This window comes from Emydura macquarii, unplaced genomic scaffold (genome assembly GCF_026122565.2).
Source record: "Emydura macquarii macquarii isolate MOO-44397 ecotype Brisbane River unplaced genomic scaffold, CSIRO-AGI_Emac_v2 contig_1477, whole genome shotgun sequence".
Taxonomy (NCBI): Eukaryota; Metazoa; Chordata; order Testudines; family Chelidae; genus Emydura; species Emydura macquarii.
In genome coordinates this window covers 3,946,286-4,090,464 of record NW_027131614.1, presented here as the reverse complement: position 1 = coordinate 4,090,464, position 144,179 = coordinate 3,946,286, and the positions used below count along the sequence as shown (strand labels likewise).

Here is a 144,179-nt window from a genome sequence, read left to right as displayed (position 1 = left end):
GCATTCTATCTGAGAGCATTATAGTATTTGCAGAAGCACTACTATTCTAATACTACTTGCCTGGCTATTTCTAATCAAATGTATGCAAGAAACTCAAGATCTATAATATATTTATTGCATCTCAATTGCAAACACATTAAACACAGTTACTTGAATGGTTGCAGAGAAACAACAACAAAAAATTCTAGTTTGTTGCCCAATTTAAGTAGTAATTATGGACAAAATAAACAGCTGTACCTGTGTACAAAGTTAGTAGTTCCATCAATAGGGTCAATAATCCATGTGGGATTATCTGTCAAGGTACTGCCTTCTCCAGCCGCAACAGATTCTTCTCCAATGAAACTAGAGTAGCCAAAATATATTTAAAACACAAATAGGTTTAAAGGTTAGTACAGTAATTTTGCAATGGGTGATATTTATCATTTAAAAAAAAACTAGATGTAACCTGAAAATTAAGCAGCAGCAATTATCAATATGAAATGTAGCTGAAAAAAGCTGAATTACAACTGGCATCTCAGTAAGTTATTAATGGTGGACCACCTATTGAGAAATGACATATGTGGTACTAGAGATAATGAGACACAATGGTAGGGATTGTAAAAATGTCTAACCTTTAAAATTAGTTTACAAAATTTAGCATTATTTGGACATACCACTGAAGTTTGTCTTCTTATTAAACTATTAAAGCAGTTTGGTTTACCATTTTTCCATATATTCAGTCTCATACTACCATATGAGGATATAAGAAACTAGGGGACAACAGGGAATTTTGGCAAAATTGTTTTATGCAAACTGTACTAAACATAAGCAATAAATCAACTGGGAGGGCTGCCTTGGGGAGGTACATCAATTAAGCAAAATATATGAAATTCCCATTCAATGTCTTTCTGAAGAATTGGGAAGGTTCAGAGAGATAATGAAAAACTCTGAAGAGAGTATGTGCAACTCTCGGTCATGTAGGACCAGAAGGCCTTTTCCTGTGCCCAAAGTGTACTATGACCACATACTGTAAGTGAATTGCAAGTAACAAATTAGAAGTACTTTGACAGAACTTGTAGTGAGTATCACTTAAATATTTAACTTCTGAAGTTATGGAGTTCTTCCTGAACTTCCTGGCAGTCTCATCATATGTCCTTGAGAAAAAACAGAGACTCCATACTTCATCCCTTTAGCCACCATTTCCTCTTCTCCCATCAGTAGCAATTAAAATATCAATAGAAGTTGTACCTGTGAGAAGGATATTTTTCTTTTAGAGACGAAATAATCATATTTTCTACTTTTTGATCAGTGACAGTCACTAGATCAGCCGGGGAACTTTTAATCATAATGGATATTTCCTCTTTCAGTGCTTCCAGGACTACCTGCAAGGAACATTATTTTGTTTATAAGAAACTTCAGCCAAAATACTAGTTATTCTAACTTCAAGAAAAGTCCAATTCATGGTTGTTCTTTTCTAACTGCAATAATCTGATCCTACAAAGTTTACATGTGCTTAACTTTATGTAGTGCAAGTAATTTCATTTAAGGATGGGACGCTGCTCAGCACCATTTTGTTAGGAGCGATTTTAAAATTTCTTACAGTAAAATAAAGTATGTTAGCATTAACAATGCTACAAAACTGAAACGAAACATTAAAGCCTGCATCTAGATAAGGTGCATCTAGGTAAGCTATTTCCAGACCAGGCCATATACATGTAACAATCTCTGCCTCCCAGCCAAAACAAATCCTACTGAGGACTTCTAATGAAATGAGATAAATCTTTGTTTGAGGGAAGGTTTATTGAGGCAGTTGAAGGTACTTCAATATTTACTGTGATTCTGAAAACTGTGGCTAGTATATGCCCTCATCTTATCTGCGTGCACAGTAAGAGGCCACTGTATAGAAGCAGAGGCAGGAAGTGGAGACCTAGACATCCATCCTATCCCTAGGCTCCTCAGAGATCTGCCAGTTCTTTTTCTTGCTCTCCTGCCATGCTAGACCACAGCCTGGGAGACAAACCATCTATAGTGAGGGAGCAGGAGCTGTTGCCTGGAAAGGGAGAAAGTCTCAACGAAGGGAGAAGGAGGAGCAAATTGTCTGCAAGAGAGGTACCATAGTGGTAGCAAGCTCTCCGTGAGAAGAGTGATACAGGATTGTAGAAAAAACACACAGAGAAAAAGCTGCCAGTAGCCATGCACACTGAAGTATAAAACTGTTCAGACAGAAAGGCAGTGCTATGAGGGACAAATGAGATGCTGCCTGCTACAGCAGCAAGGGCACTTAAAGGGAACCACTTTTAACCAAATTTAAGGTACCAAATGTGTATGCAACAAAGAGAGGGGACAAACCACAAATCATTGCTAAGTAGCAGCCTGAGGAGTTGCAAAGATGTTTTCCTAAATTAGCCCAGTTCAGGAACAGGATACACTCCTATTTTGAACTCAATGCCATTTTGCTTTAGACCAGTGTTTCTCACCACAGGAACCCTCAACGTTCCGCGAGCAGCTGTTCTCCTTGCCGCCGATCAGCTGTTCCACACGCCGCTGTTCTCCACGCCGCCGAAAAAGGGAAGATGTCCCGGATTTTTCAGCAGAGGGTATGGAGTGTAAGTGTAATTTAACTGAGAAACGACCTACTTGTTTGTGTTAAGAGTTTGGGGGGTTCCACAATTATTCATAGAGTTCAAATGGGTTCCGTGGCCAAATTTAATTGAGAAACACTGCTTTAGACGATTATGCTAATTTATGTTTGTTTTGACAAAATAAGGTGGAATTATCTGGCCAAACCTAAAATTCCCCAAAAAAGCATATGAGTTTCTCTAGAAATACACAGTAATTTATAAATAAGTTTACATACCTCTCCAGCCTTTCTTGCTAAAGTAACTGCATAATCCATGCATTGTTGCCAAGGATCAGCCATTTTATCCTAGGTACAGTACCTATTGTGTAGATATGTTAACAAACACTTAATATATAGAAAGCCCTCAGATTGTTGACCAACAGCCCACTACTTTCCCTGTTCCTGACTTCAATGTCTCCTTTTTACTGGAATTTATGCTCATACAAATATGCTAGAAAATGAAAGCTTGCCCTGTTGTCCACAGTAGAGGAATTAATTCATGAAAACACTAAAGCTTTGTCTTGTTCATGCCACTGTTTGGCAATTTAGTTTAGAGCATTACTCTTCATTTTCTATACTTATAAAAACAAGCAGGCCATATTAACTCTAAGACACTATTAAGCATAGGTCCTGAAACTGGAAAGACATTGTGTGCTTAATTTTATATACAGTTGGCAGTCAGTGACTTTGATGGAAGTACTCACCAGGTGTAAATTTAAGCATGCACATAGATTTTAGCAGGATCATGGTCATAGAGGAGTTATGTAAACCATGTTTTCAGACAAAGTCTAATGCTCAGTTAAAGTTTTAGAATGTTCACTGTAATTTGCTTTGGATGGAAAATTGGCATAGTTCAGTCTATTTTTAAACCAAGTTTGGGTTAAATTGTTTCAGACATTTTAAAACTAGAGTGCAAAATCAGTATATATCTGATTTTGGAAATATATTCCTCATTCAGACCTCTCAAAAATGGGTTAATTCCACATAGAAATATTTACAGAATATTGCTATTACTTTAGAACACAGTTGCCTTTACACTCTCAAGATACTATGAAGCAGTATGAAAACACATTACCAATATTATAATTTAGATAAATTTGCACAAGCAGGGTAATATAAGATGTACTACACAATATTTTGAAGATAAAACATGACATAAAATTCATGTATGACCCATTAAATTATATGAACAGTAGGTATGCAGGAACTTCCTGCATTTGCAAGATTTATTTATTTATTTATTTAAAGAAGGAAGTAGGGTCCTGATACTCTAACCTAATCTGAAAAACTTGTTTTCTTTAACCTGATGGATCCAGCACTGGACTCCATCAATACTGCTCCTGAAATAGGCAAAGGGATTGCTAAAAAGTAACGCAATAAAAGTATTCTCCCCTGGAAGAAGGGTGTGTTGAATTAAGAGCATTATATGCTGCCAATATAGTTAAATACCACAGCATTTACAGTAACGATTGTTGTAGAAACGTCTTGCAATCAAGTTAGGCTACTGGATTTAGAGGTACAGTAGAAAAAAGTTACATAGCCAGTAAAGATCTGATGATGATGATAATAATAATGGACCCTTATAAAAATCAGTATATAATGCACCAGGCCAACTTCATGCCTGGCCAGGTCTACAAATGGAAACTGACCAAACCCGCCCTGCCCTGGAACAATGACTCCTGCATGAACCCCTGCGTGGACTCTCTCGTTTTGGAATAAGAGCCCGGGGGCCGCCTTCTGATTGAAATGTCATGCACTTCCGCTCCACCACGGGTCAGCGTGCCCCGCGGGCCTGATGTCAACAGTCACAGCGAAGGGGCCACCCGACAAGGGTTTAAAACCTCCAGGGAACGGCCGGGGCTGGCCCCGCAGCCTCCCGCCAGAGCCAGGCCCCGCCCGAGCGAATCCCCGCACAACGATGCGCCGGGCCCATCACACTCCGTTAGCAGCAGCAGCAACAGCCGCCGCTCGCCCCAGGGAGCCACGTGACCGCCCCAACCGCTAGTTTACCCCCAACGCGGGGGGCCGAGCCAGGTCGGGCTGCGCCGGCACCCGCGGCCCAAGCACCCCCCAGCGCAACCGCCAAAGGCAGCCTCCGGCAGAGGGGCGCGGCTACGGGAACCCGCCGACCGGGCGCGGCCTGGACAGCCGCTGCCCAGCCGACTCCTCCGCCTGCTGACACGGTTTCGGGGGGAGGAAAGTCACCCACCTCCCTTAGCTCAGCCCGTGCCGCGTCCGCAGTGCCGCTAACCAGAGAAGATTGAACCTTCCCAGCCAGGGCGCATGCGCGACTGGACGACGCACACTCACCGGCAGGCACCTGCGGAGAGACGTTAACCCTTCCCTCCCTCAGGTCAGTGTGAACCAGCCCCACGGCGTCTGATTGGTTGTCCCTCTGCGCCTGCGCGAGCCCATGGCGCTGTGAAGTCGGGCTGGCTGCGCGCGCCGGAGGAGATCGCTGTCCCCTCCCGCTCTAGGCGCTATTCCCCCATTCACGTGCTTTGCAAGTGCCGCGCCGTGTCCGCTGCATTCTCCCTCGGTGCCTGCAAGCGGGGACGGGGGAGAATGAACTAAGTTGTAGGGTCGGGTGACCAGGTCGCAGTCGGGACACAAGGGGCGGGCGGCGGGAGGGCCTGGAGCTCCCTGCTAGGCGCTAGGGGAACCAAGAGTTCAATCTGGACGGAGCTCACTGCTGCTACGGGGAGCATAAGAAGTTCTGGTTTGCCTTGTGCTCAGAGATAATAATGTAATTGCCTATAGTTAAAGTGTCACACAGTTCTTTTTATGCAAACATTTATTATTAAGCTAAAAGCATTACAAAAGAAACACATTACAAAGAATAAAAGAACCTACATGCATGCTAATAAGCTTATCGGAGATTACTCCCAATTCAGTCAGGGCTCTAGCAGTTGAACAGTCCTTCAAACCCCACCCAGGTGGTTTAGTGTAATCATAGATTCATAATAGCTCTTTCCTCAGACCAAGCATGCCAATGAATCTGAGAGTCCCTTCCTTATACCATTTGGGTCTTTGATCTGGCATCATGTAACAGGTGATCAGAAGACAAAAGGTGCCCTCCTCAAGAGGCAGCATCAAAAGGTTGGGTTCAGAGATGGGAAATTTGCATTTCCTCCCTCCAGATATTTCCTAAATTCACATAGTTTTAAACAGTCTTTTGAAGCTCACAACACTTCCCAGGGTTTACATTAGTCAGGTCTCCTCCCCAGATAGTTACATTAAAAAGGCAACTGTGAATTGTGGGATTGTAATACAATGAACTTCTAAGATACTTAAATTCAATAAGGTTTGCCTAGGATATTACAGAAAATTGCCAAATCTGTCACATCACCTCTTGCCCTGGGAGGTCCAGTTTGTCTTTTGTTATTTGGGTCTTTCCTCCATGTTCTACCCTCTCCATTTTCAATCTGTAAGTTCTTGTCCTATCGGTTTCTGTTTCATCCTCCTCCAGAGTTCATTTGTGATTTTTTTCTGGCCATCTGATACTGAGGCAGCTGTTTATGAAAACCTGGAGTTTAGATGAGAAGGTCTTACAAAGTCTCCAAGTTTCAGTACCGTATAGTAATACTTACAATCGTATTAAATATTCAAAGTTTACTTTGGAGGGCAAGATTTCTGTTTCTTCAGATTAGCTTTAGCACTACAAAGAGACATCTGTTTTTTGCTATTCTGACTTTAATGTTTTTCTCTGTTCCACCTGTTATATTTACAATGCCATCAAGGTATTTATTCAGTTCAGTATAGCACAAAACACATCTGGGTTACTGGGTCACCCACTTAATAGTCACTTTTTACCCTAAAACAGGGCCCCCAAAGATCACTGTAGTTCCTGTCCCCAACATGCCCCTACACTCGGATGGTAGGAGATGATATACAACTGGCTAGGCCATCTGAGGATTCTCTATGTAATGGGAAACCCCAGTTGCTCTGTTAATGCAACCTTCTAAATCTCTGCACCACAGTGAAATTGACCTGCAGTGTTAAGGCCCTGCAGCAATTTTTTCTCTGAGACTGCTGGGCTCTGATTGGCTGCTTCTGTGAAGCCCACCTTTGCTGCTCCTTTCCTGTCGCTTTGCTGCTTCCTGAGGTGGGATGTAGAAGGATGGTGGGGTCTCCTTGAGGGAGCTGTAAAGGCCAGGTACACCACATCATACAGTGCATATAATTATATAATTAAATGGCAAAACCCTCTGTTAACACAGTTAAGGTTATTCAGTGGTATGTTGTCCCCTGGCAAAATATTGAATTTAGCAAAACAAATGTCTGAAAACCAGGAAATGCACAGTTAAGTTTGCCCATGCAACCTTAACTCTGCCCTCTTAAAGACATGGCCCAATATGCCTTGTTAGCACATACCTTTGCTCTGCCAACTCCACAGCTTCTGAAATGTACAAGCTTTTCACCTGCTTTTACAACCCATTCACTATCACCCATAGAATTCCATCTAACACTATTAAAGAAAAACAAAAATAAAAGGTTGCTCACATCACCTTCGTAAGGCACACCACATTTCAAAGGAATCCAGCTAAGCTTGTTGATTTTTGAGGACTTAGAAAAGTTGTCCTTTTAGTCATGATGCAACCTTAACGATAATGGTACTGTCACACCACTATAACAACAGAGACTGTCCCCGCCTCAAAGAATTCAGTCCACTGGTATTTGTATGCAGGGTTGGGGTGAACTGGCAGAGCTGTGGGATGCAGGGCAGTTGGGGTCATTAGCAGAGCTGGATGGGTGCAGGGGGTGGGTGTAGGGGTGGGGTGCACTGGCAGAGCTGTGGGTGCAGGAAGGTTGGGTTGCATCTGCAGAATTGTGGGGTGCAGGGAGTTAGGGTGCACCGGCTGAGATGGGGGGGGCAAAGGGTTAGGGTACATTGGCAGTGCTGTGGGTCCATGGGGACTGGGGTGCAGGAATAGAGCTAGGGTGTGCCATGTCTCCCTCACCTGAGCCCCCAACCTCTCATCCCCATTTCTCTCTCTGGAAGCAGTCCTCTTGGTAAAACCTGTACATTCTAGATCTCATAACTTCATATTGCCTGCTTCTCTGACCTACGACTTCTTCATCCACAGTGAGATTTACTAAATTTAACTATTTCAACTTCAGTGATCCACATTATAAGGCCCAAATTGTGAGCAAGAAGCTTCTTCTCCTTGTATGGCTGTGCAGGGGCAACTCACAACAACCGCTTCTGTGCTCTCCAGACTGTTCGTTGCATAGACCCCTATTCAGGCCAGTAGCTGAAAAACCCCAATCTAATTGTATGGATCTGATCCAGTTCCCTCTGAGGTCAGAGGCAAAACTTGCACCAGCTTCAGAGAATATAGGATTGGGCCTCAAATTCCCCATACAATGAACTATACTTATTAGTTCCTTACATATTTTCCTCCTTTAGAGAACAGAAGCACATTCCCTCGCCTGCTATCCCTGCAGGGCATCTGGTAAATTAATTTAACAATCTGAAAGGCATAATACAACTACAGGAAATGGTCAAAGGGAAGCAAATTTTCATGCATGTTATACAATAGCAAAACAGGAATGAGTACTAATGAGCTGAATATCAATATCTTTTGTCCCTTTCACCAAAGTCCAATCAGTACAAGACCATATCACAGAAATCACGGGGTTGTCAAATGATCCATCCATACCCTGTCACACCCTGTATGGAAATAGAGGCTACGCTGAGGTTTAGAGCAACTGGAGGATGGAGACTGCAATGCCTTATAGACACCTGAGCAAGACCTGGTTGCTGTTTAACTAGTGGCAAGGGCCACATTTTGAGAAAAAACAGGCAGAATTATGCACCCACATTTGCATATGCCATTTCTGAAATTGTGCACACAAATGGGTATTTAGATGCATGGCTGTCCATTTGTTTGCACAGTTGCCCAAGTAAACAAGGGTCTGGCAGGGTAGTCAGTGGGGGAAAATGGTCCCCTTTGGAGAAGGAGGTGCTGGAGAAGAAACTGGACTGGGAACCTCTAACCATTGTGACTTGTAGGAATGGACCAAACCCAAATTGGGGGGGGGAAGGGGGAAAGGAAGAGGTTTCAGGTTTGGTTTTGGAGACTTAGATACAGTCTGGCCTGTCTGGTTGTGTTATTGGTGTGGTATCTACTTCCACTTCCAGGTTTGGGCATGACACCACTTATTCATGTGGTATTTCCTCCTTGCTCATGGCCCCAACTCTGCCTTTGATCCACCTGCTATTTCTCACAACCTCAGCAACAGTCCTTGATTCCTCCCAAGCCCTGCCCTCACTAGACTCTCCCTCACCTATACAGGTCTCCCTCTCCCAGAGGTTTGGCATGACTGCAGACCTTCTTACTCAGGTGCATAGTTCTCAGGGCCTATTAGGAAGCATAGAATAAGGAATGAGGTTGACACTTCAGCCCTCAGCCATGTGGTGGTAACTCTGAAATACTTTAATAGCACCTCATCACAAAGAGCCTTAACGAGGGACCCAGAGTTCAAAGGTAAAACAGCAGCAACCTTTGGGCAGAAAGAGGGCAAGTAGAGATGCTGCCAGCACACATGCTCATATTTAAAGACCTATAAACCTAGAGGAAAAGCCCAGTAAAGATGGAAAATGAGGAGATTTTTCATTGAGATTGGCACTTACTGCCCTTAGTGCCTTTGAAAATTTCCTTTCATGACCTGCTGCCTACCTATCAAAAGACAGTTCCTATGGGAGGAAATGGGGGAGGGGAAGTGTGAACAGAACCTATGTTCATTTGGAGATTTACCAGCCCACAGGGAAAAAGCACAACAGTCAGAGAGGTCCCCAATCTTCCCAACTCTGGATTTCCTGACTTCTCACTCCCCTAGTGTAAGTCTGCCACTCTCACAGGATAAGTGCTTGTTCCGTTATACTCCTGAAGATCTGAATAGGCAAACCCCTACACTTAGATGGCCTTCTGCTCGCATGTGTCAGGTCATAACTCCCCTTTGCTTTACACATGTAAGACAACCTGGACTTTCTGCTGCATAAACCTGCAGTGCCTGCCTGTAACATTATTGTGTTGAACGTGCAGCATGGGACATAGGTGTGGTGTGTGAGGGAGAAGACACCTGTTTAAACTAAAATATCTGTGATCATTAGCTAAATAGTATTTTACATATTATGAAAACTTACCTGTCTTTGGTACTTATATGGCTCCGATTTCTCTAGTAACCAAGTGCCTCAGAATATTTAATACATTTATTCTTACGACACCCCAGGGAGGTACGGAAATGCTATTATCTCCATTTTACAGATAGAAAACTGAAGAACAGAGAGACTAAGTCCAATGTCTCACAGGAAATCTGTGACAGTGCAGAGACTTGAATTCTGGTCTCTCAAGTCATAGGCTAGCTCTCTAACCACTAGACAATAATTTCCTCACTTGTGAGCCTGCAAAACATGATATTTTTCAAACTCAGTCCTGTACACTCAGAAAAGCAAGAAAACAGAATTAATAAAATACATTAACGTAGTGCTTTTGAAAGGTACTGGACTGACAGCCCTACTGAACAGAACATGCTGTTTAGCCACAAAACAGGAAGATGTAGGCTGAAGAAAGTCTAGGTGGTTAGGTCAAACCAGGTCAGTTTAGGACTGGACTGGGGATCCTAAGCAAACACTGGGTTTTTGTTAAGGGGTAAATGCTGGTACTAATACTTCTATATAATGACACATCCTACTCTTTATCATTTTAAATAAAAATAATTACTTTTTGATGCAAAAATAATTGTATTCTATCCTTCCTTGCTACAGTTACTAAGTGTGAATTTACAGTCCATGGTTCCCATACCGCAGCCATACAGTGGCATGCATCAGGTCTGAAATCCAAGTGACAGAGCTCCAAAACCTGGAAATCATTAAGTATGCCCAGTACTCACCTCCTCAGTGACCTTCCCCAGAAAGAAGAGTTAAAAAAGACGGTAGCAACTGAAAAGGTCATTCAGACTGATGGATCACTTAAAACCAATCTATTTATGGACCTAGAAACTTGACTCCCCTGAAGGGGGCATTCACTATTCCTGTCAATAATCCCTTCAACATCCATAAAGACTATTTAACAGGTTGTTGACTTATTATTGTGTTAACAGATGGAGAAACTGAGGCAGAAGGATTACGTGGTTTACTCAAGATTAGTAAATATCTGAGCCAGAGTGAGAACTTAGAAGTCCCCAGTTGCTTCTCCTCTGGTCAAACCATGCCCCTCTCAGTTATACAGTCAGAAAGGTGGGTAGATTTAAAATGTCTTATCTTCCTTTCTCCTCTGTTTCATCTCAGAGACTTTTCAGATTTCAAAATGGAATTGAGATATCTGTGGGAATTTACTTGGGCATCAGAGTGTGGTCTTTGTTTCTAAATAATCATACATTGAGAAATACTTCTAATGGGGATTGGGAGCGGGATTGGGCCCAGTATGCGGACATGGGAAAAGTGGTGGATTCCAGATTTAATGACATCTCCTGCTGGTCGAAAGAGTGTAATAAGCCCTCCAATAATATATGAAGCTTCTTATCCCTTTAGTTAATGGTTCACTCTGCTGTTTTACATTTTGCTAGTTTATTGTTTTCATCAATATTTTGTAATGTATACAAATATTTTAAAATACAAAACCTAAAATAAAACTTCATTTGGTTGCATAATGGCAATGGAATAAAATAAGCAGAAAGATTCATATCACAGAGGTGATGCCCATTTACCAATTCCTTCTCCTTTTAGCAGTACCAACTGCTCCAAATTCTGGCAGGTGGTGGATTAGTTAGTTTACTTGACATATACATTCTGTGCCAGCTGTGCCTGGAACACACACTGTTTTATATATATTGAAAATTGACCAACATCAAATATTTATTAAATGGGTTAAACTACAGTTTCAAGTAGTGATTACAACTGTTCTGTATTAAAAATATATACATTTATTTTTAGAGATAGGGCTCAATTCTACTCACAATTATGCAAATGCAACTCCCACTGAAGTTAGTGGGAATTGTGTCTGTGTGACTGACAGCAGAATCCGGCTTGAACCCATTCTAAATGCAAGTTGTGCTTGGATTCAGCTCAGTGTTTTTTCTGGTGATCTTTGTTTCCATCCAGTTCACCACCCAGCTACTCTAAATATGAATTTGTATCTTCTACAAACTGATCTTCATTATCAAGGTATTCCAGAATAATGTTTCCACCGTTATACAATGGACACTCTTGACTGGATAGACAAGTAGCCAACGTGTGGTCCAGTGGCAAAGCTTCTCCAGATACCGTATGACACAGCCTTAATTTCTGCAAGAAATGCCCCCACACCAAAAATCTTGCTGTTAATTCATATTTATGAATTAGGGAGAAAGAAAAATGGTAACATTAAATGAAAATTGCTACCACTGATTTACCTTGGCTGTTGATTTGTTGTTGTCATTTTTAAGGTCTGCTAAGCAAGCTGCAAAATCTACTACTTTGCCAATACTCCACTTACGACAAAAGAACATGGGTTTGCTCTTCTCTTTGCTTCCCTTAGGTAAGAACACTTGAAAGTAAATTCTTTCTGTCTACAAGAAAAACAAACAAACATACAGTGTCATGAGAAACAGACAATCACAAATACATGTCTATTAATTTTGCTGGTCTAAAGGGAATTAAGATGACACATACGTTATTAATTATTATCATTAATCACTTGATACTGCATCAGTGCCCAAAGCCCCAGTCAGGCTTAGGGGCCCCACTGTGCTGGATGCTGTTACAAATACCTATGAAGAGAGAGTCCGTGCTCTGGCTATTAGACAATAGCCATCACTTTGAAGAGAAAGAGGGTAGCTTAAATGCTGGGTTGGGCTCCAATGCTTGGCAGGAGTACAATCTGGCACAATACTGTGGAAGACCCAGGTTGGAAAGCAAACAAAAGGCTGCTGGTAGTCATGTACACTGTGGAGCTGGTGTGCTTAAGCTCTGATGGTAAAGAGCAATCAGTGATATTAGCAATGCCTGCCAGTTGATTCACAAAGCCAGCACTTTTGTCTAGGTCAACTTCTCAACCTTCATCCCATCCTTCCTCCCTGTAAGTACCAAAAGCTTTGTGGCCTTCCCCAGGACTGAAGCATTAATAAGAGAGGGTACTAGTACAATCTTTATTGCCTAAAAGATGCACATTTTAAAAATGAGGTGAGGACAACCTGTTTTTTTCTGGTTTGTTTCCACTTCATACTTGATTAAACCAGAAAACAACTTTTATTTTATATTCTATAAACACAGTAGGTAGGGCTGCCTTTGCCAGGTGCCAACTGAAAGCAAGTAAGCAAGATAAAAAAATATTCCTTCTTTTCACTGGATTTACTTCGGCCTCCGCTAGAAAGAGATCATATCCGCCCCCTCCCGTCCAAGCCTGTGAGCTTGTCTTCACTGCAGTTAACTCGATTAATAACTTGAGTGCCGACCCAAACCTGAATTCCATCCACACAAAACCCTTAACTCATATATGGTGGTGCTTTTAACTCAAGTTAGCTGGCCCAAGAGGGAAAGTAGGCTAAAACTCAAGTGAGCACAACTCATAAGCTACTAACATGATCACTCTGTAGTGTGGATGCAGGCTAGTGCAATGTCTTCCTACAATCCCTAATGTGTGTCCAGAAAGGACAGGCAAATTCTCCAACAATTCACTGGGACAGAATTCATACAGTGGCTCAACTTACTGCACCGCTAACTATGCGATATGTCTCCAGAAGTCTTACTGCAACACCTGAGTGAATACAGTGCCAGGGTGTACATAGCAACTTGACTGTTATTTCACAATCTGGCTATTCTCACTCAAGCCTTCCAAATTCAAGAGGAGTAACTTGAGTTTATTCTGAAGTCAAGACATACCCTGAGAAACAATCTAGAAAAAGCCCCATCCCAGTTTAAAGAAAGGGCCAGAATGAACGTGGGAGAGAAACCTGAGGGCTTAACTAGACCAACTTTCCAGCTGTGAGAAGTGATGCGGCAGAGAGGGATCCAAGGGATATCTGTTACTGAGCTGAAGGGAGAGGGAGGTAGCAGAGAATGATGGCTGGAAAGAGAGATTGAGAAGGGAACTGAAAAGAGAGGAGAATTTGGGGTTGGACTTTAATTGCATCTGTGATAAATTATCACTATTCTATTAAACAATTAAACTCCAATTAAGCAAATGAATAATGAAAGGAATTAGCACAGAGCCATTTGTGCTGTGGGTTACAATCTTTAGAGTTAGGGTGCAGCAACTGAATATCCTTATAACAAAAAAACCCAAACTCATGATGTTACCTTCTGCATCTCACAACATTAATCACGGTCTCCACAGAGCAACACTCATTCGTCTATTAAAGTGACATAATCTAAGGATTGTGCTGCGAGCAGGACTTCACACTAAGATTGTACCTAAACAGGAATGTCTAATTTGTACTCCAAGCATGTGGTGATTTGTAGTAGAGTAAAAGTCATAATAGGATTCTTAGAGGGAAGGGCTACGTTTGTATGACAATCATTAAATATAAAACAAGATAAGACCAAATAATAAAAATAATGATGAAATGTATTGTATATGATGTGGCCAATATATAAAATCACAAATTTCACAGATGACACCTAATTTCCATCTGCTCCAGAAAGAATTTAAAATAATTATGTGGGGGAAAACTATTTAAAAACAGTTCTTTTCAGATGAAGTTTAAGCATTGGTCTAGAATGAAATCCTGCAAGAGGGAAATAGAAACAAAACTAAAAATCACCCTGGCTTGAAAAAATTGGAGCTGTTGTTTTGAATGATCATTATAGTAAGAAACAATGAAAAATCTGTAAAATAATGGATGCTGCTGAACTTGGCTATAGTGAGATATGTATTTCTGCTAAACTGTAGCAGAAATGTGAACAAATCTTGGTATCACTCAAAGCTCAGGGCAAGATTTCCTTTGGCTGGCACCAAGATGTGCAAACTACACCCTTCATGCACCAGCAAGGGTCACTGCATCCACACAGGAGGGCAAGCAGTGCTTCAATTGTGAACCTCTATCAGGGGTTACCGTATTTCCCCATGTATAAGATGCTCCCATGTATAAGACGCACCTTACTTTTGGGACCCGAAATTTGAAAATAAATGTATTACGGTACATCACCGGTAAGTACCACTGTATAAGACGCACCCAGTTTTTAGACCCCAAATTTTTCGAAAAAAGGTGCATCTTATACATGGGGAAATACGGTATATTGTGGGGGGACAACTTTAAGACCTCGGCCAAGTCTATGCTACAGCAGCACAACTATAACGCTGTTTAAATAGCAGAATGCATGTCTGTTTTCTCTCTCATTTACAATGTAAGAGGATTTGCTTTTAAACAGGATATTCAGGCTCTGATCCTGCATATGCTGAATTTTACACAAGAGTACTTCACTGAATTCAAAGGGACTACTCTTATGTGTGAAATTAAGCATGAGTGTAAATGATTATGTTTTCAGGGGCTAATTCAGAAACAAAAATAAGTAAACAGAATACTTATTTTTGTAAATACTTTTTTTTTTTTTTTTTTTTTAACTCTAAAAAGAGTAAAATTAACAACAAAAGTCTAGAAATCTGTTTATATCCTTAAATAAACAGAGTAAATCAGAAACACGGATGTGGTTTGAAGGCAACTGAATACGACTGACCTGTGGCAAGGACTTATCCCCACACGCATGCATTTTCAGTTTCATTAGTGCCACCTTTGCCGCTGTTTCACTGGTTTTTGCTCCTTTCCGTCTTTTGCTTCTTACTGCCTCCTCCTTTTTAGACTCTGAGCAAAACATCATTTCTGAATGTTACTGTAAGTCACGTGTTCTCTTATTCTATTACAAAGACAATTATTATTGTGTCTATTGTCACAAAGTGTTTAGAGTTCAATGCAGTGGAATAACTTATATCTGCCTCTATGGGTGTATCTACACTGCAGCTGGGGTGAGCCTCTCAACCTGTGTAGACAGACTCATGATAGCAGGGCTCAAACTAGCTCGCTAAAATTGCAGTATGAATGTGGCAACTTTGGCTGTAGCTCGGACTCTCAAGCCCACCCATTCCTCTAAGTTTGAGGCATAGCATTTGTGAGTGAATCCTCTGCTCTTCCACGCACCCATGCAATCATCAGACAGTTGCTGGTACTCTGAGTACTAGGGAGTCTGGCCAGTTCTAGTGGAATTAGTAACTGGGCCAGAGGAGAGTGCTGGGATGGAGCAGAAAGAGACCATATCCTCTGCACAGGTCTGTGGCTGCAGAACAGCATGTGGGGAACACAAGCTACATGAGCTGAACAGCTGTAGAAAGTGATGCTTCTAAATGTGCTCCACCACAGCATCCCTGAGACAACTGTTCCTGCCCCTCCGCCACACAGACATAACGTGCCCAAGGGACCCATGTCAGGCAATGCTCCTTCTCCTTCTCAGTGTAGGTCTAGCCCACAGGGCCATAAGAGTGCCCACTCTGGGTCCAAACTTTGCTACTTTGATGGCTGCATGGGCAACGTCACCCAGTTTGTATATATTTTTACCTACTATTTCTACTAACCCACACAATCACAATACTTACTTTCATCATAACAGAAATTGCTATTTAAATTTGATTAGCAATACAATCCAGAGTGGATCAGCTTTGTCCTCATTCTGTATTTGTAGGGAAAAAGGCAGCCCTGGACCACATCTGGTTTTCAAGGCACCCTATAGCAACATCTGTCAGTGTATCATGTCTCCAAATACAAGAACAGGGCTATATGTAGGCACTCAAAGGCAGAGGTTATCCATTTGAGGAACCTTCATTCTTTTAACAAGCTTGGGCCTCTAATACGCAAGCTCATATAGCCTACTGAAGAAAATAATACAATAAATATCCTATGGTACTTGCCTATAATATCTTTAACTAGCTGCTGGGTAGCAGCCATGCGAGTTTTAGGGGTATCCAGTTTCTCACACTCATGGTCTGACTGATGACGGTGTCTATAAACAACAGAACAGCAGACTCTCATTAGACATTCCATATGTTAACAATAGAGCACAGGTGTTTCAACACTTTGCTCTGCTCACCTTAAACAAAACTGTTTCTTGCAGTAGGGGCATAAAACAGGTAAAAGCTCTTTTCCATTGCAGCCCTTATATGTGCATGGGTAAGATCTGTGTTGATCTGACTTCATGCTCTCACTTCTTACATTCACCTAAACATTATTAAGAAACATCTGGTGTAAATATACATATCTAATGAAAAATAACTTGAATCCTTATCCAACTTGCTTCACTGTTTTCATTCTGACATTACAGGAAAACAGTAGATTAGCTTAGAGTGCTTTAAGGGAGACCTGCAAGCTTTAAACAAATAAACACAAAAGTTCTCCATTTGCAGCTATGTGAACTGAACGTCTCTAATAGCTAGGTTTTGTGGGGTTCTGAGGTCTTGCAAAGAAATCACAAATTATCAACTTACCTCAGAACAGCCATGGGAATCCCGGCTTCTATGCTGAAGGCTTAGGGTGAAAAGGAAAAACAAATCCCCATCACTATCAAAATTTTCAAAAAAACAAAGAAAACATGAGCGTGTATAAGTGTTCGATGAGCTGTAATGTAGCATGGCTTTCATCATGATCAAATTTCAACTAAATAACAACCATTCTCTTCCAAAACTTGTACTAGCCTATAGATTTTTTATCATCATCAAGAGGACTGGGTTTAAAACTAAAAGTGTCATATTGCTCCTGAGAGTGTATGAAGGTTTAGTTCTCAACAATTAGGCTCCAATTCAGCAAAGTGCTTTCAGTGAAAGGAGCTACTCACATGCTTAAAATTAAGGCCCAGATCCACAAAGGAACTTAGCTGGCTAAACCCCAGATCTAGGTACCAAAGTCCCAGTTTTAAGCACCTCAGTGATCCACAAAAAGCCCGCTCAGCTACCACCTAACCCTAAACAAACTCAGCCCTACATTTTTGTTGTAAAAGTTCCCTGACCACCAAAGTTTCTACCTGTAGGTATGTACACTGCTGCCTCACTCTAGGTGTCCAGACGCGCACCTCATGCCCAAGTCCCAGTGCAATCCACAAACTGATGGGAAAAAAGGGGAAGGAGCGCCTATCTTGCCTGCATGGCCCAATCCGGTAAGCATGCTCTGAGTGTGCCTACTAGGCTGAGCCACAGTCAAAATCCAGGAATGTGGTTTGTGCCTCCCTTATAACTTTTAGCCTAGTAGCTCACTACAGCACTCTCCCAGGATGTGGCAGACCCAGGCAATGGAGCAGTAGGACTGGACTCTATGTCTCTGACCTCCCAGATGGGTGCTCTAATTTCCAGGCTATAGAGACATTCTCACTCCTCCTCTCTCACTCAATGATTATTTAATTGTTTCTCCAAAGTAGAACAGCTTCAACGGGACAGACTGAGGGAGACTCACAACATAATCTAATCCGAGTGTCACCTCAAAATATAGAGAATGTTTATTTATCAAGATTCTCAGAACTGGAAGCAGGAAATTAAAGAAGTTATTTTGATCATAGTATTACCATCAAGCAATAAGAAGTGAAAGAAACCTGTGAGCAGTGTGCTGGAGTATCTGGCAGCTTAACTGGGAAAGAAAAGAGCTACATTTATAGTATGCATTCCAAGAAATTAAAATCCAACCATAGGAAGCTCTAAGTGAGACAGCTCTGTTTTGATCTGGCTGGGTACAAAACTCTCCTTCCTGTTGACTTAAGACAGGGATACCCAAAGCACAAACTGAGGACCAAATATGCCCTATGGAGTATGGCCAACTTCTTCATCTAACTGCAAGATGAGGATGAAGCTGCTCAAATACAGATTTGTATTTTTATTTACTTACTGCAGGTGAACTCAAAAGAGAGGGAATTTCCATCTGATTATCAAGAAAAATAAAATCAGTAAATATTCTGGTTGTGTGTATTGATTTATTTTAAAATTTTAAATGTATGTGCAAATTAAGAGCAGTCCTTGAGCCACTGCGGCCATCAGTAACAAGAAGTTTGGGCATTACTGATTTAAGATCTTATGCAGTAAATAGTGTTCAAAGTTTGGAACAGTACAATATTCTATCCGGGTGACATATTTTTACAAAACTTAAAAACAGTGATTAAACACCATTCCTATTACATTAAAAATAAATGATACCCTCAAACCATTAAGAAAAATCATCAGGGAAGCTGAAGTGACGTAGCGCTCATGTGAGGACCCAAGATACTAACAAATACTGAAAGCTACACAGAGTATCAGAAAGAAATGGTTAATCACCTGAAGAAAAACAGTCAGAGTTATGCTGTGACAGACTGTAACATCCCACCCTGCTCTCATTCACAAAAGACACAGAGTAATAAAATAGAACATTAATAAGAATTCCTGATATTTGCTCCTTAATTTATGCACCAAATAACTTTTTATCTCCTCTCTTATTAAATCAAAAGTGAAACCCTCCTTGATTTTTCTATTCAGCTTAAAATACTGTAACATTTCCTCTTTGATAGTTGGATTCAAGTTTAAGTATGTCTATGATTTTATATTATATGATGTTATACCAAAAAACTCCTGAACAGCCATCACACACAAAGGGGAGAAAATCTGAAAACAAAAAGAGAGGTTTTTTAGTTAGATAAGGTAATTATTTAGCTTAGCTAACAGTTTTTCCGCTTAGATATTTATACAGTTAACGACCACTGCCAACAAGAAAGAAATACAAAAGTCTTCCCTACCAAAGCATTCAAACCAATTTACATTCAACCCTTCATACAGTGACTGCATTAATATTTAAGAATTTGGATCAAGTCTTATTTGCTAATTCTACAGATTCAAAAAGACTAAAAAGTGTTTAATCTATTTAACACTGTTTTTTAATAGCTCATCTTAAAATGTGCATAGTATACTCTAATTTGTTATTGCTACTAAAAAAATAAGAGGTAAAATGAAGTATGTTTATGTATATTCCCGGAGTAGGAATTTGAAGTGCACTTCTGTAAACGGTGCTAACAGGATTTTTTTTATATAAAACCTATTTAAAAAAAACATTAAGAAAAGCAAACTGTATTTTATCAGTGGCAGCCAATGTATTATTTATGGCAACATCACTCTGCTCATTACCCCAGTTACAATTTGATGGAGTACAAAGCAAATTTTTTGCTTTTGCACAACTGTTTAGTTATAAGGTGAGGCACAAAACAATCTCATCTTTTGATATATATTTATCCCTTAATTCTGTGGCAAATCTAGATATTGAAACTATTATGTAGAATGATTGGTGTAATCAAACAGTCATATTTGAATGCTTTATTTTTATAGAGGGGTGAAACTGTCTCTAGTAGTTAGACCATGATACTGGGAGTCACTCTGGATTACTGGGCTCTGGTTCTACTAACTTCCTGTATAAATTTAGGCAAGTCATTTAGCCCAAGTGTGTGACCTTCATTCATGATGATAAGCACTTACTCCTGAAAGTACTCTGGCTTCAACAAGACTACTCAGATTAGTAAATGATTACCAACATGAGTAAGGGTTGCCCAACTGCACCTCACATCTTTCTAATAATTAGTTTCCTCACCTGCAAATGGGACTTAATAATACAGAGGTGTGACGTTTCCATCATTAATGTTTGTAAAGAGTTATGAGAACTTTTGATGACAGGTGATATATGAACACAGTCTTATTCTATATATTACCCATCAAATCTGACACTTGCAAATTGACCCTTTGCCCACTGTTCACAAGACTGTACCCCCCGCTCTTCACAGCTTCTGCTGGCTTTTGGCTGTTCCTGCACTAGCATTTTTACAGAAAATCTTCCGGCTTTGCACTACCACCGCACCACATCAGCACCCAGGGTGGCAGCAGTGGGGCAGACAGGGCATGTACGTTTTTACGAATGTGTGACCTAGCACGGCTCAGACCAAAGCTGGACAATGAGGCAGGAAAACACTTGAGCCCCATCTACACTAATGAGGAAAAAAAAAAATCCTGGTGTAGACAAAACATACGTGAGTCCCGCCGCTCCAATAGACACCGCAGGCAGCCTGGCTGCACAGCGAAACCGGAAAAACTGCTCTGGCTCTCTGACTGGAGCCGCTTCTCACCAGCCCCGCCCCTCCCGCGCGCGGGCCCGGCCCCCTGAACTCAGCCGCAATCGGCTCGCGCGGCACGGCCCCGGCGGACCAGGCTCCCCACGAGAGATGCCGCGGGGACCTCGAGCGTCGCCTCACGTACCCAGCTGGCCGCAGTGCTCCACCCCGCAATGCTGCCCGATCGCCAGCTCCGCCATTATCGCAGCCCACTGCGCCTGCGCCACACGGAATGGGGGGGGGGCTTGCGCGGGGATTGCTGGGATACTAGAGGACTGCTCTCCGGGGTGGTCAGAGGGGCGCGGAGTTACTGGCCCCGCCCCAGCCCGTCCCTGGATTTGGGGCGATGCCTTGTGAGTGGGCGGGGCCTGTGTGTATGGAGACGACGGGAGGGGGGGGACTGGCGGACTACCTGTCTACACAGTGTCTAGTCGGTGTCTGGTCTAGTAACGTGTGGGGGAGGGGGTTCAGCAGGTGGGGTGTGGGGGGAATGGGGCTAAGGAAGGGGGTTCAGGCTGTGGGGTAGGGTGTGTGGGAGGCATGGGTCTGGGGATATGGGCTGTGGGGCGGGGTATGTGCAAGACTGGGGTGTGGAGATCACCTGGGGGGTGGGAAGGAGATCACCTCCTGGAGGGTCAGGATAGCCCTGTGGGTTGGATGTCTTGTGGAAGAGTGTTCAGTGCTGGGGGATTGTGGTGGGGAGGAGCTGGGAGTGTGTGGAGACTGTATGTGGGATAGTCTCTGGGGAGGAGACAATTTCTGGGCTAGTCTAAGGCTATGTACACATTACTGCTTACGTTAATTTAAATCATGTTGCTCAGGGATGTGAATGAGCCACCCCCTGAATAACGTAAGTTACATTGACATAAGCACTGAGGGTGATCAGATGTCCTATTTTTATAGGGACAGTCCTGATATTCAGGGCTTTTAAATAGGCGCCTTCTACCTCACACCTCTGTCCTGATTTTTCTCACTTGCTATCTGGTCACCCTAGGACAGCCCTATGTCAGCCAGATATCTGATGAGGTACAACAAGGAGAAATGCGGAGTCTTGCTCTTAGGATGGAAGAATCCCGTGCATCGCTACAGACTGGGGACTAACTGGCTTGGCAGCGGTTCTGCAGAAAAGAACCTGGGGGTGACAGTGGACAAGAAGCTGGATATGAGTCAAAAGTGTGCCCTTATTGCCAAGAAGGCTAATGGCATATTGGGCTACATTAGTAGCATTGCCAGCAGATTGAGGGAAGTGATTATTTCCTTCTGTTTTTCACTGATGAGGCCACATGGAGTATTGTGTCCAGTTTTGCTCTCTCTCCAGTCCCCCTCTACCCCCCAACAAAAGGATGTAGACAAATTGGAGAATCAGTGGAGGCAACAAAAATGATTAGGGGGCTGGGGCACATGACTTGTGAGGCTGAGGGAACTAGGCTTGTTTAGTCTGCAGAAGAGAAGAATGAGGGGAAATTTGATAGCAATTTGGACTGTAAGATAAAGGGAGAAGTACAGAAAACTCTCTCATTTAAAAATATGTATGAAGACAAAATCTCAATTTTGTAATCCTCTGTGAGCCACACTTGATCTTCAGGAGACCCAAATCTTCAAAGAGCATGAAAATTCCATGGAAAGTGAGGATTTCCCTTAGGACTATAGATATCACTGCACCAAATATTTATTAAGTACAACACTGACTTGCCCAAGGTCACTCTGCAGGTTGGTATTCAGTGACCATGGTGTTCAGTATAGCAACAATGCTGAAGTTCTGGTACCCAAGAACATATTAAGAGTATATGTGTTACCTAAGTGGGGTGAAACGGCAGCTGTTGAAATGCTAAAATTGGCTTAAAAGGAATAAACCTTACTTCACAATTAATCTAGTGCCCAATATCTAATATTCATTGCCACCAATGGTCAGCGAGATATGTGACTCAGAAGCTGCCTTTTATCTGGTGAATATCACTGCAGAGAAGCTAAATGAATTCTTTGCATTGGCATTCTTTTTAGGTGACAAATCTGAGGAACTGTCCCAGATTGAAGTGTCAATAAAAGGGTTTTGGAAAAAACTGATACATTAAACAATAATATTAGTGCATCTCTCATCAGAAATTGTTAGTGCTCCTTGTACTGGACAGGTGGTAAAAAATTTGGGAAGTTTAGATCTGGATCCAAACTTAATGATTTGGGCTTAATCTCTAGAGATGGATCCAAATCAGAACTCTGACTCTGAACTCCCTCTCCATCTCTGTTCCTCCACCTCAGACTTTGGGGAGGTTCAGGATCAGATCCAGATCCCAACTTTATGATTTGAGTCCCTCTCTCCTCCTTAGTGGGGGTAATTTTGACCAGAGGCACTCCTCTTCCTCCACAAACTGCTTCTGTTGCATACAACCAGCCCAGGACGTGAGAGGCTGAAGAACCAGGAATCAATTCTGGGTCTGCTGTATGACACTGAAGGAAACATTATCATTCCTGAAAAACAAAATAAACTTCACTGTAAAAGGACCCACTCACTAAACTCTAAGGAGACATGATGCTAAACAAAAACAATTCGGGGAGGGACTGGATTTTCTGTATAAAGAATTGAGAAGCTGCATCTCTGTTTTCTTCTTCCAGCACTAAATTATCCATAAACATCTAGAAGAATGGCCTCTCTAGGGGTCTCCCATATTGTAGGATACTTCGGACCAGGAGAAACTCCATTGAATTAAACAAGCACTTGCTTCTTCCAGGTCTGAATGTGGCTCCAGGTCTGCATGGAATGGAGGTCAGATTGAATAGGAAATCAGTGATGTGCCTTGCAGTAACAAAGGTCTAGGCTCTGCAAGTTGCACAGAGCCCCTGAAAGTCCATGGTGTGCAGAGACAGTGTGGATACTAATGCACTCCTTCATGGGATGCCACATAACTTCCTCCCCATGAAGCCAATAACCACAATTCCTTGCTCTGTGGGAGTAGAGATGGTTCAGGACCTGTGCAGACTGGAATTCTGCCTAGCCCTTAAGTGGGCTGCACAATCTGTACACGGGGGAGGCTCTTTACAGCCACCTTTTCCATTACACTCCTGCATAATAAACACAACTATGACATAGATGGCATCACTGAGACTTGGTGGGATAATACACATGACTGGAATATTGGTATGGAAGGGTATGGCATGCTCAGGAAGGACAGGCGGGGTGGGAAAAGGAGGAAGTGTTGCCTTGCACATTAAAAATGTATACATTTGGATGAGGTTGAGATGGAAATTGGAGATAGACTTGTTGAAAGTCTCTGGTAAGGATAAAAGGAGTAAAAAACAAGGGTGATCTCATGGTAGGGGTCTACTACAGATCATCTAACCAGGAAGAAGAGGTGGATGAGGCTTTTTTAAAAAAAACTAACAAAAACAATCCAAAGTACAGGGTTTGGTGGTGATGGGGGACTTCAGCTACCCAAACATCTGTTTAGAAAATAACATGGCAGGGCACAGATTATCCAACAAGTTCCTGGAATGTATTGGAGACCATTTTTTATTTCAGAAGGTGGAGAGAGCTACAAGGGGAGAGGCTATTCTAGATTTGATTTTGACAAATAGGTAGGGACTGGGTGAGAATTTGAAAGTGGAAGGCAGTTTGGGTGAAGATGATCATGAAATGGTAGAGTTCATGATTCTAAGGAATGGTAGGAGAGAAAAGAGCACAATAAAGGTAATGGATTTCAAGAAGACAAACTTTAGCAAACTCAGGGAGTTGGTAGAAAGATCCCATGGGAAGCAAGTCTAAGGTGAAAAACAGTTCAAGAGAGTTGGCAGTTTTTCAAAGAGACATTATTAAAGGCACAAGAGCAAACTATTCCATTGTGTAGGAAAAATGAGCATGGCAAGAGACTATGCACACTTATATCACAGCAGGTCCTACGGTGGATTTACCGACTCTGAATTGATTCCCAACTGACTGGTAGCAATCTGGGGTTGCTAGCTTCCACAGAGCAATGGCCACTCACTTCTCCACTGTCAGAGCTGGTCTAAAGCAAGTATTCATGTGCTTCAGGAATGGAGACAACTCTGCGCAAATGTCAGGGAAAGTTGCCTTTCGCATACAAAAGTTCTGCATCCCACACCTTCATAACGATGCAATTCCACCAGTCTGTGCTTGTTTCCCGGGACCAGAACTGGCACTCCACCGACTGAAGATGATTCATGACAGCCTGCAGCAAATGGGAATTGTTTCGCTCTATGGTTTGTAGCAGAGCAGCCTCAGTAATATTGCAATTTTCCATGCTGCAGCTCCTGTCTCACCCTTGAAAATACTGCAGGATAAGTCATGAGGTATTTGTGATTTGCTCAGAACAATAGTGCAGAGCTGAGTGGGCTCCATGCCTCTCTGGCAATGGCATGCTCATGGCAGAGAAAAATGGCGCGGAAAAGCGTTTCTTTGGTTGGGACAAGAAGGGGGGGAGCATGTTGCATCATGGGAGGACAACAACCTTTCTCAAAAGCCTCTGCGTCTAGCTGCACTGTGAGATAGCTACCCACGGTGCACTGCTTTGATTGTCAAACTAAGTGCGGCTCGGGGGACGCAAGACCCCAATGCAATGAGCGTGGTGTGATCACGCTCCTGCGACTTCTAAATTTGGCGGGTGAAATGACTATTTAAAATAAATCGACTTAACTCCGCAGTGTAGACATACCCCATGAAGCAGCAGTCTAGTGGTGAAAGATGTCACATAGACCATACCTAAACCCTTGAGTCATCCAGTTTCCTAAAGCCCTCTTTTTCAAAAGTATGACAAGATGTTTTGTGATTATTCTCCACAAGAAAGATGATGCGTATATTAAATTATAGGCCAAATCTGCAAGGCATTCATTAATTCTCAAGAAATGCCTTGAACAAACCAACAGATGCTGTATTGCTCATTTAAAAAATATATATATATACTGTTGGATTTTTTTCATTTTGAATTTGTAATAGCAATAATGACCTCAGTGAAAGGGTATTCCTGAGGTTTATTAATCATCTTACTTAATGCTTCTCAATTGCATCTCATGCCATCACTGCTTCTTTGTCAATCATTAAGCCCCAGAAAATGCTGTGGGCCTCAGTCCTTATGGCTTAATTGTAAATTAAATTTGTTGTCTGTTTGTTGTGTTATCACCTTAATAAATAAAAGGAAAAATAATGTAACTGGAGATTTTGTATGAGGTATGAGGTCAAAATGCCTCCTGTGTGTGATATCTTTATGTTTCGGGTAGATGTAACTATTACACTTTTTTGCTGAGTATGCAGGCATGTATGAAGTGGAGGTGCAAAGAACCAATTAGATTCTTAAAATGTTGGAAGTTTTTTTAGGTTTAAATGTTCTTCTTTCAAAATCAGTGTCCAAAGTGCTTTTGTATCAGTTGTTTCTTACGCAGTGACAAATTATATTTTTTATTCTAACTTGAATTATTTACTAAAATACCACACCTGCTTTAAATAAATAGTCATTTGTATTACAGTAATGTCTAAAATCCATGGACACAGTCATATTGTGCTAGCTGCTGTATATACACATAGTTAGGAACTATCCTCACACCAAAGTCTTGCATATAAAAGCATTTTTATATTGATTCTTGAAAACACATGGCCAAAGATGGAGATGAGGCAGAAAAATTGAAACCATTTTAAAATATCTTGTGCAGTTTATAAAAACTCCATATTTTTTCTTAATATAAGGAAACTTATTCAGTTTCTGCGTCTACATTTTCATTTCAGTTTAGAATCCAGACCAGGGTCTAATTTCAGAAGTATATAAGAACAAAGGGGAAGAATGAGGGTAACTCCCTTTTTTGTATATTGTTTGCATTTCTAGCCCATTCTTTTCATTTTTAAGTTAGGATATTATTAATTACTTATAGAGCACCTTAGATGTGCATGGTGCTTTGAATACTGATAATAAGTCCCTGTCCCAATGTATTTACAACCGATTTGCCCAATCCTATTCTATTCTGCTCAAGTTCTTATACCAGCCTCATCACCACAGTCTCTGAGCATCTGCCAGTAGTGCATTAAGCAACATGATTAACATCTGGCACGTCTTCCTGGGAACACTCACTGCCAGATGCAGTATTTACTGGTATTAGTAGCCCCACTGAAGTCAAAAGGCAGACACACATTAATCTTTCACCGGTTGTGTCTCTCATTGGATCCACGAATCAACAATACATTCTTGGCAATTTAGGTATGTAAAACCAAAATAAGATTGGTCATCTTTCTCAAGAAGTTCTCTTTGTGCCTGGTTTGCCCTTTGAGGTGAATGATGGTCTAGTGGTTGGAGCATAGCCTAAGCCATGGGAGACCTGTGTTAGCTCTACCATGAACTTCCAATGTTCCTTAGGCCAGTCACTTAGCCTCTCTGTGCTTCCGTTTCCCCGGCTGTAAAATGGGAATAATAATGCTTTCCTAATTCACATAGGTGTGTTGAGGCTAAATACATTAAAAGATTAAGTGCTTTGAGATCTACTGATCTCTATAAGAAATAGGTATTATTATTAAAAACACTCATTATAGCATAATGCTCGAAAATGAAAAATTGCACAAGCTGTTGAGAAACTTTTTAGAAAGCTTTATTTAGTTAGATTCTTAATGGCTTGGGGTGGGGGCTGTGTACTTGTGTGTGGGTGTGGACAATGCCTAGCACATTACAGAAGTTATTGGAATATGAATAGTAAAGATGAATTGGATACTTACAGCTTTAGGAATAAGGTTATTAAATTCCTTTCAAGTAATGCTATAGAAAATGTAAACATTAATCCAGAGCCAGACCTAGACCAAATGGTACCCCAGGCAAGGAGTGACTTTAACACCCCCTTCCTCCATTTGTTAAACTTTTGAATACTTTATTATTATTGCATTTGTAGCCCATTTCATTATTTTGATGCACGATTTGCATGTATGATTTATCCCTGTATTTGCAAGACAATAAATATGCATGCTAGGATCTGCAAATCTGTATTTAATCATGCCATATATAAGCAAATAAAAAAAATCCATTCCCTCTAAGCTTACAGAAACTTTTTAATTTTAAGAATAATTGAAATGTACTAGCATCAAGAAATTGAACTGTGCACCAATATTGGGTGGACCAATATTAAATAGTGTTATTAGTCATTAAATATGTCCTTTATTAGTTGCTATTTACACTCTTCAAGTCTTAAAACACAAGTACACTTTCACAATTACACAATAAAACAAGGTTCACAATATTGCAGGGGTGCTCTCACTTCGCTTCAGTTTGTTCTTCTATCTCACTGACTGACTGGCGATGCCCTGCTCCTTATATACCTGAGAGGGCATGGCTGATAGCATTCTAGGAGGTTTGAGGAAAATGTAGTTCTCAAAAAGTCTGGAAGATTCTACAAAGGTCCCAAACATTCTAAGGGGTTAGTGAAAAATGAATCCACATATGGAATTCCTGGAACATTTTACTTCAAACATTCTATTTTCCCTTTTGTTGCTAACAATAAAAACAGCAGCCCAAGCCCAGCACACCCCAAACCCAACAGGCCAGGCACTCGCCTGGGTTGCCTGCCCCTAAATCTGGCCCAACATTTATCTATGTTGAACTTATTTATTTTCTGGTTTTTTTGTTTTATCCTTTTGGTCTGAAATTGTGAAAATGGAAGTTTTTGTTCAGTATAAATTAAACTACTACTCTGTCTGCAGAGAAGAGCATGTGAAGAATATTGTAAATAGTAATAAATACCTGTACTGCATAATATTTTAATTCTGCAATGTTATTAAATGTTGTGTGACTTGTCAGTAAAGGCATGTTTCAAATCTGCAAGGATCTGTGCATAGCTCATGAGAAAGGAATAGATAAGAGCACAACTGGGGCTGCTGTCCGGGATTCGGGATGACTGGAGCCACCTGGCATTGGGACTGTCCAGCCAGGACTCAGGTGGCTGGGGCCACGTGCAGCTGGGGGTGCCAGGGCTGCCTTGTCAGGACTCAGGGTGGCCCGGTTCTGGAGTGGGACTCCTCCAGCTGCACTAGGGGGGCATGTGTGACCACAGGGAATGCCCATGTATGGGTCAGTGGAAATGCATGGTAATGGAGTAATGTGATGCAACAGCAGGACTACTAATTCAGCGGCACTGAATTAGGAGCGTTGTACCATCTGTACTCTAAAATATGAAAACTACCCAGGTGTCAGCAATGGGTGCAGCTGAACAGTTGCTGAACATGATTTAACTGCAAGCATAACCAGGGGCAAAGCATGTTCAACACCATTTTAGAACCCATCAGTAAAATCCATTGATCTGTGTCAGCCCCCATCATGTGCAGAGGCATCCACACATGGGTGCCAGGTGTTATAGGTGGGGGAAGACTTAGCCTTCTCAAACAGCCAGGGGTGGCTCCACCCATGTTCCATCCTGAGGCTTCGCCCCCTCCTGCTGCATTGCTGAGAGCTGAAGCAGCTTCCTGCCCTTGCTCAGTCTTCCCTGAATGAGGTGTGGCTGGAGGGGGGCGAGCCAGGCATTGGTCCAGGCAACTTGGCACTTAGACTGCCCAGCTGATGCTTTGGGGCGGCTCAGGCTGCCCAGCACTGGGGCCTCCAGATGGGACTTGAGGCCACTGGGGTCACCTGGCATGGATTCAAGGCGGCTGGAGCTGCCAGGTCCAGAGGCCACCCGATGGGGACTCCGCCCAGTGCCAAGGCTGCCCGGAGGGTGCTCCGGGGCGGCCGGGGCCATGTGCGACTCAGGACACCCGGCTGGTGCTGGGGCTGCTGTCCGGGATTTAGGATGACTGGAGCCACCTGGCACTGGGGCTGTCTGGCCAGGACTCAGGTGGCTGGGGCCACGCACAGCTGGGGGTGCTGGAGCCACCCTGTTGCGACTCCGGGTGGCCTGGCTCTGGAGTGGGGCTCTTCCACCTGCAGTAGGGGGGCAGCTCTGGATGGCAGCGCGGAAGGGGGCATGAGGGGTATGGCCTGAGGTCGGAAGGACGGGGCCATGGGCTAGCCTCCCCTAATGGTCAGTTCACCCACCGCCCATGCACCCAGGGCTCAGCTGCTCTTCTCTATTCACTCCATCTTCCTCGTCTGCCTTGTCAAGGCCGCTAGGGATGTGCATACAGCCCCTCCCCGTCCCAGTGTGCTCCTCCAGCCCCATATGCATGTACACAGTGGCCTGGAGTCTCCAGGAATGAAAGATGAATGTTTAATGAACGATTAGGTCATGTGATGAAACCTCCAGGAATAGATCCGGCCAACACTGGCATTGGGCAGCCCGGCCTGCCCTCTCCCTGCTCATCCGCCCCCACACCCGCTATTCCTCCTCAGCTCTTAGCCCCCCCAGCTCCTCTTATGCTCAGCTCTCACCCCCCTTTGCCCCACAGAATCCTCCTCTCCCATCTTGCATCAGAATCAGGACCAGACCTGCCGGGCAGGGCGAGCCCCGCACGGAGCAGCTCAGGGTGGGGGAGGCGGGCCCCTGGCCGGGGGCAGAGCTAGCCCCTGCCAGCCCCGACCGCTCGGGGACGCGGGACCAGGGAACAAAGTTCCGTGGACGGAGCAGGCCGGACGTCACCCTGTGGTAGCGGGCTCGCCCGCGGCGCATGCGCAGAGAGACTCCCCCAGCTGGGTCCAGACTCCAAAGGGCTCGGGAGGGGCCAGGGGGCGGAGCCTGCTGTGACACCTGGCCCAGGTGTGGGGTGCGTCATGTGCCCCCACCGCCTCCCTGCCCAATGCCCAGCAGCTTCCTTCCGCCTCCTCCCAGCCAGTCCCCTCCCTGCCCAGGCTGCGCGTCGGCGGCCGGGCCCGGGAGTGAGAGTCGGGAAATGCCCTGGCCCCTGGCGGCTCGCTGACCCCGCGCAGCGCCGAGCCCGCACCCGCACCCGGCGAACTCCCCGCGCCGCCATGAGTAAGCTCGGCAAGCTGTTCAAGGGCGGCCCCGGGCACGCCAAGGGGCGCGGGGGCCCCACGCCCCAGGAGGCCTTAGCCCGGCTGCGGGAGACCGAGGAGATGCTCACCAAGAAGCAGGAGTATCTGGAGACCAGGATCCAGAGGGAGCTGGCCGCGGCCAAGCAGCACGGCACCAGGAACAAACGAGGTGAGCCCAGCCCTCCCCCGCCCCCATACAGCCACCCCCCCGGGCCCTGCTCCTCTTGCCAGCCACCCCCCGCGGGCACTGCCCAGCACCCGACCCGAGGAAAGCCCGCCCCTAGCGGCGGGCCGTGCAGAAGCTGCCGCTGGGCACCTGCTGGGAACTGCACGGGGCGGCGGCTGGGAAGTTTGCAGCGCGGGGAAACGTAGCCAGCTCCTCTTCTCCGGGCTACTTCGAGGCATTGGGGGCGATGCAGAGAGATTCCTGGCTTCCAATGTAAACGCCCCCTAGGCATGCTGTCTTTTTTGACTGGAGAGCTCTGTCTGTATTGTGCGTTATAACACCACCAGCAGATGAATTTGGGTGCAGGTCTCGCTTTCGGAGAGTGTGTATATAGGGCAGCGCAGGGATGGGATCACTGTAGTTTGTCCATCAACACTGTGTGTGATCATTAATAAGTTTAATGTCCTGCATGGGTTTAAATACTTGCCTCCAAGTAGAGACCAACTATGGATGGATTTTTAGTACATTCCTTTTTATATGCCATATTTTGGTACAGAGAAAAATAGACAAGTCAGAAGATCTTGTAGGGGAGTATTGGCTCATGCTAGAGTCTAATTTGTATTTAAACCTGCAGGTATCTGGTGTTTGGTTTCTTTTATGATTTCCTAGAGCCACTCCAGATAAACAGTAAAAGTGTGTGTGTGTGTGTGTGTGTGTGTGTGTGTGTGTGTGTGAAAGAGAGAGAGAGAAAGTCAGAGGTGTGTTTTCATGTTTGTACGCTTGTACTGTATAACAAAAGCTTTGTGTATTCAATGCTTTTCAGCTTAACCTGTTCCATGTTCAGAACTACTAAATTATCTTGCCCTTACATAACTTATTAACTATGGGCCAGATTGTGATGCCCTTATGCATATTGAATAGTACTTTGCACCCTAAATTCTGTTGACATCAGTGGAACTTACTTGTCGTGCAAAGGATTGTTCAACATAAATAAGAGCAGCTCAGTCTAGCGTTCTAGAGGTAAAACAAAGCACCAACTGTGCAATAGAGAAATAGTAGCCTCCATTGCTGAAGTACCTGAGCATCTCTCAGGTATTTATAGATTTATTTTTACAACACTATGGTGAGGTTGGAAAACATTTACAGATGCGTGTAAAGGGATTAAATGATAGGAAGTCTATGGTATAACTGGGAAATGACCCCATATTTCCATACACGGGGCCTTAATCACTAAAACCATCTTATTCATTTAGCTGTGGGAAAAAATAAGCATTGTTAGAGCAGGATAGTATGGGCTTGATCCTGCTCCCACTGAAGCCAGTGGGAAAAATCCCATTAATTTCTGTGGGTGCAGGAGCAGACCTTATGTTACCTTGATAAAGTAATTTAATTTCAAAATCAGGGAAACCCGAGCATCTTTAGGAATAAGTTGACTAGAGTTGCAACAAGCTGTTTTTTCAGATATTTAAGTCCCTTTAAACTCTGGCACATTAGCTCAGAAGTCCATTGTTAACAGTTCAATAGCGGGGGTTTTAACTGTTAGTGCCAACCATGGTGCTGAAACCATAAAGTAATCTTCAGTACAGGACCACTGCCTTCAAACATGTTCCACCTTCTCCAAATACCATGAGAGACTATGTTGTATGCAGTGTTGTTGTTATAGCTATGTTGGTCCCAGGATAGGGGAGAGACCTGGTGGGTCAGGTAGTATCTTTTATTGGACCAACTTCTGTTGGTGAAAGAGACAAGCTTTCAGATTTGACAGGATCTTTTTAGGTCTGAAATGTATGCCACTAAATTTGTGCATGGTAGTAGTCAATCTGGTCCTTATTTCAGTGGTGGTTTTTCCCCTTCAGTTGATCTTTCTACTGATTAATAATTTAAAAGACTAATGGCATGTAATTTAAATATATAGGAGGATACTTTGGAAAAGTCTCACAGGAAACTGCTTATTAAGGGTAACCTCTTTTCTGTACTTTAGGTTTACTGTTCTTTAACTCCTGATAATCTTTAGAGAAAATAATTCGATTAAAAAGGATTCCTAGGTAGATTTACTGTATTGGAACAATAGGAAAGTGAGTAAAATCAACGCAATAGACAAATGACTGAGACATACTGTAAATGACTGAATTTTGCAAATTAGCTAGTGAACAAATAATAATAAGCAAGTAGTCTATCTCCCAAAATATATCCCTTTCATTTGTCATGACAGTTGTGTTTTATTTATCAGTGATAATATTTAATAACATACTAGTCAATATACTATGTATATTTTGCAAAATATTTAGTTGAAAGGCAAATGGATAACTAACTAATCTTGCTACATGAACTGGAACTATAAGAAACTGAGTGAGTATAAGTTTGATTTTCCTTTGCTTGACTACGGTTAATACTTCAGTGGGGAGTGAGCATTGGGGACAATTTTATTTGTAATTGCATGATCTAAAAGGCCTTATGTACCCAAAATAGGAGTGTATGAGACAAAAGCAGGATGGAAATTTGCACATCGCATTTTTGCACATCGCATACAGAATACGCATACTCATAGACTCTAACGTCAGAAGGGACCAATATGATCATCTATCTGACCTCCTGCACAACACAGGCCTCAGAACCTCACCCCATCCACTCCTGTAATAGACCCCTAGCCTATGACTGAAGTAATAAAGTCCGCAAATCATGGTTTAAAGACTTCAAGGTACAGAGAATCCACCAGCAAGTGAGCCACGCCCCATGCTACAGAGGAAGGTGAAAAACCTCAAGAGGCTTTGCCAATCTGCTCTGGAGGGAAAATTCGTTCCCGAACCCAAATATGGCAATCACTTAAACCCTAAGCATGTGGGCAAGACTCACCAGCCAGACACCCAAGAAAGAATTCTCTGTAATAACTCAGAACCCACCCCATCTATCATCCCTTCATAGGCCATTGACATATCTACCACCAGTAGTCAAAGATCAGTCAATTGCCAAACTAGGCTGTCCCATCATACCATCCCCTCCATAAATTTATTAAGCTCAGTTTTGAAGCCAGCTGGGTTTGACTTTATTAGATTCCAGGTGCATGAATCAGGGCTCAGCTACACTAACATAAGTGAAGTCATATTCAGGCCCCAGTTCTTCATGAGATCATAGGATTCCTGAAAAGACTGCATAATATCAGCCAGCTCAAGAAATGTGACTTAACTATGATAAATTAGCTATGCAGATAGAAAGATATCATTAGAATCTGTCTTCTTCCTCACTGATAACTGTTGAGAACATAACTGTCTAGTTCCTGCATCTTAGTCTGAAATTAACTACACATGTTGTCATAAACATCTTCCACCTTTGCACGTTATTATCTCATTGCAGCTACACTAACTGTAGGAGTTTTCTCTCTGGCCATGATACAAGTGCAACTTATTAGAATTCTTTCTGTATTGGTGCTTTCATCACAAGCTTTTTGTTTCCTTCCGCAACAGCTTTGCAATCTCTCTGTGCACCATATGCAATCACCTGTTTGTATTGAATTTCTTTGCAGACACATTTGGCACTAGCTGAGGATGTGACACATTAACTCAAGTCAATGGAACTACACCTATTGACTGCTGTGGGCCTGGCCCTTTTTTTTTTTTTTTCCAGCACTCTGAGAGAAAACTGAAAAGATAAAAAGTGATGTAAAATATAATTTTCAAAATGGAATAGGTTTGAGATGAGAAGGAAGGTGTCGTTACTAGGAAGATGCAAGCTCTCTATATGCTACCATTGTACTTCTAGATCAGCAGTTCAAACCTAGCCCAAGGTCCGCAGTGGCCAGAAGTGGTTATTACTTGATGTTGGGGCACTAGCTCACATGGAACATATTGGTGTTCTCTGTACAGTGTTTTGTGGAGTGGTGTCCACATCACAAAACCCACCATTTCTGCAGAGGTGCCAAGGGCCAAATTAGCATAGAGAATGAAACAACCTTCTCCTGGCTAGAAATGATAGCTCCAGTTTAGAGCTGAGATCCATTGGTGAGTCAGGTTGGGGAAATCTGCAATGCTGCAGCCTGGGTTGGATTGATTTAATTAGGTTGTGGTCTCAATCTGGCACCTGCCATGAACACTGAGAAGTGATTGAATGAAAAGATATGGAACAAGTACTTAGGGGATATATCTTCTTTCGTGAGCTGGAACAAAGCTTAATTGGGGAGCCAAAAATCATGCAGCAGATTAGTGATGATAAACCCTAGATAGCGGCATGGGATAATAATAAGTTTAGGATATTATGAATAGACTCTGCCACAAATGTACTGTTGATGCATTTGGGCATGCCTCTTGGTTCTAGCATTCCTTGTAAATGACTGTTGTCATGAGGTTACTGAAGTTGGGCAATGATGCAACAGTGTCATGTTACCACAAAACAAGTCCATCATTCCAATAGCAGGAAGTGCCTCAGATGAGAATTGAGGTAGATTGACAGAGTTGTGTGGGGAAACTTATTGTATATGTCTTATATCCAGCGTTCCTACTTCTTCATTTCCTTATTTTTTAAATTGTGTGAGTATTTTGCCATGAACTGTAAGAAAATATGAAGAATTAGGCCCAGAATTATTATTATGCTATTCATAACAAATATACACAATCATCTCCCACAAGGCTTTTAAAAATTATGGGCCTGATCCTGGTGTCACAAGGCTCTCGTTGCACTGACTTCTTGAGTTACTCCTGATTCGTACCAATGTGAGATTAAAATCTGACCCACTGGGTAGAAGATAGCTATAATCCATCAGTACTCTAACAGAACAGTGTCAGCCACGTGGGAGGCACACATTGTTCACCTCCTAACATACCTCTTAATTTGAGAGCCCTAAGGATAGACAGATTTTCTGTGTGTACCTCAGTTTTTCCCATTTGTTGCATTGCTACTCACTAGAGGCAAAAGGTTTAACGCTGCTCCTGGAACAGCACAGGAGACAGGTGCTTGTGTGTCTCATCTCCCTGTCTGGGTAGAATAAATAAGAGTCCTTAAGGAACTGGGTGCAAATGACCCAGATCAACAAGGGGTCCAAGAGAGACTGTGGAAACTTCTGCCTGTGGGGATTGGGAACTCAGCATGGACCTGCCTGGAGAACAACCTGCCTGAGCTGTAACCAGGAGACAATAAAGAGCTTTTGGAAGAAGCTTTATGGGTCTGACTAAGGAAGTCAGAGAGGGAGAGAACCTGAAAATGGAGTTCACTACAGTTTGGCTGGTGAATTGCTCTGAGTCGACCAGAATGGATTATTTTTTAATTGTTGTTTCTCTGTCCTTACCTAAGGACTTCCAGTGCTGTGTTCCTAATGACTAATAAATTCTACTCTTTTGAAAATGTTGTCTGGGGTGTCACTGCAAATACTGGCTGGGATGCATGAGTCCCTGAAGAGAGTATAAGTTTCTACCAGAAGTTTGTCTCAGTTGGACTTGCTGAGCAGAGCTCACTATGTGAAGCAGGGATGCTGGATTCCAGTAGCCCTGTCTAGAAGGCAGAGAGGCTGTGTGGCCTACTGTTAAGGAAGAGTGAGGCCTCTTGGAGGTCTGGCACACTGAAGGAGTCAGAGAGACTGTTTAAAAGCTGGGGGGTAGCATAGATCCGATGGCTCTGTGAGGACACCTAGTACAGTGGAACCTCAGTTATCTCAACTCCAATTAACTAAAACTCTGATCTCCAAAAGTTGGAAAAGTCCCTTGAGGTTTGGCTTCAGTCCTTAAAGCTTAAGGGACTGATACTTATCAGTAAATTATATCCATTGAGGCCCCTTTACATTGCCAGATTTCTACTGAAAACAATGGAAGTTAAGAGCCTAAATACCTTTTAGGATCTGAGCCTCAGTAAAAGCCATTACACCATTAAACCTGCAAAGTTTATAAGCATCACAGGGGAGAGGCTTTTTACTGCATAAACTGCAAGATCCTAGACCAATAACACATTTTATCCTTGAACCCTGTTACATTCAAATGTTCAACATATTGTAAATGAAGTGATTCATAGCAAAGAAATTATGCTTTAGGCATATCAACCTATCAGTTCTTCAGAATACTGTAAAGAAATGCCTGTGGTAGCCGCCACATTCTCCTAATGAGGAGTTACCAATCTGCATTTCTGTGCATCTTATGGGACATACACCAGCCAGTGACTCTAACCAAAGGTGGTACATAAATAGTAATAGGTCCTTCTGGCAGATGGGTGCCATGAACTAAAATCTATTATTTTAAGAGCTGTAAAACTTGCACAGACTTTGTATTATGAGGTGGCTTTCTTTGTATTAAATTGCTTTGGACAAAGATTAATACATTAAATATACAGTCTGGACCAAATTCTTAGAAGATGTAAATGGGCATAACTATTGAAGTCAGTAGAGCTATGGTGATTTACACCAGCTGAGCATGTATAGCCTTAAGTAGTGTTTCACTTAATGTGAAATGGAAATTGGACTTCGTTCATTTAAAAATATTTTGATAAATGAATTGCGGAGTTGTGTAGTTTGACATACTGCTCCTAGCAACTCTGTATCCTCTTAGGAATTCCTATGTTACTTTCTACATGATTTTTCTCTGTGAATAGTGTCATTTCCGACACTATGCTCTTGTCTATACTTTGGAAGATCAGATCTATAATTCTCTACTGTTGGTAGCAATGGTGGAAGCCATAGTGTAGAAAAAGCACATGCATTTTTACCACAGTACTTCATCTTGCCTTGATTTAGTTTTCATGATATGGCACTGAAAATGCCTGTCTAACCTACTGTTTATATCATTGTCACCCCCAGTGGAGCTGCACTGTTGGAGAATTGGAGATCCAAATTTTCCTAGTGTAGACGTGATGGTTACTTTGCCCACCTTTCCTCTCCATGTATGTACATGTAAGCCTAACAATTTAGCAAACCATTTCACACTAGTCACCTGTATAAAACCCATCAAAATAAAAGGTGTGGAACTGTAGGACACTGTTGAAGCAAGGATGGTCCAGTGGTTATGAAACTAGCCTAGGACGTGGGGATCCAGGTTCCATTCTCTGTTCTGCCACAGACTTTCTGTATGACCCTGGGCAAGTTGCTTAGACTCCGTGTCTCAGCTTTCTATCTATAAAATGGGGATAATAGTAGAGTTGGGTAAAATTTTTCACCCAAAACTTTTTTTGGAGAAAAATGCAGATTCAGTGACACTGAAAATTTTTGGGAATTCATGTCAATTTCATCAAAATGTTTCAGTTGGGGGAAAAAAGTCAGTTTTTTCTTTTGACATTTTCACAATGAAGGGTTTTAATTTTTTTTTTTTCTTTTTTTGTTCAAAACAACTTTGTTTCAAACTTTCTTTAAATTTTCTTTAAAATATTTTAAAATGATTGAAATCAAAGCAGGGTTTTGATCTTTAAAACAAAACATTTCATTTGACAGTAAACATTATTTATATATATAATATTTTTTTTCCAGTTTGCTGGAAATGTTGAAAAATTTCATTGTTGGTTTGATCAAAAATCCCCCTTCCCCCCCTAGAATTGCCAGTGAATTGAAAAATCCATTCTTCACACAGCTCTAGATAACAGCACTTCCTATCTCACAAAGCTACTGTGAGCATAAATACAATCAAGACTGCAAGATGCTCTGATATTAAGGTAATGGGGACCCTATAAGTACTGTAGCTAGACAGGTCAAGTGATTCCTGACATCTCAAGGAATACTCTGCTGGCCAGACTCAAGCTGAAGCATGGTGCACCTGATTTTGAGAGCTTCTGAGTCCTGGCAAATGTTTCATTGGGAGCTGCAGATGCTCAGAACTTCTCAGGAGCAGACTATTGTTGATATAAGAGCTTGCTGTTTCCTGGAGAAAACATAATTTTGTTCATAGTTAAATTGGTGTTACCTTTATTTCCTCAGATTATACTCTGACTCTTCCTGCCTGGCTGCTTCTTATTACATGATCACATAACACTAGGCAACGTGACAACTACCAAATGTGGCATTCAATTCATAAATATATGTTAATCAAGTGGAGGCATGGGAACGTTGTATATCCTGGGTGATGCGGAAGAGATGAATAAATTGATTTGGTACAAAGTGATGCATTCCCTAAATGCCTACTGGGAAAAGCTAAATTAAATGAGTTAATGAAGATGGCAGGTTTCATTTATAAAGGCAGACAGCTAAGTATGTGAAAAAATCAAATGAAGAATTCTCTCTTACACTTTCTTAACTTGGAAGGGGTCCATTTTCAACTTCAACCCAGAACCTTCTGGATTTCAAAAATAACCGCTCTGCAAAGAGAGCTAATCCATAATCTGTAGGAACAATCACTACTACTAGCACCATTTTTAAGTTCCACAGCTCAAAAATGCCTTCCCTTGTCTGATTAACTTAACAGTCCCTCACAATAGACATTTTCCAAAATTCATATATTTCTGCCACATGGCACCATTTATACAGCGAAAAATCTTTTACAAAGAGCAGTTGAAAGCTGTCTGACTGTTACAGACTCTGTTATGCAGGAGATTAGAATACCCTTCTGGCCTTAAATCAGTGAATCCATGATTAAGTAGCCCCTAAAAATGGTTGACTGACTGATTTGAAGCTGGAGAGGGAAAGTGCTTCACACTTTGAGAGAGGAGGGCAGTTACAGGATGAAAAATAGGTGCAAATGCATGTATGAGGGAGGGAGATTGACAATGGGAACAAGAATTTCCCCAAGGGTTTTTGCACACTGTCAGCTGAGACATGTGATTCCAATTCAGCACATCTGTAGTCACTGGACCAGCTCAGCAAGACTGGGTGGATCCTGAATTTGAACATTCCAGTGTTGGGTACAGTTGATTGGCAGGATGTTATAACTACAATTTCCTCCTCCCAAAATGCTTTGTTATAGGCACTGCAGGATGCTCTGTATTTCAGAATCTACCCAAACGCTTGTCCTTGTACAACTGATAAGGCACAGTGCCAAGCATTCATCAGTAAAGCACAGTACAATTCAGTGCACTGTCACACATGGTGACTCTCTTCTGCACCTGTGTAAGCATTTGTCTCAGACAAGCAGTCTGAATGAGGCACAATAGATAACCTTCTCAGTCAGGCAGTTGGTGGCTGGTTATAGCTCCAGTGACATGCAGTGCTACAGTCAGCTACTGCTTCTGTACCCGCTTCAAAAATGAGAGGGGAGAGAGAAGGAAGAAAAGAGTGTGACGGGGTGCATGAGTACCACTTGGCCCATAATACGCAAGGGGTTAACTCCATCCCTTTCCTGGCACAAGTGTGTATAGGAAAGGGCTGTGTAGGGATGCTGGCTGTTTCTCCAACCCAGGGAGGACTAACACTATACCAAAGGCCCTTTCAGGCTAGTTCAAGGCATTGTGCATGAATACAAACAAAATCTTCCAAGTAACACAAGACCAAGTTATTCCTTGACTAGCACAGGCTGCAGGGGCCTCTCACTTTGCACTTTCTGTGTTCCAGGGCCAGTCTCAGGAGCCAACCTCTCTCCAGCAGCTCTCCCTTCCACTGAGAGCCCTATAAAGGGCAGAGAGCAAACTTGACCCCTTCCCAGCTAGGTCTCATAAATCCCCCAATACCTGTTCTTAAAGGGGCCCTGCCTCTGAACAGGGCTGGCTGCCCTCCCCCCAGACCAGGCTGCTGGAGGGACAAGTGAGAGAATGCCTGTGGGAAGATATCTGTCTACACCTGGGGCCTGAGTGAAACCTTCCTCAACCCCAGCATGGGCCATCTTCTCTTGTGTGTGTTTTTACTTATGGTATCTTTATGCTCGTTTTGCTCCCACTAAAAAATCCTGTTGGTTGCTGTATTATTTCTGCTAAGTCAGAGAGATAGTAGGGAGTGGCTGAACCTTGCTGGTGGTTTTGTTGTAAGGGGTTTAGGAACTGGGCCTTACAACAGTTTTCACAAATAGATACATCTAACTTATGATGATTCCCAAAGAAATCTGACTCCTCCCTCCCAGCTAACTGAGCTGTTTGGCTAGGTGATTCCGGATTCCCTGCCACCATGGCCACACATAATAAGCAGAATTGGGCTTGTTTTTTCCAAAAAGTCGCTTTAATCTTTTGAGAGCCGAGGGTTGTGGGTTTAGGAGCTTGTTTTATTTCTTTGGGCTTTTCTTTGGGCTTTTTTAATAATAGGTGAGGGAGGGTCCCTTACTTCTGCGCTGCTGCTGGCGGCAGTGCTGCCTTCAGAGCTGGGCGCCCAGCCAGCAGCCACCACTCTCCGGCCACCCAGCCAGTGCTTAATTTGTGCTGGGGCTTACCGGGGCTGAACCCCAGCACCGCTTTCATTACAAATTAAGCACTGTCCTGACTCTCCTCTCTCTGAAATGGATTGGGGTTATTTTGAAAGACAGTGCTGCTATTTTTTTTTTTTTTTTTTTTCCCTCTTGTGAGACTTGGCAAAAACCTCATGCCACTTCCCAATTCTGGAATGTGACTTTCAGGGAACAGTGCTGACTAAGACACTATCACTGACGTGGTAGAGTTTCTCTCTCCATCCTTTTTGTTTCCCTAGTTTTTTTTTCTTCTTGTTTTCCATCCACCTTTTTCTTTCTTCTCCTGTTTTCTCCTTTCCCTGTTGTTTTCCAGCCCCCTTTGACACTCCTCCAGTTCCTCTCCTGTCTTGTCCTGCCTTGTGCTTTGATATGGTGAAACTCAGTGCCTCCTGCAATGAAGGAGGAAGCTGCTTCTGAACTCCAGGCAATGCAGCTTCTCTCTGATGCACAAGAAGTACTCGGCTATTTTAACAGAGCATGTTCATGCAACAGCAGAACAGGCAGGCAGTCCACTGAGCACTACATTTTGTGGGGTGGGTCAAATTTTCCCTTCATTTATGTGCCAGTGCTTATGGGTAACAACTTAAAATAAGGCGAGAGAATGTGAATTTTTAACTCCACATCTCCTAAATTATACCTTGTTTCATTTACATTATTAGTTGTTACTGAATCTGATGTATGCATTTCACTCTGAAAAGAGAGTTAACTGTGTCTCTTCTGATTACACAATAGCTGCATTACAGGCCCTCAAGAGAAAAAAGAGGTATGAGAAACAGTTGAGCCAAATTGATGGGACGCTCTCCACCATTGAGTTCCAGCGGGAAGCATTGGAAAATTCCCACACCAACACAGAAGTGTTCAAGAACATGGGCTATGCTGCACAAGCAATGAAAAAGGTGCATGACAATATGTAAGTGCATTCTGTTCACTTGCACAGTAAGGGCTTCAGTGCTGTAAAGCTCACCTTCTGACTGTATGGATTAAATGTTTTAATTTCACTGTGACACTTGGTTCTGATTTTGTTTTTGTCCCATCCATTTTAATGTTGGGGAGCACTCCCAATAGTGTAATGTTTATTTGGAAGAAAAAAAGCTCCTTTCAGCAGCAAATCTGAAAGGTTGCCCTACTGTCCTGTGAGGTGCACAGGGATGTTGTTGTTGTTAGGCCTGAACTGCATTTGGGGATTCAGAGAGTAACAGAAGAATAGCACTTAGAGGATAAATGTGGACTTGTCTCTCTAAATGGCTGTGTAATTCAGATTTTTAAAGGTGTCCTAATTTGACCCCAATTCAATAAGCTTTAAGCACATGAGTAGTTCTGCTAAAGTAAAGTCAGTTCTATTCAATATGGGTTCTTATACTTCCATTCACCCCCCATCACAGTAGTGCATTAAGGGATGGGACTAACACCTGCCATGTCTGAGTTGTCAGCTTCTCACATACTTAAAGATACAGATGTGCTTAAATACCCTGCTGAATTGGCACCTTAATTTGGAGACTTTCTGTATTCAGAGCTTTTATTAATAAAGGGCCAAAACCTTTTCCAAGTCCTAAGGCAGACGTGGTCTAAGAATGTGTATTTTAAAGACAGTTTAAATACTATTTCTCTAGGGACCTTGACAAAATTGATTCTTTGATGGACGATATCACTGAACAGCAAGCGGTTGCCCAGGAGATCTCAGAAGCTATTTCAAGCCGAGCTGGGTTTGGTGATGAGTTTGATGAGGTTAGTATTGCAATAAAGTCAAGGGTAAAAGATGTACCTGCCTCACTGTGGTTATTGTATTGTACAATGACTTGTTTTAAGCCTTTTTACCGTGCAAGTTGTGACTGTAAAATAGCTTGGATACATTTAATCATATTTGTAAAATGTATTTAGATCTTTTTAAAAGAAGTTTTGATCCCACAAACTCGCTCTGCATATTCTTACCCTGTACATATGGACATAATTGAAATGTGTGATTTGCAGTGCTCCAAATAGACACACACTTGACTAGGTGTATATCTGGAGCGCTGCATGTCAGCATTTGTAGGGAACATTGCACTGTTTGTTTGCAACTGTAAACGCTCAAGGCCAGACTTTTAAAGATAGTTAGGTGCCTAAGATGCAGATGCACACCTAGTAGGATTTTCAAAAGCACCGAAGCAGGTTATGCACCTAACTTTCTAATTGACTCCAATGGGAGTTAGGCACATAACCTGCACAGATGCTTTTGAAAATCCCAATAGGCACCTATCTACATCTTTAGGCACCTAAATACCTTTTGAAAATCTAGCCCTTAGGGCTTTATCCAATGCCTGTTGAAGTCAATGGGAAGCCTCCTGTTCACTTTGGATGCTTAGCCAGGCTCTTAATTATTGAAAATTTGGTTTAGAAAATGTGAAAAATGCTAATCCCCAAGGACCCAAGGGTCTGATTCTGCAACGTGATAAGCATCAACTCCCATTGAAATCAGTGGAAGGCAGCAACTGGTTCTTGAAAGCACTCAGCACCTCTTGGAAGTGGGCTCAAAGTCCATGCAAGTTTGAAGATTTTTACATATTGATTTTTAAATAAGATTTTTGAAATGATGAGTGCTAAGAATTGTTTAAACAGTGTCCAAAGTGGTTAAAATAATCATCTTTTCCACTCCAACTGACTGTGTTCCAGTCCTACACATGGATATTTTTCAAACATTTTAATGTCGGGGAAAAATACTCTTCCTTTGTGTTTGACATTTTCCCAGTTCCTCAATATTTAACCTTTTGGTGACTTGTTAAAGAACAATAGATTTTTTTTTATTTTGTTTTGTTTGTTTTTCCCATTGACTTCTAAGTGAAGAGACAGAAAATGTAAACTGCCTTCTTTAGAAGCCTTTAAACCAACACTTGACGTCTTTCTAAAAGATCTGCTGTAGCTCAAACAGACATTATGGTCTTGATGCAGAAATTACCAGGAGAGATTCTGTGGCCTGCACTATGCAGGAGGTCAGATTAGATGATGATCATCCTCCTTTCTGGCCTTCATTCAAGCCAGTTGGGAATTTTTTGGACAAAACATGCATCTGTCAAAACATCCATTTGCCAAAACTTTTCACAGAAGAAGGATCAGTTTCAACAAATTTCCTGTTTCTAAAAAAATGTTTAGAAAAAAGTTTCCAAATTGTCAATACATCCTGTTTGGACATTTTTTAAATGAAAAGTCCCCCCGCCCCTTTTTGTTTCTTGTTTCAAATGACTTTTCATTTGTAAATTTAAGCTAATTTGTATTAAAATATATATATAAAATTTAATATATATATATTTTAAAAGAAGTTGAAATTTGAAATGAAACTTTTCAGTGGCCCCAACCTGATTGGGAGCAGAGCGGGGAGGTTCAGTTCATGAAAATTTTTGAGATTTTGAGTTTCTTTCCCAATTTAGGATTGGAAAATTTTTAGAAATCTCAAAAAAGTTGTCTCAGGAAGGGAAAACCACTTCTCACCCAGCTCTACTCTCTGAACCCGTGGAAGGTCTTTCTGGGCAAGAGCTATTATTTCTAGCTTCCACTTTGGTGATGAGCATGCCATAAGCACCTAGAAAGAACTATTAGAACTATTCAAAGCCTATTTTAAAACACTTTTTAAAATTATGATGAATGCATTATATCCAGCTGCCTTTCTCTGAGATGCTCCTTCTGAGGAGTGTGTCTTTGGCTGCTTAAAAGTAAAGATTTTAAGGCTTTTTTATTTTTAGTATTCCAAAAGCAGATTTGAACACCAGTCCAGATCAGCTTCTGTATTTAAAAAACCAAACCTGGTGCATGTTTTAAGAGTGGCTAACAGAAGTTAGGAGGACAACCAGGATTTTAATATTGCCTTGGGACACTGGAAAATCATGCAGTTGGTCTGGCAGCACATTTCACTTGACAGAAATAAGCATTGCAGAAGGAACATCTCAAAGATAGGCAGCTGGATATAATGTATTCGTCTTTAAAATGGGAGGTGAGGAATCACTTGTCAAAATGGAAATCCACTTAAGTATAGGCTCCAGATTTGGAACAAATCTCTTGAAGGGTAAGTTTTTTGGACTTTGGCAAAACACAACTAGTAGCAACCTAGCACCTATCTTCTTAATTTTCCTTCTGATATTCTTGCCTTGCTGTTAACTTTCCTTGCCCTTCTTCTAATTTTCAAACAAGACTCGTTGCATAGCACAGATTTCCATTTAGTTAGAATCACATTTTGTTTTTTGAGGGAAGATATAACTTAATACATGGAATAAAAGTTTTAAATAAGAGATTTTGTGGAATCCAAAACTTAAAGTGGCAGTTTTGCAAAACCCAAAACAACAATGGGCTTTCCTATCCTCTGTTAAATTAAAACTGTTAGTTCGGTGGCATCAGGTGAGGTATTTCTAGTAGAGAGAGGTAAGTATTAATGCTGTTATACAAGGCACTAGTAAGACCTCACTGGAATACTGTGTAGAGTTCTGGTCACCCATGTATAAGAAAGATGAATTCAAACTATGTAACATGTGTAGAGAAGAACTACTAGGATGATCAGGGGAATGGAGAACCTATTTTAGGAGAGGAGACTCTGGGTATGTCTACACTGCAAAAAAAAAAAAAAAAAAAAAAAAAAATCCCAACCAACCCTGCGGCAGAGAGTCTCAGAACCCGGATTACCTGACTTGGGTTTGTGCTGTGGGGCTAAAAACAGAAGCATAGACATCTCTGCTCAGATTCAAAACCTGGGCTGCAGCCCGAGTGGGAGCATCTACACTGCTATTTTTAGGCACTGCAAGCCTTAGCCAGTTGACCCAGACTCTGAGACTCGTTGTATTTTGTGTTTGTTTTTTTCAGTATAGACATACCCTAGAAAAGCATATCTTCTTTAGCCTAGCAAAACAACGGCTGAGATTGTTCTCTGTAAATACATCAGGGGATAAACTCCAGGAGGGCGAAGAGCTGCGTAAGCTAAAGGACAGTGTTGGCACAAGAATCAATGGATATAAACTGGCCATGAATAAACTTGAATAAGTTTATGAATAAACTTGGAAATTAGATGGTTTCTACCCATCAGAGGAGTGAGGTTCTGGAATAGCTGTCCAATAGGAGTAGTGGGAGCCAACAGCCTATCTGGTTTTAAGACAGCACTTGATATGTTTATGAATTGGATTATACGACAGAGCTACCTGATATAGCCAGGGACTAGACATGATGACCCAAGGGGTTCCTTCCTGTCTTGTGTTCCTAATGGTACTTTGATTAGTGAGTGTGGTTTGGGATGCCCTTGATCTTAACTGAACCCATTGCTTGAAACATAAACATGATGTCTTGCTTGCATTCAGGATGAGTTGATGGCAGAATTGGAGGAATTGGAGCAAGAAGAACTGAATAAGAAAATGACAGATGTCAGATTGCCAAGTGTCCCATCCACATCGCTGCCTTCCCGCCCTGGTAAGTTACCTATGATTAAGCCACATCCTGAGTGAGAAGGGGGAGAGAGTGAAAGCTCAAATGAAGCATTTAACTTAGCTTTAACTTTTAATGTAGACATTTTTCCCATTTGTTGTGCTTGCTCACGTAAAGTAATGGAGGGGTTTAGTATGGTTTGGTTCATATAGGACCAAACTCTCTGCAGGTGTAAATAGGTGCATGTCCATTGGCATTTATTTGGCTTTCAGCATATGTGGTTGTATTTTTCCAATGAATCCTATAGGTAGGTGACCCAGAAACACAAAGTAATTTTTTCCCCCATTTTGGCAATACAGCCATTTGTTTCTTTGGAAATAGGAGGCTGACCTGGATTCAGAACGTTTCAGTAACACAGCTCCTTCTCCTTAGCCTGACAATGGATTGAAAATTGCCACTGGTGTTGCATTTACCAGTGAAGGAGATGAAAGCTAATATAAATTTAGAGAAGTATTTTCAGTTCCTTTCCTTGTGGGCTATGCTCACTCACTGAACAATCTCATTTTGAAATTAAGCAGTTGCTAATAACTAGGCACACAGCCCTTCTTTTTCTATAGTCCTAAACCATTCATTCGGAGTTAACTTTTATCCCCTGAGTTTTCACTTTGTTCATATTCTCCAGCTGAGAACTACCTTGCACTGAACTAGAACCAGAGTATACAAATCTAGTCCAAAGGAGTTACAGTGACGCACAGCCTGCTGTTGGCTTATTGTTCTGGTAAAAGGCAGGTATAGCATGACTGCCTGATTTGCCTCAATCTTAGCCCTGGTGTCCTATTCAGTATGTTTCAGCTGGCAACATTAAGACTCACGGGAAGAAAGCAAGAAGTTCACACCGTGGCAAAGGTCTCGTCTGCCTACATAAATTGCACTAGCTTAACTACTATCTGTTTAAAAATCAGTGTAGTAAATCCAGTGCAACTCTCCTATGGGGACACTTATTTCAGTTCAAAATCGACTTATATGAGTTTAGCTTATGTCAGTCAAACCAAGCTAACCTGATAAATCATGTTTAAATCAAATGTTGCGCATCCATACAGGAGTTAACACCAGTTTAGCTAAATTAGGCTATTAATAATAATAATAGTAACCCCTAATTGTTATGTAGTACTTTTCTTCAGCGTATCTCAGAAGGAGAGACAAAGGAGGAAGGATCATTAATCCCATTTTACAGATGGGGAAACTGAGGTACAGAGGTGACATGATATATCCAAGGTCACCCAGCTGATCGGTGGCAGTTAGGAATAGATTCTTGGGTCTTCTAAGTCCCAATATAGTGCTCTAGCCACATCATCCCTTTAGCTAATTTGGTGCAACTCTGTGGGTTGACCCGGCTAAGAGTTGCATGCAGCACTGACATAGCAATGCAGCGCAGCAGAGGAGCACTGTTTGATTATGTTCTCCATCAGAGGGGAGATCTGTCATGACTGTCCCAGTGAGGTTTACAGAACACATCACTTTTCAAAGTGGGCTGTCCAAGTTCCCCTGCAGTAACAGTGTTTAGGACTCAATATACGTCCAGCTGAAGTCAGGGAGCTGAATCAGACGCTTGATTTCCAGGGCTGTATGTGAGCTACTGGTGAGAATATAATGGCTGGGCATTTTAGTCTGCTTAGTCACTGCATTACCATATTTAGCTCACTGTTTGGTAAATTGCTGAGAGACACATCTAGGCTGACTAGTATTACACAAATCCTGCTGCCAGTGAATAAAATGGCTCTGTTACCTTAGTGACTGATTATTGTTAATCTCTCACTATAGCATCCTCCAGGAAGAAAGTGGAAGATGATGACGATATGAAGCAGCTGGCGGCTTGGGCTTCATAACATCAGACTGCAGCGTTTTAGAAGAACGGGTTTCTTGAAATATAGATTTAAAGAGTTGCAATAATATTTTATATACTTAACAAGTCAGACCCCATTTGTTTTTACTTTTTTAGGGCCAAATTACCTTTTAAAAAAAATGACTTAACGTCAATACTATTTAAAAATGTTTTTAAAAAAGAAGATATTTTCAGGATTTGGCCAGCGTCGTGTTATTTTTCCAGTGAAGAATTCAGAAGGAATTTTTATTAAAAAGCTTTTACGGGGTAAGAGTCTTACTACACAGTATTTTTGTGAAATGCTAAGATCCTGTGTACACACATGACTGAATTCGCTGCTGGAGTGAATGTGTGAAATGTATTGAAGTCATTGAGGCTTACAAGCAGTGGTCAGTTTGGCTCAGAGTATTTGAAAGCCACTGGAACAGCTTCCGTAAACTGTTCTGAGCACACGGACCTAGTGGGGGCTCCGTATGGGCACAGAGATCAGCCCACCCAGAGCATCTTGCAGTATCAGGGTCCCGGATTGTAAACTCTTGGGGGCAGAATCCTGTCTAGAAGGCTTTGGTTTGTTTTTTTTTTTTGTCTGTAAAGCACTCTATACACCTATGTAATCAGTTGTAATCAAGGTTTAAAATCAGTTCATGCTCATTCAGTGAAAATAGTTTGGCTCTCAAGTGTGACTGGGGAAAACCAGAGTGTAGAATTAGTTTTAATCTAGGTCCCTGCCAGTTTAAAACTGATTCAGCTAACACTGTTAAAGTCCCAGAGGAGATGTGGCCTAACTACTACTTATGTGGCCTCCCAACTTAACTTTTCCAGGATGAGTCTAAACTTCATATTACAGATTTTTTAAAAGAAGCACTACTGGGACTTGTAATTCTATGATTTCTGAATAGAATTGGTTTCCAAACATTCAGTTCTTGTTCTGAGACCTGAATAGAAATTGTATTGAATTGTTAATATTTTAAATTTCTTTTAACTTTAAATCTGTTCTTAAACTGTGGGTGATTTATCTGTGGTGTTAATGTACAGTATTGCACAGTTGATTATTTTTAGTCTAAGGGGACAACTGTCATTTTGAGTGCTGAAGTACTGTATACGCAGAGAAATCCAAACGAGCAAAATTAAACCTGCTTCTCTGTTGAAGTGAATTTTGATGTTAAATGAGACATTCTGACTTGTTAACTCACTGCCATGTGCAGTGAAATAGTGAAACACTTACACTGTGGGGTTTTCTAGGGTATTGGAAATCAGAGTAGTACTGATCTTGTTTTAAAAATGATAATACAAGTTGGTTGATAATCGGGCCAGCCGGGAAACTGGGTGACTGGGATTCTTTATCCTTGTAGCAGCAGAAAATAAACCACTTAAGATTCTGGGCCGAGCATTTGGCCTCACACCAGCAAATGACTTCAGTCAACATTTTCATCTACTTAATGTTAAACACACGTTTATGTGCGTTACTGGATAAAGGCCAGAGTACTCAAATCTTGCTGGATTGAGCCCTGTAAATGAAATGGATTCTGAAATTACAAATGGGACAGGCTGGATTCTCCTCTTTCTTATGATAGTACAGAACTATTATAATTTCATACACTTCACTGGAGTTATTTCTGATCTATGCTGTCTTGTCAGTTGTTGGCTGAGTGTGTGTTCTCCCAGTGTGTATGCTGTCCCAGCTGTGCGCAGGTAACCGAGACCCCAAACCATGATTGGATTATCCAATAAGACCAGAGATCCATTTCAGTAATAAAGGCGTTAGGCCAGGTTTATTGTAGACAAAGCACAGTCCTAGTATCCTGCAGACTCTGCAGAACCACTAACACATGTATGCTTGTTAAAATGGACCAGCTCAATAAACAGCAGGACCTTCCGTTTCCACCACAGCTGGACCAAGATACTTTCTGTGAGACCCTCTTTTATACATTGATACAAGTTGCATATTCCCCTCTAACATGTAGTTGCCACCTCCTGATGTGGCAAGGTACTACCCTTTGACATGGTAAGATACCACCATTACCTTGTACTGAATGGTTCGGTCAAAACATCTCTATTTATTGTATCAACAAGACATTTCTATCCATTATAATGTCATTTGGAGACGTCCGTAGGCCCTTGTTATCTGTGGGGTATTAGGATGTCCTGGTACCTTTCTAAAATGGCCTATCACTTCTTTGGGATGTGTGTTTGTTACACCAGCTCTGTTCTTGCCAGTTACTGTAAGCCTGCCAGCATTCACAGCATGACTTCTGCTAATTTTGATTTATAATAGCAGGGCTTGACCATTACTTTACCTCAGGCTTCAAGTCTTATATCTGGTCTGTTATACTAGGCCTCATGTCCCAGGCTCTCACTTTCTAGTACATGCTGCTATGAATGGAGAATCAGATGCTGTGTATTATAATGGCTGAGCAGCTAAGTGACCTGTTAGAGAAAACCTGGTGCATGTACAACTCTGTTCCAGAGTTAGGAAGCACCAGAAAGAATCTTTCTTTCTGGAGCAAGAGAAAGAAAGCTGGAACTTTGCAGGTCTCTGTTTTAAAACACAGTATTTTAAATTTAAAAGACTGTTTTAAAATACACTATGGAAACAAATACAGTAACACAACAGACAAAGTGTCATTCAATTATATTGCATTTAAAAAGTCAAGACAAGATACTGCTAGGACTAGGGGGTTTATTAAGTAACTAATCTTCTGAGTTACCCAAAATCTGTTTTCTAATGCCTTTGGCAAGAATCACATTTTCAAGGTTAAGCAAGCTCATGTATGTCAATGTGCATGATTAATGGACAAATCAGATAACAGCAATGGAGTAGGTAGGCATAACTGGCCATGTGTTTACACAAACATCTGATCTCTGCACATATCTGGCATTTCTGTACATAAGTTAGGCAGTGCCAATAAGTTCACATGCTTAGTTTGGAAAGACTAGCCCATAACATCTATTTTTTGTCACGTTAGTAGTTTTCCAATACTTAACATATTCCAAGTGCTTAACTAACACTAACTAAACGCAATGTACATTTTATTGTACTTTTAGAAGTAACCAAAGATTTGTATTGCTATTATTTAATTTCTCTTAGATGTACACAATCCCTGAACTCTCCATCCAGTTTTTATACAACACTCATTTCTATGGTATCTGAGCCTCTTAGAGGTGTAAATATCACAAGCCTAATTGTATGCACTCCAAATATTTTCTTAAATTAATTTCAATCTCAGCATGTTGCAACTAACATCTTTGTATCATTTGTTCACTCAGTTAGTTGCGAGGTGCTGGGAATGAAATTGGTTTAATTTAATAAGATAAGTGGGAGGCTAAAGGTTCCAGAGAAATTTTTTTATTAGAAAAAATACATCAACAGCCTTGAAAGCAACAAACTATCAATACTATTATTGCCTTTCCTTATTTGAAATCCAAGAAAAAACCTAGGATCTGCTCTCTGTGCAGTGGGGAGGGAAGTATCATTTGAAAACCCCATGAAGTCAAATGGGAGTCACAAGGATCCCTAACTCAGTACTATTTCCTGACCAGATTAAATGGTACATATTTTAGATGGGCTCTAAATCTTCAGAGGGTATTAAAAAACTCCCTGTGTTGTTATGACTAAGTTAAATCTAACCAAAGGAACATTTTGGCATGAGATCATCAATTTAATTAATAGTGAACTTATCTAGGTCAGCCAGGATTTATTAGATGTGGAGTTGGATTGTCTAAAATGACTGACATTCTTTGAATTTGCAACACCTCAGTCATCATAAAGCTGCAAAGCAGGCTGGTCTTGTTAGCTGCACCAAAATCAGGGCTCTATAGTATTTGGAAGGAAAGGAGTTTGGTGGCCTATAGGTGGAGCTCTGTATTCAACATAGAACAGTAACAGACTGCTGGACTGAAATCTGCATAGCAGGCTTCTGCTTTCAGATAGAACTTTGTTGCAATCTCACTAATTGATCATCTGGCAAAGAAAAGGGAATGTAAATTTTAAAGGGAAGAGAGAGGTTTTCTGGTTCAGAGCTCAAATTCTCCTGTAGTTACTGACCTGTTTTGCCTCCATATTCCTGCTTGGTTCCCATTCTGCATGTTTAATGTGTGCAGAGAGGAGACCCAGTCATGCAAATGTTTGCTGGGGTGCCTTCCTGAAAGCATTTGAGGACTGGCCAAACTTCGATGAACTGAATCCTAGACTTTTAGAGTGAAAATTTTTAAAAGTGCCTACGTGACTTGAGAGCCTAAGAGGCTAAGTCACTTTGTGCCTTTGAAATGGTTACACTTAGCTTTTTTTTCCCCAGCCCCAACTTTAATTAGAGCTGGGTAAGTGGTTTATTGAATTACTGAGTGGTAATTTTAATTTGCTTGAAAAAGAATAATCTGTCACAATTCAGAATCCCTATGGTATCCTTAAAATAAATAAATAAATAAATCCTCCCTCAAACATATTACAGCCCCAGAATCTCCTTGTAAAGGATGTAAAATGTTCTCCATGAATGACAAGAGTGGTCAGACAGGAGCAGGCTTTATTGGATCTATACTGTGCATGGCAGCTATATAATAGAAGAGTCAGATACAAAACAATACTTAACACTTCACATCTGTCATACCCAGGATAGAAGGAGGTAAGACCTGTATCCCCCTGGTTGAGAGACAGAAAGATAGGTGACTTGATTTGCTGAGGACTACAAATGGTGGTGGTGATAGATCTTAAGATTTTATGTTGAAATGTTTTTTCTCTGATCCTCTGCACTATCTACTAACCTGCACAGCTTCTCTTAGCTCTCTGTGCAGCTTTCTTAAACATCAGAGCCAAAATTAAATGCCAGCCAAGATTAAAGCAGTGTGTAAGCTTGAAGGCATCTCTCTCACCAGCAGACGTTGGTCCAGTAAAAGTTGTCACCACACCCACTTGGTCTTCTAGTGTTCTGGGAACAACACCATTTACAGTCCAGATTAAGTCACAATGATCCACTGGTTCTTATTTTGCTTCAGTTCACTGCTGCTCAGACAAAGTACCTGCAAGAAATTGTGGATGTGAGTGGAATAGATTCAATGGATTGGGTTACCGCTGACCTACATGTGGGCTGCGAAGTAAAGGAAAATAGCTTCAAATGTTAACAGCTGAACATGGGCGGCAGTGATCGTCTCTTACTTCTGCGGGTGCCACCTGATTTAAATATTAGGCTCCCAATGGTTTCAAAGCTTTGTCAGCAAAATAATTCTAATTTGCATTCGTTCAGGGTTCCTCTGACCTAGAAAAATCAACCATGCCTCTAGAAACTCCAGAAGGGATGGGGTCTAGCAACATGAACTTGGTTGTGCTGCACTTCCTATATGTGCTATGATACACTTTTAATAACACACTATTATTTACATTTTACAAAAGAAACGTCACTAGAAAATACTGCAGGGCAGATCCTTGTCAGTGGAGCCATATGGATTCATGTGATCTGAGGATCTGGCTCACAGCACGTGCTATGTAGCCTACCCAAACACAGCACTAAGGCCCAGCTCCCCAAAGGTATTTAGGCTCCAATTCCCAGTGATTTCAACAGAAGTTAGGAGTCTAAACAGCTTTGAGGAGTGGGCCTAGAAACCTGGGGGGTGGATTCTTGCCTGTGTCAAGACCTGCTTCCCCTCCCCCTCCCATTCTCTATGCCAGGTGGGACAGTGAGTGCAGGAAACAATATCTGAGAACTCCACAGTTCAGAGAAAAGACTTTGTCTCCTTATCTTTTGGACTATTCTTACTCTTCTGTGATTGATTGATTGCTCTGCAATGGGAACAGGGAATGCTCATTTGAAAATCAAGACACTAATTATGTGCTTAACTTTAAATAGCCAGGTTTGAAAATGTCAGCCTCTGCAAAGCCTTTGCTAAATAAAGGATATAAATATTTTCAGGCTTTGTGCAGAGACTGTTTATGCCTGGCGGCATCTGGGAGAATTCTTTGCATGTACAGACTCTTTCAAGTGTAAAATTTAAAGTTAATTAGTAACAAGGACCAGCTCAAGTTTTCACTGTTTAATATTCCTTAGCTGCACAGCGGTTTGTGTATTGATTTGGTAGCCCTTAACCTCAAGAGCTGCTTTTTACCATTTTATTTATTAAAATTAGGGTCAGGGTAGCCAGATCTAACTTGTGGGAGGTGCAGGCCCCCAGAGTAATTGGCGTAGCAGCAGCAACTCCATAATTATGTCAACTCAGTTATAACAGCCTCCTTCCAAAATAACCCAAATTCCTCACTTTTGGCTCTTTGCCATAAAAGTTGTTAATGTTTTTCTCTTTTAAACCAAATTTGAGGAGACTTGGACAAGGCTTTTTAGGCTAGGTCTACACTAGGAAAATGAAGTGTGCTCAAAACCAAGTTAATCGCTACGTTAGCTGCTTATGGCTAATTCTAAAAGGAACCTAGGTCAGTGATATGCTGCTTGTCTGTCTGTCTAAGGTACTTATATATCCCCCCCATCACTGCAGTATCTGAGCTCCACAGCATCGTTAATGTATTTATCCTCTCAACATCTATCTGAGGTAAGGCAGTGCTGTTGTCCCCATTTTACAGATGAGGAACTGAGGCACTTTGCATTTGCCTACATGGGGATAAAAACCCCGTGGCTGGCCCAGTCAGCTGATTCAGGTTCATGGGGCTCATGCTTCAGAGCTGGAAAATTGCTCTGTAGATGTTTGGGCTGCAGCCTGAGCTGTGAGGGTGGAGGGTCCCTGAGCCCGAACATCTACAGAGCAATTTTTAGCCCGACAGCCTGAGCCCAAGTCATGGCTGACCCAAGCCAGCCATAGCCATGCACCTTTTATCCCTGTGTAGACATGCCCAGAGAAGCTGATTGACTCACACAGGAAGTCTGTGATGGAGCAGAGAACTGAATCTGGATCACCCAAGTCCTAGGCTAGTGCTCTAACCACTGGACATGCCTTCCTCTTACGAGTAAATGCTTGTGGTAAACTCTTCAGAGCTGGGAATCTTTCTCATGATATGCATATACGGCACTTGACATAATAAGGTACCAGTTTCGGTTGCGACCTCCGAGTACTTCTGTTATATAAATAGGAAGTAAACAAGAAGGAAAAGAAGCGAGCCTTAAAATCATGAGTTGACTATCACAAAACCCGGCTGCAATTATCACTGAGTGTGCTTGGGATTACCTACACACAAAGGCAGGGAAGGAGCCCTTGGACGTTTGCCTCATGAAGCCATACAGGGAATTTGCCATAGCTCACAACTCTTTCTTAAACTATTTTAAAAAAAGGTTTACATACAACAACAGTAATGCGATGTGAAAAAAGTCAGCATACAACCTGTGCCAATTACACACAAGCCAGATGAGCCATGCTTGTCAAACCTGTATAATTATAAAAGGAAAAGGAAATAATTAAAGGGTATTTGATATATAGAGTCATGCTGAACATGACAGAAAAATATCTGTGGCATCGCTTGTTAGATACTATTAATCTGTAGAACCAGCACCAGCTGGGGAAGAGATGGAACAGGCATGTAAGGTAAGAAATAAAATCCAGAATTAATAATTTATGAGCAAGAACATTTAGGCATTTAAAATTCAGTCAAGATTTCCCCGGACAATTTTCCTGTACACAGTCGACAGAGTCAGCAGTAGCATGTGCTGTGACATCAGGTGACTCAATCGCTCGCTTCCTCAATTACTCTGTCTGCAAAGTGGGGCTAATATAATAAACTAATGTTTGGAAAACACTCTGAGGTGCTTGGGTGGAAAGCACACTGCAAGTGCAGAGCAGTATTATTAATAGAAAACATTTAGATTATAGCACCCAAAGGTCCCATGCAAGATGAGCCCCTATTGTGCTCGATGCTGTACAGCCATAAATAAATCCTTACTCTGGGGAAACTTACAATGTAAAAGTAACATGGCCACAGAGAGCTGGACATGACAGTTAGTGCACCAATTTCCCCAAGTACAGACAGGGCCAACTGTGGATGATGACTGTGATACAGGGATGAATGCCCTCCCTGCTGCCCCCACAAGCTTGTCTCATGAAGCACCAGGGTACAGATTGGCCAGAAGTGTCCCTCCCCCTTATTTCCCCAACCCACAGGAGGGTTGCGGTCCAGGCACAACTAATAATATGGGACTAGAAAAGGCAGGTTCAAGTTTCCCTCTCAAGCAGGGCAGCACTCCGAGCTGGCTGGGCCTGAACATCTTCCCCACCTCTCAGACCTTCCCACCTTTCATCCCTCTCCTTAGGCTTGCTTTTTTATCTGTCTCATTCATCCCCAAAGACCATGCTGATTATTTCTACATAGCTTCAAAGCGCACTAGAATCTATGCAGTACAAATAATAATGGGAGTGTCTATTGCTGTTTGCAGTGTCTAGTCCAACAAACAGTGGGGCGGGGATGTTATATAAAGAGTAAGTAAACAAGGTAAGGGATGAAAGGGTTTAACAAAGCAAGCATCCCATTACCTGGCTCTGTCATGCAATACATGTAGCAGTTTGGTCTGAGTGCATGCACACAGACAAACATAGAAGGGAAGGGAGAGATGAGTTGGAATATTTTTTGCTTGGGGGTGGGGTAGAAGAAGAAACAGCAGCTGTGCTGTGAATAGAGATCCAGTAACATCCTACACACACTTTGTTGTGCATGAATTTTAATTTTAGAGCCAGCTGCTGTTCTTTAGGCCAATCTAATTTTAAGCTAAATCTGCCCTTGGATCTCCCAGTGACAATGGAAGCAAAACTTCTTCCCCTTTGATTTATATTCAATGGGAGCTAATTAGCAGAGCTACACTGCAGGCACACATTGTAATCAACTCACTCCTCCTGCACTGCTGCCTCAGCCTCCCTTGCCACCTTTAAATGACACTTCAAAACACTTACTTTCAAAAGCCTTTTCTGCTGGAAGCATAGGCAGCCTGCACGAAACCCCATCTTGTTCCTGATTAAATGATGCTCCTTTGTTTGGTTTTGGAAAGTGTATTTTGATATTGTAGATATGACTGTATTTGGAGGGTTTGTGCAATGTGCCAACCAAGGGAAAGGGATTGCTTTAGAAACAATGCATACTTATGCCTTTCTCTGTATTTACTGTCTCACTTGGACATTGGGACTTAGAGATGGTGGATTTTAGAAGAGTTTCTAATGTGTTTTAGGAATGATAGGCAACATTTCTACTCTTTTAATATATAACAAAGTTGCCCACGATTGTTACATTAGTCTTAAATCCAATTGGAAACTCTTTTATGAGCCAACAGGAGGAATCTGTTGCCAGGCATACACACTATTTCCCGTAAGTGAGATAGTTTGATCAGCTGCAGACTCAAATGAGACATTTTAAAAGAACACATCATGTAGAGTTTCTTCGGGGTGAGGATTTTGTTTTTTAAACTAGAGCTGTACGTAAGTACTGGCCTTTTTCAAAAATACCACACAGCATACCAGGGAAACTCAAGGGACAGTATAGCACACTCGCATAGATAAAAAGGGTAGGTCAAATTTTATTACAAGTTCTAAAAATATTAAAAACCATTGCTTGGGTTATTTTCCTTGAAACAGATACAAGAAAATGGCCAAATATGGAGTTGTGCCTTGCAAAACAAGGCTGTGACAAAGAAGCACATGATAAAAAGAAATGCTCAGGGTGTTAGGGTTTAGAGTTAGAATTAACGTTTTATAGACACAGAAACTCCATGATTCCAGGTCTAAGTTTCTGAATGACAAACTCGGATACAGCAGAACCTAATCCCACTGGAATGCAAAAGTCTACATGTAATGGATAAAGGAAATACCATAGGAAGAGTTTATCATGATTGCAAATCATTCGATACACCCTCTTAAAGGGAAACTGAAGCACAGCTAGAGAGATCACGGGTAGACAGACAAAAACACTTTCTCATTTGCTAGAAAGAACAATTGACTCCTGCTAATTTAAAAGGAAAGATAAAAATCAAAGCTGAAAATAAAACCAGCTGAAAAGCTTTGCTCACCAGGAATTTTTCCAACTACTGTTCACCCAGAACAATACTTGTTATAGCATGTTGTAGTATTTAATTGAATTTACCTGTCTCCATCTACTCTAAGTGGTCACGTTATTCAGTGTCCAGGGTTAAGTAAGAGAAATGTGGATGTAATGGTACAGGTCAGGATAACTAAGAATTTTTAAAAACCAAATTTCAGGCTCTATAGTAAAGTACTTAACTATGAACATTATGTCCTACCGCACTATTCAGATATCTGAAGGAAATAGCTCCAGGATGTTGCAGGTGAACTGATGAGACAGAGAAAAAGGATGAAGGGGGAGGGGAAATAATTCAAAGAAGGGCTGACATTAAATCCAAGGAAAAGCCAACACATTAGCTCACAGGGAGATTAGTGACTACATGTGAGGGTTAGGCGATCTGGCCTCCACAGTGGACAGAGTTTGATAATCCCTACAAACAAACTAATACCCTGCTCCCAGTGGCAGATTTCAGGGCACTGTACCTTATGCAGGGATTCCCAGACTTCCCCTTCACTGGTAACTAAAGCTCTTTGGAAAATGTTCATGAAAAAGGCAAAAACTCAGGAAAACATTTATGAAGTTTTAAATGGAAAGCTTCATTTACTATCAGTTCTCCTAGATATACAACCAACTGCTGGCCATACTGCTACTGGTCTCTGGTTTGAAGCTCTGGGCTATTGCCATCCCCATTCCAATAAAGAGAAAGAAGTAGAAGCCAAACTGGGAATGGAATTTATCACTGCTCTAAGAAGTACTCTCACGTAGATTCTCAGAAATTCTCAGAGGGCCTGCCACATAAAGTGACTGCAACATATACCCCCCATTCTGTGACACTACCACCTAAATGCTGAAGAGTTCCAAACAGATGACTCAGAGGGAAGGTAGCAGGAGCTTGTAGGGAGGATCATACTGCATAAACTCCACTCCTGTAAATTTGAGCCCCCCGTTTCACTGGGCATTTGCCTCCCTCCTTTGAGCAGACCCAAAAGAAGCATTTTTGCTCATTAGTAATTAATGGTTCATCATCAAAGTGGGATGGGTACGAAGTGGAGTTGCACAGGGATCCATTCTTGCTCCAGTACTGTTCTTTAATTTATTTTAGAGGATGCAGTAGAGTACACTAATCAAATTAGAGAGATGCAAAACTGGGAGGATCGGCAAATACTTTAGAGGACAGAAACAGAAATCCACCCTTCTACTGATAAAGAAATAGTCTGAAATAAAAGCAAGACTCACTAAATAAGCATGAGGTGGTTCAGGTAGGAAGGAGTAATCAGAATCAACACAGAATGGAGGAATATTGGCTCTGGGGGCAATAGGAGCTAGAGGTTGTTAATAGAAAACAACCTGCACGTTGGAGTAGATGATACGTGTCAACTATGAAAATAGAGGCAAGGCCATTTCTGGGTGGTAATACATCTAATTAGTTAACTCCGCTCTGAATTCAATTTGAGTGCTGCATCCATTGTTGAGAGCACAAACAAAAAATTGACAATTTAATCCTTATAAATGAAACCACTGCCAGTTGGCTTTTGCTCCATTAAAATCATAATGTTTGAAATAAGGGTAAAGAATGATGCTCGAGGTTGAAAAGAATATTACAAAAAGTGAATTTTAGAGAAACAAATAGGTATAAAAACGAGCTGCTGGTTATGTTCAAGCTGACTTTGTGTTGCACTACTCCAAAAGATATTACTTTTTATTTCCATCATTGGTGTAACTACATTGTAGTTCCATAGCGTATGCTAGGTGGATTTACATGAAATGATACTAAGTATTTGGCTCCACAAATTGCATTTTTTGTTTAGCCACAACTGACTATTACAGGGAAACCTTAGTCAGTGCATTTGAAATGCACTGTATGAATAATTGATTAAAAGCCTACTGTGTCAGTCCACAACTGAGAGGTACCAATTGGAAATGTACTTAAAGGGAATGAAGATTGCACTCAAGATATGGCAATTAAAGCCCAGTTTATAAGAAGAGAGGCATACTACAATCCTTAAGGAGGGCAGGGCAAAACAAGATCTCTTCCTCCTCTGGATTATCCCACTGAACTGGTTTGTAAAATTTTTGTATTTAGGCTTATATTCATAAAATGAGTAAAGACAGATAGTAAATCAACAGATGGAGAATGTTAAAATAGAGTGGTCTAAATGATCAGTGAAATTCTTTCAAGATATATTTTAAAACATTACCAATCCTAAAACAAATACTATTTTAGTACATTTAGTTCAACCCTGTTTTTAAACATGTAAGTGACATTTCCTGGGATTTGATGACGTTATCAAAAAGAGATATGTAAATAGTACAAAAAGTCAGTAAAGTTTTTATTGAATCCCTTGGATGTTTAAGGCTATCCCAGCAGCATATTCAAACTGTTTAATCACTTTTTATTTTACCTTCAGCAGAAGTACAGTAAGTTTCCGGATACGTTGTGCAGCATTCCCACATTTTCATGCAGACATTAAATTTTGGTACAAAGATGACAATTAGAATTTAGACTAGAAGTTACACAACTGTCGGACATAAAATGAGATACTGCAGATTTGTCTTTCAGACAGATTTTTATACTTTTCTCTCACAAGATACTGAAAATCTTTACTACCAACAGATAAAGAAAGCTGATGCGATGTTCATAGTTTTATTTCCCCAGAAGGGTTCATACAGTTCTGAATAAAGATTATATATATAGCCTGAAATACAAAGTTAGCTTTGAAAACTCCAGCACACAGACATTGCATATTAACAGTATTAAACAAAGGAGCAAGTGATAAGGGGGGAGTGAGGGGGAAGCATTCTTCCCACTGAAAAAGCAAAAGAAAACAAGGCACTTTCAGTAAATAAGTACAGAACAGAAACAAGCTGTTTGAAAGATTTCTTAAAGCTGACCCACAGTACTATAGCAAATTTCTGTAGTAATGAACAAGTACAATACAAAAAGGCACTACATAATCCTCTCCCTCCCTGCAACTCCCCTTTCACAAAAGAAATTAGCCAATTTAACTTGGCACAAATGAATCTTAATTATTATAAAGTGCATCACCTGGTTTAATACATTTTGAAAAATAGGCTATAGAATGTTTTGTAGCAATATTCTCATGTGTACAATATATTGAAACAAAAATACATTGCAACTAGATTCAACCTAGTTATGCGTGTGAAGAAAAAATATGGCTTTTTTTTTTTTTTTTTAAACAAGTCATTCAGTCATCTCCATATAATCTAGATTATTTTTTTTTTAAAATCAAAACATGTATGCATTGGTAAGAGGTAGTGTTCTGGATAAAAGGCAAAGTCATTGATTTTATCATTAAGTGGGTGTGTGACAAAGGTGTCATGGGATTTTAAAGACGTGTTACTGAATCAACTATTGCAACATGCTACAATGGGGTGAACGCACACAATTTGTTTGGGTTCCCATGTCTCAGTCCTTTCAGCAACAACTACAAGTTTGTTTGGTTTTTTTTATTAAAAATGTTCAGTCATAATCCCATTTCATAAATCCTTTTCTTTTGGTACTGCAAGTTTTCTTATTCTATTGCATTAAAATTCCAGATAAATGATTTTAATTTAGAACTTTAAAAACATGGTAGCTCCTATAGTTTTATTAAACCCACGTTGTGTTCATCTTTACTTCAAAGAGCATTAATTTATGGCTATATAAGAATGTGAAAAAACAAATATCAAGCAGATGAACACATTACATGTGTCACATTTGTAGCAACGTGTGATATGTCACATGCTAGAGTAATGTGATTGGTGACAATATATACATAGCTTTAGTCACTACACTAGCGAATCATCATGATCTTCTGTGTTCAGTACTTAAGAATCTAGACATAGCTGAATTCAGCCCTAATTAGATTTTATAATATATTAAATATATAAAGTCTGGATAAAAACTGAAAAAAAGCAATGAGTATATTTCCTATGTCAATAATTTGTAAGGATTTGTTTATGTAAACAATCAATGTGTGCATTCTGCTCTCTGCTGTAAATTCTTTACAGTTACTGCATATTTTTACCTACAAATAGTCTGTTCCAAACATTATGAAACTTTTGAAGGTGATGACAGCCGCTGCTAATTTATTCCTCTTCATCGGCAGTATATGCTACTTCAGCAACCTCAATTTCTGGTACAGAGTTTTCAGCCAATGAGCTACTCCAGCACACCTCATGAGTCTCTTTATCAAAGCTGCAACAACAAATCAATAAGTACATCATACAGAAACCAGTTTGATGCTCTATATTAATTTCATGCCTGTTATCTGCAAAACATTTGCAAAACTAGGTAACTATTACCCACTGCAAGTCTACAACCTCCTGTTCCCCAGGGTCCATATCAAACACCTTGTACAGCTGCTAATATGTGGCAGTAAATGGTTTTATGCTACAAAGTTGAGTACTATATTTATACAGTCAAGTACTTAATGTATTTTAAGTTTAAAAATAAAGTTGCATTTACCAGCTGTCGTCTCCCAAAGCACTCTGATCTGCCTCTATTGCGGAGGACTCCACCTCGCCACTACACTCACTCTCTTCTCCCGACATTCTAAGTGTTTTCCCTTTTCCTAAAGGCAAATCCCTACAGCAAATTAAAAAGAGACATTTATGTAGAACACAACCAATATACTTATGGCAAAACATTCAGCAGTGAATCAGCACTTGAAGAGCCACTTCATTTTAAATTGGACATTTTGTTTAGACACAACTATCATTCCCTCTACTTACTCCTCTTCCTGTTTCTTTTATTATTAGAAAGTTCCATTGTTTACACGGGACCTTTGATGTTGAGCAGCTAACTCATCGGCTCCAGCTGCTTATTCCTCACCTGAAGCTAATCCTCTGTCCTTCAAATCACAAAATGATTCTGATGTTTCAAATAGAGGACTGTGACTTCAGGTAAGGGATTAGCAGCAAATGTAGATGAAATGTAGAGAATATTTCTCAAGGTTCTCCTTCACAGATTCCAAAGTCAGGAGGGACCATTGTGATCATCTAGTCTGACATTCTGTACAACACAGGCCATAGAAAATTGCCAATGATGGAAATTAAGTGGTATTGGTGAATTTAACAGACACACAGTTTACACAAATTTGCCTAAGCAGGATGGTGTTCCATTAACAATGAAACAGAGAAAGGTAATGAGTCTTTCCTGAAGCATGGTGGGACAAAAGTTACCAGGTCAGTGGCAAGTTCTTGGATGACAGGGTCTGGCTAAAAATGGATATTTTGACATGACAATATGGGTTGTCACCACAGCATATGCTGTTTGGAAAATATATCTGGCACTTAATTATAATATGAATAAAGTACAAATTTGTGTGTTTTTTCATACTATTCATTAATTCCCTTCTCATTCTTGCCTCCATTTCTTCACTCCACCTTAGTCAAATTTATTCTTTTCTTGTCCTCTCCAAAGAATACATCTCCTCTAATCCCTACTTCTACTTTTTAAAAAAAGATAAAGTTGCTTTCAAAGTAGAGAATTATGAAAAGAAGATACTGCAGTTGGATGGGAAACATTTAAAATTTATTTGAAAACAATCTTACTAGAGTTTATTTTAAGATTGGTTGAAAATTAAGCTACAGAAAGCATAATATTTATATCTTTGTTTATTGTGACTGTTTACTGTGGCTTTGTTTATTGTGACTTGTTTATGAGTTTTCTTAATCTTTTTTGCAACAGCTGCAGTCACATTCCCTCAAAGGTTTCTTATTGTGTTAATGACTAAATTCAAATCATGCATCCAGCACCATATTCATTGTTTTAGTATATGCCATACTACACATCCCTGGAGCTATTAAAGCTTCTAACATGGCTTTGAGGATTTATTTCTTTCCAAACAAAATTCCAGAATGATAGATTCAGCAGGTTCTGCAGAACTCTCAATATTCCAACACACCTCCCCTGGGACTGCTGCACATTTTAGCAGATATGCACCATAAAATTTTATTATGAAGCTCTGCCACTTTTTCTTTGATTTAAAGAGCTTTGAAACAGCACCACAAATTCTCTATCTGCTGCAGCATGCCAGGCCTCTCAGAGCAATAACGTTAAAACCATTAACACATGAACTACAAGAGATAAAACCACAAGAACAGATCAAGTAATCATTTTGCCATGTCAAAAGCTTTCAAATATAGGGAAACTTTATAACTTTTAAAGCAAACTAAATATACCACCATTCTCACCTCCAGGAAGGCATGCCACACACCCAGGATTGCAGATGCAAAGACAAGATCATACTTAACATTCTTACCTGTTCTCTCTGATCTAGAGGGGGTAGAACAGTACAACTGATAAAATGATTTAAAAACCAAAACACAGAACACTTCTTTAGCTAGCTCTCAATATATGAGAAAGCATTATTTAAAACACTGTCTTCTGAGCAGCCACTTGACTGATGTATCTGGATAGCTACTAACATCAGTCTCTGAATTTTTCAAAATACTAAAGCCACAACATACCTAATTCTCTTCTCTATAGTATCTATATGAAGTTGTTTTTCATTTAATAATTTCTTCAATGTTTCCACCTCCCTTTGTTTTTCAATAAGTTCTTTTTGGAGACGGTAATTAGTTTCCTCCAGAGTTTCACAAAAAGCCTAAAAGAAAATTTCAAGGTTAGTTGCCAGTAACTCCAGTGGACTGAGTTTAAGACTTTACTTTTCAAAATATACAGTGGTTACAAGATTACAGTTGTTTTTCTTTGTACTGATTCCCCAAAGAGCTATCTAATGAACGTTAAAAATAGTACTTTTGTCTTTTTCTTAAATATGTAACTTGGCTTTGAACCATTTATGACACCATAACACAACTGAAATATTTTTGCCATGTCACACCACTGACATTTATGTAGCCAACTGCAAGGTAAACACTGGATTTACAAAGTAGGCTCCCACCCTGCAAGGCAATCCTTGCATGTGTACTTTATTGAATTTCACAGTGAACTCTCTCCAGTTTGAATGTGTAAGGCTAAAGTATACTGCAATATATCAATTTAGTGCAGAATATGCTACAAGTCTTGGCATCTAGCGTACTGCTCTATTACTGTTAGCAGTAAGTTTGCCACCAGTAATGAGCAATTTTGATTTAAGTTTGTGTGTCTTCACTAAATAATGAACCCATCCAACTCAGAGTTGGTTCAATATTTTTGGTTCAATATTACATGCAGTTAACCACTGATTCAGTGGACTTATTCAATGTGAACGTTTTAGACAGGGCTATGTCCTATTAAACTGAAAAGTAAGATGGTGCATATTAGTGAAGTTACTGTTATGCTACAATTGAGATTGTGTCAGCAGTTCTATTGTTTTTCAGAGATCTAAAAGTCAGCTGTAAAATGTTTGGGAAAGATACTGTATTTTGCTTCAAAATACAAGTCCATCGCAGATTAACAATTTGTAAAATTGGTGGTAATATTTACAATTATAGATATTTGAAACAAAAACACAAGATATTTCCAGTTCAAAGACATTTCTATACATTAAAAATAACTAACTGATCTTACATTACTTCACGATTTAAAAGTTAATTCATCTTACTGACTATGGTATAGGAAACTCATCTTAATTTACCCAGCCCATTAGAAACAAACTGTCAGTTTAGCAGCAGTTTTGTTCACACCTTGAACCAGAAAATACAGGACACTCAATTAAACCTTCAAAATGAACATTTTCAGTTAACCCTTAACAATCACTCCAATTAACCAGGCATTCAATTTCAGCAAGCCAATTAAGTGGATTGTTGTATTTTGCAAAAGATTAGAGTATTCAGGGTTTAGAGACTGGTCATTATATATGTACAAGTAGTGTAAGAAAGTTTATACAGATTCCTTTGAAAAAGTGTATGAACAGCTAAACTAATGCACCTAATTATCTGTCACTTAAATAATCCACGAGGCAAGTAAAATTTACACACTGAATTAAGAGTCCATAAAGAAGTGTTAATTGTGCTAAATTGGTATTTAATTTATTTATTTATTTTACAAATAACCCAGGAATATGGATTTCCACTAAAGACAGCATACTTGCTGCTCAAGGAAATTACTGAAAACTGCATGGGACTAAACACTAGTAAGTGTATTATGCAGGTTCTTAGGCTGGCAAGGAGATGGACTAGCGCTAAGAGAATCTAGGTTTGAGAACATATCAGAAAAATGTGTGTATGATCATTATTGCTATGAACAGAATGCTCATTTTCCCTAAAAAGCCTGAACTAGTAATTCAAATAGTTTGCATTATTAAAAATGGTTTGTTTTTGCCTCAGAGTTTACAATCAAATGGTTAACACAAAACTGATTTCACCATCATGGAAAAGAAAGTGCATACTGCACAAAATCATAGACTGAATCCTTGAAGATGTACACAATAATTTACTCAGAGAGAGATTGTCAGAACTTGGGTTCCAAGTTTCTGCAGGTTGTAAAAATGGGTCTGGCTGCATCTTCATTCAAGCTTCTACCAGCATGAATATGAGTTCAGTTGAACCAGTGAGATTTTTTTAAAATTCCCCAATGCAGATATAGCTTTGCACAGCCACGACTCAATTTGTTTATGGCTTTACCGGTCAAATCATCACTTCAGATTGCATGTAGAAACAAAAAGTCAAGGTAATGCGCTTCCTGCAAAAAGCACGGCCACTTGCAGCCCTAATTGAAGTTTCCATTGAACTGAAATGCAAGCAGGGAAGGCTGCTGCCACAACAGACAGCTCAATCTGAATCAGTTATTTTATCTGCAAAGTAACTCAATGTGAAAAACATGCGACTCTTTTACTAACTGTAAATGGCCTTGATTAACCATCTGTTCATTACCTGGAATATTTCTGCTGATTGGGACTCTGCAGATGTACTGGGAGGTCAGAAAACTAACTTGCACAACTAAGACATATGATTTCAGTAACTTTTTCCTGTAGTTGGTCATACTCTGAACTAGATCTTTGCTATCAACACTCTAGCTATCTTCTTTCCCACTTCACCTGTACCAACAACTAGTATACTGTAGCAATCCCTGGGGACAAAACTGGGAAAAAGTACATTTAGGGATCACTGTATCAATAAAAGAGGACAAAAGATTATTAATGGACACAAATCATCCAAAAATGGTTGTTTGGTTTTAGAATTAAGCACAGACATTTACTGCTTTCTGATCAAGAATGAATGAAAGTCTACCTCAGCTAACCAGGAAAAATGCCAGACAGGAAACAAAAATGTCTCAGTTATAACATTCTACTCTATTCAGCCAATGTTTAATAATACTCTAAAAACAAACATGAATATTGTTCTGTATTTACTATTTGTTCTTGTCACATGGTATTATATAGCACTTACCCTGCTCTCTTCTAGGCTATCAAATGGACCTGGTGGATCATCCAAACAAAGAAACTCTCTCACTGCAAGGCTTCACCAAAAAACAAAAAATTATATATATTGAGCTGTGATGTAAAAGAAATATGCAACAGTATCTAAAGATGAACACAATTGAAAGATTTCTGCAAGAGTAATGATTTCGTTAAAGAAAGGAATCAATGCTTTCATATTATTCTCACCAATATACATGAGTGTATATATACTATTCTTTTTGTGTAAGCCATGCGTTTAGCCAATCATAGTACTTAACAGATACTATATGAATTTATCATAAGCTTTTACATCCACAAATAAATTATGAATTACCAAAAATTATATAGGGGAGTTTCTAGTTTAAAATGAGGATTTCTGAGCTTCTTGAGAGAAATTGGTCATTTTGATGACAACTGACAAGCTACTTTCCAGGCACCTTAAATATTTAACAGTAAAGTTCTCCTGGTTACTAAATATTAAAAATGTGAACTAAACTCACTACAGTGCTATTTAGCAAGGGCTAGAACCCACACGTGGATCCCGCTAGGGATGCCCTTCTTCAGTTAGATCAATGGGGTTCTGCAGAGACACAAGGGTACACTAAGATGGATCTATTTGCAGGATCTGACTTAAAATCCCAATTCATTAACCAATACACAGTAAAAAAAATTATAGCGACCAAGTTTGGTTTTACATGGATGAATTTCATGTAAGTGGGTTATATTATGTCATTACTAAAACTAGTATTTTACAGATGACATTTGTAACTAATGAACATTCATCTTTAGAAGCCAGACATTCCCCATGTCAAAAAACAGATGCTAGAAGTTGACAACAATAGATAAGGTAATGTCTGCATTCCTTTGTCTTTGTGTATGTAATTATTAATTTCAGAGCTTTGCTCATTGCATGGTGTAGCTTTTGTACATTTATTGAAAAAAGAAAATTTTAAAAATATTGTAAGTTACAAATATATATTTATTTTAATGTCTTCTCAAATTTACTTCCATCCTTGACTTGCCAAGACCTGACTTCTGGGGCTTTGGTTTATCCTGTTACAGATACCATTAACTTGGACTAAAAACAAGTCAAGAATGCAGTCCCTTACATCCTTTAAGTGCCTAAAGCTACACCTAGTGCAGTAGAAACACAAGTCTGGGGGCCAGATTTCAAGAATTTCATTTCTCCCCCTTCACTCCCTACATGCAGGGAATGTCATTTTTCACTTCCCTCCGCCATACCCAAATCTGAGACACAGGGAACAGATGTTCAGTGGCTGTGGAAGAGCACATGTAAAAAACTTAATAGGAACAAGTTTTTTTCCAGCTATCTATCTAATTAATCAACTTTAAGACTGGCAATTAAAAGAAATGCAAAAATACACTGTCCACCCTATCCTTAACTCATTTTGCTATTTTTCTTCTTTCAGCTTCTCACTCCTCTGCAGTCAACAGGTCTAGAAATGGAAGAAGACTACTATAACTCTATCTCCGTTTCACTGCTGGATTGTCGAGTATGTTCCTAAATGCTTTTTTCAACCAGGTGATGGTGCTTCCACTTTCCTGTCAAGACATCTCTCCTTCTTAAGAATTATTTTTACCAATATTTAGTTTAAATTCCCATTTGCCCCAATCTCCCCACTTTTTATCATAGTAGTCAGAAGTTCCCCTTACACCATCATAAACAATTCGTCTCTTGGAAATCAGTTGGCTGCTATATACATTAAGTGGCAGTTGGAGACCATATTAGAGGCACAATATTGGCTCTGAAGTTAAGGTTGCATCCAGACTTTCATTACAAGCCTTACTTTTCAAACCTCCCTCCCACCCAAATTATGACCAGTGTAAACTATTTGTCCAACGTTTTCTGCAATTAAAAGTTTCTTCTAAGAATTTTGAGACTTAAATATTCATATGGTACTTTAAATCACTCTGTAATCCTATCAATTGTTGCTGGATCTAATCCAAGTGCTAATTTTAGATTTGTTCCAGGCATGATTGATTATATTACAGAATGATCCATTCATTCTCTAGGAAAAATAAAACCAATCCAACACTTTTCACATGTTAAAAATAGTTATTCAATCATAGAAAGTCAGGCCACCTTGAAAAACAACCATATAAGAGCAATGTGTCAATCTGTTAGTTGACTGTTTGAACAGCTAACCCTCTTTTAACATGGTTCTATAGACTATCTTTATCTGGTTGAACTGTTCTTTTTATAAGATGTGAATTGTGTTGAACAAGATTGCATATGGCTAACTTGCAAGAATTACTACATAAAAGCACTGCTGCTCACCACACAATCCTCTAATATCTTCACCCTTGATTTCACAAAGTTCAATCCAAATGTATTTTAAAGTATCTAGTTTCAACATTATTTTGCTAGTAATTCTATTACACTACAAAATGTGGGATTAGAATAATGTGACAAATGCTGTAAAGCTCTTATTGTATGGAAAGAGGATAACCAAAAAGCATAACAATTATATCTAAGTATTCAGTCTGCTATATAAATATTTCTATTTACAATAGGTCATATCAGTTCCTTGGTTTTTCTGTAGAGGAGCTTGTGGAAAGTCCTGTGATTTTCTACTGTAAAATTTTGGCAAATTAGAGTCAAGTACAAAAATGTACATTATACATTTTACATTCACAGAATTTAAGAAATTAAAAGTTATGATTATTTACTGTAACTCCCTCGGGAATGCATTTTAATTTGTATTACTATGGTGTTCAACTTTAATTTCACTGCCCCAACCTCCTGCAAAAAGGAACTTTAGGGAGGAAGAGGAAGGAAATAAGAGCCTCTTCCACCTTCCTTTATCCATACCCTTTCTGACTATAATGGGGAAGTGAATTTCCCCTCTCAGATTATGACATCCCCTGCAAGGCCCTCTGCTTCTCCTGCCAGCTGTTACTACATATGATTCCCCCTCCTGCCAGTCCTATTGCCTATCCAGTATAGCAAGATAGAAACAGGCAGCAGTGCCAGTGAAAGACAGAGTTGCATTATCCAGCATTTGGTGGGCAGAGGAGGCAGAGAAAGCAAGAACGTGTGTAATGTTATCCTACAAATCTCAAAAGCAGGGAACTCCCCTAGAGTAAGACGGTGATACAAGAGAGAGATGCTGCTGCCTCTAAGCAGGTTAGACTCCTTTCGCCCCATTACATGGATTTACATGAGTATGTTAAGCTTTGTAGGTGGAGATCTCAACCTGATCTGGATCTACAATGAACCAGGAAAACGATCAGAGGAGATGCACAGCTACTAAGTTTTGTGCTGCTCAATGAGACATTTTATTAATATTTAGACATAATTTGCCTATTTGCAAATAACTTACATATTACCATACATTTCAGCTTTTAATTACTGTGTGAACTTAGTACTAGTGAAAGGCACCATCTTCATAGCCTTAGTAAATGAAGTCCTTGTTCAGCAGGCAAGCTTCTCCACACATACTGCCCTGCCAACATGACTCAACCCTAATATGGTGGGGAAGGGGAAAGAAAGAAAAGAGACTTCCCAGAAGAACAAAGGTAGTTCAGTCTCTGTGACCCACGCAGTTCCTGGTCTTTCAGCAAATCAACCTAAAGTGTGGTGGTGTGATGAGAAAGCTGGAACCGAGATCCAGACTCCTCCAAACAGCCATTCAAGGTGGTAATTTTTAATCTCTGCTGAGCTGGAAAGGATTGAAACTGGTGACAAACTGGTGAAAGACTCTATCCTGTATTATTAGGGCCCTACCAAATTCATGGTCCATTTTGGTCAATTTCACAACCATAGGATTTTGAAAATTAGTCAATTTCATGTTTTCAGATGTAAACACCTGAAATTTCAGTGTTGCAGCTGTGCAGGTCCTGACCCCAAAATGGGTTGGGAATGGGGGGGGAGGTCACAAAGCTGTTGGGGGGAAAGGGAGGTGTCATGGGATTGCCACTCTCACTTCTGCACTGCCTTCAGCTCTGAAGAGCTTCCTGCAGCTGCAAAAGGTTGCAGGAGGTGTGATCTCCCCCTGTGCTGCTGGGACTGCCCCAGCGGGGGGCTCCTAGCTGCTAGTCCTGGCTGTGATACATTCCACTAGGATACAGGATATTGTGTGGTGAAACATGTCTATCTCTAAGACGCACGACAGACCTGTTAAATATGAGCGTCATTGTGAGATGTGAGACACCTGACAGGTCTGCAGATGCATGGAAGCAAGGTAAGGGCTTATCTACACTAGAAAGTTGTACTACCATAACTATACTGATATAATTTAGAACAGTGGTTCCCAATCTTTTTGGCTCAAGGGCCACAGATATCATTTGTACAACCCTGAAGGGCCACCAGTCTCCGCCAGCAGTCCCTCCAAACCCCCACTGCAGCTAGAAGGAGTTCTGCAAGGAGGCTGCCTCCTCACTAATCTGCCATCCCCCTGGCTGCAGTAGGAAAACTGCACTTGTCCTGTAGCCCCATGCACTCTACCTGACTCCCTTCTGCAGCCAGGGGGATGGGATATCAATGCTACCTCTGGCTCTAGCAGGGACCCCAGCACCTAGGGACCCAAGCAGAGCACTTTGCTCTCTACTGGAGCTGGGGGAGGGGAGCACTGATCTCCCCTCCCTCTGGCTCCAGCAGGGACCTCAGTGCCTATGGACCCAGCGGAGCGCTTTGCCATGCTCCCTGCTACAGCCAGGGGGAGGGGAATGCTGATCTCCCATCCCCTTGGCAGAAGAAAGGAGCCTGGACCGGTTTTGTAGCCCCACAGCAACACACTGCACCTGGGTCTTTAGGCAGCGGCTCCCTTCTGCAGCTAGCAGAAGGGGAGCGGCGGGCCATTTTGAAAGACCCCTCGGGTTGGGAACCACTGGTTTAGAAGTACAACACCCATAATGTGGACTATTATACCAATATAGCGGTGTTTTATACTGGTATGCTATTCCTGAATGGGAAGAGGAATAATTATACTAGTACAAGTCACCTTTATGCCAGTATAATTGCAGGCACACTAGGACTTTCCCTGGTGTAACTATTCTGTTTTTTGGGTTTTCCCCCCCTTTTTCCTTAAAGCCACGCTCTTAATTCAAATAGTTACATCAATAAAACTTAAGTGTAGACCAGGCCTAAGAGACTGTTGCACATCATAATAACCAGTGCTGCAGTTCTGTGGGATTCAACCTGCTGGAGGCAAGCAAAACTGGAAGGGCAATTCTAAAATATACGATATCCACAAATACACATTACATTTAGCGACAGAGATGTACAACTTTCCAAGTAACAGTTGTCAGAGCCATAACTAAATTTTCTGACTTTACTTCATATAAAAAACAACAGTTTTAGTTAAAAATTTTGTACTCAATTTCTTTTGATGGTGCGTTTAAAGAAAGAGAATGTGATTGTTCCATTGTGCACTCATAATATATTCTCAAACAAGTCTCAGAGCATTTTTATAAACCTGCACATTCTAAACATAGGGATCTAACACAGTCAATTCAAATACCATGGATTCTGGGACTCTGTATCCCAGAATGCACTGCATATTACAGAGCACACAAAATTTGATTGCACATTGAGGTGACCAGCAGAAAAACTATTTTATTCAGGTTCCTGTGGTGCAGCAATCATGATAGCCAATTTAAGTACTTAAATGGTTCCCACTGCTTTACAATCTGAGTAACACCCAACTATTTAAAAACAGAAATAACAGGTCCTACTTCCCAGCCTGATGAATAGCTTGATTAGTTTAACCCTCCCTGCCCTCCCCAGTGACCATGTAGGAAGAACTTACTGAGGGAAAACTAAGCTAAAAAAGTTTTGCATTTAGTTCTGAAAGCGATGAGGGCTATGAATATTCTCTTGTGGAAGCAAGTTCCAAAGCTAGATCCAGCTCTTGTGAAGTTCTGTCTCCTGAACTAACAAGTCTTCTCCTATTGGTCAACAGTTCCATTTTTCTGGTGGAATGCAGCTGTCATGCAAATGGTCAAGTAGTTAGGACCAATCCCAAAAAAGATGCTGGAACAGGCTGCCTTCCAGACAAACACACAATAGAAACCCTTGCACTCACTGCAAAAAGACATTTCTGGTAAGGAGACTTAGGCTTGGTCTACAGTAGAAAATTAAGTCAGCTTAACTACATTGGTCAGGGATGCAAAAAATCCACACCCCTGAGTAGTGTAACTTCCAGTTTAGACAACGATAAGTCAACGGAAGAATTTTTTGTCAACCAAGCTACTGCCTCTCAGAGAGGTGGATTATCTACGCCAAGGGGAGAACCTCTCCCGTTGGCACAGGTAGTAGTATCTAAACTGAAGTGCTACAGCTTCATGGTGCTGTAGCATTTCAAGTGTAGACAAGCCTTAATGGTTTGCCTTCAGAGCTAAAAAAACTGCTTTTTTCACCTCAGGGTAATTAACATGCTTTAGCTCTTCCCAGGTAAAAACCACAGTGAAGACAAAGCATTTCAGTTTTACCATGAGGTATACTTGGCAAGGTTAACTGCTGGCAGGAGTATGAGGCTGTTTACCTCGTGGTAAAACTGAAGTGCTTTGTCTTCATTGTGTTTTTTATCATGAGATAGGTAAGGCATATTAATTAACCAGAGATGAAAAAGGCAGATTTTTTTAGCTATGAAGGGCTAAGGAGAAGAGCACATACATACAGCATTCATACAGTCTAAGGAAGCAACTTGGTGGCTCTTTTCCAAGTGCAAGCCTCCAGATGGTTTCTCTCTTTCACCACTTCTCTTTCTATTAGAGACTCCCCTTGTTCCAATTCAGGCTACCCTGCAGAGGCTCGCTAATTTGTACTTCTCCCTCCCAGCACGCATTTCAACCTTTTCTTCTTCCCCCATTATTACCCCATGAAATCTTAAAATTGTATTTGTTACTCTTGCTTTGCAAGAAGAGGGTATAATTATCCTCAATTCAAAAGTCTCAGATAAGTAGAAAATTATTATCGTATTATGGAAAACCAGAATTAATATAGAAATACTTGTGTCATAGCACTGATAAAACTACTTTGCACAGTGAAACTGTTACATAACTTTAAACACCTCAAATTTATGCACATTTAGGAAGTGATTGTGGTGTGGTACTGTAAGGCCTTAAAACTGTGAAAGCCTAATGTCATCTCATTCAAATATAAATTAAAAGCCATATATCAATTCTGTATTCACCAAAGAGAAATAACCCCAGAGTAAAGACACCTTGTGATATGTCTTACAATTTAAATTTTTTTAAAATGTGCAATTTGTAATTAACCATCTAAAATAGGAAATACCACAATTTTCTCCTTGTGGAGGTTAAAAAGATGCAGTAAAATCCATATAATGGCTGATTGCAGAGCACAACCATCAAACTGCCAAAAAAATTCCATACCATATTGCTCAAATTGATGGGCTAGTCTGTTAGAGCCTAGAGGCCAACTCCAGATGTTAGAGTACATGAAAGAAACATTAGTCACATACCAGTTAGCAATGTCTTTGTGAGCTACTAAATTCTGCAGGAATGCTTGTAGTCCCAACTGTCGATCTTCCAAGAAGTCAGGGTTATAATTATCCTTGAACCAGCGCTTTGGTGGAAGTGCCAGTCGAAAGCCTGGAAACATATCTTTTAACTGAAACAAAAATAAAAAATTAATGAAGGAAGACTACAAATAAAGTACCTACTGAAATATTCGATTAGATAAGCCACTAAACAGCTTTTCTCCCTTAAAATCAGAAATTTTCTCCCTCCCCCATTAACTAAAACAACATGAATATTTGATATACATAAAATGGCTAATACACATTATAGTGTGAAATTCTAATCACAATTTTGCCATTCATTGTTTGGCCCTGGGCAGTCAACTGACCTCTCCATTTTTCCATCTAAAACTGGGAAGAGGAGTTAGCCACTTTTGTGTTTTAATGCTTCAATTTTTATATCATTATAAGTTATACAGCACTATGCAAATGCTAAATATTACAGCATCAAACATTTAATTGGTGTCACATATAGTTTGTAAAGCACTTTAGAATTCTTTGGGATGAAAGATGCTATACAAATAAAATACATAAGCCATTACAAAACCAGAAGAATGGAAGTCATCCCTTTTTTGGGCCAGCCAATCAAAATCAGTTTTGACACATACATGAGGCACTTCTGGCACAGAGCATTAAAATTTCAAGATACACAAATGCAGCAAAAATCCCAGTGCTAAAATTTTGTGGCATATTCACACAGCAATTAAATGTTTTTGAATTGTCAGAAAAAACTAAGTTTTACACTATTTTACCAGAATATAAAATGAGGTGAACAAAAGTCAACAATACATAACAATTGACTGTCCAAAGTCAAACTTATTACTTAGTCAATCATGCATATGGTCTTTAACTGAAAACAAATTTGAGATATCACAAGGGTCATTTGTTGTATGTGCTTTCTAAACAGTGGTTTAAGTATGAGGGCCCAGAACAAAGGGACAATGGGTGTGGATATTATATACACACATTCAAAGTTGTGCAGATTCCTTTATCCAAATCCTGGTGCTCAATGTGAATCCCCTATGTTCTACTGAAGATAGATCTGTGTTTGTGCTTTCAGTCATATGTATCAATTATTCAGTGCAGTAAGCATTAAAAAACTATTCCATAATAAAAGCAAAATATTTTGCCTCAACTTCTAGGACAAATATCACATGTATTACAACCAGAAACCTTTATTTTTATTTTCTGGGAATAACAACTACCTCATTAATCTCAGTACTCACCTAGGTGAGAGGTCTTAAAGTGTAATGTTATCTTTACCTTGCTAAAATCATGTGGTAGCCCTTAAGAAATAGAGTACTGTATTGGAAAACTGAAGGCTACACACACCTGTGACTATCTCTAGGTTCTACCATCATTTCAACCCACAGACTAAGATGACTTGTGTATTGCATCATGTCCTTTGAACCCCTGTTGTATGTATAGCCTTTTAGCTCAGCTACCCAGAGAGAACAATACAAGTATTAATACATGTTGAGGAAACAATTATAAATATTAGTGGACAGATTTCATTTTCTCTCTGCTAGTCTTGCCTTGTGTATCCTTAGAGTACCAATTTAACTTGCTGAAAAGAACTCTAATCCTAAAACTTTCAGAAGATTCACATAATAAAATTATAAAGAAAAATTCCCAAGTATACCAAAGAAACTTTTGAAAGTTTCTAGTGGAATGGAACCAAAACAAAAAAAAATCCACTAAAATAATTTTGCCTTTAAAACCAACATTCAAAATATCTTTATTATGGCTATGATACAAACAAAAAACTAGGAAATTCATACGGAAGGCTTTATATTAATGGCTTTCACTCTCACTCATCAAAACAAAACTTCCATGACAAAATCATGTGAAAGTTTAGTCTTAGTTTTCTATGTTGACAATCTCTAAATCCTAACTAAAATTTTTTGTAATGTACCCAGAAAATGCCTTCAGTCCTCTATCTACAAAAAAAGATTAAGCTTCTCAATCAAAATAAATCAGTTTTGAGCTGGAGGGAAAAGAGTGTTGAGTTAAATCTCTATGCTTATCAATTCTTGACCATTGTCTTGATAAAATGGCTTAATCTTAATTGTTAGATGGATGACTGGGCTACTAGCAATTGAACTGAAACAATCAACACTACAACCAAGGAAAGAAAAACTGTAATGGGAGAGGGTATGATCAGACTTTAGCTCATGCCAAAGCAGTGTACAGAATGAGAAAGATGGCGTTAAGGCCCTAAAATTTATCCATGAAAACAAACTAATTCACATTCAGTGGTCTTCTAGTTTAAACATTCTATTGTATTTTGACACCTGTGATTATACAGGTGGCCTAGATGATAACCAACAACAGACAGAAGGACGCCACAAAAATGCTGCATATGTGCAATGTGCAAGTTGTTACTTAAATTGCAAGACAAGAACCAAGACATTGGTTATTGCACCAATGCTTCCTTGAGTCCATGTGCCTAAATAATCTCTTGATTGGTTAGATCAGGAGAAAACGAACGAAGAGAAATAACAGAACAAGTGAAACGAATTTAACAAGGATGAAAAGACAAATTACTAAGTGTTTAGAAATACAAAAATGAAACATCAATGAACACACTGAAAAGGAAATTGACATGCCAAATACTAAAAGACAAAATATAAAGCAGTTATTCTTGAGAAAAAAGAGAAAATATAATTTCTCCTTGTAGACTCCCATATTCCTAAACGGTGGGATAGGTGAACACTTGTGTTTGTAAAACACCAAACAAACTTGTCCAGCAGAAGTACCAGAAGTTCACTTTAAAAATATATTATTTCTATAAAATTCAAAATTAAGTTGCTGCCTGTACATGCTCTCTCCAGTATTAAGCCTTTACTTTTATATCAGTTTCTTGTAATTAAAATTAATACATATGGAAACTATTAACTCAAGTCTCTGAAGACAAACACAGAAGACTAGCATTTCCCATAAACATATGTAATACTTTTGGTGCTCAGATAAATCAGGAGCATCAGATCATACTGTTCAACAATTAGTATGATTCTACTGCATGAGAGATACTATGAAAATGAGGGAGCTAGATAAAATACTGGATGATCTTACCCCACTTCTATCCCAGTGTTTAATTATTAAGAGTTAAATACCCTGCACTCGGGTACATACACTCAGTGTATTCCAAAGCATTAAAGTTTCACTTGAAGAAAAATTCCATGCATTTTCTATTGCATGTTTGCTTATGCTCTAATTCTTTACATAAAAGTGATAATCCCCGTGTTTTCCAGTCATTAGTAATCCTTTAGATGTGCAAAGGAATCAAAAGCAGAAGCAGAAGAAAAGTCAACATAACATAAGCTAAGTCAGAAATAAAGGAAACAAAAGAAATACAAAGGTCAGACAAAATCATTTGAGAACTTGCCAGTTTAAACTTGTTACTCACCTTGTCATTAAGCCTGGAGAAGTCAGTGTACCTTCTGAAAACCACCCAACTTTCCTCCGGACTTCTCTTTACCAGTATTTTGTAAACCTATTATGCAAAAATCAGTAGAATAGCTTCAAAAAACAGTATGATAAGAGCATCTTCCTATTATAATACAATGATTGGAAGGCTGAAATAACCACTCTCCTGTTTGAGAAAGTGGAAGGAAAATATAAATGAAAAAAGTTTAACCAAAAATATTAGCTAAAATATTCTACAGATTAAAAAGCCCTAAATTAAAAAGTTCTTCCTATTTAAAAGGAAATTAACATGCACCAAACACTGATCATGAAGGGGAAACTGGGAAGAAGACGGACTTGGAATAAAAGGGAAACTTTTTAAGAATAAAGGGTGAAATCCTGGCCCAATGCAGTCAATGGCAAACTCTGATTGACTTCAATGGAGCCAGGATTTCCTCAAAAATTGAAATCTCTGGTACTAAAGATCCATCAACATAACATGCTATAACTCATTAGGTCTGTTGGAATTATTCTGTATTACATCTTTAATTTTTACTGATCTATGAGACCAAACTCCCTCTTCAACTTAATGTTAATGCTACGAAGCAGGCTCTGGGACACTATTAATTTTGAGCTCTGTACCATAAAAGATCTAGATCTGCACTGGATAATGGTTTGCCAACTTGGTTACACATACTCACAAGTGTAGGTATTGCAGGACAAAACAAACAACCAACCAAAAGACAAGCACTGTTTTGGCTTCCACTTTTATTGAGCTTGGTAGTTTTTGTCCTCCCAAGTGATCGAATATGACAATCCAGCCACTAATGTACATATTAGTTCAAAGTGACTGAGCTGACAGTATCAAAACTGAAGTCATTGATCACTTGACTCAGATGTGGTGTCATTACACCACAACAGCCCCACTTCATCAGGACATACAACAAATGAACAACAGGCACAGGAGATGGATTTTAAGCTGTAAACCACAACTTTAACACTAATGTATGAGAGATGTCCCTTTCCTCATCTCTCATATACCAGGTATTTAAGTGCGTCCAGTCTAGTGTTCAGGACTTCCAAGATACAACCAACAAGTTGGGGTAGACCTAACAAGGCCCACCTTTGGAACTCAACTCACTTCTGAATCTAGGGAGGACCTTAAGTCTGAAGACTTCAGGTCTCCCATTTTTCCCCATAGGAAAAGGACCACCAGCAAAATCCCAGGTCTTACTTCCTCTGCAGGCTCCTCAAGATTACCCCTGCAGTCAACAGGGGAGTATTTTTCCAACTTTCCTTGTGATTAGGAGATTCAACTTTTCTGGGGATGGGGGAAAGGAAAGAAGCAGGGGAAAAAAGTGACAGAGGCAGAGATAATGGCATAGAAAAATGCATGAATACCATGGAGCTAAATATGTACTGATAGCTAGAAAATATTAAGCATTGTCCAAAAGAAAAGTTGACCATCATTGATCTGCAATATATAGTATCTAATAAAAGTACATAAAATCTGCAGTCATTAATCAAGAACTCATAAGTTTATTAGTAAAAACCATGTGAAGATACTTCCAGTACTCCAAGATTACAATCTTGATTTCCCAGTGTAAGGAAAAACAATGAAAAGCTTAGTTAATATTGGGGTTTTTTTTTGCACAGTATAGGCTGATACAGCACCTTGGTTAAATTGACAAGGAAGAAATTTCTGGAATTTTAATTGTGAACAATTCTCCTTGTGGGGTATCCTATACATACTCTGCTTCTTCATACATTTTTTAACCATCCTTTCCCACTTGTTGCATAATAAATTTTATAGTATTTCATGTTTTGATAGCAGATTCTTCATTTATTGGTAAATACAATTTCTGCTATAGTCTCGGTAGCTGATAATTCAATGCTGGGGAACCTATCCTATGTGCATCCTCTTCAGAGAGCTAAACTACTTTTTGCGTATTTGGTCCTTCACAAAGGAAAAATTATAGACAATTGTACTATGGTTTAAAAATAAATACACAGAATGATATGAAAAAGCAAATACACATCTATGATCAGGTCTTTATGAGTAGGTCTACACAGCAAAGAGAAACCCATGGCTGGCCCATGCCAGCGGACTTGGGATCACGGAGCTTGGGTTGAAGGGCTGTTTAATTGCATCACCGGATGGAAGCTCAAGCCCTGGGACCCTCCCACCCCACAGGGTCCCAGAGTTCAGGCTGCAGCCTGAGCCCAGAAGTCCAGACAGCAATGAAACAGCTCCGCACCCTGTAAGCCCGAGTCGGCTGGCACAGGCCAGCTGTGGGTTTTTCTTTGCGGCACAGACATAACCTGTTGCTTATTATAGTTGCTAATTAACTTTAACCCTCCCCCCCAACTTTCTTAGAGCATAGCACTCTATAGGTTGAGGCATTGGGACTTATAGAAATCACTTCTGTAAGTGGCATTGTACAGTGGTTTTAAAACATAAGATCGTATCTTTTTTAATTCAGAGTAATGATACAAGATTCATTTGTGAACCCATGATACTGATACAAACAAGTTGCTGATATTTTCTGGGTCAACATCTTCCAAGATCATCATCATTTAAATCTCCCTTCCCTTAAATCTTCCAAGACTCGTGATACTTTCCCAGCAGCTTCAGATATTGTTCTGCAAACTTATGTCGGGTTTTCCAACTGATAATTGATTTACAACTTTACTTGCACTGCTTTATGTAGTGGACACAAAAGATTTATATATTAAAATAAACACATGGCGGAACCACCTTACTACATGAAATCAAGCGTTTAACAGTGAAGTATTTCAATAAATTTATACCAAATTTTAGCACCAACGTGTTCCATAATAAAAAATGAAGTTAATATTTAACTTTTCAAAGTAAACCTTGCAGGAGTCATTACATTCCAAAAACAACAACAAGAGGAAACTTACGGCTATTTATATTTTAGGGAATAACAGATGTTAAACATAAAAGTGTTTGAACACTACATCAAGAAAAAAAATCTTCCTTATAGCATTTTGAGAAGTTATTTCTATTAAACTTCCATCCCCTTACATCTTCCTCTATGCCTTATTGATTTTAAGAAGGTTTCACATCTGACTGCTGTTGTGACCTATCAGTGATTGATTCAATGATTACATACTCCTCTTAATATTTAGGTGTAATTTTATTTTCCATAAGTGAAAATATGAAACAGATATTGAATAGTTCCTGACTATAATTTTTCAAACACAACAGCTATAGAAAAGAGAAGCAAGGCATTCAGCAAGAGCAAAAAACCTGAAAAATTAAAAGCATGAAAGTATCAGTGTAAATGTAATATCTGGAACACATGACAGGATACCTTTTCTTCCCAAACTAAAAGATTTATTGTAGTCCAAAGCCAAATCTCTCTTTTGTTAAGTTTCCCCATGTTTGTATTTTTAAAAAACTTTGGTTCTGATCCTGTAAATATTTATGCATGTGTCTAGCTTTACACACAAGCAGTTCCACTGAAATTAGAACTACTCGTGTGCATTAAACAAACATGTCCTTAAATGTTTACAGAATAGAGACATTTATTTACATCCTACTTCTTCCTTTTCCAGTAGGATGATTTTATCTTTGTATTTTAAAAGAAGCTGAGGCAAGCATGGTTGTTCTTTAAATAACAACTTCACTGCAAAGAAGTAAGTTTGGTCTGAAAAGATGCTAGCACAACAGTGCCATTCACCGTATCACAGTTTTGAAGCTAGTATTTATTAGAAATCTAAAACCCTAACTTACATGTGACATAAATGCTTGTTTTTTTGGAATGATAGTGGGGATAATATTAAAAACATATGAGAAACATATGAAGTCATTGAAATGAATGTTAACTTCCTTTAAAATAAGTAAAAAACAATTATGAAGCTTTTTTTAAGAAGACTTTCATTTTAAAAATATATTTGTAAGTGTTAGAAGGCATTAACTTCCTGTTGCTACTAACCTGGCGGAAACTGAAGCTGAATTAGAGATAATAATCTTCATTCACCAATTTCCAGCCCCATCTAATTTCCACTACTTGCGTTGTGATTAATATTATTTTCCTGACCATGCTATGAAATTGTACACATTTATGTCACATTGGCTTCTTTACCACAAGTGATTTTTTTGGCCTCTTTACCACAAGTGATTTTTTCTCCACTTAGAATCATCATCTTTAAATCTTAGGAATGTGACTCTTTCAGTGAAGTGCCTTAACCACATCCACTGAAGTAAATGCCTTCTTCATCTGTTTAGTTCTAAATACGATGTCAAAGGAATTACAATTGGCAGCTATTGCACATGTTCAGAAGATCATTTTAAGAACAGTTAAGCTGATATTTTGACATGAGATGGCAGACATAAGATTGTTTGCAGGTTATTGGTAATGTATTCATACTGAACTGTTTGGAACACACCAGATCTGTTATTAACGGGCTAAAACTGGCAAAACCAGGAGTTATAAAGCATGTTAGCAAGTTCTTTAACAGTTGTAAAGATAAAAAACATGTCAGTCTTTTAATGCTGGTTTTAAATAGGATAAATTGTCTTTCAGACATTAAAACATGAAGAATCTTTCCAAATAGTTAAATATCACTTGGTATTTTTGTCCAAGTAAGGAACATCTGACCTGAAAAGAGGAAAGGCAGTTTTATGATAATGGAGCAGCTGATACAGGGCTTGAATAAGAATTCAAGGAGGGTAATGTAATTAATTCAAATCAACAAGGGTTTATGGAAAATAGATCCTGTCAGACTAACTAGATATCTTTTTTTTGATGAGTTTACATATTTGGTTGATAAAGGTAACAGTGTTGATGTAACATATTTAGACTGTTAGGCGTTTTACATTTTGAGTAAAAAATTAGAATGATATTAAATTAACATGGCACACATTCAATGCATTAAAAAATGGCAGGTCTCAAAATGTAATTGTATGTAGGGAATCATCAAGAGGGTGTGTTTCCAGGGGGTTCCACGGGGATTGGTTCTTGGCCCTACACTATTTAACATTTTTATCAATGACCTGGAAGAAACAAAATTGTTACTGATAAAGTTGGCAAACAACACAAAAAATGGGGTAATGGTAAATAAAGAAAAGGAAAGGTCACTGACTCAGAGCAATCTGGATTTCTGGGTAAACTGAGCACAAGCAAACAATATGCCTTTTATTAAGTTAAATGTAAATGCATACAGCTACAAACAAAGAATGCAGGCCATACTTACATGGTGGGGAAATCTATCCTGGGAAGCAGTGACTTTGAAAAAGATTTGGGGGTCATGGTGGATAATCAACAAAACAAACTCCCAGTTTGACTCTGTGAGCGAAAGAGCTAAGTCAATCCTGGGATATATAAATATGGGAATCTCAAATAGTAGTAGAGAGTTTATTTTATGTCTATATTTGGCATTGGTGTGACTGCTATTGGAATACTGTGGCCAGTTCTGGTGCCCACGACTCAAAAGGATGTTGATAAACTGGAAAGAGTTCAGAAAGAGTCACGAAAATAGTTAAGGGGTCAGAAAACATGCCTTACAGTGAGATTCAAAGAGCTCAATCTATTCTCTTAATAAAGAGAAGGTCAAGGTGTGATTTGATTACAGCCTTAAGTATCTACCTGGGGAACAAATGTTTCATAATGGGCTCTTCAATGTAGCAGTGAAAGGTATAAGATGATCCAATGGCTGGAAGTTGAAGCTAGACAAATTCAGACTGGAAATAAAGGTGTAAATTTATAACAGTAACTAATTTAATTAATCGTTGGAAAAATTTACCAAGATTCATGATGGATTCTCCATTCCTGACAATTTTTAAATGAAGATTGGGTGATTTTCTAAAAGATATGCTCTAGGAATTGATTTTTGGGTTCAATGGGCCTGTGTTACACAGAAGGTCAGTCCAGATGATCATAATGGTCTGTTCTGGTCTTGGAATCTATGAAAAGGTAGTGAACTGGGTTCTATTCTACAGAATCTTTATAACTTTGGGAAAGACAACCTGTGTGTCTCGGTTTCCCCATCTGTATAATGGGGAAACTACTGTCTCACCTCACACACCAGTATTTTGAAACTAAATTAGTATTTGTAAAGCACTCCGAGATCCTTGAATGGAAGGTTTTATTATTTAAGTGTAAAACATTATGAAGTAAAATTTGTGATCCTATTAACTTTACAGGATGAACTGAACTTCTCTGAAACAAACTTACAGTGAATTTTGCCCTTTCTTCCATCACCTCATAACCCAGTATGGTAGGTGTAGAAGGTCGATCTTCCCAGCTCCCAGAATCTGTATTTTGCTCAATATCTTCCATAGGCTGAGTACAGTATTCAATGGATGTATCCACACCTGTAAATTTAGTCCTAACAAGTGGGCTACTACCTATAGATGATGTGGAGCCAATCTGGTCAGGCACACTCATCTTTTTAAAACTATCAATGGTAGAGTCCTCCAGCTGCCCTTTTGAAGAATTTGAGTTTGTTGAGATGCTCCCAAAAGAAGAACTTCTTTGGTTTCTGTTTGTTGTAAAGTTGGAAGAGGAATTTCCTATAGGAATAGGAACAGGAACATAGGGGGTTGCCATTCTTCATTAGAAAACTTCAGTAAATCTATAATTTGTGGTCCAAGAGTTTAAGGTTCATTCTCTTCTTTTCAAGAATACAATATCTGGAAATAGAAAAAACTTTGAAATGACCATCTCCCTTAATATTTCTACAATGAATGCAATATTAAAATACTGTATTTGGAGGGGGCCACATCTACATTTAGATAACGATTAAAACACCATTACATGGAATTTGCTATCATTTTAAATGTCCCCTCAAAAATTAAGAATTAATTTTTAAAAAGTGCATTGTCAGAGTGGTCCTCTACCTCTCAGACCCATTAAAACCTGAATAAATAGTTAAGGTATGATTTGCATCCCATTGCACAAACCTGAAGAAAAAGATTGCATTTAAATACTGTTGCATCATTAGTCTGCTGGAAAAACTAAAACTTTTATGTTACATAGATAACATAAAACAAACTGCAACTTTTAAAAATTTTGTAACTACTAAAATTTAGCATAAATAAAATTGAAACTCCCCGCCCACCCCCAAATTGTTACTAATAAGTTATTGCAAGCCTTAAGAAGCACACAATATAAACCAAATCCATTTGAATAGTAATAATGATTTGCACATCATGAATCAAAGAACACACACAATGAACTGCAGGTGTGGGTGAAGTGGAAGATATATTTTAGTACATATGAAATACATGCAAATCTGGCAAGTATCCTTACAAAGGAAATTATAAATTTGAAAAAATGCTTAAGTTTAGAGCATATAATATCGCAGGCATTTATAGGGCATTCATAACTATGTCATTTAGGAACATTTTATATGCTCTGCACTGGAAGCAATTAAGTATTAGAAGCATATGTATCACAACCCATTCAAGCACCCTGACTTTAAAGACAGAAGCCTAGCCAAAGAAGCTAAGTGGCAGGGAGTCAAAACTTCACATTCAGTGGAGAGCTTAGACAGACGCATCTTGCAACACATTCATGAGAGTAGGGATGTTCAGGCTCTGATGTGTTGCTGATGGAAACAGAAGAGAAGGTCTGTCATCAGATCCCACAAGCTTTGTCCTTCATAAAAATAAGTTTTTAAAGTGAACTATAGTCACAATATATCAACTCTATGTAACATACTTCTATGATGGTCCACAAGAAGCAGCAAATAAGTATCTTATGCCAGTACTACTTAGATATATAAGATGTAAGAACACACTATTTCATGCTTGGAGATTGTGTTACACAGTTTTAAATTCTCAACAAAAAATCCATGTTGACCTGTCATGATTTGCTAATAAAGGAGTTCAAAAATACAATATAAAACTAGAATCTTTGTACGGAAGCCAAATCATCAGCAAAAGAAAACAACGCAAACACAACAGCTCAAAATCTCAACAGAACTTAATACTACTCTCTCCTACACATTTACTTGGACTGATAGAACATTTGAAAAGGAGGAAGAAAAAATAAACAAAAAAAAAATTGTTTTGATGCTTACCTAAAAGTGTTTGGACAGATAAAAGGCTCACACTGATGCAGTGAGGATGACAGGTTAAGCTTAATTTTAAATGAGCTACCCATCTAATGCATTAAAGTTTAATACTACTCTCACATTTCATTACAGTAAAGCAGTGGAATCACTTCACCCCAGCAACTTCTGGGATGTATATAGCAAATCATTCAACCCACTCTTTCTAGTGCTACAACAAAGTAAACACCTTTTCTCCATCTGATCCAGAGAGATCTTGATTTTCCCTGTTCTTCAGAAGAGATTTGTTCCTCTCCGAAATCTCTGTTTGGGCTAGTTCAACCCCAACAGCAAATGAAGAATTAAACAGAAAGAAAAGTACAATAACTCCTTAAGTTGTTGTCCGAAAATGATTAACTGCTGAACAAACACCATGAAAGAACTGCTACAAAACAAAGATGTCCAGTCTCTCCTCCTTTGATGTTTACAACACCCACCTCCTCTTCCCTCCTGGAAATGAAGCATCTGAACTCAACACATGATTAGAAGAAATTTGTCTGTATTTAAATGTGTTGGATGCTGCTATAACAGTTTAAAAGTCAGCATGTTTTTCATTAGGGCCACACACACACATACACACAAAATTAAATTAAAAAGACAACTTAAAATCACACATTGTATTATTTAGAACTTTAGCTTGGATTTTTAAAATTAACTTTTAACAATTTACTTGTCACTATTTATGCTCTGTTTAATTTTAGTGCTTCTCTGGTTAGACAATGCAGTCTGTTTCATTTTAGTCAATTTCACTTATAGTGTTCCAGTTTCAAACACTAGAATTTTGTTAAAATTTAGGAACATCTCTATTGTTCTTAGACTCTATAAAAAGCTTGTTTTTACAAAAATTAAATTTTGTGCCAAATTTAAATGGACAGGGTCCATTTAGCCATTTATTAGCTTACTGTGGTAAGCTCATTGAAACTCAGGCCAGTTGTGCAAACTGCTGTAAAAAACACACAGGAGCTTATTAATCACCAAAGCAAAGGTGGCAGCAATATAAAAGTGTGCTTCCATAGGCTAGCTATGTCCATGGCTTAATGTTTCTGAATCATTTATGTTTTAAAAACTACAGTAAATAATCTCCAGTAGCCCTTTACCCAGTCATCAGTTGACATCTGCTCATTAGTTTGAATTACTTAAAAATTGTCAGAACGCATTCCAAAAATGTGGCAAATATCAAGCGAGCAAACATTCAGCACTGTGATACAACCCTAGTACTATTACACCACCAGAGTGCAGAGACTGCTCTTTTTCTTTTAACAGTAAACTTCCCAACTCTTGGGAATATAAGATAAATAGGCATACCAGATGCATCTAAGACAGTGGTTCCCAACCTTTGGCCCAGGCACCAAAAGTGGCCTGTGAGGGCTTTCAAAGTGGCCCATGGCTCCCCTCCTGCTGGCTGCAGAAGGGAACCGCTGCCTAAGGACACAGGAGGAGCGCATTTCCATAGCACTAAAAGACCAGTGTGGGCTCTTTGCTGGTGCCAAAGGGATGGGAGATCAGCACTCCCCTCCCCCTGGTTGTAGCAGGGAGCACAGCAAAGCACTCTGCCTCGGCCCCGAGGTGCTGGGATCCCAGTTGGAGCCAGAGGGAGGGAAGCACTGATCTTCCATCCCCCCACAGCCTAGGGACCCAGGTGGAGCACACAGGGCTACATGACATGTGTGGTTTCCCAGCTGCAGCCAAGAAGATGGAAGTTCAGCAAAGAGACAGCCTCTTCACTGAACTCCTTCTGTCTGGTTGCAGTGGGGGGAGGCCTGCTGGTGGAGACTGGTGGCCCTTCAGGGTTGTAAAAATGATATCTGTGGCCCTTGATCCAAAAAGGTTGGGAACCATGGATCTAAGAATACAGCACAAGAAGATACATGGAAAACATTCTCTCTCCCTCTACTATTGAATACCCTGCTATCTGGAACCTGGTAATTTGAACATTTTCTTCTTACATAATTTAAGGATAATACCATATAGGAAAATGCTTTTTTTCTTTTGCAGATCTGTAAAATATTTTAAATGGAAGTGAGGACCCCTTTGGAAATCTTAGACATAGTCTGCAGCCACAGGCTGAAAACCACTGTTCTATGATAGCCTTTTGCAGACCCCCCTTTGGCAGTCTGTGGACCCCAGGGGACTTCACAGACCACAGGCTGAAAACCACTGTTATAATTTGAGTATTTTATAATGTATATAACTTTTATGAAAAAACAGTATCTTGCATTTACACCATTTGCAGTCTCTTCGTGTTTTTTTTAGACCTTCATACCTGGCGTATTTTGTCAGAACATTTTTGTGTAACCCATGACGTCAATGGCGAAACGTCAGGGGGAGCAGACTCAGGCTCCAGTGGCAGGCCCCTGGGACCAGACAGCAAGTTCTTTACGTACTAGACAGGTCCACAAGTGATTCCCATTTTTAAGGCTTCCAAAACACGAACATGCACCTGCTACCAGGTAGGATGATTTACCAGCCCAGAGGGAAAATCCACTCACCCACCTGACGATGAAAACACAGGATTTTATTTGCCAGTTAAAACCGAACCCCAACCGCCAGGGAAGGGGACGATTAGTTTCATTCGCCCATCACTGAAATGCAGCCACCTCTGGGGTGGAAACCGGCAAGCCAGCGTGAGCAGAGCAACACGCCCCCACGCGGCGGTGGAACGGAGAGAGCGCTGTCGGGGGGGCTCAGTCTGGGCGCAGGCGCTGGGCCAGGCTACGGCGAGCAGCCCTTGGGGGCTCCACTCAGCCGCAGTCCAGCGCCCGAGGGCCCTGCGGGCGGGAAGAGCCGGGGCTGCCCGCGACCAGGGTGCGGCTCGGGACCAGCTCAGTGCCTCGCCGGCCCGGCCGGGCTCCCGGCGACGCTCACCTGCCCTGTGAGCGCGGGGTGGGGCGGGGCGCCTCTGCTCCCCGTCCGGCGCCCACGAGCCGCCAATACCCCGCCCCCCCGGGAGAAGTAGAGGGGCTCGGCTCCCCCCCAGCCCCACCGACCGCGGGGCCCAGACCCCGCCTCACCTGCTCCCCGCCGCGCGCTCCCTGCCTCAATCAGCCACGCTGCGCGCCGCCCCGCCACCACCAGCATCGGCCCCTCCCCCTTCCTCCTCGCGCACAGGGAGGGAGGCGGGACCAGACCCACGCTCGCCAGGGAAGGGGCGGGGTAACGGTCAGTACCTGTCGCGTTCGGCCATACAGCGGGTACTGAGGCGGGCCTAGGCCCACCCACAGCTACAGGCCCGCCCCACCCCCCCCCTGCACCCCTGGGCGGTTCCGAGCGCGCGTCCCCCCCCCCCCCCCCCCCCCCCCGACTGCCGGCAGCGAGTTTGAGAAGCGTTAAGACTACAAGTCCCAGCAGGTATTGGGGCCACAAATAGACGACCACTCCCGGCGGACACCGCGGCAAAATAGGGCAGTGCATGCTGGGAGCTGCAGGAGCTACTCACGGCATTGCATATTGGGTCACGTAGGCCTCGCATTGTATGCTGGGATTTGTAGTGTTATGGGCTGTCTGCTTGTTCTGCTGCTTGCTGTGTTGACTGTGTTATTCTGAGCTGCAGAACCAGACTCCCCATCCCTTCAGTTTCTGCCAGGACAACCAGGTGTAGCAGCAGACAGTGCAGCCAGTGGACACTTACTCTGTCGCGGGGCAGGAATTTTAACCTTTTGCTGCCTTGAACCATGTCAAATGACTGGAGCTAAGAAATAACAAAGGTTAAGCTCCCATCTTCTGGGTGTCACACCTTTTCCACACGGTGCTGAAGAGATAACCCCTACTCCAGTACACAGCAGTAGTTGCAGAGAGAGAAGGGACTTGGTTGGGGAAACTGAAAATAACTGAAAACTAAAATTCTTTTGGTTTTTGAAAATCAAACATTTTTCAGTTTTCAGAAACAACCACCTTTGATGGGTTCGTTTTTGCAGGAACCCTGCTCTCCTGAAAAATCTCCAGGAAAATGTTCGGTTTTTAAAAAATTCCTTTAAAAGTGTTTTTGTGTAAAATATTTACTATTTCCCAAGGATTATTAATCCCATTTTACAGATGGGAAAACTGAGGCACAGAGCAGTGAAATGACTTGTCATGCAGCAAGCTATAGGTAGAAACTAGATCTCTGAGACCCAGTCCATAGTTCTATCCACAAGGTGTCACAACATTCTTTACAAGTTTCCAAACAGCTCTAGCTGAGAACCAGTGACTAAAGAAATCAAAGTCCCCTTCTAGATAAACTTCTAGTGCAGAACTTAGTGAGAAGTTTATTAGGGGCATGGGAGGCCACGGGACAAAAAGAATGAAAGGAAATACTTAATAAAGCAAACAGTAAATGAATCAATGTATCAACCAATGAACACATCCCTGGCCAGCCATTTCCCATGTCCCCGACCCATGTTTAACTAAGAGTTCTGAGAGTTCTCCTTTTCTTTGGGCCCCTGTGCTCTTAGATGGTTCTGACTGGAAGGTGCAGTTAATAGATGAGTAACAGTCTTTAAAAAAATACAAGAATTCAAAATAAGCAGGGATTCCGGCCACTGCATTTACCCCATTTTTGTCAAAGCTTAAATGATCTTCTTCACCATATAATAAAAGTGTAAATCACAGTGTTACTGGTAAGACACTGGTCTTTATTTCCCGAGCCATCAGATAGGTATAAGACATGAGTACAAAAAGTTATTTGCATGGCAGGGGTCAGTATTTACCGGCTCCATGGACTAGTGATAACGTAACCTTTCTTCCATTAACATTATGAGTGTAGAAACTGTAGGATTTGATTTTCATTTTGGATTAGTTTCTTAGATTAATACTTTAGGCTGTTTTGGAGCTAGTTCTGAACTATGCATTTTATGAATGTGTCTTCTTTCAGTAATTCCCCCACACCTGGCAAGGTGTACAGTGTCAAGTTATGAGTATAGTCTAATAGATTTTTAAAGACACGTTTGAATGACTGCTACAGTGGTTACTTTTCATGCTAGAAGAATTTCTTTTTCAATCTGATATTCTTTCCACTTCATTTTAAAAATATTTCTATTCTATTCATATAGATCTAGACTGAATTATTACATTGGATTTTCTTTATTTTACATTATACTACTAGATTTAAATAATGATTTACCTTTAAAAAAATTTGCACTGCTGAACCAAATGTGTGATAAGGTTATCAGAAATGTGCTTCACTTTATGTTTTACTGTTTTGTTATGTTATTGTTGTTAAAGTTAAAGTAAAGGTAAACTCCTAAAGAATAGAAAGTGATATGGTAGCTATGTTGGTCCCAGGGTATTAGAGAGACCAGGTGGGTGAGGTAATATCTTTTATTGGACCAACTTCTACTGGTGAGAGAGACAAGCTTTCAAGCTTACACAGAGGTCTTCTTCAGTTCTGGGAAACTGACTCAGGATGTGTCTATGCTTAAATTTAGCTCCCTCTGTCAATTTAACTGCCCTGCTATGCTGACTTAAAAACACCGACTCCACAAGTGGTATAAAGTCAAGACTGATGATGTAGTTAGATCCATGAAGTGTCAGTGTAGGCACTGCATTACTTACATCAACTGTTACTGGCTCCAGGAGCTGTCCCACAGTGCCCCACAGTGGTTGCTTTGGTCACCATTGTGAACTTTGCTGCCCAGGGTCCAGGTAGACAGGAAGCCACTCCTTCCCTTTAAAGACCTGCGAATTTTTGAAACCCTTGTTGCCTGCTTGGCACCTAGTAGCTCTCCATTGTTGTGTGCAACTGCCCACCTAACCATGGTGGCTTCACGCTGCAGACACACTCCTGCCTGGAGTACTCAGGAGGTATTGGATATCCTGGGTCTGTAGGGAGAGGAGGCTGTGCAGGCACGGCTCCAATCCATCCGTAGAAATGTGACATCTATAAGCAGATTGCTTGGGGCATGCAGGAGAAGTGCTACAACAGGGAACAGCAGCAGTGCTGTGGGAAAGCCAAGGAGCTGCAGCAGGCATACCAGAAGACAAGGGAAGTCAACAATCGATCTGGTACAGAGCCACAGACGTCACTTTTACAAAGAGCTATATGCCATCCTCAGTAGAGATCCCACCACCGCCCCCAAGAGCCCTGTGGATACTTTGGAGGAGCTTGAGTTACAGGCCCCTGATTTTAACAGTAAGGAGGAGGAGGTGGATGAAGAAGAGGAGGAGGAATATGGGGGACAGGTGATCAGGGGATCCAGCTGCACAGCGAGCCAGGACCTGTTTTGGATTGAAATGCAGTTCAGCCAGTCCCAGCAGTTGAGCACCAGCGAGCCAGATGTAGGGGAAGAAACCTCTGGTAAATATACAGTTTGCTTTGAAATTACAGGTATGGAACCCCATAAGTAGCAGGACACATCTGTTGATTTATTGTAGTAGATCTGTAGTAGAAGAGGCAGTGGAACAACCAAGAGAGGTAGAGTTGCTATCTGCTTTTCGTTCCCCTCTAGAATTAAGCAGAGGGAGCCAAGCAGAGCAGTTTATTTATGTGCACCAGGTTGTCCCATGAATCCTCCTTAGAGAGTTTGATGGAATTTCATGGAGGTACTTTGCAATCCTCTGCTGAAGGTTTCTGGGGAAGGCCACCTTATTTATTCTGTTGCAGTAGGACACTTTCCATGCCACTTAGCGATTTCTTCAGCAGGCACCATTGCAGTACACAAGCTAGCAGCATATGGGCCCATGGGGCATCCGGATGCTCTCTGCTTCTGTTACCCTTAGGAGTGAAATAGCTAAAATCACCACTGCCAGTGGAAAACGGTGCCAGTATTCAGTCCCACTGCCCTATACACACATACTTATGTCTGTGAACTGTCCCCTTCTCACTTCTCCAACCCCCCCAGCCCACCCGAGGGCCATACTCACCATGGCTGGTGCTGTGACTGGTGCTGTGCTGTATCAATCCCAGAGAGAATATTGTGCTTACAATTTGTGGGAATCAATGGAAGTGAATTCAGTACCCTAATTTTTTATTTCTGTCATCAATACACTGACAATGGTACCTATGTAGTGTATCTGCAGCTGCTGCTATTATGGCCTCCAGAGTCTCTCCCTTCACACCCATGGCACTCCTGAGCCAGGTAAGGAAGAGAAAGAAGAGGACTTGGGATGACATATTCCAGGAGATGCTCCAAGCCTGTGCTGCATCAGAGAATGAGACCAGGACCTGGAGGATGACCCTTGCAGACAGCATGCAGAAGGGAAGAGTGGGGAGGAGAAAGGCACCGGGAGACCCAGAAGGAAAAGGAGAGGGAGATGCATTGGGACATAATGCAGCTTCTCAGGCAGCAATCAGAGATTCTGCAGACTCTGGTAGACCTGCAGGTCCAAGAATCCTGTGCTCGCCTCCCTCTGCAGTCCAGAGACAACTCAATGTCAGACCTCCCTCCACCTCCCCTCAAAATTCTACATGGCATCAGGGGCCACTGCACTGCTCCACCACTCCACCCTGGGTGACATTAAAGACAACTACAGCTGTACACACAGTACATATGTGCTGACTGGTGCTGAGCAGGTCTGACACCCACAGATTTCCTGTTACTTCATTTTGTCACCGAACCCATAACATCATTCTCAGACAATATTAATAGGTGCATTGGCAATGTTATATTCCTGCACACACAGCACTCACTGCGAGATTCATACTGGGCTACAAAAGAGCAAGGCCAGGTAGAGCACACTACAGCAACACACACTACTCTGGCTCACTATTAAAATGGTATTTCAAAATCTACCTGAGCCATATAGCTCTGCGCTGAGCTCTTCTCATAGCCCTTGTATCTGACTGTTCAAATTCAGCAGACAGCTGCTCCACCTCTGCTCTCCACCCTGTTGGAAACTATTCTCCCTTTGCTTCACAGATATTATGCAGGGCTCAGCAGGCAGCTATAACCATTGGGATATTTTTTTCACTGAGGTCCAATCTCATAAGCAGAATGCCAGTGACCCTTCAAACAACCAAAGGCACATTCAACTTTCATTCTGCACCTGCTGAAGCTGTAGTTGAAGCGCTGCTTGGTGCTGTGTGACCAGTGTACAGCTTCATGAGCCATGGGAACAAGGGGTAGGCTGCTGCCAGGATCACTACTGGCATTTTCAACATTCCCAATAGTAATTCACTGGTCAGGAAAGCAAGTCCCTGCTTGCAGTTTCCTGAACAGTCCTGTGGTCTTAACGATGTGCATGTCATGCACCTTCCCTGACCAGCCCACAATGATGTTGATAAAGTTCTCCGCTGATCCACCAATGCTTGCATTACCATAGAAAAGTAGCCCTTTTTGTTGATGTACTCTGTGGCAAGTTGGTCTCATGTTAAAATAGGGATATGTGTGCCATCTATCATTCCCCCCACTCCCCGCAGTTCGGAAACCCCTTTGCTGCAAAACCATCCACTATGTCCTCCACATTGTCTAGAGTCACAGTCCTGTGTAGCAGGAGGTGATTAATGGCCCTGCATACTTGCATGACAACCGCCCCTATCGTATATTTCCCAACTCAAATTGATTCCCAGCTGGCCAGTAGTAATCTGGCATTGCAAGTTTCCACAGTGCAATCGTCAGTTGCTTCTCAACTGTCAGCACAGCTCTGATTTTGGTGTCCCTACAATGGAGGACTAGGGTGAGTTCAGCACACAGATCCAGGAATGCGGCCTTGGGTATCCGAAAGCTCTGCAGCCACTGCTTATCATCCCAAACCTGCATGACAATGTGATCCCCCAGTCAGTGCTTGTTTCAGAAGCCCAGAACCGGCGCTCCACTTTCTGCAGCTGCTCCATGAATGCTGCCAGCAACCTTGAATTGTTTCTTTCCATGTCCCACAGCAATCTGGCCTCTAAGGAATCATCATGTTCCCTGCAGCTCCTCTTGTGGCTCTGCAAATATTGCAGGATGAGGCTATGTTTTGAAAAGAAACGAGAGTTTTCACCTCTTGAGACATTTAATGGTGCATATCTAAATGAAGTCATTTTCAGGAATTTCAGCCTAGTATTTTGCATAGTGTTAATCCTCCTAGAGGCCTAATATGACATAGTTTTCGTTTAGTCATCTATAAAGCAGCACTTTTTAAGATTTTAATATATCCAAGAAGTTTGATTTAGGTCAGAGTTTGTGAGCAGCAATAGCAAGGAAGATATTCTTGAGGGACTTGATCCAAAGTCCACTGAAATCAGTCGAGGCCTTTCCATATACTTGAATAGGCATTGGAACAGGCACCAGGAGCTTGCTTCTGCGTTCCTTTTACATTAAAAGATTCTACAGGAGTCAGTGGTATTTTTGGCTGCTAAGGAATGCAGGCTCAGGCCTGGTGTCATAGGGCTCTATTCTGCACCCACTGAAGTCAATGGGAATTTTGCCTTTTGACTTCCCTATATTTAGGATCAGGCCGATAGTACAGGGCCATGGAGAATCAGGCCCCAGGTCTGTTCATTTCCTTGTTTTCATTTACCATAGGTGTACTCTGTAAAGCAGATTCAGCCTGCAGAACAGTCACTGTAGTCTTTGAAACTGTTTTCTTTCAGCTGTCTATAAAAACATAGGAGGAACTCTATGTGTTTCAGTGGGAGGCTACACTGGGCCATCTTGTGGCAATAAAATGCAATTCAGTTACTGAAACAGTTATCAATGACAAAATCAGTTATTAAACTTACAAATGATTGTTTGGAAGATATTTGTCTCAGGGATATTGGACTACTCTTGAATGTTTTGTTGCCCACGTGGGGACCAGATATCACCCTGATTAGGCCTCATCCCATCAGAAATGTTGGAGACTACAAAAAATGGTATCTTTATCATGTTCAAAATGTTAGATTGGATAGTGTCATGCTGTCTGGAGTGGTTCACAACCATGAGCATCAACCTCAGGGCAGACTGTCAGGAAGCAGGTCAGAGACGCTGAACTGGTTGTATGTTCTATAATTAGATTTCACCAACCCAGTAACAAATATGAATTCATAAAACACTATAACAATCTTACCACAGAGTCACTGACAGTCCCCTTGGGCATTCCAGTCTATCTTGCAGCCTAGTGGACTTAGTGATAGTTGGTTGCTATACATCAAAGATCACAAAATATTCAGGTTGCTCCTAGTCCCAAGAGACCAGCCACATACCCCAGGTCAGTTTGTTCCTTAGATCTGTCACCAAAGACAACACTTGTAGCCAGTTCTGTAATAAACTAACTAATGATTTATGAACTAGGAAAAAGAAATGAGAGAGTTATTACCAGGTTAAAGCAGGCAAACGTACAGTGTACACAAATGAGTTACAGTCTATGCTTTTAAAAGGCGACAGAGTTGTAGTAATCTGTCAGCTCTGAATGTCTTTTAGGGCTAACCAAAGTTGATCCTGGGGAATCTCTGCTTCTGTTTCATAGCTCCGGCCCTGTGAGAATCCAAACATCAAATATATGAAAAATGGTCTTGTAAGCTATTTTTATTTCCTTCTTCCAGCTGCTGGGATGAGCCCTTTTGCTGGTAGCCTATCCTGGGTATGAAGGGGCAGTTGACAAAGTCTTTGTGTTGTGATGTCCCACAATGGCCCGTTTAGTTTTGGTAGCCCTCTTGATGAGCAGGAGTTGATCCCTCCTGACAGGTTCACAGTCTCAGAGCAAACATTTTTTGCAGTTATAAAGCAAATTCTTAAATATTACTTTATAGCATGTGATAAAGATGTTATAAATGAGATTAACGAATGCTGCAATTTACAAGCATTTCATAAAGTCTAAAAACTAAACACTGCTCTTATAAATTCAATACCCATCTTAACCTTTCTAACACACAAAAACAACAAGAGTTCTGTGGCACTTTAAAGACTAACAAATTTAATATTTGCAGGCATAAGCTTTCGAGAGACTTCAGCTCTCTTCTTCAGATGCAGTAATACAGAAAATGGGTAACACAGAGGCATCTTATAGATATCCAGGTGCATTGAGAACAATGGGGGAGGTGGAGTCCAGTACTTAACACCTAATGACGACCATTGAGTATGAGGTGAGAATGAGTGAGCAAAGTAATTTACCTTCTGTAGTGAGACAGCCACTCCAAGTCTCTGTTTAAACCCAGTTTGAATGTGTCAAGTTTGCAGATCATTTCTAACTCAGCAGTTTCTCTTTGAAGTCTGTTTTTGGAGTTTTTTTGGAGAAGTACAGCAACTTTCAGATCAGAGACAGAATGCCCTGGGGAATTAAAGTGTTCTCCCACTGGTTTATGGATGTTATTATTTTTCATGTCTGATTTGTGTCCATTTATCCTTGTGCATAGTGATAGTCCAGTTTGGCCAATGTACATGGCAGAGGGGCATTGCTGGCACATGATGGCATATATAACATTAGTGGATATGCAGGTGAATGAGCCCCTTATGGTGTGATTGATGAGGTTAGGACCAGTGATGGTGTCATTAGAGACGATGTGTGGGCAGAGCTGACAACGGGGTTTGTTGCAGGGATAGGTTCCTGGGTAGGATTTTTTGTAGGGTTTATGGTTGCTGGTGAGTATTTGCTTCAGGTTGGGGGGCTGTCTGTAAGCCAGGATGGGTCTGCCGCCCACTGCCTGAGCGAGAGATGGACTATCTGCTAGGATAGGTTGTAGATCTTTAATGAAGTGCTGGAGAGATTTTAGCTGGGGACTGTAGGTGGTGGCCAGTGGGGTTCTGTTGTTTTCTTTGTTGGGTCTGTCCTGTAGTAGGTGACTTCTGGGTACCCGTATTGCTCTGTCAATTTGTTTCTTTACTTCTCCAGGTGGGTATTATAGTTTTTTCTAACTACACAGGTGAAATAGACTAGTTTCCAGTAATGAATTTGTCCATGCCTGGCTGAGGCCTAAAGCCTTGCCAAGAGCTGGCACCTGGTTTGCCAGCATCACAGACAGTATAATCTAACATGCAGGAGGGAATTTTCTGCAAATACTAAGTGCTTCAGGGGCATTTGTACCCTGCGTAAGATTAACTTGTCTCAGGAGACTGGTCTCACAGAGTCAAAGCAGTACTAGGATCAAGAGTGTGCAAAGGAGAGCATTATGCACCTTGTATACACATACAGGTTGTCTTCATGTACAGTGTTGCAGCAGTGCAACTGTGCTGCTGTAGTGCTTTAGTGAAGATCTCCCATCGGTGTAGTTAATCCACCTCCTCAAGAGGCAGTAGCTATGTCAACGGGAGGTGCACAATCTACATTGGGAGTTAGGTCAGTATAACTACATTACTCAGGGGTGTGGATTTTTCACATCTCTGAGCAACGTAATTATGCCAATATAAATTTGTAGTGCAGACCCAGTTATATTCATCTGTGCTCTATGCAGATAGGAACAATGGAATAGCCATACAGGGTCAGACCAGTAGTTAATTTACTCCAGTATCTTGTCTCCAACTGTGGGCAGTATCAGTTACCTTAGAGGAAGATGCAAATAAGGCTGCAGATGATAGTTATGCGATAAACTGTTCCTGAAGTAAAATAAACTTCTGCATATGAGTCGATCATTATTATATGAAGGATAGTGCAATGTATTCTATCACATATTATCAGTTACCATGTGAGATATTTAGGTTGGAATTTTCAATGATCTTTTGGGGCTTAGGTACTCAAATATCTGTTACATTTCAGTAGGATTTGGGCACCTAACTCCCTCAGGATCCTTTGAAAATCCCAGTCTTAAAGTTGTTAATTTTGTACATTTTCTGCCAAGCAGACTGTTTTCTTTTTGTCAGGTGCAGCATCAGCAGTGAAGGAATGACTTAAAAGGGGAATTATCTCCATGTGTCCTTCCAGGGTCATAAACTAGAGAACTTTAAGCAGAAGCACATTTCATCATTATTTCTGGGGCTGTAGCTGTGTCTCCGATTTTTAGTTTCAGTTCTGTGGTTTCTAGTTCAAGACAGTCAAGTGTGAAATACCTGTTGAGCCATTTATTTGTCTCTTTGTTGATTACCCTCAGCTGGAAGGATATATCAACTTGATGATTTCTGTCATAAGCTTGTGTTATAGCATGTAAAGTTGTATTTCTTTATTGGTTTAAAAGATCTATCTGGCACTGGACTGTTTGGAAGAGCCAGATTCACTGGTATGTTGGAGCTGTGGCGTGGTTCAGATAATATCTGAAGTGCGCCTGGCTGCAGCCCCTATTTCGGCTCCTCCACAACCTCCTTCTGAGGTTCTGGCTGCACTTCTCCTCACACCTTCTGATATATGCACACCCCATCCATGGCCCCACAAAATCGTGGGACCTCCTCGTCAACCTCCTCCTCGCTTTGGCCAAGGTGACCATCTACAACACCAGGGAGAGGAGGTTAACTGAAGGGGTGCTCTGCAACTGTGGAACCCATTTCTGTTCTTCTATCCATTCACGTATCCGGGCAGAGTTCCTGTTGGCAGCATCTGCTGGCTTCCTAGACACCTTCAAGGAGCAATGGGCGCTGTCCAGGGTTCTCTGCTCGGTGTCCCCTTCCGGTTCCCTATGTTTGACCCCCACGCCCAATCCTGTTTTCTCATTTGATGTCCCCTGCAATCAGTTGAGTCTAGGGTTCAGTGACTCCTCCCCTTAGGATGGGGGAGGGGCCTATACAAGCCCTCCCACTTCCTGGAACACAAATAGGACAGGACTAGGAAGCATATGTTAGGAGGCAACTGGATCCAGTGGGAGTTATAAGGAAGGGATATGTTTTCTTCTTCCCTGACTGGTTGAGACTGGGAAGCTGTTGGGGATTATGACCAGTGATTTCAGTTAAGTATTATTTTTTTCTGTTTGTTGTAAATAAGAAACAATGACCAGCAGAAAGGCTTTTAAAAAGGAGTTGGGTTTGGAGTTCGCTTCCCTTTACTGGAGGGTGAAACATCACACTAGCCTACAATGCCCCTTTCCTGACTCACTCACCTTCCATTGGTCATCTGTTTCGTCAACCCTTATCCCAGCTGGGCATTTTCCTGATTTGACTCCCAAGACCTGCTCCCAGTTCACCCTGATTCACTGTCCAGCATCCCACCCCAACCTTTAGTATGTCTTGTGTTGGCTGCTGTTTCTGCTACCCACCAACTTCTCCACAGGGCCAGTTCTGAATGTTAGCTTAAGCTGGCAGTCTACTGTCCACCTTCCCTGCACAGCATCTAGTCCCCCTCAGAGGTTCAGTACTTCCTACTGTTCATCTTCTATCAAATCTCTTTAGTCATTCATTTATACCATGCTCATCACCATGGTATGTGGGTTTTACCTTTCTCCCCCTTCTCCTGGTCTGACATGGAGGGTGAACTGTTACTCACCCTAGGCAGGGCTGCAGACTTTACTGACATCATGCATATAGGTGGAAGTTGGACACAGAGAGGGGAGCATGTACAGAAAACTCCATTTCCTCTCCAACATGGAGGGTTTATTTTTCACCTGGCCCAGATTTGTTCGTGGACCCTGAGGTAGAGGAGCATTTAACAATACTATACAGTACTATTTAATGGCCTACCTTCTGATCTGTTTTCTCTTGTGACTTAATTAATAGATAGATTAGATACATATGTATCTCATTATCCTCTGTTAAATCAATAACATTTAGACTGAAATCTTCTGGGGCAGAGATGTGCCATTTTATTTATCTGTAAAGTGTTATACACCACTGAGGAAGTATATGAATAAATAATAATGATCAGTTATTATTAATAGTGGTTAGAAAAGTAACAGTAATATAGAAGCACTACGATGAATTACATATCTTAAGACTTATAAAATAGCAAAAAAAAGTGCTAGATATTGTCGAGTAGAGAGACTTCTTTTAGTATCTAGTTATCCTTCTTGGAAAGGAAAAAGGGCAAAACAAGTATTGCTGACAATAGATGGGTTCCTTTTCAATATTCCTTTGGTATCCCACTTTCACTCGACTAGACAATAGTACTTAGTATACTAGCTATGTAAGGTTTTGCATTCCTGAATTATAACTGCACTACGATACTGCATCACTGCTATTTTGCTGCTGCTGCTGAATGACAAGATATATCTTCAGTTTCTATTTGCTTTGAAGACATATTGCTTTAAAGAAAAGAGAGGGAGGGAAGTAGAGTTTTTTTCCTTTGAATTTGTGTGAAGAGACAAATTCAACTTGTTGTAAATTGACATGCAACCTTTGAATGTCTTTCCAGATGCTTAATTTCTGAATATGATTATTTTTGCCTGTAATAAATATTAAAGGAAAAGAGAATTAGGAGGGAAAGTGGGGAATGGAGAATGAAGAATCACTGTTAATTGAAAAGTAGGCTACCGTTGCTTCTTTTCAATCAAATTAAATTATTATGGCAGAGGTTGCAAGCCATTTGACTGAGGAGTAATATTTATGTGCAATAATTACCTCATTATATATACTTGAAGATCCAAGTTTAAAAATGATCTGTTTACTCTTAGCTAGAAGAAGTGATTTGAAATGTTCTTTGTTTTAAAAACATTGACACATTCACTTGCTTTCTTTTTCAGATCATTGTGAAGTGAACAGAGAACAGGCTGCTCATTTTCAGTAGTAGCCTCTGGACAGCATGAAGCCCTGAGAAATATATTAATTTGGCAAAGATTTTGATTCCTTGAAACTTCCTGTATGGTAGAACTATTTTTTTCCCTCATAATATTTGGCAGCTTGGTATTTCTTATGACATAATTATGTATATGATTATCCTGTGATAAGTATAAAAAGCCGCTCCCACTTCCCAGGGGAGCTAAAAAGAGTGATCTTGTAGTTAAAACATATGTGAGAATCAAGAAAATCTGGGCTGTATTGCCAGTTGTCTCACAGGCTTCCTGTATTACTTTGGGAAAGCCACTTGATTTCTCTGTGCCTCAGTTTACCAGTCTTTACAATGGAAATAATATCACAAACCTACTTTATGTGAGTGTTGTGAGAATAGTCTGCAAAATGCTTTAAGACCTGGATGGAAGGTGTCACATAGTTGCTAAGTATTATTACAAAGAGTTATTTTTCCGGGTTATTTGTTCTGAATCTAAAGTAGCACTCAACTTGGCTGCATTATACATAAGCTCAACCTTAACGTGTTTAATACAATGCAGTCCTATAAATGGTAACTTATAAATTATCCAAATTTCATTGTTTTTAACAATACCCAAACCTTTCAATTTGTTTCCAAAGCTCAGACTCCAGCACTGTGAAATAGCTCTGCCCTGGATGAGCATGCTGCATATTGATATGCAAATAAGCACATCTTGTGCTTCGCTTAGCTCCAGAATTCTTATGCTGCAACAAGTAACTTTTACATTGGAGTTGGCTTGTAGGTACACTGAGTTCTTTCCTTTGTGTTTAATGAGCCAGAATTGTGACAGTTTTCACTATTTTTAGTTTCTGTACTCCATTAAATACAGTTTGGAATATTGTTACATTTGAAATACGTCTATATATATATCTGTATAGAGTCACAGAGGGCCATACTCTGCACTCTGTCCACAATAGAAGCATTATGTGGCTCAAAATTTCATTTTTGGGGATTATTTTAATAGACTTTGGATAACATATGCAAATTTGTGCAAAACCATACCAAATCATTTAAAAGGCACTTAATAGACATGAATGCCCTAAAAGATGACTTCATGCTCTTGAAGGATTCCATATATATCTCGCTATGTGTATAGCTATATATATATATTTCCATATGCAGAGATATGTGTTTATCTAGGTTTTTATATTTCACCCATTACTACCCACTAAGTGCCTAATTGTCAGTGCATGAATAACTTGCACGGAGGAATGCCAGTTCAGAATAGAAATCCTGCAGGCTATTGTGGGGCTGGATTTTATTATTGTGGGGCTGATTTTATTAATTATTATTATTACTATTTATTTCTTCAGACCCCAAAGTTTGCTACACACTTTGCAGAAGCCACAGAAAAGCGTGGTCACTCTCCTAAAGGTCTTGCAATTTTATTTTAGATGTGATGAGACAAAAGATGGTAACAGACAGTTGAGAGCGGAACAGAACAAGGTGAGGGAGAACAAGGGTTACCACAGGAAGATCAAGCAATTCTCAGTTTAGGCATTTGCATGATTTTTTAATCATACAAAACATATAATGATGACGATGATGATTACAGTACACAGAGATTCCCTTTCTTTTAAACAGCTCCATCTTGATCTCCACTATTGATCTCAGCTGTGACAGTTTTGCATGGAGAGAGAGAGAGAAGTGGTCTCTGAAGTAGGAAAGTCTCCGGCAGGAGTTCTGGAACAATTTATATAGTAGGTGTGCTGAGAGCCATTGAATCAAACTATAAACCCTGTCTGTATATGATGGAAACCACTTTCGCACCCTAAGTTCCAGCACCTATGATCCCAGACCAGTGTGGGGTTTGTTAGTCAAAACCAATAACTCCACCTAAATACTCAGAGGGCAGGCTGAGAAGCCCTGCTGTGTGGTTCATGTCGCAAAATACCTATTCAATAATTTTAAGTGCCCCGTGAAGAGTAGACACTAACAAGACGGAGTAAATTTTGAGGGCACTGATGAAGAAATCAGTCTAAAGGAAGGATGTTTTTGATTAAAGAAACTACAGTGGCTTGGCAGACTGAAAATAGGAGGACATATCAGCTATGGGGATGGACTGGAGACAGGCTTGAAGATGGCAATGAGAGAAGTGGACAGTGGGGACTTTGAGGCTGCATCATTATAGGAAGACTGAGGGTTTTTTACCATCAAATCTGTCACAGGTTATATAAGTAGGTATAGCCCATTCTGGAGCTAAGACAATATTGAAGTAAGATTTTTTTAAAACAATAACTAAACATAAAGAACCTTCTTCACATTAGGCATGAGTACACACATCCACACATGTCCATCACAATTGGATAGCTTTAAAATACACATAGCCCAATCCTGCTTCCAACAGTGCCTAAAACTCCCATTGTCTTCAGTGGGACTGGAATGGGTGCTCAATGTATGAACCCTCCTTACTTGTCCTCCTCTGGCATTAAAAAAAATGGTGTTTCTTTGGAGTAAAATAAATCCAGCATTGTAATTTAAATGGTAACAATCTTGACTTATGTGGAAGAGAAATGGTTGAGGGGAAGCATAAATAATTCTTTTCAGTTGCCTTCTGATCATCAAATCCAATTCACATTTCATGCTGAACGATGAAGGTTTTCCTGTCTCTTGATACTCTATGTTCTTACAACAAATTATTATACATCAAAGAAATGAGCTCTGAGTCAAAATGATACTAAAGGTGATGAGCTAGAAAATAATGAAAAGAGCTAGCACCTATGAAATTACTGCAAAGATCTGAAGAAATGAGGTAAAGGTTATTGCTCACAAATTTGTTCAAATGACTTAAGCTGCTTTTTGAGCAATAAATAATTTGGGGTATGAATGCTAGATGCAAAATGTTAAAAACTGAGCTTTAATGAAATATTTCAATCCTCTTTGATGGGAAATAAAATTACTGTACCAAGAGCCATCTTTTTTTCATTAACCTCCTTCCTCGTTGGAAGTGTTAAAATGATTGGGTTTGGGGGAACGAAGGGCACACGGGATTAGCAATGTCATAAAGGGTCTCTTATTAGTTTATGAGTTCTTTTCCAGCCCAAGTCAATAGTCGTAGAATTCCATTACCATCTGAAGACTCTTCAATGGCCTATGTGAAATTAATTGTTTGTCTCATTCTGGTTCTTAATAGACAGATGTTTACATAATAAAGAACAATACTAAAACTGACACCTTTGGGGGCATCTGAACAGAGGCTGAGGCTTATTCACAGAGATAAACTTATCTTCTCTGCCTCGATGACAGTCCCCTCAGGAAAGTGTTAAAATACATTGCTGGGCATTGTGGGAAAACTTGTCACCCACTGTCAGGATTCTGGTCTATTCTAGTCTGCTCTTTTCAGGTTCTAATACCATCTTCTGTCACTTTATCTGAGTGCCTTCCAGTAGTATGTTAAGTGACATGACTAATATTTGTCATGTGTGATTTGTGTTCTCTGTCATCCCCGACCCAAGAGGAGAAACTGTGTTTGTAGTGCAGTGTTTTGTTTTGGTAGGATTTGAAGTTATTGGTTTTTTGTTTGTTTGTTTAAAAGCACATTGCTCTGTGTTTATGATAGAAAATTCCAGGTTGAAAAAGTGTGTCTTGTGAGAGGAGGGTGCTGAAGTTTGTGATGGTCCTTCATTCCTGAGCAGTTTGTTCCAGTCTCAGGCTGACTTCTGAGAAAGTTATGTGTCTTACACAGATAAGCTTTAACCCTTTTGGCAGAAAGTTTGGTTGTGCTTGAGGAGTGAAGTTATCGACCACAGTCCTCATCCTGAAGCTCTAGTTAATCTTTTAGATATTGTGGGGGTTAGACCATTGGGTGCATTGACGGTAAGGACCAAGACCTCAGATTTGACTCTATATCCTATGGAAAGCCAGTGTAGAGAGCAGAGGACAGGCTTGATGTGTTTGCAGTAGCCTGTACTGCTAAGGACACATTTCATTCTGTACTAGTTGGAGTTTTCTAAGCACTGATGGCTTCATGTCCAGGTGTAGTGCATTGCTGTAGTTCAGATGGAAGGTGACAAAGGTCATCATCCATCAGGATGGGATGGAGTCTCCTAGCCAACCATGGTAATGGAGATGGTAAATGCTGCTATGTGAGTGGTAGTGGTAGTGAGGAATCCAGGAGCTCTCTTTGTCTTCACAGTCTCATTACACCTCTTGTGTGAATTACTGAAAGACTTAATTCTCCAGGGTTGTCCATCGAGTGTTTCTCATCAGTAGTAAAATCTACCTATCACTTGCCTCCAAGGCATTATTGGAGTTTCAGCCTCAGCCTCTGTTCTGATGAACAAAAGGGTGAGGTTATTCATTCCTGAACAACTTTCAGATCTGAATTTATAAATTAGCCACAATAAAAATAGAATGTGTTCAAGAAAGTCCTAGGTCTTTCCCTATGTTCATGGCAAATTGGGTTAGCATAGCATTTTAGTAGGCATTTAACATTCATATTAAAAATACCAATGATGTAATTCATTTTGATGGAAAAAAGCATACAAGCAACATTTTCTACTAGTCTGAGCACAGGACTTTGATCCAATCCCGTTTTAATCCTGGTTGTGATACTGACTCTGTGGATTAGGGTAAACCACTTATTCTCTCTGTTTCAGTTTCTCCATCCGTAAATGGGGATAATAAAGCTTAGATATCTAGCTCACAGTAATACTGTGAAAATTGGTTAGTTAAAGCATGTTAAAGATGAAAACTGTAATGGAGGTGTTGCACTTGCAAAAAGCGGCATCTGCGCTGTCAGTCTGCTGGGGTATGTATGTGTCAGGCACAGCTGGCTCCAAGCTTGGTTGCTAGGCAACCCAGCAAGCTCAAACAGGCCCAATGAGTCCCCTTCAAATGATTGCACTTACAGCACAGTGGCTGGTCAATGCGTACCATGCCCATGGCTGTGCTTACCCTGCTCTCACTTCTGTTTCCTGTTCCAGCCCCTTGCTCCAGTCTGCTTCCAGTCCTTGCTCCAAGTCCTACTCCTGACTTGCTCTCAGCCCTGTTCCTGTTCCTGCTCTGGCTCCAGCCCCAGCCCCAGCCCCACCCCCAGCCCCAGCCCTTCTGCTCTGTTCTTGTTTCTGACTCCTGGCTCTGACTCTTGGCTACGTCCTTGACCATGATGACTCTGCCTTATCCTTCGGCTTAGACTTTGACTTCTGACTCCTGGCTCTGATCCCCTGGCTATGTCTCTGACTACTTCTTTGGCTTACCCTTCAGCTTAGTCTTTGGCTTCTGACTCTGGTTCTGACCTTCGACTTGGTTCCTTGACCCTGATTCTGGCTCCACCTTGGACTGGTTTCTAATCCTTATGCTTGTCATAACCCAAATTGCCATCACAATCACCAGGCAAAATCCAGCTTCACCCACTAGGTAGGCTGCCCATGCCCTGGTAGCCTACAGTTTGAGAAGCCCAAAAACAACCAGATGTAGGCTACATGGAGCTCCCTGCTGAAACGACCACTGTGGGAGCCCCACTCAGCAGTGCCCACTTAGTAGGGGTCTTATGGGAACTGCAGGTCCAGGTTGCTGTCCTTCAAGAGCAGAATGAAGTCCTGAAGGTCCAGGTGCAGGCCCACAAAAGGCAGGCCCATGTGACTGCCCTCCAGTCCCAGGTGCAAGCCCAGGCGGTGTCTATGACCCCCCTGACCTACACAACTACCATCTGCAAGCCCAAGGTTCCCCTACTAGACAAGTTCAATGGGTCTTAGCCAAATTCCAGGGTTTCTTGAATGATTGTAGCCTGCTGTTCATACTGTGACCACTATCATACCCCAGAGATGCCATCTTAGGCAAGAATAGTGATTAGCCTGCTTACTGGAAAGGACCTGGCATAGGCTTCTGCACTATTGTAGGCATCTCGCCCTCTTCTCAAATGTTTTGAGGAGTTTGTCCAAGCAGTGGCAAGTCTTTTTGATGACCCTAACAGACAGCGCATTGCAAAGGCTGATCTCTACCCCCTGGCAAAGGTCCTGGCCCATTACCAGATATGCAGCCGAGTTCCATGCCTGGAAGTGGTGAGGCCGCACAATGACACTATTTCTAGCAAGGACTCAATGATTCCATTAAAGATGAATGAGCCAGGTGGAACCCGCACTTCGCCGAGGGGCCCTGATTGATGTGCATCAGGATTGACGACCAACTAACAGAACAAGGCTGGGAAAAGAAGCACATCTCTCAATTCTTATTGAACTGGAACCTTCTGGCCTATGCAACTCCAGGGAGTTTACCAGACTGTAAGCCAATACAGAGGGACCAAGTTCGATCCTGCCTTTCTGCTAATGAAAAGACCCAGCACTGGGGTCTGTGACTTTGCCTGTACTGTGGGGAATCCAGCATTTTATGATGGGTTGCCCAGCCAAGGACTGCTGCCCCCTGAGTTAGGAAACCCCCGGACCCAGCCTCAGTAGCAGGCCTGGAGCTGGGTCAGTACTTCACTTTGCCCCACTGTGAGCCACTTTGCCACCACTCCGCTGGAATCCTGACAACCTCTAACCAGCGTACCACCCCACTTCATGTTCCCCTCCATTTCAGACAGCCCATAATGCCTAACCTCTGCTTGCAGGCATTGGTCAACTCGAGTGTGACTGGTAACTTCATTGACCGAGAAGTTGTCTAGGGTGCTCAGATTCCTATTCTTCACTAGGACTTCCCCAAGCTCATCAAGATCATCTCTTCACCCCTCTCTTTAGGGCCCATCACTTATCAAATGGCACTCCTGGAAGCCATCACCAGCAGCGGTCACCCAGACATCATGCAGTTCAGAATGATCCGAGCCCCACATTACCAGTTATCCTTGGTGCCCCTTGGCTTGTTGCCCATGATACCCTAATCAGCTGGCATCAAGGACAGTGGTGCCAGTTAGAATGCATCCCTAGCGCCTGTCTACAGTGAACAGCACTATGTGGTGTGCTTCAGCTCCTGAGACTCTGAGAGAGGCAAGCAGCGGGCCCAGCCACACCTAAGGTTCCAGTCAAACATCTGGAATTTGCCATGGTGTTCAATAAACAAAAGGCAGACACTGTACCACCCCACCACAGATATGACTGACTTACTGAATTGCCCCGAAGAACGGAGGTTCCCTTCAGACACATTTACATGCTCTCTGAGCCAGAGCTACAAGCCCTCTGGGAATATCTAGAAGAAAACTTCTGGAAGGGATTTATTCATCTCTCCACCTTCTCAGATGTTGTAAGTTCTTATTATATTCTTTGTAGCCAAGAAGGAGAGCTCTCTTCAAACCTGCATTGATTACCAGGCACTAAATCAAATCACAGTATGCAACTGATATCCTCTTCCCCTTATTAATGAGCTCCTGGAGAGACTCCATGCAGCCCAGATCTTCACACAATTAGACTTGCATAGAGCATATAACTTGGTCAGAAGCTAGCAAGGGGTTGAATGGAAGATGTTGTTCTGATCTAGGTATGGCCATTTTGAATATTTAATTATGTTTGCCTCTGTAACTTTCCCTCTCCCTTTTTAGTATTTCATGAGTGATGTCTTTAGGGATATCCTTTATCAATGTGTGGTCATTTATTTAGATGACAGTCTCGTCTTCTCTGAAAACAAGAACTCCATGACTGCCATGAATATATTGTTCTAGATTGGTTCCGTCAGAACCCACTCAATGCCAAGCTCTAAAAAATGCGAATTTGACAAGGACACAATGGCAGGACTCACCATGGACCATGGACCAATGGAAGGTAGTGGCAATAGAGTGAAAGGCAACCTCAACTGTGCAGGGAAAACAGCAATTCCTGGGTTTTGCAAACTTTAACATTAAAGGGTTTTCCAACCTGGTTGCTCTTTTAATATCCCTCCTCAAGAAGAGGGCCAAATTCACTTGGGTCACCGACATGCAGGCTGCATGCAACCACCTAAAAAGAGCCTTCACATCTGCCCTCATCGTAACCCACCCAGACCACACTCAGGCTTTCATCGTTGAAAGTGACACATCAAACTTTGCTATAGGTACAGTCCTTTTTTAAGTCACAGGTACCCACCAGCTACTTCAGCCCATGCCTTTTTTCTCCTGGAAACTGACCCGCTACAGAGAAAAAGCTCCTCGTAGAAGCGGCATGTTTTGGGTGAGGAGCCAGAATGGCTGTTAGGTTCCCTGGCTTTTTGATATGCCTGCCGTAGTTCCTTGATCTTCACTGCTGCGCATCCCTGTTGTGCTCCTTCTCCAACATGCCCTGGGATATCTTCCTGTAAATGTCCAAATTTCTTTCTTGGCTCTGAGGTGAGCCATAACAGACTCCTCACCCCAAAGACTGATGAGATCTAAGACCTCTGGTCGACTCCATGCTGAAGCGCATTTGGGCTTTGCAGTAGCCATGAGGAGTTCAGCTACAAGCTCCCTCCATGCTGGCTGCACAGGAAATGAAAATTCAAATTTTCTCAGGGCATGAGGGGAGGGGCCATTTCCGGTTGGCGTGACCACATAACAGCAGAGCGCGAATGTCCAGAGCAGTCACAACGGGGCATTGTGGGATACCAGAGACTAGTAACATTGAATTATGTTATGCTTTGTCTACACTGACACGAAATTGACCCAATAAAATGGAATTAGACACTACGCCACTTGCGGAGGTGGTTTTATTATGTCGACTTTTGCCGCACTTTAAGTCGATGGAACTACTGTGCCAGTGTAGATGCAGCCTTTCAGAGATTGACGTAAGTGACATTACGTCGACCTCCATCGTCAGTGTAGACCAGGACTAAAAGGCTGTGCACAAGACCAGTGGATCTTCTCCAGTCCTTTCCACATCCTTGGTCTATTCTCTCAATGGATTCATTTTGGAGCTGCCATGCTCCCAAGGGTACTCAGTGATCCTGACTGTTATGGACCTCCTGAAAAAAATGGCCTTTTGTACCCTCCCGTCAGCCAGTGAAACAGCCTTTCATGGAACATGTCTTCCAGTACGACAACATACCAGAACATATGGTTGCTGATTGAGGTCCCCAGTTCGTCTCCTGGTTCTGGCAGGAATTCCTTCACCATCTTGGCATGAAACCCCTCATTTCTACTGCCCTCCACCCTCAGACTGATGGCCAGACCAAAAGGTCAGCCAAACAGTTGTGTGCATTTAGCAACTGCTGTGCTGCTGCTTCTGCAAGGCTCAAATAGCTGTCTCCTTTCCCTAATCAGGATGCACAACCATTTGGAAGGGGGTAATTGGGCCCTGCCAGGCTTTTGGGTTGCCTACCACAAGGCTGGGAGACAGCTGTGTCCCTGACAGTACCCCTTCCCTTTGGGCTCCTTCTAAAGGATCATTGGTCCAGGTCTGTCAGGGTATTGTTAGGGTTGGTGGAATTCTCATCACAGAGTTGGGAAGTTTTCTACAGGCTCCCAGGATCTCTCTTCTGGCCTGTATCCCTTTCAATCTACTAGGTACTGAACTCTTACCCATCAGGAATCAATGATTGGATGGACCTCATACTCTTCATGACCTCGAGCCATTATGGGTAATAATGGTGGGTGCATCCACCCAGGAAAGGGGTTGCTGATGAATGGCTTGAGGAAGGAGACACGGAAGACTGGGTGGATTTAGAGGAACTCTGGGAACTGAAGCTTGAAGGCCCCTGGATTTACCTTCTGGGTGATCTGGAAGGGGCCGAGGTACTTGTGGTCGAGCTTGGCGGAGGGATGGGTTGATTTCAAATTCTGAGTGGAGAGACGCGCCTTAGCACCTATGTTGAAGTCTGGAGCGGTTTGCCAATGTCAATCAGCATAGCTCTTATAGGACTCCTTGGCAGCAGTCAAATGCTGCATGAATTTCTGATGAATTTGGTGGAGACAGAGGACCAAGTTTGTGGCTCCAGAACAGAGAGGCCTTTTGATAGTTCAGGATGAAACCAGGGGTGAAAACCAAAGTTTGCAAAGAGCGGGCTTAGCTGGATGGAGATGTGGGTTGCATTACTGTAGCCAAATCCAGCCGAACCCAGCCATCTTGGTGAAAATTCAGGAATCAGTTGAGGTACTGTTCCAATGTCCCATAGCTGCACGTACCCTGCTCCCACTTCCACTTGTTGTTCCAGCCAGCTTCCAATCCTTGCTCCCACTCCCAGCCCTGTTCCTGCTCCAGCCCGAGACCTGGATTCCCTGCTCCATTCTGGTGTCTGGCTCCTGGCTATGTCCCTGCCTATGACTCTGGCTTACCCTTCAGATTAGGCTTTGGCTTTTGACTCTAGTTCTGATTTTTGGCTTGGCTCCTTGACCCTGACTCTGGCTCCACCCTTGGACTGGTGCCTGATCCCTGGATCTACACTTGTCATTACCTTAACAGCCACCACAACCACATAGCAAGGTCCTGCTCCACCCATTTGGTCGGCCAAGCATGCCCTGGCAACTTACAGTATTTACCTGAGGTATCAGCTTGTGCAAACTACAGTTGTCTGTGCATTTGTCCAGTTTTCATACGCAAATAACCATATATTAGGTAGACTCATATTTTGCAGTTGCATCTTTGGAACCCATCCTTGTTAGTGTGGCCCTAAATAAAAGCATTTTCATAAAGGCAACAAAATGGAGAAAGGTTACTCTTGACCATGTTCATTGATATATTTTGTTGTTATCGAGAATTGGAAAACAAATTATTACCTTGTCTGATTAAAGATCCATGTGTCTGAACCAGATGTTCACTCTACAGTCAGTCCTGCTAGTGAGGAAAAGGGTAACTAACCATAACGTGATTGATTTCTGTGTGAAAGTCCATCCTCGCTTCAAACCCCACAGATGTGCATTTGTAAAACTGACAATTTTCTTTATTGCAGAGCATATTGTAGACCCCATCCTATACCGGGAGTTATGAAGAAACATATGTTAGCAAGAACCAGTAGGTCAGCACTGATTTTTTAAAAAATTATGATTTATTAATATAATCTGGAGACAGATGAGTTTGCTTTTATAGTATTCATTATTGTTTCACCTGCCTTGAAATGCCATCTGCAGTCACTTTGATAGATGGATTGAAAGACTGTCTAGTCTCACTGTAGCTGCCATAAGTCCCTCTTTGTGTCCTTTGCTGAGTTGCTATTTTGTAATTTATAACATCAATACCATGCAGGGAATTACTGCAGATATCTCTACACCCTCTTCACAATAACACACTAAAGGTATTATTTTTCTATCTTTCTCCAACAGTGAAAGAAAACTGTTCTCACAAAGCTGTACTAAATTAAGGGACTAGCTCTTTCCACACTAATACCCTATTGTAATGGTGGTGATTCCAGACAGAGTAGTTACAGAGGAAGATAAAGCAGTGCAGCTGCCTGGGTGACTTAAATAACCCCCTTTTCTCTATATCACAAATGGTTTTAGATTTTCTTTAGATCTCAAGTTTGAGTTTGTTTGAATCCTCATAAGAGAAAAGAGGGATTCAAGTAAACTCTGTGTCTTTATTAACTTGGGAGCAGGGAAAGGAAATCTCTGTGAAGTTCCCTAAAAGATAATTTGGGGGAAGGAGAGACTACCTCCTCTATCCTCACAGAATGTGCTGTAGGTTCTTCTGGATCTCCATGGATGTGTTTTAAGGGCAGGGCCAATCCTGTTGAGGACAGAACAATATTGCAAGCATGTCATCCTGCTAACAGATTTGCATCTTTCCTGTTACTGAAACAAGGTTGTGCTACCTCTTTTGAAAGCTGTAACGATATTAGCACACATATTACAGACATGAAAATGAGATTATAAAAAAGATCATATAAATAAAATATTAAAATATAAAGTATATTAAAATATAAAAAATAGAAATACTATGTAAACATCTTAGTCATCCAAACTATTAAATACATTGTAAAAAGATGGCATTGGCTAATAAATGACACTTCACTGAAGTGACTTTAAAAAAGCATTTCTAATGAAAAGATAACCCTATTGGATATAAGCACACAGGGCCATATTCTGCTGTCAGTTACACTGATGTAAATGTTAAGTTGGAAATCTAAAAAAAATTATCTTCAGTACCTATACTGAATGATGACTTTTTCTAAGGGCCACATTCTGTTTTCAGATATTTATGCCCACATCTCCCATTCTCACTGGGAACTACAAATGTGCATTTGTGAGCAGATTTGAGCTTAGAATATGCTGACCAGCTCTACTTAGAGATGTGTAGTTGGGTTAACGACTAATGGCATGTGATTGTACTAACTTTTAGCAACCTAACAGTTTGCTTTTAAAAAGTCATGAATCTCTCTCTCTTTCTCCATAGTTCGATCGGAAAGCTGTATCACTTTTCTATTCAACAGACATTCCCTGTTTTTGTTTTTTGCTGTCAGTCTCATTTTAAATTATCTCCATTTAACTGCATGTGTTGTCTACTTGCCTAGGGATTTAGTTTAAATCCTTCTGTACTTGATTGTATTGTTCATCATCATTTGCTATGTTTCTAATTAAGTATCATCTAGAAATCTGGCTGTTTTCCAAGCCATTGAAACAATCCATATTTTTCTTTTTGCTTGTTTTTCTTTCCATTTCTTTAAAAGCCTTTAAAAGAAAAGAAAAAAAAAAATCTGGCACCAAGTTGGCTTTTTTAGACATACAAGCACCCCAGGCCTTGTTTAAAGGCCTTGTTAAATAAATGGTATCACCTTGACCTAGACTGAAATTGTTCTTTTCCTCCCATTTAATCCTGGGAAACTATGTTTTACAAATTGAGTACACTAAGCTATTACCAGTTTTAATGGAGAAATATAAAAATAATACTTTATATAATTTTACATTAAGGTACAATAATACTTCTACCACCCAGTCCTTTTCCAAGCACATAGGAGATGCATTCCAAAAGAGAAACCTATCAGACACTGAGGATATGTCTACACTGCAATAAAACACCCATAGCTGGCTTATATCAGCTGACTTAAGGCTCACAGGACTTGGGGTATGTCGCTATCAAACTCTCCCCTTAAGGGGTCCTAGAATCTGGGTTCCAGCCTGAGCCCAAACATCTACACTGCAGTTTTATAGCCACACAATCCAAGTCAGCTGACATGGCCCAACCGAGGGCATTTTACTGCAGTGTAGATCTACCCTGAGGTATTAGCTGTTCGCCCCTCTAGTGGATTTAATTGAGAGATGGGTGCTCAAGGCCTTAATTAAGCAAGAGGCTGATGAGCTAATGAGAGCAATCAACCTGTCAGCTGGGAACAGTTAAAAGACAGGAAGGAAGTACAAGCTGGAGTTTAGTAGAGGTCAAGAGATACAGGATTTCAAGAGCTTCCTTCCTTCCTCTCTCTCTGGAGAGTGGTGAAGGGGGAAGTTTATGTCCACTTGTTTGTTAACTGCACAAACCTGTACTGATGAATGGTGGAGGGGACATGATAAACAACATGCGGGTGCTTATAAACCTGGAAAGTGTCCATCCTGTTTGTGGTGGCTCAAAAGGCAGAGGAAGAAGTCCTGTCACAGAGGGCAAGGTTTCACCCTAATTGTTGCCTTAGAAGATTTCCCAGGACAGTCTTGTTCCTGCTGCCATAATCAGGCTGGGGCCTGAAAACAAGCTTCGTACCCTCAGACAAGCCATTTATAGTCAACGGAGATAGCAATTCTACTAGTTGGTCCTAACAAAAATATTTACTCTTGGGGGAGTGACTCACCTGATCACCCCAAAATGTTCCTCCAGCCACACACAAGGTTTCATGGGGGGAGAGGCCAGGGCTACTCCTCTTCCCAGAAGGCACCCAAAGGAGAGCAAGGTGTGGTAGGGTCTTTTTTAGGAGAAAAAGTTGTGTGACAGCAACCATAGGTTCTGGGATCTTAATGGAGGGAGGTTGGAGGGTCACCCTTGATAGCCTTCAGGGCCAGTTGAATCTTGTAAGGCATTTGCATGAACCTCTCTGAGATGAGATACTTGCTTGAATCCCTTAGAGTTTTGCCTTTTACTTCAAACCCAGAAACCAGACAAGCCTTGCTGTGAGTTTTTCACATGCCTTTAAAGCTCACATCCTTCATGTACCTGTACAGAGTTATATCTCCCTCACTCATCTTTTAGTAAAATAAAACATATTTAGCTATTATATTCTTTACTCAAATGAATGCCTCCAGCCTCATGGCTATTTTGGTTACTGTTTCTGAATTTCTTTTAATTTGTGAGCGTCATTCCAGCATTGCAATTGTCAGAATTGTTCTCAGGATTCTAGTGTATCACCAGGAATTATCACAATTGTATATGCAGGCCAATATTGCATTTGTATTTTTACCATTATATTGCATTAAATCCATATTAAATTAAATTAAATCCATATATTGCTTAAAACCATAGCAATTTGAAATCCATTATAGTTTTCAGGCATTATTTTTCCCAAATATCTTCTTTCCATTGAATTTACCTTCAGATATATTGAGATATCCCTCTTATGAGTCACATTCCCAGACTAAGATATGTCCATAACTACTGACTCACGAATCAGAACCACATGCCCCTTTTACCTTTCTGTTGGTTTGCTTTCAGTGTTTGCATTTTGCTTAGTGGTTAAGGGCTCTTTGTTCATGCCTTTTCCATCTGATCAGTCTCCAACTCTAGTCTGAACTACCCCATTCATGTTTCCCTAAGACTCCTTCTTTTTTTGCTATTCTTTCATCTTCCTTTCTTTCACTTCCACATCCATCATGGTGGTTCCAGCCTGCTATTTTTTTTTTCCTAACTTCATCCACCCCTGAGCTTGACTTGGTATGTCTCTCCTTATTGTACCTCTTTTCATGACCTATCCCTAGTTTTCCTCAATAACTGCAGCTGCTGTTTTATTCCCTTCAGTCTTTTCCCCAGAATGGAAATTAGCTTGCACTTTGTGTGTATTTAAGCCCCTTGCCTTTATGCAAACAATAAAAATTGCACGTCGTTATAGAAAAGTGTTTTTTTTTTTCAGAACCTATTTTATTTCCAAGATGATGCTTATTTTTAATAATGCCTTTCTTTTACTAGAATCTATTAAGGAATTTTATTTTCTCCCTCTTTAATTTACATAAGGAATTGATCTATTATTGTTTTTCTGCTTACTGCTAAATAAACATACCATTGATTGTTTATTGTATTGTTTTAAACACCCAATACTTTTAGTCACTCACATCTATTTAGCCACTCATCATCTAACGCCTTTATATGAGGACATAGTCTATATCTTCCTCACACTGTTGGTATTTCACATCATCTGATCTCTTAAACTCAAGATGCCCTCCTAGTGTACATATATAAAGGGCCTGGTTTTTATATTTCTCTCAGTAATTACACTTGTACCCACTTTAAGACCCCTTTATAATGCCAGAACAATGCAAAGGGGGCTTACAATATATGACAATCAGGCCCTATTTATACATAGATAGATCAATTCTGTGACTCTGACTCAGGTTAAGTATTACCTTACCACACAAGCAGTGCCATTGCCGTCAGTGGGACTGCTCATGTGGTAAAGCGCTACTTGATATGAGGGACGTTGACTGACTACATTGGGGGGGGAAGGTCTATAGTGAGAGAAACATTTGATACTGCAAGAGAGGGAGCAGGTCAGCAGGATAACTCCTTGAAAACCACAAACAATTATTATGTGTCATTATTTGTCACTACTCCTGTAGAATAGATCCATGTTGGCAAAATTAGATGAAAAACTGTGGATTAACTTTAATGGGATGCTGCCATAACTGGACATGGGGGCTGAGTATAAAATACCTTTTATCAGTGGCAGGTAGGCAGACAGAAAGGTAAATTGGCCAGAATTTCCTTTATTATATTTCAAGGATGCTTTCTGTAGAGGAAAACATTGTTTTGAAACTTTTATTTGGTTTGCAAGATTTACATCCACAAGGCTCAAATTACTGCTGAGAGCTCAAGAATAAAAGGTTTGAGAGGAACTGATGAGACCTCTGTGAGCAACAACCACTATACTTAAGAACTAGATTGTTTTCCAGCCTACATAGTGCTAAATATTGTATGGTGGCAGTTATGAAGGGTCTTTTAAGACTAGGTTGTTTTGGGGTGTTTTCACATTAAATTAGCTACAGACACAAGCTGCTGATTTTAGAATGATGAGGTGAGAATCAGACAGTTTCAAAATTGAAGTTTAGGTGCTGAGTGATTTAAGGAAAGAGACAGCACAGTGCCAATGAAAGAAACATCTGAGAGGCAGATTAGTGCTGCTTTAATGCATAACTAATTCAGAGCTCAATGATTTTTCCTTTAGAATCAATAGCAAAACTTGTGTTAACGTCAATAGGATCAGGTCCTTAGTGATAGGAATTGCCTGTTACTATATTACTGTGAACACTAATAATCTTATGTTAGATAAAGGCTAGATTGTGAATTCAATAGGTTGCATAATACATGAAATCTAAGGGTTCCTGGGAGAGGTTTTAGTGTTGTCATATATCAGGTGACTAGAATAATTTCTTTAGTCAAATAGACAAAGGAGAGAAAATGCTTTTTTATGAGTTCAGGAATTAATTCTGTTATGCATTTGTAATGTATACCCTTCGGTTGACCTTGCACTGTGTGTTTATTATATCCATGTTCCTTACCTATACTTTGCGTGGAGAGAATACACTGAGCTCTCCATATTATACCTTGCTCCAGTTTTCTAATCTTTGATATTTGCCTAGAAAGGTGAGATATCTTAAGGTTTTTTTTTTGTCTCATCTCTTCCTCCACTACACATGGGACATATTTGCCTTTACTGAAAAAAGACTCCCAGAAAAAAGTCCTGCTAGAGATTTTCAGGAGCAACTAACAGTCCTGCACTTCATTTCAAGGAGGAAGGAAAATTGCTGCTAATCTGTGCTTTAAGGCAGTGGTTCTCAACCAGGGGTACACGGATCCCTGGGGGTATGCAGAAGTCTTCTAGGGGGTACATCAACTCATCTAGATATTTGTCTAATTTTACAACAGGCAACATAAAAAGCACTGGCGAAGTCAGTACAAACTAAAATTTCATTCAGACAACAACTTGCTTATACTGCACTGTTTATACAACACTGAAATGTAAGTACAATATTTAAATTCCAATTGATTTATTTTATAATTATATGGTAAAAATGAGAACCAATTTTTCAGTAATAGTGTGTATTTTTGTATTTTTATGTCTGATTTTGTAAGCAAATAGTTAAGTGAGGTGAAACTTGGGGGTACACAAGACAAGTCAAACTCCTGAAAGGAGTCTGGAAAGGTTGACGACCAGTGCTTAAAGTAACACAACTGTAGCTGGTAAGCCACTCTTCCTCTTTGGAAAGTGGAAAATAAATAGTAAGGGAGATATCATGAATTTAGAGGGTACGTAAGACAAAACAAAAAACCCATGCTCCTATCGGTCCCATGGATGACAATAAAGATTTTTTTTTTTTTTTTAGTGTCTTGTGCCTTTTGCATTTTCAGATCTCAGCAGCATTGCTCCTTTGATTATAAAGTAGGGTCACCGAGAATCACAAAATCTTATATGTCAATCTCCCAATTTAGATTTGCATAAAATGTATCTGGTTGGCTGTTGGGCAACCAGCTGTTATGGTGAGCCTAGTGTCACTTAGGTAGGATTTTAGAGACTTAGAAGGTTCAGCAGTTACACTCCACTTCCTTTCCCAGTTAGCTGTTTTGGAATAGAAATGAGGGTTTTCTTGCCCAATACTGGCCACACAACTAAATTATTTGAAGACTGGAGCAGGATTTTTGTCTCCTTCACTTTTTAATGACAACAGTAAATGAAAGATGCAGTAATAAATACTGCAGATACTCTCCTTTTGTTTAAAATCATAGCGACAGCAATAATGAAGCTTCTGGCCCTTTAGATTGCTACTTCCTGACGTATCACATAGAATTACTGTATTTGTCTAGAAATGCATTTTTCAAAGGCCTCAGTTTGCATGGGTTTTCTCTCAGAACCTGCTCCGTTACAATGGCTATTTGCTTTTCTACATATTGTTGAGCCCATGTTATTCTTGAGAAATTCAGGGGAACATGTATATTCTATTTAGAATGTTCCTCACACTATCTTAGGCCTAAAATGTGAAGTGTTATGATGTAATAAATTAGTCAAGATTTACTGTGGTAAGTGTTCCATACATTAAACTCTCTAACAATCAAATCTTGTAGCTTCTGTTTGTTTGTAGGATCTAAACAGAAAGAGAAAACAGAGAAGTAGACTAGATTTGAGCACATGAATTTAAGGTGTAAAGCTTTGACAGGTTCTGATTGACAAAGGTACCTAAGCACATGTCTAACTTTAAGCAGAGGAGTAGCCCCATTAACTTCAATTACTCACACATTTAAAATTAGGATTACTCACACATTTAAAATTAGGTTTAAGCACCTTTCTAAATCTTAGCCTTAATCTTTTCTATAAACCTGCTGTTAGCTATATTATTATATTTCAAGCAAAGTTTATAGTAACTTTACAGAAAATCACAGAGAAAAATGGATGGGAATGTACAAGGGTACTACAAAAACACTTGCTGTTAAGGTAGGGCCTTGGTTTACAACAAACAAACACCACCACCACCAACAAAAGTAACCCTCTGCAGATCATGCTATGTATTCAGTAATCTGGATTTAACAATAAATATTCACAAACACCTTCCATGGAAATCAAGAGGGAACTTTTAAAAAAAATCTCGCTAAATTTCATAAAGTTCTTAATATGGTATTCCCTATTTATTGATATAAGGATGAATTTTTGCATGCTTAAAAGGATATAAAATCTGAACTTTAGTTTTGTAATCTTTAAAAATAGGCTCTCTCCCTTGCACATGAGAATATGTTAGCTCAGCGATGCACTACTATATTTGAACATCTAGGACTCAGAATGTACTGGCAACTGACCAGTAAAAAAGAGTGATGAATCAAAAAAGTTGACTATACTAGTTCTTTCTATGCATAAAGGAATATGGAGAAGAGGGTACATTAAAGTCATTTATTTTAAGAAGCTTAACATCCCCCAAACTACTATTTGTTGCAGTGGTAACTTTTATGTTTGGACATGACATGGAGATGTAGTGATATCTCCTTTCCAAAAGTCAGGTTCCTGAAGTGCGCTTGTGAATTTCCTGCCATAAAAATCACTTAAATGCTATACGAAACTGTTGAATTTGATGAATTTGAATACACTTGGGAAAACTGCCTACTTCTAAATTGTATGGCACAGTATCATTTTAAAGCACTGAAGAATAAATAATGTACAGTCATCCCAGAAGATATAGTCTCTCTGACATTTACAAGCATTTGCAATGCCAGTAGTTATAAGTAAGTTAGCTGAGGCAATTCAAGCCTGTAAACCTGAACAAATAGGTATGAGTTGCTGTCTTCAGCTATTTCAGGCATGTATAATGTGTTATGGAGCTTGTGCATCCAAAGTAAGCACCAAGATCAACCAGATTTCTCTGGCTTTAGCTTCATTCAGGGAGTTGTCTGGTCCTCCAGTCTGCCTAACTATAAAACAGAAAGACAAGATGGGTGAGGTAATACCTTTTATTGGACCAACTTCTGTTGGTAAGAGACACAAGGTTTTGAGCTTTTTCCTACAAACCAGTTAATTGTGGGTTTTTAAAAGTGAAATTAGTGTTCATGAAATGGATCAAATTGGCAACCCATGTGCGGGCTTCATTGCCCTACCTCATCAATATACTGATCACCTTGGAATGAAAGGGCAGTTCAATTTCCATGCTCATTCAATTTCAAGCTGTCTACTGAGATTGCCAGCCAGGTTGTATGTTTTTGTTAAAGGTTTGGTCCTAACTATTTTTTACAGGAATATGATGGAAGTTGGGTGCATGAAGATGGACCTAACACCCAGAAATGCTCAGCTCTGACAAATTTAAAATATGCCCTCAGTCACACTTATTCAACACAATTAACGTGGTGTCGGTATAGCAGCTAGCATCATTTGAAGACAATGAAGTTACAAAAAGGCAACTAAGAATTAAACTTATTTTGCAAAACCTTTATGTAAGGGGACTGTTGTCCCCTTACTGAAACTTAGTTTGGTTGGCCATCCCTCAGTACCAAAGGAAAGGGGAAGAGTTGATGAGAAATCAGGATCCTGAGACTGACAGCCCTCAGGACCAATGGGGAGAGGCCAGTGGTCCAGGTCATCATGATTGACAGGGTGGACAGGCAAATGAGGGAACCAGGAGGCTGGGGGTCCCGTCCTCCATGTGAGCTGGAGCTGCCTGGGCAGAGCGGGGCCAAGCTAAAGAGAGAGCCACATCTAGAGCCACAGCAGCCAGAACCAGAGAAGCTACCCAGGGAGCAGAGCCAGAGCAGCAGCAGCAGCCACCGCCGCCACCGCCACTGGAGGGGCCAGAGGAGCAGCCCAGGGAGCTGCACTGTGCTGGAGGCAGAGCAGCAGCTGAAGCAGGATGGAGCTGGAGTTGGTTGCAGTGAGCAGCTGGGGAAAGCGAGGGGGACCTTGGGCAGAGAGCCCAGTGCAGGGAGACACCACCAGCTAAGAGGCCTTGCAGGCCAGGCTTGGAGGGGGATTGTGACTCTGATGGGGGGTCTGATGTTGGGAAGAAGGGTCCTGCCACCTAGCGCCTGAAGGCATGTGGCCACTGCCAGAGCCAGTATCTGACCCACTGCATCCCTGCAGTGCAGCCAGGGGCTGGGAAGTAGGCCTGTGATGTGTGAGAAACAGGCTGTGAACTTCCCTTACACCCCAGAGACGCTGTGTGTGGTGTTTGCCTATAACTTTTCTCATTTTTACCTTATTTTTTAAATAGATAGCTGTTTAATAAATTGTATAAGCTTTGAACAATATGCTATGATCAGTGGGTCAGAGAGGCATCCAGTGCAGAGAGAGTAACATAGCTTGACTTTCCAGTTCCCTGAGAGAGTTCATAGGACTGGCAATTGGAAGAAAAACCTCTTTTACATGTATTAAGCAAGTTTGATCTGGGAATCTTTGGGAGAAGACAAATATGCAACCCCACTCTGCTTTGTTTACAGACCACATTTTAAAACTGGTAGCAATGCTGGATACTAACTGTAGGATTTAAGGAGATAGGTGGCCTTTTTCATTCTAGTTTCTTGCTATAATCTTTTATAACAAAAAAGGCAACTTATTGGTTTCTGAGACAGAAACAAGAGTGTGGTGGGAGCTTTGTACTTTTTGGAGGATGTCATGTGCTTTAAGCCAATCCACTGCTGCAGCATTGGGCAGTGGGAGATAATTTGAAAAGTTAGGAGTTAAACCACGACACTTTAAATCACCCCTTCCTACTGAGGTTCTGTTGCTGCACGTGCATGATGTAGTGGATGGGCCATGGACTTTGTGGATGGATTCTTCTAAGTGCAGTGCACATCTGAATAAGGCACAGAGGAAGAGGAGACATGCAGCAAGTTAAGTTTACTCTTTTTCAAGAATTCCTTCTCCAGAGAGTTTCAAACTGGATGTCACTTTCTGGTTTATGGCAGACTCTTTAAGAGTCTTTGTCTGCTCCTCCAGCCATGTGATATGACAGTAATGACACAAACCTTTCCTATTTGTTATTGTTTATACTACCGCCTACTGAATGCCTTCCTGCCAAGATGATTTTAAAAGAAGTGATCTTTGAGTTATTCTAGCCTTCATAAAGATATTTACTTCAGTTTTTTAAAGGACACGTTTACCTGAAGGAGTTGTTGACTAGGCTTTATGGATCAAACTGAATAAGTGAAGAGAGAAAAATATTGTTTCACAATATCTTACAGTAGCGACTAACTCTGTTATCAAAAATACCCTTAAGTTTGGGCTTTTGAGGAAGCTGAAAGTCCTGTTCTTTTCTTGCCTGTTTTTTGAAAGTACTTTCTTTCCCTCCCTCTTCTTCTGCATTGTTTGTCTGCTCCTCCACCCCCATCCCTGTTGATTCAGATAGGCTGTTAATGAAAAGAAAGGTATCGTCAGCAGAACAGTTCTCATCTGCAATAAGATCCTGTCTTGCCACTCTTAGGAAGTGTTGATTGGAAGCAATCCAGGACACTCATATTTACACATGTTAGCATTTAGGAAATAGCACTGCAGGAAATGCTTGCAACCTGCAGATACTTTACCAGCTTATTGTCTCCAGAAGGATTTCTGAAGTGTATGTTCACAAAAAGAACATGGTTGCCAATTTCATGACTGTTTTCGTAGTTTCCCAATACAGCCGCAATCCTAGCCACCTTTTTGCCATCTTTGATTTAGTCCTGAAACCCTCTCTTCTCCTGGCTGCATTCTCTCACTGCATGCAATCTCGCCAATTTCTTCCAAGAGAAAATTGACAAAATATGATATAACCTTCTCCTTCCCATCAGGCTTTCATCCCCCCCTTCCCTTCCTACAACTCTTGCCTCCTTCTCCCATGGCACAGATGCAGAAGTTTCTCATTTGCTCTCATCTTCTAATGCCTCCACTTTCCCAAGGGACCAAATTCCATCTCCTGATCTTCCTAATGTCCATTGTCATCCCCTTCCTTACTAGCATGGGTTAGTCTCTCTTGGCTTAAAAAATACCACTCTTCACACCACCTGCCTCTCAAATCACTACCTTTCTCCCGTCCATCTCTCAGCTCATTGAGCATGCTATTCACAGTCACTGTCTGGAGTTCCTCTCCTCCAATTCCATTCTGGAACCTCTCTAATCCAGGCTCTGCCCCTTGTATTCCACTGGAAACATCTTCATCATAATCTCTAATGATCTCTTCCTAAAGTTCAAAACCAATACTCCATCCTCATCCTCCTTGATCTGTCAGCCGCTGTTCCTGATCTTCACCAGAGCCTCATTAGCCAAGTGTTTCAGGGTTCTTGACAGGCCCTCATGGCTACTGTAATGGCTAAGGGATACAGGCCCCACCATACTTTTCCCTGCCAAGCAATCCCCTACTTTAGTCGTTGCCAATTCCCCATGAGCTAGAACGTGAGGTTGGACTTTTGGGGAGCACTCCCAAAGGAGATAGTCAACTGTTTCTTGGATCTTGCATGTCCCACATAATCCATCTTTGTTTGTTTATTAGAAACAATTTATTATTTAAGACATACAATGGCAAATTAAAATTCTAAACAGAGCCACTCCACTCTTTCTCTCAGGTCCTTGGAGTATATCAGCATTTTCGACTCTTGGGCATATTTCACAGAATCTTTTCTCCCTTCATTTCTTTTGCCAATATTTCCTGCCATTCCTTTCAATACATTTTTAAACTCCATTTTACTTAAAGGGATCTCCAAATCAACTTGCTTGTGTCTGAGAACATTTTTTGCCAATTTGTCTGCCAGCTCATTGCTCACTGCACCTTCATGTGCTGGGAACCATGATATTACTATGATTACACCCGACTCCACCAATTATTTTATTACCAGAAACATTTAATTAAGTGTATCATTTCTGCTATCTGAAGTGCCTTTTCTTATAATTTGTAATCTGGATAAGGAATCAGATAGGATGATCACAGACTTAGGGTGCAATATATGACCCAATTTAATGCCAACATTATCCTTGCCAGTTCAGCCATCAAAATGGCTAAAGAATTTGATAGCCATACAGCTTTCTTGATTCTGAGTAAAGGAACATAGAATGCTATTCCCACTCTTCCTGTTCTTATATCTTTGGAGCTGTCAGAATACATTAGGCAGTAGCATACCCACTTATCACAAACTTATTGATTTGCTATATCTTTCACATTTAACACTCCTTTTCCTCTTTTAATTTCATTGTACAATTCTGTACCTACCTCAGGAGGTATAATTTTCCAATTATAATGCATTTTCCCAAAGCTATACATTTTAACCTCTTTTAGATCTTTCTTTTCACTAAGATCTTTTGTCCACACTTTAACCCTACTTACATGAGGCATTTTGAGTTTTTGCCCTACATGTCGATCAGTTAACTACGAATATTCATCATATATTAGCTTAGTTTTTCCATCTTCACTATTTCCAATTACTTTAGCTAAAAGGTTAACTTTAAAAGCTTCATTCTTAAAGTTATAGGCATTTCACCAACAGATATCTGCAGTACACACAGCGATGTTGTAATGGAGGTACCACATACAATTCCTAACACCTAGGTTTGGATTGAATCAAGCTTTCTTAAATTCCATTTCAATGCCTAACTGAAAGCCTGGCATACTCAGTAGTTGGTTTTCTTAGCATTCTGTGTTGCATTGCTTCTGCTTTCTTATCCACATCCCAGGAAGTTCCATACATGCTTTAAAGCAACTCCTAACTGCCGGACATCACTGAGCACAGGTATGCAGAATAGGGTTAATTAAACAGGACTGGGTAGCTGCTGCTCTTTTGGATCTTAAAGGGGCAGGCCCCTGTTACAGGGCTCCATGGGGCTTTGTTCTTGTATCCCTTCTCTTCTCTTTCTACACTTCTTATCTGGGTAATCTCATCCATGAACACAAAGTGAATATCTATGTAGATGATTCACAGAGCTACCTGTGAATCTGTGTGCAGGTTATTCATTCATCTACCTCATTACACCAGACCTGTCTCCTTCTGTGCAAACTAAAATCTTGGCTTGTCTCTCTGGCATCTCCTCAAGGATGTCTGGCCATCTACTCAAGCTAAACATGGCTAAAACAGAGCTCCCAATCTTTTCCTCCCACCCCCATCACTGCCTTTCTTGATCACTGTGGCCAACACCACAATCCTTCATGTCACTTGGGTCCGTAACCAGGGCATCATCTTTAACTTGGACATCTCTCTAGGTCCTTGTATTCAGGCTATGTCTAAATCTTGCTGATTCTTTTTGCATAATATCACTCACTTCTGGTAAATTATTGCTGTGGGCATAAAGTGGAATAATTACAATTCTGACTATTAGGTTGGGGTAACTCAGTCTTCAGTGATTTTTATGCAAGAAAAAATTTCAAATGAGTCTTCCTGAATTTCTAGAGAATTACCCGGGCCCTGCAATTGAGCAATTTGGCTGGACATTGAGGAATTGGAGAAAGAGATGCTTGGGAAGAGGAAAACGCTTTACTTACTACTACAAAATAAAACCAAACGGGGAGGGGAAGGAACCACTAGGTATTGTGGAAAACAATCAGATCACTCAGAATGGCTGTATAAAGTAGGGCACCAGGCATGAAATTATGTCATAACAGTACTTCACAGTAGTGATTCTCTTTCTAGCATATCACAATTTATGAATGTATCCCATCTTTAAATAATGAGAAGCAAATCTAACATTCATTGTCATAATTAATGATAACCCAATAGCCCCATTCATTGAATTCATATGATATTTGTATTCAGGGATCTTAGTATTTGGACCACAGAATACAAATATTGAACTCAAATATCATTTTCTCTTTTCTGCAAAAGGTTTTTCTTTCCTGTCCCGTATTAGTCTATGGTGACATGCTAGAAAGCTAGACACACACACAAACCTCTCTTCCTCCCCCCCCCCCATCCCTTTTCTCCTCTTATCACCTATTAATACTGATAGCCGAAATCCTCTCTTTATTCAGACAACACTGGCAATGCAAGATGCCCATATCACTACCTGTTGTGTAACTGTCACTTTAATATAACAGAAGTTGACTGCAGAATCAGAATGGAGGGATTAGGAGTAATCCTGGGAAATAAAATGAGGTTCACAAGTCATGTGTGTGGGAACTTGCTTTAGCGAGCTGTGCAGTTACATTATATGTAATCTGGGTAAATTTCACACATAAAGAGATGATTTTATTGTTCCTCACCATGACTCAGTCTTTCTCTGTTCCCCATCATGACCCAGCCTTTCTCTGCGTTGATATACACTACTAATGTATCTCATTAATGTGAGCCAGAAGAAGCAGCTCAGGAGACAAGAGGTTAGTTTCCTCTCCATTTACATTCAATGCTTTTCCTCTCCTGAGATTGCCAGCAAGATGGGCTGTTATTCCCAATTTTGATTCTGTTTTTTTGTAATGTAGACCCACTAACAACAAGGAACTGGAGTGAGACTAGCAATTTAATTCAAGGACACCAAACGGTTGTAGGATTGTATTGGATTAAAAAGGCTCAGTATTCTATTCCAATTCACTCAGCCATTTCTGGTTCTGGTGGTGTAACCCTCTAAGGTTTGGTGGCTGGGCCAATAAAGCACATCAGATAATTACTAAATGCTGTGCATCCCAGGAAATAGGTCCGAATCCTGACCCAACATGGGTGGAGAATATCCTGTGGGTAAACACCATAGTTAAAGTGTACTGTGTTAGAGGGACTGGTAATCAGGCATGTCGCCGAAAGCTTTGGCAGAAAGTGAGAGGTTGAAGGGAAGGCTTAGCGGTAACAAGAAACCTTGGAGCAAAGAAAAAACTATTGAAGGGGAAAGATGGACAGGCAAACAGGATCTTGGGCCTGATACTTGGAAGGCTGATATAGTTATATTGGTATACTATACCGCATAGTGCACCTAGTGTAGACACTGGCAAAACTGTACTTTTATGATAGCCTATTCAAGCCTCACTTGGTGAAATAAGCTATACTGGCAAAAATGCCATTTTGCTGGTATAATGGTGTTTACATTATGAGCTTTTGCTGACACAGCTATGTCAGTCACAAATTGAACTGAATCTTGTGTGAGAGGGGGAGAGAGAGAGAGAGAGACATCTGACCTGTGCTCAGCACAGCTAAACTGAGAAGGAAGTGCAAAGAATGTGTCAAGCCTCTTTAACACTCCAATGCTTATTACATGGAAAATAGTTCCACCTCCTCTATGGTGCCTCGGGCTCCTTATACAGTTCTGTTCTACTGAGAGGTGGTGAATCTGGGATACCAGGCAGTGTGTACTGTCATGTGTTGTATAGTGCTAACATTGGTTCTATGTGGGTCCTCTGCATGTCTCTAATCAGCAGGATGGGGGAATTACAATATATTCTGAGATTCCTTCCTGCCCCAGTAGCCTCTATATACATCACAGCATGCATCACAAGCAGATCCCCAAGGTTTGGCCCATATCTGTTTGAATGTACTTGTGATGGGGTGTACCAGGCATTTGCTGCCCTCTGTTGGAGACCCTGGTACCCCCAGTTGGAGAACCCATTGCTTTGGTGCATCTTGCTGCAGAAAATGGCCTTTTAAAAAGAGAAGGGCAATAAGTTTTGGATCTCCATGGTCAGCCACTGATAGAACCAGTGAAATTTGGTCCTCCAGCAGCTAGAAGGGCTAGGAGCAGGCAGCAGCCAATCAGGGTCCAGCACGCCATATAAAGAGGGCTGGCTGGTTCTGTCTGTCTGTCTGTCCAGCTAGCTAGCTAGAATTCAAGAAGTCAGTTTTGGTCAGGGCCTATTGCTGACCATGCTTTGCATTTATGTCACAGAGGGACCTTTTAATTCACTTCGTGTGAGTGTAAGGCCTAGGTGTGCTGACCTGATTTAGACATTGGTTGGACTATTGAAAACTATTGTTCTCCCTTTATGAGACATTGGCTCATGTGAGCTGGTGATGGTACCATGCAGGCACCCTGGGTGCTTTCTAAAGTAAGTGACTGATTTTTGTATTTGCTATGTTAGATATTGTCAAGAAAGATTTATCTTGTTTGTTACTTTGCTTGTCCCCAGAGTGCCCTTTCCACCAACTACTAGTTTTCTCTTTTGTATATTCAGTGGAAAAACTTTGCAGCTAGCTGAGTTAGTCACAAAGAAAGACAGTATCAAATTTAACTTCATTTTTCCATATATAAGTAATTGATAGAAAACAGCAGGTGTTATCTGTTCCAAGACAAAGGGTATTCAAGACAGAAGGAAAGGAAATTTTTTTTGGTTCCACATTTAGGGGGCTGATAAATTACTCCATGGTAGATAAGCTTATAACTGAGATAGGTAACAAATCTTTGGAAAAAAAGTACAGTATATAACAAAAAAACCAACATGTATTCATCCTGCTGAAGTTTGTTTAAAGGCAGGGTGGCAAAACATATAATATTTTTGGATCACAGAGTGATGTGTTTTCCCTATTATCACCCTAAAACTAAGCAGTGCTGTCATTTAAAAAAGGTGTCAGGTTTTATTAATTAAATGTCACAAAAATAACCCTGACTTTGTTTTGTTACTTGTTTGTTACTTTTACATGTGGTAATAGAGAAGAATATTAAATTCCATTGAGGCTTTCAGGCACAAAACTGAATCACTCAACTTACTGCAGAGCAGAATAACTTTCTTGCCTTCTTTGCTCTTGGTTAAAGCACCAGAAGTCATGAAATCTGTTCTTTTGTTTTGTATTTTCCTGTCCCCTAGCTCTGCCACAGACTTCCTGATTTACCTTGTACAAGCGTATTCTGTTGTGTCTCCATTTCCCTCAAATGTAAAATGGTGATAATACAGATCTAATTCACAGTGATGTTGTGAGGCCTGATTCCTGAACGCTGCCAAAGGATGGAAGCAGAAGTAAAGGATTTGGGCCCAGATCCTCAAACCATGTTTAAGCATTTAAATCTCATTGAAACCAATGAGAGCTAGGTGCCTAAATACCTTTGAGGACCTGGGCCTTGGAGTACTACTATTATAATACCCATTCTTGGCCCTGACACTCACATTCATGCCAAGTTTGATTTCATTGCCTTGTCTTTGTCACCATGACTGTTCCATCCATCACACACTTCCTTTCTGGAGCTCTTTGATCACTTTTAACGGTTAATATATGTTGTCGCTTTACACAGTGAGTGCTAAAGACTCTGTCACAACTCATTGTCTCTTACAGGACACTGATCTTTCTAAAAATGCATTTCAAGAACTTAGCATGGGGTCTAGACAGAAGTCCTCTGCCCCTGGTTGTTCCCCTCACCCTTATGCTTATAGATCTAGGTGAAAATATGCAATGATTAGTATAGGCTGAGATTTATGCATGGATTTGCACTGGAGTGCAATAGAGTCATGCTGTCCTGGGGAGCAGTGGGCAACATTCTGCCTTGCTGATCTCATCTTACCTGTTTATATGAAACAAGTTTGAAGTTGAAAAGACCATTTTAACCAAACTCAATGGAATTTAAAACAGAAATATGTATGGGCCATATTCTGCACTAGCTTTTGCCTCATGGAACCCCTATTGCACTTCCTCCATACCCAGGATGGCACTGCATCTGCAGAGATATAGTGGAGCCCTGCATGCACGTAGAGGTATGTTTAGCTAACTGGGTGATTATAGTGTTGTGCAATTCATTTAATTGATGCCAATTAGTTTAATAGTTTGGGGTAAACAAAAGCAGCTGTGAGAGCACTGTGGCGATCAGGCCAAAATTGGGTGCTTAGAGTTATATGAGCTTATGCTACTGTTACCAGAAGTCCCAAGGGTTGGTTGAGACTAAACCCTCAAACCCCAGACCCACGGCCAATGGGCCTGCCCTAAGAAACCCAAGGTAATTCAAACAACTTACATTTATATTTTAGCTGGACCCTCCTGTTCGTCCCAAAGCCTACAGCATCTATCAACTGCTCATCCAGAGAACACAGACAAGATTTTAAGATCAAATAGGAAAGGGTTTATTTACAAAGGATAATAGAACCAACAATACTTAGGTATTTAGGCTGGAAACCTAGCCCCATATAACAACCATGGGCTAACAAGTATGGAGTTACACTCACGGACAGGGGCCAACACCAAAGGAGCAATGATGTCCTGATCTTGTCTGTCAAAGGATCAGGATCACACACACCAGGACCAGGAACCAGGATTCAAGCGGACATCTACGAACTCTAACTATCAGGTAAGTCTATCTTCTTCCTTCAATCTTCACTCTGACAACAGGAACAATAAACGGGATGCGCGCACAGGCTGCCACTGTGACGGACAGCACGAGTGCTTGGGTGAGCAGGATATTTATAATTTACTTTCCCGCCATTTTGCACACCACCCGCAACTATTGTTGCACATGACACTACAAATTTTGCGAATGGTATGCTAGACTTTTGCACCCGACCCGCTGAATGCTGCACACGACACCATTGCGGTACAGAAGTTCTCTCAGAGGTCAATTTAAACTCTGACAACCAAACAACCCTAAGCCAATCTTTATGGATCTTTGACTAGTCAGGCTTCTCAGAGGGGTTTCATGTTACATCACAACTGAATCTGGTTTACTGACTGGCAGTCTATGCAAAATTCTGGATGCTTTACAGAAAAATTGGGTTTAGTTGTTTTCTTTTAAAATTATTATAGCATCTGCAACCAAATCCTGCTACATACTGAGGGCCAGATTTCAGGGTGGGATCCTTGAATGGACATAGGCATTGCAATGCTGAGTGTCACAGCACCTAGAAAATCACGGGAACAACAGTGTGACCCTCAAAGCCAAATTAGGTGCTTAGACTCCCTATGCAATAAATGAGGAGATGGCGGCATCTTAGAAAGGGATCCACAAAAGCCAGCATTCCAGCTGGGGAGCCCCCTAAACTAGTGGATGGGAGAGGCTGATGTGCTAGTTATCTACCATCCTGATCCTTTGTCCTGATCTGGGAGTGTAGAAGTGTGTGCTGGTTATCTATCTCCATGAGGGGGCGGAGCTTATCTTCATTTAACAATAGCGCTCTGCGAATGCAATCTGCTTTCCTGGAGTCTAACGGGTTAGGTGCCTCTTGTGGGAATGAGTTAGGTGTCTGCCTTTCTCCCCACAAAGTGCTACTGCCACCCCTGCCCACCTTGTAACTTTTAGCCTAGTGGTTAGAGTACTCACCTGGGTTGTGGGAAAGCCAGGTTCAATTCCCCTCTCTGCTGAGTTGGTGGGGGGCAGGGTTGGGAGAAGATCTGAACAGCATTCTTCCTTTGCATCCTCTGGCAGAGAAGGGGAATTGAACCTATATCTGTGATATCCCCAGCAAGTGATCTAACCCCTGGACTAAAAGTTACAAGGTGGGCGGCTGCACCATGACCACTTCCTCTGGTGGCTGGATTTTGAATGGGACCTGATCACAAAGGTGGCCTCTAAGCATACCTACCGGATTGGGACTCTCATGCAATTTAGGGCTAGTCTACACTAGAAGCACTACAGCAATTTCTACTAATCTGTTACCAGTGCGTTATGAGCCGCATCCAACTTCTACTGAAGCTAGTTTTTCCATCAGAATCAGGCCCTATATCTAGCATCTTCCAGGTTGTATGAATTCATTGTATGGCACCAAGTATACTGCAAATGTTTTGAGCCTGTTCAGTACTTAGAAGAAAAATACCTGTCTCTGAATTACACTGTTGGAAGTAGAGTTTGAAATTAGGGAATTCTCTTTTGATTGGTATTAGCTGAAGGAGAAGGCACATGACTGCTGTGACATTACCCAGGATACAGCCTGGACTGTTGAACAGCTGTATCTCCTCAGTTCTCCAACGTGGGGTGCCTCTTACACTGCTTTGCTGTAAGACCATCCATTGGCCTGTTCACATAAAGCCTCTAGCATGTAAAATCACTCCCAGATATATTATATGAGTGCTCTGGCTAACCACTCATGAATTAAACTTCAGAACAACACCAGTAAGATCTCTATTCCCAGACTTTCCCCCAGATATGTGCGTCTTTTGTATTGTCCAGCACACTACTGAACAATGCAAGCTCATGGAAAGTCTGTCATTTCATCAAAGGAAAATGATATGCACCAGTCTTAAACTCCATCTGGGATAATCCCACACACTGGTTAAAATAAAACAATAAGATAAGTTTATTAACTACAAAAAGATAGACTAAGTGATTTCAAGTTCTGATGCATAAAAGTCAGGAGTGGTTGTGCAAAAAAAGAAAAAGTAAAGCGCAAGCTAATACCTAACTTAATAAGCTAAGTGAATTTAAAAGCAAAAAGGTTTTATCTCATCCCATGTTTACAGCAGTCTGTACTGGCTGAAAAGCCGTCTAGCTAATCCTGGACCACCCTTTCCGCCAGTTCAATGATGTTTTCTTTGTCTTTTGACCATTGTAGCTGCTGTGAGTAAAGATGGGGGGACAGAGGTGATTTGGAGGACAGTCTCTCTCATTCTTCTACCACCTTCCCCTTTTTGAGGGCTACCCCCAGCTGGGGTGCAGGCAGAAAGTAGTCTCTGTTATGGAATGTAAATTTCTTACTCACATCTTCCCTTTTTTTGGAGAATGGTTGCTTAAGCCTGTTATAGCTCTTTAACACCTGGCTGGGGTGCCTGCTTTTCTAACTGTGGAACATGTTACAGCAAAGTTATACAGTAGAAACGTATAACTTCACATACAATGTTGATATACATATTTTACCAGGACAATAATGTTCAGCAGATTATGACATTTCAAATGATACCTCAAGGCATGCTTTATATGAAATTTATGATAGTGTTGTAAAGTGGTGAATATGATAGCATAGACCATCACAACGGCAGATGCCACAACACAAAATTACTGATACGGTCCTTGTCTATTTCATTTAAAGGGGATGATGTGAAACAAATCATGAAGCAATTTCTTTTATGGTCAGGAGGTTGCAGCCTAACTGTAAAGTGGAATAAAGAGTAAAAATGGTAAAAGAATGAATATTAGTGGACTAAATTGGAAGTTTCATACAGCAGAAGATCCTTTTGAAATCACTTTCTGGGAATTCCAGTTGATGCAAGGATGCAAAATGATTCAAACTCCTGACAAAATAATAATTTAGACATTCAATAACAATACTTTCCATATATTCTGATGCTCATTTTGCTTTCCTTTTTTAATTTCTATGCTGAATAAAATGTTTATGTAAAAAAAATTGCAGTGTGATTAGTGGTTTGAACACTGGAATGGAAAAAGACAACAATCTGATTGTTCCCCGTATTTGTTAATGGAATATAACAGCACAGGAGGGGAACTGCTTGCTTTTTAGGTCAGTACAGCATGACTGCCACCTTGTATTGCCTAATCTCTAAGTATTACATAAGGGTAATGAGAGTAGCCACATTGTAGCATTTATTGGCTCTTTTATTGGAGATGAAGGAATGTCTTGTGATTAAGACACTGAACTGGGATTCAGGTGATCTAGTTTCAGTTCCCTGCTCAACTCACGAAGTCTGTGGCAATCTTTGGCAAGTCACTGCATCTCTCTCTGCCTCAATTACCCATCTGTAAAGTGAGGATAATAATACTTCCTTTCTCCACCCTTTGGTTGTCTTGTCAATTTAGGCCCTGATTTAAAAAAAAATTCCCCTCCAGGAAAGCACTTAAGTAAGTACGTGCTTAAATGCTATTGATTGCAGTAATATTTAAGTTTCCATTGTGTCTAGATCTACTGAGGTTATAAGCTTTTCAGGGAACACATTCTTCTTCATACTTGGGAAGGCAACTCCATGCAGCTGAGGGTCACTATGGCCCTATGAATCTTGCCCCTTTCCTTGCACGTTGGAAATGAATCAGTTATGCTGTAAGGGGACATCTGGAGATAAAGGCTGGAACTGCTGCTCTATGTTAGAGACCCTGGGCTAAACTCCTCCCTGGTGTACCTTTCTTGATTTCAGTTACATGCCAGGAATCTGAAACAGGAAATCTGAAACTCCACTGAAAGCAGAGGAGTTACAGCAGGGGGGAATTTGGCTCACTGTCTTGTAATAGAGGGGTCAGTGGCAATATGCCATCATAATCAAGGTATCAGGACAGATGTTACGTGCAGGTTCAACCTTAGTAAACTATTAGCCGGCAGAAAGACTTGGTGTCCTGGGGTGTATGTAACCCATGCTAGCCCAGCAACCAAAGGGCGGGCCTGGGTTCCCCTGCCAATCCACCTGACAGACCTGAGGACAGAAAGAGTTTGCAGATTCCTGGACACCGGGAGTGGACCAGGACTCAGCCCTGCTGAGCTGAGCGAGCTGGAGCCATGCCCCCCCCATTTGGCCAACGAGGGCACCATTGCAATGAAGCACTGCCTCCCACTTGGCTAACATTGAATATACTCTAGTCTAGTTGCGGGTCAGTACTGATCAGGTACGGTGCTGGCTGGCTTAAGCCATTAGCTTCGGGAGGAGCTGGTTAAAGCTCTTAGCCTGGTAGTAGAAGCATTGCTGAATAATTCTTTTATCCTGCTGTAAGCTGAGAATGGCCCAGGTATTTTTTTAATATGCAGTATTCTGTTAAAAGTATGACTACTTCCTGATTGCAGACTGCTGTCTAAATGATCTCTGCAGTTTTGGAACCAATCCTGGAAAGTGCTAATTGACCTGCATGCCCACTGACATCTCTGGGAGTTCAGGGTGGTCAGCATCTTGCAAAACTGGGGGTATTGAAGCTGAATGTATTTTTTTTTAATTGAATTCATCCCTGTGCATTTCGGTAAACTTAAAACTCCATCTCTTTATCTTTTTCATTATTTTAGCAACCAGTGGCACTGGCTCACATCAGGGTTCAATGGCCTACACACATTCATTTTTAAAATTGGATGAAATTCTTTTGCATTAAAGAAAAGCAAATATATAGAAATAGGCTTGTGGTATCAGATTAATTTCAGCTCTCCTGTCACATGGAAACACTTGCATTATTTTTAGTTTTAAACAAATATTGTATAAACAGAACACTTGCTCCCGGGCTGAAATCTTGAATGTCCAATTGAAAACTGGAGCTAAAATTCATATGGGTTTATAAAAGAAATGCTGATTAACCCTGAATCCATAAATAATTCCTCTCCCTAAATTCATGATCAGTAGGAGGTGCATGATAATAGCTAGGATTAGAATTTTCCACATAGGCTACTCCAAACATAATACTAACAGAACTTAAAAAAAATATTTATGAATGTATTAGTTATACATGAGAGACTAAAACAAAGCATCTATCCCTTCTGGAAATCTTATTTAAAAATTTGCATTTAAAAAAAAATTGAATAACTGGTGCGGCTGAGCATTTGCTTCAGGATCTTGTATGTGGAATCTGATTTGGAGAGGTTTTCTCTAGCAAGGCATCTTTCTGTTGGAAAATAATGCAAAAGCCTACATTATCTATGTATGGAGAAATGCAAATAAAACATTATTAAACTGGCTGAAAAAAGTACTGAAGTCTCCCTTCTTTTTAGTTGCAGCATCTGTTGCCTGTATTTGTTCTTTTTCTTTCTCTTCTTGAGTAAGCCGTGTATTGTTGATTCTTCCTTGTTACTAAAAATTGCAGCATAATGTAAGTACTCAGATTGAACTTCCATTTGTACATCAAGCTGTTCTTTCCTTATGTCCCACAAGATTAAACTGTGTCATCAGCAACTAACAGTGAAGTCTGTTTCTATCAGACATTTAAAACAAGGCAGAGCGATTACAGTATGTACATACACACATTAAAAATAGGGTTGTGCACAGTGTGGATTCTTCCCCTCCCCCCTCATTTCATGTACCTTCTCAACCATGTGGAAAGATATTTTATCGGGGTGGGAGCCTAACTTTCTTTCTTTCAGAATTCTTAATTCACATTGGAGTTCAGATGGAATCAGCACTGTTGTTCATTTTAAATAATACTTTGGATTCTAGATGACTATTCAGAGAGTGAAATTTACCTGCATGCAGAGTGCTAGCTCAAGTCCAGTACACCACTTCAATCTTTAAAATATGGTTGAAGGGGGAATTAAATGGAGTATTGGACTTCAGCTAGCTCTTTGCGCTGGGGTAAATTTCACTCAGACTATGCATATTTGTTAGTGAATGGTGTGATCCTCGGAGTTCCCTGGTATGCAGCAGTGAGTCTCAGTTGACCAACTTAGTGCACCTCCCACACTGTTGTCATAGATTCATAGACTTTAGGGTCAGAAGGGACTATTATGATCATCCAGTCTGACCTACTGCACATTGCAGGCCCCAGAACCTCAGCCACCCACTCCTCTGATAGACCCACAAACTCTGGCTGAATTACTGAAGTTCTGAAATCATTATTTAAAGACTTCAACTTGCAGAGAATCAACCATTTATACTAGTTTAAGTCTCCAACCTTCCACCCATGCTGCAGAGAAAGGTGAAAAAACCCCAAGGTCTCTGCCAATCTGACTCAGGGAAAAATTCCTATCTAACCCTGAATATGGCAGTCTGTTAGACCCTGAGCATGTAGGCAAGACCCACCAGCCAGAGACCTGAGAGAGAATTCTCTGTAGTAACTCAGAGCCTTCCTTATCTAATGCCCCATCACCAACCATTGGAAATATTTTGTGCTAGCAGTTGCTAATTGGCTACATGCCATTGTAGGCTGTCTCATCACACCATCCCCTCCATAAATTTATCAAGCTTGATCTTGAAGCCAGTTAGGTTTTTTTGCCCCTACTATTCCCCTTGGGAGGCTGTTCCAGAACTTTACTCCTCTGATGGTTAGAAGCTTTCATCTAATTTCAAGCCTAAACTTTTTGATGGCCATTGGTTCTTGTGACAGTATTGGCACTTAACTTAAATAACTCTCCTCCCTCCCATTTATTTATAGAGAGCAATCATATCTCCCCTCAGCCTTCATTTGTTTAGGAGTCAGCCAAGCTCTTTGAGTCTCCTCTCATAAGGTAGGTTTTCCATTCCTTGGATCGTCCTAGTAGCCCTTCTCTACACCTGTTCCAGTTTGAATTAATCTTTCTTAAACATGGGAGACCAGAATTGTACACAGTATTTCTGATGAGGTCTCACCAGTGCCTTGTATAATGGTACTAACACTTCCCTGTCTCTACTGGAAATACCTCACCTGATGCATCCAAGGACAAGAACTAGGGGTCCCCAAATGAAATTAATAGGCAGCAGGTTTAAAACGAACAAAAGGAAGTATTTCTTCACACAACACACAGTCAACCTCTGGAACTCCTTGCCAGAAGATGTTGTGAAGGCCAAGACTATAACAGGGTTCAAAAAAGAACTAGAAAAGTTCATGGAGGATAAGTTCATCAATGGCAGATGGGCAGCGATTGCTGTTTGCCAGAAGCTGGGAATTGGTTATGGGATGGATCACTTGATGATTACCTGCTCTGTTCATTCCCTCTGAAGCACCTGGCATTGACCAGTGTCGGAAGACAAGATGCTGGGCTAGATGGACTAGGTTGGCCATACTGGGTCAGACCATTCTTATCTTCTTATGACTGCATTAGTCTTTTTCCACAGCTGCATCATATTGTTGGTTCATAGACATCAACTGTGATTAACCAGTACTCCCAGGTCTTTCTCCTCCTCTGTCACTTCCAACTGGTACACCTTACAGCAAAAATTCTTTTTGTTACTTCCTAAATGCATGACCTTGCACTTCTTGGAGTTTTCAAACTTCCTGAAGTCAAATGTCAGCTAATCTGAATAATTTTTCATTGGTTCCCTGTGTGACCTGTCCATGCCTACGGTAGCCCACCTGAAAATGCCAAAGGTAGGGCAGGCTGCAAAAGTAGAGCAGATTCTCCCAAAATGGGGGCTAACGCTGCAGTTAGATTCACCAGCCAGTGCTTCTGATCTCCCACACTGGTTATCAAGAAGATACAACAAGAAATACACAGCCCTCTTTATTGCATTTTAGTCTCTGGTTCCCACTCACCAACTGGGGCTATTAAAGAGATAAGTTATTAAAACTCTATTCCCTTTACCAAAAATGTTCTCCTGATCCCCAAAGGGTCAGCCACATTACCAAATCAATATGAATTTGGATCGTACCAAACTGCCAGCCAATCCTTTAGTGACTAAAACTAGGAAAGAAACAAATGAGAAGAGAAATGTTAAATGTCAAAGCAATCAGATACATACAAATGACTTTAAAGTCCATATACATCAGATTCTCAGTAGAATTGTGGAGTTTGCAGGTTTGTATGGTTCCTCTGGTGTACATCCAGTACCTAGATGGGTCTCAGTCATTTATTTCACAGCTTCAGTTGTAGATGAGTTGATCCAGAGATAGGAAGCAGGGACGAAGACAAGATGGGGATGGTGCCGCTGCCTTTTATGTCCCTTTGTCATGTGGCTTGTCCCAAACACAGTCACACAGCACCTGGCATAGAAAAGCCGCAGAGTCCCCTGTCCCTAAGCATGTTCTTACATGCCCTGATGATTCATAAGGTGTAGCCCTTGGGTCCTTTCACTGGATTCATTGTACCTGTGAGTTCCCTTGATGGGCCATTAAGCAGGCTTAGTGCTGCTGCCATCATGTCAGGGGCGTCACCCAGAAACAACGCACAAGTTTGAAATACATATATATCCTGCATGTTTAGAACTCATAATGCAAAACTGATACATACATATACACTTGCTTCTCATTTTTAGCGAATCATGACTTTTCCACCTTGCATATTTTGGCATATTTTGTGGGAAGAATTTGGGGAAGTACCACTGTCTTTTTAGCTCTCATTTTAACTCCTAACCCAGCAGTTTTATATAAACTTCACTTTTTAGCAACAGTTCACAAGCAACATTTTCTTTATTGGACCAACAGGAGCTTGAAACAAGCTCATGTTTATCCAGCAAGTTAGCCGAATGCTTAAGGGAGCCTTCCACATTACTTTGTCAAAGGTTTTGATTTGATCACCCTAGGTAGTTTATAATAAATGGTGTCTAAAGGCAAACTTATTCTGAGAATAAGTCAGTTACAAGTAATCTTGGGACTAAAAAGAAAAGGAGCAGAGTTGTTTTTATTAGTTTGCAGTCACTTTTCTTAGACTATAGTTAGGTTAAATGCATTTAATGTCAAAGAGATTCTAATAAGGCTGTATCTTGACAGCTAAAATTAAAGCTTTAAATGCCTACAAACAATTTCAAATTAATGATGACACGGTTTCCCCATACTAAAACAACGGATTTAGAAGTTTTAGAGCAAAATGAGGAAGTCTTGTTATAGTCTGAAAAAAATCAGAGCAAATAGCTTTCCGCCATCAATGTGCTGAAGCTAAAAATCATGTTTATTTTACCCAGCACCCAAAATGCACAAGGAAAACAAGAATTCTGACCCACCTGAGATCCAGAAAAAATGTTGGTTGTTCACTAAAGGCCAGAGTTTCAAAGGTATTTAAGCACCTATTAATGAAACTAGGCACCTACTGCGATTAAGCAGGTTAGGCACCTAAACCCCAGTGAAATCAATGTGTTCAGTACTAATCCATTTAGGCATTTTTGAAAATCCCACTAGGTGCCTTTTTACGTTTTTAGACACTTAAATCCCATAGAAAATCTGGCTTTCAGGGCCCAATCCAACTCCCAGCAAGGTCAACAGGAGTCTTTCCAAAGACTTCAGTGAGAGCTGTACCTTTAATCATTGACACCCTTACCCCAAATGGCTCTTAGGTACTGAGCTAATCCCCTCCAAAATCACTGTTTTTCCCTATAGAATTTTTTTCCTGGCAAACCACAGATATTCATGAAACGTCCCAAAGTGTTTGTAACCTTTCTGCCAGTCAACGTTGGCAGCAACAAGGACTGGGTTCAATATCTTGTGGTTCCTTTCAACAATACAACACAAAACCGGCTCGAGCACCCACCCAGTAACCTGGGACAATTACACACCATCCCTTGGGTGCCTCTAGAGGCAATACTTCCCTTCTCACAGGCACAGAGACTGAGTGTGGAAAAGAGACTTTTAATAAAAGGGGAAAAGTAACCCGGCATTAACTTGGGAAAATGCTGCAAGCAGGATTCACACACATAAAACCATGAACACAACAGCCATCCCAGAGTACACTGGGCAGTTTTCTTTTGCCTCAGCTTCTTAAGTCCAGCAACAAGAAGTTCCTTTAAGTGCCCCTTCCTCCACAGCACCCCACTTAGAGGTGCTGTCCTTAGTCAGGGTAAACCCCAGTTTGTAGAGGTGCAGCTGTGGCGTTCACCTCCCCCCCTGATTGGGTGAGGGGGAGAGAAAGAAGGCACTTTGCTCGCTCCGCTATCCAGCTGCTACATTCTGGCCATCCTGACGGCCGCTTGCTGCTCCACCAGCTGCCCTGCTGGCTGCTTGTTGCTCCACGGGCCACTTTACTAGCCTCTCTGCTGGCCGCCCTGCCAGCCGCTCCATTGACTGCCCCACTGGCCGCCCTTCACCAGCCGCTCTGCTGCACACCATCATCTTTTGCTACCATCTGCTTCTCCACTATGACCTCTGTAGCTCAGTCTCTTGAGGTTCCACCCAGCTGATTCTCAGCTCTTAGAGATGGCCAGCTTTTAGTGGGTGAACTTCAGTGCTGAAGCTGGGCAGGAGAGCTGTTCCACAGTAGATGATTTCAGCTCTTGTGAGCACTTTACAAAAGACTCCAGATGGAATCTTAATTAGCTCTATCTCTCAGCAGGGGAAGGTTAAACCATGCCCACAGCACCCACACTTCCAGGCAGGAATACCTGTCTCCATCCACCTTCACAAGGCTCTGGCATCCGAGCCCCTGGCTTAGCCAGTTTGGTTCAGATGATAGTGGCTCTTCAATCGGAACAAACTAAGCACAGTTCTGCTGCCCTTTGCTCATACAATAAGGGGAACAACATTTCCTTACCCCTGCATTTTACACTAGAGAGATTTGTAATCCAACAGCCGAAGGGATCCTTTGGGCAAAGCAGTCCCAGCATGCTGAGCACTTAAGCAGGGTGGGTGCGCTCATGCAAATACAGTCTGGCCCTGACGCCTATTCCTCTTCCGCCAGCCAGCTCGGCAGGACATTCAGACCCTGCTTACATGTTGAAAATAAAAGGATGCTAAGGTGGAAAATAGAGTTGGGGTTTACTGGAGAATCCAAAGAAAAGGAAGTGGAAGAAAACAAGAAGTCTCAGTTTAAGTTTCTGAACTCCTGGATGCTTTTCCAAATTGAATGTAAACTCTGTCTGCCCACTCATAGAGTTTAAGGCCAAAAGGGACCATTAGATCATTTAGTTCTATATGCGATAGACCACTACATTTCACTGACTTCTCCCTGTATTGAGCCCAATTAATGATGTTTGTGTTTGGCTGAAGCATGTCTTCCAGAAAGGCATCCAGTTTTGATTTGAAGACATCAAGAAATGGAGAATGCACCACTTCCCTTGATAGTCTGTTCTGATGACTATCATCACTGTTAAAAGCTTGTGCCTAATTCCTAATTTGAGTTTGTCTGGCTTCAGATTCCAGCCATTGGTTCTTTTTATGCATTTTTTGATTAGACTGAACTCTTTAAGTCTCTCACTGAAAGGCATTTTCTCCAGCTCTTGACTAATTTTTGTGGCTCTCTGTTGCATCCTCTCCAAACTTTGAACATGTGGACATCAGAAGTGGATGCAATATTCCAGTATCAGATTCACCAATGCTATATACAAAGGTAAAATCACCTCCCTACTCCTACGCACTAATTTGCTGTTTATATATCCAAAGATCACATTGGTCCTTTTTGGGAGCTCATATTGAGTTGCCTGTCCACTATGACTTCCAAGTCCTACCCAGATTCACTGTTTTCCAGGATATGATCCTCCATTCTGAGGCATGGCCTGTGTTCCTTGTACCGAAAGCTGTAATTTTGCATTTGTCTGTATTAAAATGTATTTTGTTTGAATGGGTCCAATTTACCAAGAGAACCAGATTGTATGATTGTCCTGTCCTTCTCTTTATTTTCCATTTCACCAATCTTTGTATCATCTTCAAATTTTCTCACTATTAATTTTATTCTTTCATCCCAATCATTCACGAAAATGTTGATTTGAGTTGGGCTTAGTTCTGATCCCTGCGGAACTCCTTCGATGATGGTTCCCTGTGACAACTGGTTTTTGAGATCTGTCAGCCAGCTCTTCATCCATTAACATGTGCTTTATTGATAGTGTATAGTGCTAATTTTTTTATCAGAATATCACATGGTACTAAGTCAAATGCCTTACAGAAGTGTTAGTATATTACATCTACACAGCTACGGGTATCAGTCAAACTTGAAATCTCATCAAAGAATGAAATCAGAGTTTTTTGACAAGACCTATTTTCCATAAAGCCATGTTAACTGGCATTAGTTATATTCCTATCTTTTAATTCTCTATTAATTAAATCCTGTATTTCCCATTATTTTTCCTGGGATTGATGTCAGGCTAACTGCTTATAGTTACCAGAATAATTCTAATTTTTTAATATTGGCACAATAATGCACCTACGAGTCTTCTGGAACTTCCCCAGTATTCCAAGGTTTATTAAAACATGACATTAGTGGGGCCAGAGAGATCCTCAAACAACTCTTTTAGGACTCATATGTATGAGTTATTTGGGGTTGCTGATTGTATCCCTAGTAGATGTTGTTAACATCTTTCTCAGTTATTAATGGACTGGGAAGTACTTCATCATTCACATGTGATACAAGTATATCAATCTGCTTCTTTCCAAATATAGACCTGAACTATTTACTGAATACTTCTGC

General features: G+C 40.9%; 4 protein-coding genes across 12 annotated transcripts in view; 1 reads left to right on the top strand and 3 right to left on the bottom strand.

Annotated features, from left to right (window-relative positions):
* IMPA1 (inositol monophosphatase 1) overlaps positions 1 to 4,958 on the bottom strand; it is a 12,236-nt gene extending 7,278 nt beyond the window's left edge. For 2 of the 4 annotated variants that reach the window (XR_010920849.1, XM_067553557.1), the window contains exons 1-4: positions 4,809 to 4,938; positions 2,837 to 2,918; positions 1,228 to 1,361; positions 238 to 342 (exon numbers count right to left, since the gene is read on the bottom strand). Coding sequence is in view for 3 of the 4 variants with exons in the window: in XM_067553557.1 (XP_067409658.1) it covers positions 238 to 342; positions 1,228 to 1,361; positions 2,837 to 2,899 (302 nt within the window). In the remaining variant the exon portion in view is untranslated. Of the gene's footprint in view, positions 1 to 237; positions 343 to 1,227; positions 1,362 to 2,836; positions 2,919 to 4,248; positions 4,275 to 4,808 lie in introns of those variants that run through there. The other 2 variants (XM_067553558.1, XM_067553559.1) reach the window with 2 other exon arrangements.
* Positions 4,959 to 10,904: 5,946 nt separating this feature from the next.
* On the bottom strand, positions 10,905 to 20,907 carry ZFAND1 (zinc finger AN1-type containing 1). Of its 3 annotated transcripts, none has more exons than XM_067553553.1 (8): positions 20,818 to 20,907; positions 19,143 to 19,185; positions 17,053 to 17,125; positions 16,659 to 16,786; positions 16,480 to 16,571; positions 15,258 to 15,382; positions 11,996 to 12,151; positions 10,905 to 11,888 (listed from the first exon to the last, which is right to left on the bottom strand). In XM_067553553.1, exons 1-8 carry the CDS (start codon positions 20,870 to 20,872, stop codon positions 11,718 to 11,720), a joined length of 843 nt encoding a protein of 280 aa, XP_067409654.1. In that variant the 5' UTR covers positions 20,873 to 20,907; the 3' UTR covers positions 10,905 to 11,717. The 3 variants fall into 3 exon arrangements, with proteins under 3 accessions (XP_067409654.1, XP_067409655.1, XP_067409656.1); XM_067553554.1 differs by having other exon boundaries at positions 10,907 to 11,888; positions 17,053 to 17,092; XM_067553555.1 differs by lacking the exons at positions 19,143 to 19,185; positions 20,818 to 20,907 and adding an exon at positions 18,437 to 18,442 and having other exon boundaries at positions 10,913 to 11,888; positions 17,053 to 17,092.
* A 9,298-nt stretch (positions 20,908 to 30,205) lies between these two features.
* Positions 30,206 to 49,421, top strand: CHMP4C (charged multivesicular body protein 4C). Its single transcript, XM_067553552.1, has 5 exons — positions 30,206 to 30,740; positions 41,732 to 41,909; positions 42,610 to 42,724; positions 46,309 to 46,417; positions 48,194 to 49,421. The coding sequence occupies exons 1-5, from the start codon at positions 30,350 to 30,352 to the stop codon at positions 48,256 to 48,258; spliced, it is 858 nt and encodes a 285-aa protein (XP_067409653.1). The 5' UTR covers positions 30,206 to 30,349; the 3' UTR covers positions 48,259 to 49,421.
* Positions 49,422 to 60,559: 11,138 nt separating this feature from the next.
* On the bottom strand, positions 60,560 to 89,814 carry SNX16 (sorting nexin 16). Of its 4 annotated transcripts, none has more exons than XM_067553548.1 (8): positions 89,596 to 89,814; positions 84,706 to 85,163; positions 78,504 to 78,590; positions 75,038 to 75,186; positions 67,579 to 67,648; positions 64,717 to 64,853; positions 62,711 to 62,830; positions 60,560 to 62,440 (listed from the first exon to the last, which is right to left on the bottom strand). In XM_067553548.1, the coding sequence occupies exons 2-8, from the start codon at positions 85,078 to 85,080 to the stop codon at positions 62,332 to 62,334; spliced, it is 1,047 nt and encodes a 348-aa protein (XP_067409649.1). In that variant the 5' UTR covers positions 85,081 to 85,163; positions 89,596 to 89,814; the 3' UTR covers positions 60,560 to 62,331. The 4 variants fall into 4 exon arrangements, with proteins under 4 accessions (XP_067409649.1, XP_067409650.1, XP_067409651.1 ...); XM_067553549.1 differs by lacking the exon at positions 89,596 to 89,814 and adding an exon at positions 89,078 to 89,157; XM_067553550.1 differs by lacking the exon at positions 89,596 to 89,814 and adding an exon at positions 88,848 to 88,948.
* Between the last annotated feature and the right edge of the window lie 54,365 nt (positions 89,815 to 144,179).

Coding starts and splice junctions, on each gene's coding strand:
- SNX16 (XM_067553548.1), bottom strand. CDS start 85,080: ATGGCAACCCCCTATGTTCCTGTTCCTATTCCTATAGGAAATTCCTCT. Junction 67,649..75,037: donor CACAAAGACATTGCTAACTG/GTATGTGACTAA, acceptor TTTTTGGTGAAG/CCTTGCAGTGAGAGAGTTTC. Junction 64,854..67,578: donor ATAGCCTAGAAGAGAGCAGG/GTAAGTGCTATA, acceptor ATTTTCTTTTAG/GCTTTTTGTGAAACTCTGGA.
- CHMP4C (XM_067553552.1), top strand. CDS start 30,350: ATGTGCCCCCACCGCCTCCCTGCCCAATGCCCAGCAGCTTCCTTCCGC. Junction 30,741..41,731: donor CGGCACCAGGAACAAACGAG/GTGAGCCCAGCC, acceptor ATTACACAATAG/CTGCATTACAGGCCCTCAAG. Junction 46,418..48,193: donor ATCGCTGCCTTCCCGCCCTG/GTAAGTTACCTA, acceptor CTCTCACTATAG/CATCCTCCAGGAAGAAAGTG.
- ZFAND1 (XM_067553553.1), bottom strand. CDS start 20,872: ATGGCGGAGCTGGCGATCGGGCAGCATTGCGGGGTGGAGCACTGCGGC. Junction 17,126..19,142: donor GGCTGTTCAGGAGTTTTTTG/GTATAACATCAT, acceptor AAATTTTGATAG/TGATGGGGATTTGTTTTTCC. Junction 11,889..11,995: donor ACAACAAATCAACAGCCAAG/GTAAATCAGTGG, acceptor CATTTCTTGCAG/AAATTAAGGCTGTGTCATAC.